Genomic DNA, 144,179 nt, shown 5'->3' with positions numbered 1-144,179 from the left:
TCGTGTCTCCGTTTCTTTGTTCGTTTCTCCGTTTCTTTGTTCGTTTCTCCGTTTCTTTCTCCGTTTCACGGTTTATTTCTTCGTTTCTCCATTTATTTCTCCGATTCTCCGTTTCTTTCTTCGTTACTCCGTTTCTTTCTTCGTTTCTCCGTTTCTTTCTTCGTTTCTCCGTTTCTTTCTTCGTTTCTCCGTTTATTTCTTCCTTTCTCCATTTATTTCTCCGTTTCTCCGTTTCTTTCTTCGTTTCTCCGTTTCTTTCTTCGTTTCTCCGTTTATTTCTTCGTTTCTCCATTTATTTCTCCGTTTCTCGGTTTCTTTCTTCGTTTCTCCGTTTCTTTCTTCGTTTCTCCGTTCCTTTCTTTGTTTAATCGTTTCTTTCTTCGTTACTCCGTTTCTTTCTTCCTTTCTCCATTTATTTCTCCGCTTCTTTCTTCGTTTCTCCGTTTCCTTGTTCGTTTCTGCGTTTCTTTCTCCGTTACTCCGTTTCTTTCTTCGTTTCTCCGTTTCTTTCTTCGTTTCTCCGTTTCTTTCTTCGTTTCTCCGTTTATTTCTTCGTTTCTCCATTTATTTCTCCGCTTCTCCGTTTCTTTCTTCGTTTCTCCGTTTCTTTCTTCGTTTCTCCGTTTATTTCTTCGTTTCTCCATTTATTTCTCCGATTCTCCGTTTCTTTCTTCGTTTCTTTCTTCGTTACTCCGTTTCTTTCTTCCTTTCTCCGTTTCTTTCTTCGTTTCTCCGTTTCTTTCTTCGTTTGTCCGTTTATTTCTTCGTTTCTCCATTTATTTCTCCGTTTCTCAGTTTCTTTCTTCGTTTCTCTGTTTCTTTCTTCGTTTCTCCGTTTCTTTGTTCGTTTCTCCGTTTCTTTGTTCGTTTCTCCGTTTCTTTCTTCGTTTCTCCGTTTCTTTCTTCTTTTCTCCGTTTCTTTCTTCGTTTCTCCGTTTCTTTCTTCGTTTCTCCGTTTATTTCTTCGATTCTCCATTTATTTCTCCGTTTCTCCGTTTCTTTCTTCGTTTCTCCGTTTCTTTGCTCGTTTCTCCGTTCCTTTCTTTGTTTAATCGTTTCTTTCTTCGTTTCTCCGTTTCTTTCTTCGTTTCTTCGTTTCTTTCTTCGTTTCTCCATTTATTTCTCCGTTTCTCCGTTTCTTTGTTCGTTTCTCCGTTTCTTTGTTCGTTTCTCCGTTTATTTCTTCGTTTCTCCGTTTGTTTCTTCGTTTCTCCGTTTCTTTCTTCGTTTCTTCGTTTCTTTCTTCGTTTCTCCATTTCTTTCATCGTTTCTCCGTTTCTTTGTTCGTTTCTCCGTTCCTTTCTTCGTTTCTCCATTTATTTCTCCGTTTCTCCGTTTCTTTCTTCGTTTCTCCGTTTCTTCCTTCGTTTCTCCGTTTATTTCTTCGTTTCTCCATTTATTTCTTCGTTTCTCCGTTTCTTTCTTCGTTTCTCCGTTTCTTTCTTCGTTGCTCCGTTTCTCCGTTTCTCCGTTTCTCCGTTTCGATTAAATGATTATAATAGTTATAATTTCTATTATAAATCATTTGAGCTATAGTTAAATTATACTCTAATACTCTGAATACATATTTAATATATTTTTTAATCTCTTTAGCCTCCAGAAGAATTTTATTTATACTATTGTTGTTCCGTTCTCCCCTCCTATCACTTGGATCTCTGGAGGAGAGATCCTTTTGCATGATTTATCCCCGTACGAGCCCCCAAATAACTATTGCTCTAATGTGGTATATTAAAGTATATTTAAGAATATTATATATTACAATGATGGTAGTGTTAGATGTAGTGTCAGTGGTTAGTTTCGCTGGATACGTCTTTTGGTTGTCTCGTCTTATCGTCTTTTTAGTCATACCGTCCGCGACACACTCTTCGGGCATACTCTCGTCGTCATACTTTGTCATACTATGTTCCTACGTTCTTCTCGCGCTCTATATAGTCATTCCCATTCCTTCTCTTTCATTCCTATCCTCAGTCTCTCTCACTTCAGACATTCGGCCACGCTCGGCCATCCCAATCACCCGTCTTTTCTAAACACTCTTCACTTTCTCCGAACCACATGTATTTCCTTTCATCTCCATGCATTCTCACGCTCGGTCGTCGCACAAGACCCCCTGTAAAGGATACTCATGCCTTCCAGGAAAACTAGCGGGCCGATCGGCGCTAAATGTTTACTTCAACTCGAGTCCAACCGCGCACGTTATCTTGTTTAGGCCTACGCTCGAAGCAAGCCTAAGCGGACGCCGAAAATCCGATACTACACTATTTACTGTATATAATAATTTATACAGAATCGGAAATAAATCTAATTATTTATTTATAATAATTATTGTTTATTCACTTATTTTACCAAAAATTTCGATTCTTCATGTATTAATCAAATGTTAAATTGATATATCTCGTAGACAATTATTACTTTCCATGTTTTAAAACTTTAAGAAACACCTCTTTACTTTGAAGTTCGATCAAAATCAATTGCTAGAGGCGAATCAATCAATTTTAATGCATAAATAAGATGCACATTGTTCGATCAATATAGGGAACATGCGTAAATGTTAATAACAATCGCTGAAATGAACGTACATTCACCGAAACCATTCGCCCTCGAAGATTTCGCAATATCTTGATGTTTGTTTATCATAATTATTAACAACCGTCGTTGGGCCGTAGATTAGACAATTTTTGACAATGTTTCGGTATAAAAAGCCATCAATTTCTTGAAATATTTGGTTAGATCGAACAAATACGATCGAAGAAGCGGTGGGATAAAATAAATGATTATTTCTCTACATATCGGAACTATAGTTTGTATGTATGCAAATATACTCTGAACCTGCAATTACAAATCCCTGTAACGTGGTAATTACATGGGTTGCCATCTATAGGAGAAAGGGTTAAACTACACTTAAGGGGTGAAAACACCTGGCGGAGAAACGCTCAAGTTTGTCGAGGAATTGTTCTAATTTCCACAAATAGATGGCGCGACAAGTACAATTTACCGACATTAGAGATAAGTATTTCCATTTGTCTGATATTCCCTACCGTGCGATGAAATAAATAAATACTTTTGTACAAACTTTTGTATGTTTCATCTTTCGAATAAATGTAAAATTAAACCTTCCACGGTAAATTTTAATCTTGAATTTATTAATGTTTCTAGGACGATTTAATTCAGTATAAAGAGTGCTATAGGTGGGAAATTTGTGTACATAATAATTATTGAGTATAAAATAATTTTTCTCTCATTAGAGGTTAATATATTAAATAAGGAAGAAGAGTTAATCTTTATTATTATAAATATAAAAATTAAAATTAAAGAAATTATTGAATATAAAATGAAATATGTTAAAAATGTATTTTTGTTAATTATTAATAAAATAACTATAATAGATGTTTGTATAACAGATGAATATCCTGTAATTATTATGATTGATTTTTTTGTTTAAGCAAATGATAGGGGCAATAATTACATTAATTAGGCAAATAAAATAAATTTCATTATTAAATTTTAATATGAGTTGTTTAATAATAATAGGGATTAATTTTATTAAAGTTATTATAAAGAATAGATTAATTCAATTTAATGAATAAATTAAAGAAATGAATCGAACATTTAAAGAGTACATCCCAATTTTTGAGATAGGTGAAAAAAAAAAAATTATTATAAATAAATAATTAGATTTATTTCCGATTCTGTGTAAATTATTATATATAGTAAATAGTATAAATAAAATTCTTCTGGAGGCCAAAGAGATTAAAAAATATATTAAATATGTATTTAGAGTATTAGTGTCTAATTTAACTATACATCAAATGATTTATAATAGAAATTATAAATATTATAATCATTTAATCGAAACGGTGAAACGGAGAAACGGAGAAACGATGAAACGAAGGAAGAAACGGAGAAACGAAGAAAGAAATGGAGAAATGAAGAAAGAAACGAAGAAACGAAAAAGAAACGGAGAAACGAACAAAGAAACGGAGAAACGAACAAAGAAACGGAGAAACGAAGAATGAAACGGAGAAACGAAGAAAGAAACGAAGAAAGAAACTGAGAATCGGAGAAATAAATGGAGAAACAAAGAAATAAACCGAGAAACGGAGAAAGAAACGGAGAAACGGACAAAGAAACGGAGAAACGAAGAAAGAAACGGAGAAACGAACAAAGAAACGGAGAAACGAAGAAAGAAACAGAGAAACGAAGAAAGAAACGGAGAAACGGAGAAATAAATGGAGAATCGAAGAAATAAACCGTGAAACGGAGAAAGAAACGGAGAAACGAACAAAGAAACGGAGAAACGAACAAAGAAACGGAGAAACGAACAAAGAAACGGAGAGACGAAGAAAGAAACGGAGAAACGAAGAAAGAAACGGAGAAACGAAGAAAGAAACGGAGAAACGGAGAAATAAATGGAGAAACGAAGAAATAAACGAAGAAACGAAGAAAGAATCGGAGAAATGAACAAAGGAACGGAGAAATAAACAAAGAAACGGAGAAACGAAGAAAGAAACGAAGAAACGAAGAAAGAAACGGAGAAACGAGCAAAGAAACGGAGAAACGAAGAAAGAAACGGAGAAACGAACAAGGAAACGGAGAAACGAACAAAGAAACGTTGAAACGAACAAAGAAACGGAGAAACGAACAAAGAAACGGAGAAACGAAGAAAGAAACGGAGAAACGAAGAAAGAAACGGAGAAACGAAGAAAGAAACGGAGAAACGGAGAAATAAATGGAGAAACGAAGAAATAAACGAAGAAACGAAGAAAGAATCGGAGAAATGAACAAAGGAACGGAGAAATAAACAAAGAAACGGAGAAACGAAGAAAGAAACGAAGAAACGAAGAAAGAAACGGAGAAACGAGCAAAGAAACGGAGAAACGAAGAAAGAAACGGAGAAACGAACAAGGAAACGGAGAAACGAACAAAGAAACGGAGAAACGAACAAAGAAACGGAGAAACGAACAAAGAAACGGAGAAACGAACAAAGAAACAGAGAAACGAAGAAAGAAACGGAGAAACGAAGAAAGAAACGGAGAAACGAAGAAAGAAACGGAGTAACGCAGAAAGAAACGTAGAAACGAAGAAAGAATCGGAGTAACGCAGAAAGAAACGAAGAAACGAAGAAAGAATCGGAGAAATGAACAAAAAAACGGAGAAACGAAGAAAGAAACGGAGAAACGAAGAAAGAAACGGAGAAACGAAGAAAGAAACGGAGAAACGAAGAAAGAAACGGAGAAACGAAGAAAGAAACGGAGAAACGGAGAAATAAATGGAGAAACGAAGAAATAAACGGAGAAACGATCAAAGAAACGGAGAAACGAACAAAGAAACGGAGAAACGAACAAAGAAACGGAGAAACGAACAAAGAAAGGAGAAACGAACAAAGAAAAGGCGAAACGGAGAAATAAATGGAGAAACGAAGAAATAAATGAAGAAACGAAGATATAAACGGAGAAACGAACAAAGAAACGGAGAAACGAAGAAAGAAACGGAGAAACGAAGACAGAAACGGAGAAACGAAGAAAGAAACGGAGATACGAAGAAAGAAACGGAGAAACAAACAAAGAAACGGAGATACCAAGAAAGAAACGGAGAAACGAACAAAGAAACGGAGAAACGAAGAAAGAAACGGAGAAACGGAGATATAAATCGAGAAACGAAGAAAGAAACGGAGAAACGAAGAAAGAAACGGAGAAACGAAGAAACAAACGGAGAAACGAATAAAGAAACGGAGATACGAAGAAAGAAACGGTGAAACGAACAAAGAAACGGAGAAACGAAGAAAGAAACGGAGAAACGGAGAAAGAAACGGAGAAACGAACAAAGAAACAGAGAAACGGAGAAATAAACGGAGAAACGAAGAAATAAACGGAGAAACGAAGAAAGAAACGGAGAAACGAAGAAAGAAACGGAGAAACGAAGAAAGAAGCGGAGAAACGGAGAAACGGAGAAAGACACGGAGAAACGATCAAAGAAACGTAGAAACGAACAAAGAAACGGAGAAACGAAGAAAGAAACGGAGAAACGAACAAAGAAACGGAGAAACGATTCTCCGTTTCTCCGTTTCTCCGTTTCTCCTTTTCTCGGTTTCTCCGTTTCTCGGTTTCTTCGTTTCTCCGTTTCTCGGTTTCTCCGTTTATCCGTTTCTCCGTTTCTCCGTTTCTCGGTTTCTCCGTTTCACGGTTTCTCCGTTTCTCCGTTTCTCGGTTTCTCCCTTTCTCCGTTCTCCGTTTCTCCGTTTCTCGATTTCTGTGTTTCCCCGTTTCTCCGTTTCTCGGGTTTTCCGTTTCTCCGTTTCACCGTTATTTGTTCGTTTCTCCATTTATTTCTCCGATTCTCCGTTTCTTTCTTCGCTTCTCCGTTTCTTTCTTCGTTTCTCCGTTTCTTTGTTCGTTTCTCCGTTTCTTTGTTCGTTTCTCCGTTTCTTTGTTCGTTTCTTCGTTTCTTTCTTCGTTACTCCGTTTCTTTCTTCGTTTCACCGTTTCTTTCTTCGTTTCTCCGTTTATTTCTTCGTTTCTCCATCTATTTCTCCGTTTCTCCGTTTCCTTCTTCGTTTCTCCGTTTCTTTCTTCGTTTCTCCGTTTATTTCTTCGTTTCTCCATTTATTTCTCCGTTTCTCGGTTTATTTCTTCGTTTCTCCGTTGCTTTGTGCGTTTCTCCGTTTCTCCGTTTATTTCTTCGTTTCTCCATTTATTTCTCCGTTTCTCCGTTTCTTTGCTCGTTTCTCCGTTTCTTTCTTCGTTTCTTCGTTTCTTCGTTTCTTTCTTCGTTTCTCCGTTTCTTTCTTCGTTTCTCCGTTTGTTTCTTCGTTTCTCCATTTATTTCTCCGTTTCTCCGTTTCTTTCTTCGTTTCTCCGTTTCTTTGTTCGTTTCCCCATTTATTTCTCCGTTTAGCCGTTTCTTTCTTCGTTTCTCCGTTTCTTTCTTCGTTTCTCCGTTTCTTTCGTCGTTTCTCCGTTTCTTTCTTCGTTTCTCCGTTTCTTTGTTCGTTTCTTCGTTTCTTTGTTCGTTTCTCCGTTTCTTTCATCGTTTCTCCGTTTCTTTGTTCGTTTCTCCGTTTCTTTCTTCGTTTCTCCGTTTCTTCCTTCGTTTCTCCGTTTCTTTCTTCGTTTCTTCGTTTCTCCGTTTCTTTCTTCGTTTCGCCGTTTGTTTCTTCGTTTCGCCGTTTGTTTCTTCGTTTCTCCATTTATTTCTCCGTTTCTCCGTTTCTTTCTTCGTTTCTCCGTTTATTTCTTCGTTTCTCCATTTATTTCTTCGTTTCTCCGTTTCATTCTTCGTTTCTCCGTTTCTCCGTTTCTCCGTTTCTCTGTTTCTCCGTTTCGATTAAATGATTATAATAGTTATAATTTCTATTATAAATCATTTGAGCTATAGTTAAATTATACACGAATACTCTAAATACATATTTAATATATTTTTTAATCTCTTTAGCCTCCAGACGAATTTTATTTACACTATTTACTGTATATAATAATTTACACAGAATCGGAAATAAATCTAATAATTTATTTATAATAATTATTTTTTATTGACATATTTTACCAAAAATTTCGATTCTTCATGTATTAATCAAATGTTAAATAGATATATCTCATAGATAATTATTACTTTCAATGTTTTAAAACTTTAAGAAACATCTCTTTAGTTTGAAGTTCGATCAAAATCAACAGCTAGAGGCGAATGAATCATTTTTAATGCATAAATAAGATGCACATTGTTCGATCAATATAGGGAACATGCGTAAATGTTAATAACAATCGCTGAAATGAACAAACATTCACTGAAACCGTTCGCCTTCGCAGACTTCGCAATATTTTGACATTTATTTATCATAATTAATAACAACCGTCGTTGGACCGTAGATTAAACAATTTTTGACAATGTTTCGGTATAAAAAGCCATCAATTTCTTGAAATATTTGGTTAGATCGAACAAATACGATCGAAGAAGCCGTGGAATAAAATAAATGAATATTTCTCTACATATCGGAATTATAGTTTGTATGTATGCAAATATATTCGGTACCCGCTATTACATATCCCTGTACTGTGGTAATTACATGGGTTGCCATCTATTGGAGAAAGGGTTAAACTACACTTAAGGGGTGAAAACACCTGGCGGAGAAACGCTCAAGTTTGTCTAGGAATTGTTCTAATTTCCACAAATAGATGGCGCGACAAGTACAATTTACCGACATTAGAGATAAGTATTTCCATTTGTATGATATTCCCTACCGTGCGATAAAATATATAAATACTTTTGTACAAACTTTTCTATGTTTCATCTTTCGAATAAATGTAAAATTAAACCTTCCACGGTAAATTTTATTCTTGAATTTATTAATGTTTCTAGGACGAATTATTTCAGTATAAAGAGTGCTATAGGTGGGAAATTTGTGTACATAATAATTATTGAGTATAAAATAATTTTTCTTTTATTAGAGGTTAATATATTAAATAAGGAAGAAGATTTAATCTTTATTATTTTAAATATAAAAATTAAAATTGAAGAAATTATTGAATATAAAATGTAATATGTTAAAAATGTATCTTTGTTAATTATTAATAAAATAACTATAATAGATGTTTGTATAACAGATGAATATTCTGTAATTATTATGATTGATTTTTTAGTTTAAGCAAATGATAGGGGCAATAATTACATTAATTAGGCAAATAAAATAAATTTCATTATTAAATTTTAATATAAGTTGTTTAATAATTATAGGGATTAATTTTATTAAAGTTATTATAAAGAATAGATTAATTCAATTTAATGAATAAATTAAAGAAATGAATCGAACATTCAAAGAGTACATCCCAATTTTTAAGATAGGTGAACAAAAAATAATTATAATAAATAAATAATTAGATATATTTCCGATTCTGTGTAAATTATTATATATAGTAAATGGTATAAATAAAATTCTTCTGGAGGCCAAAGAGATTAAAAAATATATTAAATATGTATTTAGAGTATTAGTGTCTAATTTAACTATAGATCAAATGATTTATAATAGAAATTATAAATATTATAATCATTTAACCGAAACGGTGAAACGGAGAAACGGAGAAACGATGAAACGAAGGAAGAAACGGAGAAACGAAGAATGAAACGGAGAAATGAAGAAAGAATCGAAGAAACGAAAAAAGAAACGGAGAAACGAACAAAGAAACGGAGAAACGAACAAAGAAACGGAGAAACGAAGAATGAAACGGAGAAACGAAGAAAGAAACGGGGAAATAGATGGAGGAACGAAGATATAAACGGAGAAACGATGAAAGAAACGGAGAAACGAAGAAAGAAACGGAGAAACGAAGAAAGAAACGGAGAAACGAAGAAAGAAACGGAGAAACGAAGAAAGAAACGGAGAAACGAAGAAAGAAACGGAGAAACGAAGAAAGAAACGGAGAAACGGAGAAATACATGGAGAAACGAAGAAATAAATGGAGAAACGAACAAAGAAACGGAGAAACGGAGATATAAATGGAGAAACGAAGAAAGAAACCTAGAAACGAAGAAAGAAACGAAGAAACGAACAAAGAAACGGAGAAACGAACAAAGAAACGGAGAAGCGAAGAAAGAAACGGAGAAACGAAGAAAGAAACGGAGATACGAAGAAAGAAACGGAGAAACAAACAAAGAAACGGAGATACGAAGAAAGAAACGGAGAAACGAACAAAGAAACGGAGAAACGAAGAAAGAAACGGAGAAACGAAGAAAGAAACGGAGAAACGGAGATATAAATGGAGAAACGAAGAAAGAAACGGAGAAAGAAACGGAGAAATGAAGAAAGAAAGGGAGAAACGAACAAAGAAACAGAGAAACGGAGAAATAAATGGAGAAACGAAGAAATAAACGGAGAAACGAACAAAGAAACGGAGAAACGAAGAAAGAAGCGGAGAAACGAACAAAGAAACGGAGAAACGAACAAAGAAACGAACAAAGAAACGGAGAAACGGAGAAATAAATGGAGAAACGAAGAAATAAACGGAGAAACGAAGAAAGAAACGGAGAAACGAAGAAATAAACGGAGAAACGAAGAAAGAAACGGAGAAACGATGAAAGAATCGGAGAAACGAAGAAAGAAGCGGAGAAACGGAGAAACGAAGAAAGAAACGGAGAAAGACACGGAGAAACGATCAAAGAAACGTAGAAACGAACAAAGAAACGGAGAAACGAACAAAGAAACGGAGAAACGAACAAAGAAACGTTTCTCCGTTTCTCCGTTTCTCCGTTTCTCCGTTTCTCCGTTTCTCCTTTTCTCGGTTTCTCCGTTTCTCGGTTTCTTCGTTTCTCCGTTTCTCGGTTTCTCCGTTTCTCCGTTTCTCGGGTTTTACGTTTCTCCGTTTCACCGTTTTTTGTTCGTTTCTCCATTTATTTCTCCGATTCTCCGTTTCTTTCTTCGTTTCCCCGTTTCTTTCTTCGTTTCTTTCTTTGTTTCTCCGTTTCTTTCATCGTTTCTCCGTTTCTCTCTTCGTTTCTCCGTTTCTTTCTTCGCTTCTCCGTTTCTTTCTTCGTTTCTCCGTTTCTTTCTTCGTTTCTCCGTTTCTTTGTTCGTTTCTCCGTTTCTTTGTTCGTTTCTTCGTTTCTTTCTTCGTTCCTCCGTTTCTTTCTTCGTTTCACCGTTTCTTTCTTCGTTTCTCCGTTTATTTCTTCGTTTCTCCATCTATTTTTCCGTTTCTCCGTTTCTCTCTTCGTTTCTCCGTTTCTTTCTTCGTTTCTCCGTTTATTTCTTCGTTTCTCCATTTATTTCTCCGTTTCTCCCTTTCTTCCTTCGTTTCTCCGTTTCTTTGTTCGTTTCTCCGTTTCTTTCATCGTTTCTCCGTTTCTTTCTTCTTTTCTCCGTTTATTTGTTCGTTTCTCAATTTATTTCTCCGATTCTCCGTTTCTCCGTTTCTTTCTTCGTTTCTCCGTTTCTTTCTTCGTTTCTCCGTTTATTTCTTCGTTTCTCCATTTATTTCTCCGTTTCTCCCTTTCTTCCTTCGTTTCTCCGTTTCTTTGTTCGTTTCTTCGTTTCTTTGTTCGTTTCTCCGTTCCTTACTTCGTTTCTCCGTTTATTTCTTCGTTTCTCCATTTACTTCTCCGTTTCTCCGTTTCTTTCTTCGTTTCTCCGTTTCTTTCTTCGTTTCTCCGTTTATTTCTTCGTTTCTCCATTTATTTCTCCGTTTCTTTGTTCGTTTCTCCGTTTCTTTGTTCGTTTCTCCGTTTCTTTCTCCGTTTCTCCGTTTCTTTCTTCGTTTGTCCGTTTCTTTGTTCGTTTCTCTGTTTGTTTCTTCGTTTCTCCATTTATTTCTCCGTTTCTCCGTTTCTTTGTTCGTTTCTCCGTTTCTTTCTTCGTTTCTCCGTTTCTTTCTTCGCTTCTCCATTTCTTTCTTCGTTTCTCCGTTTGTTTCTTCGTTTCTCCATTTATTTCTCCGTTTCTCCGTTTCTTTGTTCGTTTCTCCGCTCCTTTCTACGTTTCTCCGTTTATTTCTTCGTTTTTCCATTTATTTCTCCGTTTCTCCGTTTCTTTCTTCATTTCTCCGTTTCTTTCTTCGTTTCTCCATTTCTTTATCGTTTCCCCATTTATTTCTCCGTTTCGCCGTTTCTTTCTTCGTTTCTCCGTTTCTTTCTTCGTTTCTCCGTTTCTTTCTTCGTTTCTCCGTTTCTTTCTTCGTTTCTCCGTTTCTTTCTTCGATTCTCCGTTTGTTTCTTCGTTTCTCCATTTATTTCTCCGTTTCTCCGTTTCTTTCTCCGTTTCTCCGTTTCTCTCTTCGTTTCTCCGTTTCTTTCTTCGTTTCTACGTTTGTTTCTTCTTTTTTCCATTTATTTCTCCGTTTCTCCGTTTCTTTCTTCGTTTCTCCGTTTCTTTCTTCGTTTCTCCGTTTATTTCTTCGTTTCTCCATTTATTTCCTCGTTTCTCCGTTTCTTTCTTCGTTTCTCCGTTTCTTTCTTCGTTTCTCCGTTTCTTTCTTCGTTTCTCCGCTTCTTCCTTCGTTTTTTCGTTTCTCCGTTTCTCCGTTTCGATTAAATGATTATAATAGTTATAGTTTCTATTATAAATCATTTGAGCTATAGTTAAATTACACACTAACACTCTAAATACATTATTTAATATATTTTTTAATCTCTTTGGCCTCCAGAAGAATTTTATTTATACTATTTACTGTATATAATAATTTACACAGAATCGGAAATAAATCTAATTATTTATTTATAATAATTATTTTTTATTCACTTATTTTACCAAAAATTTCGATTCTCCATGTATTAATCAAATGTTAAATTGATATATCTCATAGACAATTATTATTTTCCATGTTTTAAATCTTTAAGAAACATCTCTTTACTTTGAAGTTCGATCAAAATCAATTGTTAGAGGCGAATCAATCATTTTTAATGCATAAATAAGATGCACATTGTTCGATCATTATAGGGAACATGCGTAAATGTTAATAACAATCGCTGAAATGAACGAAAATTCACCGAAACCATTCGTCCTCGAAGATTTCGCAATATCTTGATGTTTGTTTATCATAATTATTAACAACCGTCGTTGGGTCGTAGATTAAACAATTTTTGACAATGTTTCGGTATAAAAAGCCATCAATTTCTTGAAATATTTGGTTAGATCGAACAAATACGATCGAAGAAGCCGTGAGATAAAATAAATGAATATTTCTCTACATATCGGAATTATAGTTTGTATGTATGCAAATATATTCTGAACCCGCAATTACAAATCCCTGTAACGTGGTAATTACATGGGTTGCCATCTATTGGAGAAAGGGTTAAACTACACTTAAGGGGTGAAAACACCTGGCGGAGAAACGCTCAAGTTTGTCGAGGAGTTGTTCTAATTTCAACAAATATTACAAGATATTGCTAAATTTGCGAAGGCGAACGGTTTCGGTGAATGTTTGTCCATTTCCGCGATTGTTAGTAACATTTATATGTGCTCCCAATATTAATTGAACAATGTACATATTTTTTATGTATTGCAATTAATTAAGAAATTTATAGAAATTGATTTTGATCGAGACTCGATGTTAAAACGTGTTTCGTAAAGTTTTAAAGCATTGAAAGTAACAATTGTTCATTAAATACATTAATCTAACATTTGTTTAATTCTTATAATTTACACAATACGCGTAGAAGTGGTATTTTTTACATAAAAGTGCCGAAATTCAATTAATCGCTTTTTTAGATAGAAAAATCATCGCGATGAAGACTTGTGAATCGATAATCGATACCTGTAGCCTTGAAAATGTCAGTTGGATCTCAGCGAAAAATTCCTTCGCGAACAAAGAATATTTCAACGAAATGATATTTTAAGCCATTATTTATACTAGGAAATAGTTAATAATTGTTCAAACTACTGTCCTACGACGGTTATTAATAATTATGATAAATAAACATCAAGATATTGCAAAATCTGCGAAGGCGAACGGTTTCTGTGAATGTTTCTTCCTATATGCGATTGTTATTAACTTTTTCGCGTGCTCCCAATATAAATCGAACAATGTACATCTTATCTATGCATTACAAATGATTAAGTAACTTATAGAAATTGATTTTGATCGAGATTCGAAGTGAAAACGTGTTTCATAAAGATTTAATGCATAGAAAGTAATAATTGTCTATTTGGTACATTAATTTAACATTTATTTAATTCTTATAATTTACACAATACGTGCAGAAGTTGCATTTTTTACTTAAAAGTGTCACAATTCAATTAATCGCTTTTCTAAATAGAAAAATTATCGTGATGAAGACTTGTGAATCGATCATCGATACCTGTAACCTTGAGAATATCAGTTGGATCTCAACGAAAGATTCCTTCGTGAACAAAGAATATTTTAACGAAATGATATTTTAAGCCATTATTTATACTAGGACATTGTTAATAATTGTTTAAACTATGGTCCAACGACGGTTGTTAATGATTATGATAAATAAACATCAAGATATTGCAAAATCTATGAAGGAGAACGGTTTTGGTAAATGTTTTTTCATTTCCGTGATTGTTATTAACATTTACGCACGTTCCGAATATTAACATTACAATGTGCATCTTGTTTGTGCATTATAAGTCATTAATTACTTTACAAATATTAATTTCGATCGAAAATCGAGAAACATATGAATACCACGTTTTACTTCAATTCTCGATGAAATTTAAATTCTATAGGCAAATCAATGATTTACAATGCATAACTAAGATGCATTCTCTCACATAAATGTTCGAAACATGCATAAATGTTAATAACAATCGCGTGGATGAACAACAATTCACTGAAACCGTTCCCCTTCGCAGATTTCGCAATATCTTGATGTTCATTCATCAGAATTATTAACAACCGTCGTAGCAGCATGGTATAAAAAATTATTAACAATGTCCTGGTATAAATAATGGATTAAAACATTAATTCGTTGAAGTATTTTTCATTCACTTCCTCGCATATCATATACTCCTGACAACAAGAGTCCCAACATTGAACATTTTCTACAATTTATGTCTGAATTTCATCCGTTGTAATGAGGAGAACACTGTCGCCAAGGAAGTATGCATTTCGATTTCTCAAGTACTAATCAAATGTTACATCGATATATCTAATAGACAATTATTACTTTCCATATTTTAAAACTTTAAGAAACACCTCTTTACTTCGGAGCTCGATCAAAATTAATTTCTATAAGTTTCTTAATCATTTGTGATGCATAAATAATATGCACATTGTTCAATTAATATTGGGAGCACATATAAATGTTACTAACAATCGCGGAAATGGACAAACATTCACCGAAACCGTTCGCCTTCGCAAATTTAGCAATATCTTGACGTTTATTTATCATAATTATTAACAAGCGTCGTGGGACCGTAGATTAAACAATTATTAACATTGTTCTAGCATAAATAATGGCTTAAAAGTCATCACTTTCTGGAAATATTTGTTAGATCGAACAAAGACAATCGAAGTAACCGTGCGATAAAATAAATGAATATTTCTCTACATATCGAAATTATAGTTGGTAAATATGCAAATATATATTCTGAACGCTCAGTGACACACATATGTCACACGGCAATGAAGTGGGTTGCCATCTACTAGAGAATAGGTAAACTACACTTAAGGTGTGAAAACACCTGGCGGAGGAACGCTCAAGTTTGTTGAGGAATTGTTCTTATTTCCACCAATAGATAGCGCCACGAGCATAAATTTACCGACATTAAAGATAAGTAATCCCATTAGTATAATATTCCCTACCGTGCGATAAAATAAATAAATATTTCTCTACATATCGAAATTATTGTTTGTTATGCATGCAAATATGATCTGAAATTCCAAACATTTGCAACGTGGTAATTATATGGGTTGCCGTCTCTTGGAGAACATATTTGTTAACTTTTGCGATTGTTACTAACATTTATGCATGTTCCCAATATTAATCGAACAATATGTATCTTATTTATGCATGGTAAATGATTATACTTATAGAAATTGATTTTGATCAAGATTCAAAGTAAAAACTTGTTTCGTAAAGTTTGAAAGCAAGGAAAGTAATAATTGTCTATTTAGTGCAATAGTTTAGCATTTATTTAATTCTCATAATTTACACAATACGCGTAGAATTTGTATTTCTTACTCAAACGTGCTGAATTTCGATTAATCGCATTTCTATGTAGAAAAATCATCGTGATAAACACTTGTGAGTCGATAATCGATATGTGTAGCCATGATTTCGAGGTATCAAAGATTTTTTTAAATGTATAAAGGAAGGCTAGAATGCAGAGAAATTTCATTACGCTGATTTCATTTAACTTTACATTTATTCGAAAGATGATACATACGAAACTTTGTACAAAAATATTTATTTATTTTATTGCACGGTAGGGAATACCATACAAATGGAATGACTTATCTGTAATGTCGGTAAATTATGCATGTGGCGCTATCTATTGGTAGAAGTAACAACAATTCCTCAACAAACTTGAGCGTTTCTCCGCCAGGTGTTTTCACACCTTAAGTGTAGTTTACCTATTCTCTAGTAGATGGCAACCCACTTCATTGCCGTGTGACATATGTGTGTCACTGAGCGTTCGGAATATACATGCATATATACAAACTATTTTTTCAATATGTAGAGAAATATTCATTTATTTTATCGCACGGTTACTTCGATTGTCTTTGTTCGATCTAAGAAATATTTCCAGAAAGTAATGACTTTCAAGCCATTATTTATACTAGAACATTGTTAATAATTGTCTAAAGTATGGTCCTACGACGGTTGTCAATAAATATGATAAATAAACATCGAGATATTGCAAAATCTGCGAAGACGAAAGGTTTCGGTGAATGTTTGTTCATTTCCGCGATTGTTACTAACATTTATACATGTTCCGAACATTTATCTTACAATATGCATCTTATTTATGCATTAAATATGATTGATTCGCCTACAGCAATTAATTTTGACCGAGATTCGAGGTATAAACGTGTTTCTTAATGTTTCAAAGCATGGAAAGTAACAATTGTTTATTAGATACATTAATTTAACATTTGTTTCGTTCTTATAATTTTCGGATTATGCGTGGAAGCTGTATTCTTGATGTAAAAGCGTCGAAATTCAATTAATCGCTTTTCTAGATAGAAAAACCATCGTGATAGACGTTTGTGAATCGATAAACATTTCCAGCCTTGACAATGTCGGTTTGATCTCAATAAGAACAATTCCATCGCGAACAAAGAATATTTCAACGAAATGATATTTTAAGCCATTATTTATACTAGGACATTGTTAATAATTGTTTAATCTACGGTCCTACGACGGTTGTTAATAATTATGATAAACAAACATCAAGATATTGCGAAATCTGGGAAGGCGAATTGCTTTAGCGAATGTTTATGTCTCTAGGCGATTGTTAGAAAAATTTTTCCAGGTTCCGAACTTTTATGTTACAGTATGTGAATTAAATTTTATCGGAAAATTTAACGAAGAGTTTGGTATACATATATTTCCCCATTTTTTATGAAAATTAACATTTGTAAACTAATTAATGGCTTGCACTGTAAAAGTTGGGAATATGAATGTTACAGAATGCATTTTCTTTTGCATTGTAAATGAATAATTTGCTTATAAAGATTAATTTAGGTTGCAAATCGAGAAATATTATATATGAATATCAATATTTTGCTTTCATTTTCGAAATCAATTAATTTCTGAAAACTAACTAATGATTTATCATACCTAAATAAGATGCATATTGTTCGATCAATATTGGGAACATGTATAAATGTTAGTAACAATCGCGGAAATGAACAAACATTCACGGAAACCGTTCGCCTTCGAAAATTTCGATTAGATCGAACAAAGACAATGGAAGAACCGGTAAGTGACCTTACGGAGGGTATATAAGGAGCCCCCGGTTGTTTAAAATTTCATTCTTCCTGGAGCCTCGGAGGTGGATGGATCTCTTCGTTTTAGGTTTATGGAAGGGGGACCCCCACCTTGGAAACCGGTACTGGCCGCCGGTAGGCGGTGGTCAGTACTGGCGACCATTCTCTCAATCCTTTCTTTGGTTTTTAATTGTTTCTTTCTGTAATTTATTTTATTTGTTCTCTGATTTTACTTTGTACTTGTTTTTCCATGTTTATTTTTTTGTCATTCTTGCCTTTATTTCCTTTGTTACTGAATGACTGTATTTAATCACTAACCAACTTCATTTCTATTTTCTATCATTTTTTTATCATGCCTTGACTTTAGGTTTCTCTTAGGTAGGCACACCGGAGAACGAAGAACAAAGAACGAAGAACGAAGAACGAAGAACGAAGAGGACACTATGGTCGCAACCGCCGTGGGATCTTTAGTTAAGCTTGGAATAAGTTAATTTTAAGGCCACCGTGTACAAATATCTGTTATCTGTCAAGCAATTATCCAATCTTTAGCTTATTTTTGCTCGCTTCCTCGTTCCTCAGCCCGGTCATCACTGCTTGTTGCATAAGCAAGTGACCGGCCGTGTAGGTGGTCCGAACGGTCGATCGCCGTCTCTTCTGGTGCGTCCGCTTCCAGAGAGAACATGCTGCGAACACAGGGGCAGGTGTTCGCATCGGTCCCTGTGGAAGCCCTGTGCCATAAGACCCTCTCTTCGTCATCTTCCGTGAGTCAGGTCCACGCTTTGCGTGGTTCCTGACGCGGAGTTGGGAGAAACGGGGCACTCTATATGAGTGGACGGCGTCATGCATTTCCTCTTTAATCGGGCCCACTGAGGGGAAACGGGACCGACCTAGTAGGACCAACTGCACGGTTCGTGTCGCGTCTTTTCCAATTTTGCCTAATTTTTCCATAATGTAATTGCTTGGCAGAACTAAACGAGGAGATCGAAGGAACATTGATTCCTTCCATCTCTTTGGTTTAGTATCTTCGTTTGTATCGGGTGTCGAGGGAGATCGATGGAACTTTGATTCCATCTATCTCTCTCCGGGTCTCCGCTCGCAGCAACCTCCACGTGGTGAGACCTGGTAATCGGTATAACTCGCGACGAACAGTAATTATTCGTCGTGGGTAGTACCGAGCTAATCGGCTGCGAGTTTAGAATAGTAATTTTTACGGTACAGTAGAGTACTTTACGGTACAGTACTTTCAACAAGTTCAATTGATGTATTGAAATAAAATCAATTTCACTGACAGCAGAAACTTTATTTTTGTCCATTATTTGTTTCCATTTCTTTAACCCGATCCTATCAAACTGCTAAAACTACTTAAAACTATATGTCCTCAACTATCATGTTCTCCTGATACAAAGAAAATCGGGATCCATGATTCAGAAATTCGTTCGAAAGTACAACAAAATTTCGGTTCGCGGAAATTCTTGGAATTTGACGTCAATTCTAAGAATCCGCGAAATCGTGCCACTTCCTCGCATATCGTACACTGACACCAAGAGTCCCAAAATCAAACATTTTCTAAAATTTATGCCTGAATTTCAACCTTTGGTATCAGGAAAATACCAAAAATTTCGATTCTTCAAGTATTAATCAAATGTTAAATTGATATATCTCATAGACAATTATTACTTTCCATGTTTTAAAACTTTAAGAAACATCTCTTTACTTTGAAGTGCGATCAAAATTATTATAATCATTTAATCTAAACGGAGAAACGGAGAAACGGAGAAACGGAGAAACGGAGAAACGGAGAAACGGAGAAACGGAGAAACGGAGAAACGGAGAAACGGAGAAACGGAGAAACGGAGAAACGGAGAAACGGAGAAACGGAGAAACGGAGAAACGGAGAAACGGAGAAACGGAGAAACGGAGAAACGGAGAAACGGAGAAACGGAGAAACGGAGAAACGGAGAAACGGAGAAACGGAGAAACGGAGAAACGGAGAAACGAAGGAAGAAACGGAGAAACGAAGAAAGAAACGGAGAAACGAAGAAAGAAACGGAGAAGCGAAGAAAGAAACGGAGAAACGAAGAAAGAAACGGAGAAACGGAGAAATAAATGGAGAAACGAAGAAATAAACGGAGAAACGAAGAAAGGAACGGAGAAACGAAAAAAGAAACGGAGAAACGAACAAAGAAACGGAGAAACGAAGAAAGAAACGGAGAAACGGAGAAATAAATGGAGAAATGAAGAAATAAACGGAGAATCGAAGAAAGAAACGGAGAAACGAAGAAAGAAACGCAGAAACGACGAAGAAACGGAGTAACGAAGAAAGAAACGAAGAAACGAAGAAAGAAACGGAGAATCGGAGAAATAAATGGAGAAACGAAGAAATAAACCGAGAAACGGAGAAAGAAACGGAGAAACGAACAAAGAAACGGAGAAACGAAGAAAGAAACGGAGAAACGAAGAAAGAGAGGGAGTAACGAAGAAAGAAACTGAGAAACGAAGATAGAAACGGAGAATCGGAGAAATAAATGGAGAAACGAAGAAATAAACCGAGAAACGGAGAAAGAAACGGAGAAGCGAACAAAGAAACGGAGAAACGAACAAAGAAACGGAGAAACGGAGAAATAAATGGAGAAACGAAGATTGAAACGGAGAAACGAACAAAGAAACGTATCTCCGATTCTCCGTTTTTCCGTTCCTCCGTTTCTCCGTTTCTCCATTTCTTGGATTCTCCATTTCTCCGTTTCTCCGTTTCTCGATTTCCCCGTTTCTCCGTTTCTCGGTTTCTCCGTTTCTCGGTTTCTGCGTTTCTCCGTTTCTCGGTTTCTGTGTTTCTCGGTTTCTCGGTTTCTCCGTTTCTCCGTTTCTCCGTTTCTCCGTTTCTCCGTTTCTCCGTTTCACCGTTTTTTGGTCGTTTCTCCATTTATTTCTCCGATTCTCCGTTTCTTTCTTCGTTTCTCCGTTTCTTTGTTCGTTTCACCGTTTATTTCTTCATTTCACCATTTATTTCTCCCATTCTCCGTTTCTTTGTTCGTTTCTCCGTTTATTTCTACATTTCTCCATTTATTTCTCCGTTTCTCCGTTTCTTTGTTGGTTTCTCCGTTTCTTTGTTCGTTTCTCCGTTTCTTTGTTCGTTTCTCCGTTTCTTTCTTCGTTTCTCCGTTTCTTTGTTCGTTTCTCGGTTTATTTTTTCGTTTCTCCATTTATTTCTCCGATTCTCCGTTTCTTTCTTCGTTTCTCAGTTTCTATCTTCGTTTCTCCGTTTCTTTCTTCGTTTCTCCGTTTCTTTCTTCGTTTCTCCGTTTCTTTCTTCGTTTCTCCGTTTCTTTCATCGTTTTTCCGTTTATATCTTCGTTTCTCCATTTATTTCTCCGTTTCTTTCCTCGTTTCTCCGTTTCTTTCTTCGTTTCTCCGTTTCTTTCTTCGTTTCTTCGTTTCCTTCTTCGTTTCCCCGTTTCTTTCTTCGTTTCCCCGTTTGTTTCTTCGTTTCTCCATTTATTTCTCCGTTTCTCCGTTTCTTTCTTCGTTTCTCCGTTTCTTTCTTCGTTTCTCCGTTTATTTCTTCGTTTCTCCATTTATTTCCCCGTTTCTCCGTTTCTTTCTTCGTTTCTCCGTTTCTTTCTTTGTTTCTCCGTTTCTTTGTTCGTTTCTCCGTTTCTTTGTTCGTTTCCCCGTTTCTCCGTTTCTTTCCTCGTTTCTCCGTTTCTTTCATCGTTTCTCCGTTTCTTTGTTCGTTTCTCCGTTCCTTTCTTCGTTTCTCCGTTTATTTCTTCGTTTCTCCATTTATTTCCCCGTTTCTCCGTTTATTTCTTCGTTTCTCCGTTTCTTTCTTCGTTTCTCCGTTTCTTTCTTCGTTTCTCCGTTTCTTTCTTTGTTTCTCCGTTTCTTTGTTCGTTTCTCCGTTTCTTTGTTCGTTTCCCCGTTTCTTTCTTCGTTTCTCCGTTTCTTTCTTCGTTTCTCCGTTTCTTTCATCGTTTCTCCGTTTCTTTGTTCGTTTCTCCGTTCCTTTCTTCGTTTCTCCGTTTATTTCTTCGTTTCTCCATTTATTTCCCCGTTTCTCCGTTTATTTCTTCGTTTCTCCATTTATTTCTTCGTTTCTCCGTTTCTTTCTTCGTCTCTCCGTCTCTGTCTTCGTTTCTCCGCTTCTTTCTTCGTTTCTCCGTTTCTTCGTTCTTTTCTCCGTTTATTTCTTCGTTTCTCCATTTATTTCTCCGTTTCTCCGTTTCTTTGTTCGTTTCTCCGTTTCTTTCTCCGTTTCTCGGTTTATTTCTTCGTTTCCCCATTTATTTCTCCGATTCTCCGTTTCTTTCTTCGTTTCTCAGTTTCTATCTTCGTTTCTCCATTTCTTTCTTGGTTTCTCCGTTTCTTTCTTCGTTTCTCCGTTTCTGTCATCGTTTTTCCGTTTATATCTTCGTTTCTCCATTTATTTCTCCGTTTCTTTCTTCGTTTCTCCGTTTCTTTCTTCGTTTCTCCCTTTCTTTCTTCGTTTCTTCGTTTCTTTCTTCCTTTCCCCGTTTCTTTCTTCGTTTCCCCGTTTGTTTCTTCGTTTCTCCATTTATTTCTCCGTTTCTCCGTTTCTTTCTTCGTTTCTCCGTTTATTTCTTCATTTCTCCATTTATTTCTCCCATTCTCCGTTTCCTTCTTCGTTTCTCCGTTTATTTGTTCGTTTCTCCATTTATTTCTCCGTTTCTCCGTTTCTTTGTCCGTTTCTCAGTTTCTCCGTTTCTTTGTTCGTTTCTCCGTTCCTTCCTTCGTTTCTCCGTTTATTTCTTCGTTTCTCCATTTATTTCTTCGTTTCTCCGTTTCTTTCTTCGTTTCTCCGTTTCTTTCTTCGTTTCTCCGTTTCTTCCTTCGTTTCTTCGGTTCTCCGTTTCTCCGTTTCTCCGTTCTTCCGTTTCGATTAAATGATTATAATAGTTATAATTTCTATTATAAATCATTTGAGCTATAGTTAAATTATACACTAATACACTAAATACATGTTTAATATATTTTTTAATGTCTTTAGCCTCCAGAAGGATTTTATTTAGACTATTTACTGTAGATTATAATTTACACAGAATCGGAAATAAATCTAATTATTTATTTATAATAATTATTTTTTTTTCTCTTATTTTACCAAAAATTTCGATTCTTCATGTATTAATCAAACGTTAAATTGATATATCTCATAGACAATTATTACTTTCCATGTTTGAAAACTTTAAGAAACATCTCTTTACTTTGATGTTCGATCAAAATCAATTGCTAGAGGCGAATCAATCATTTTTAATGCATAAATAAGATGCACATTGTTCGATCAATATAGGGAACATGCGTAAATGTTAATAACAATCGCATAAATGAACAAACATTCACTGAAACCATTCGCCTTCGCAGACTTCGCAATATCTTGACATTTCTTTATCACAATTAATAACAACCGTCGTCGGACCGTAGATTAAACAATTTTTGACAACGTTTCGGTATAAAATGCCATCAATTTCTTGAAATATTTGGTTAGATCGAACAAATACGATCGAAGAAGCCGTGGGATAAAATAAATGAATATTTCTCTACATATCGGAATTATAGTTTGTATGTATGCAAATATATTCTGAACCTGCAATTACAAATCCCTGTAACGTGGTAATTACATGGGTTGCCATCTATGGGAGAAACGGTTAAACTACACTTAAGGGGTGAAAACAACTGGCGGAGAAACGCTCAAGTTTGTCGAGGAATTGTTCTAATTTCCACAAATAGATGGCGCGACAAGTACAATTTACCGACATTAGAGAAAAGTATTTCCATTTGTGTGATATTCCCTACCGTGCGATAAAATAAATAAATACTTTTGTACAAACTTTTGTATGTTTCATCTTTCGAATAAATGTAAAATTAAACCTTCCACGGTAAATTTTATTCTTGAATTTATTAATGTTTCTATGCCGATCTATTTCAGTATAAAGAGTGCTATAGGTGGGAAATTTGTGTACATAATAATTATTGAGTATAAAATAATTTTTCTTTTATTAGAGGTTAATATATTAAATAAGGAAGAAGAGTTAATCTTTATTATTTTAAACATAAAAATTAGAATTGAAGAAATTATTGAATATAAAATGAAATATGTTAAAAATGTATTTTTGTTAATTATTAACAAAATAACTATAATAGATGTTTGTATAACAGACGAATATCCTATAATTATTATGATTGACTTTTTCGTTTAAGCGAATGATAGGGGCAATAATTACATTAATTGGGCAAATAAAATAAATTTCATTATTAAATTTTAATATGAGTTCTATAATAATTATAGAGATTAATTTTATTAAAGTTATTATAAAGAATAGATTAATTCAATTTAAAGAATAAATTAAAGAAATGAATCGAACATATAAAGAGTATTTGGCGGCGCTAAATTCGAAGATGTTTGAGAGAGGGAAAACGGAATTATGAGGAGTGGGGAGAAGCGTTTCATCCCGGGCCTGCTAGTGGACTCGTCAGTAAGGCATCCTAGCAGGCCCTGCCTTATACGCCGGGACATTGGAAGATCGGTAAGAGGTCGTATATATAGCGATCGGAGCAGGTACGGGAACTTGCGGGAAACGGTTGGTGGTGAGTTTCCCTCTGGAGGCAAGCGTGGGTAGTGCCGCCACAAGTACATCCCAATTTTTAAGATAAGTGAAAAAAAAATAATTCTTATAAATAAATAATTAGATTTACTTCCGATTCTGTGTAAATTATTATATATAGTAAATAGTATAAACAAAATTCTTCCGGAGGCTAAAGAGATTAAAAAATATATTAAATATGTATTTAGAGTATTAGTGTCTAATTTAACTATAGATCAAATGATGTATAATAGAAATTATAAATATTATAATCATTTAATCGAAACGAAGAAACGGAGAAACGGAGAAACGATGAAACGATGAAACGAAGGAAGAAACGGAGAAACGAAGAAAGAAACGGAGAAATGGAGAAAGAAACGAAGAAACGAGGAAAGAAACGGAGAAACGAAGAAAGAAACGGAGAAACGGAGAAATAAATGGAGAAACGAGAAATAAACGGAGAAACGAAGAAAGAAACGGAGAAACGAATAAAGAATCGGAGAAACGAAGAAAGAAACGGAGTAACAAACAAAGAAACGGAGATACGAAGAAAGAAACGGAGAAACGGAGAAATAAATGGAGAAACGAAGAAATAAACGGAGAAACGAACAAAGGAACGGAGAAAGGAAGAAAGAAACGGAGATACGAAGAAAGAAACGGAGTAACGAAGAAAGAATCGAAGAAACGAAGAAAGAAACGGAGAAATGAACAAAGAAACGGAGAAACGAAGAAAGAAACGGAGAAACGAAGAAAGAAACGGAGAAACGAAGAAAGAAACGGAGAAACGGAGAAATAACTGGAGAAACGAAGAAATAAACGGAGAAACGAAGAAAGAAACCGAAAAACGAAGAAAGAAACGGAGAAACGAAGAAAGAAACGGAGAAACCAAGAAAGAAACGGAGAAACGAACAAAGAAACAGAGAAACGAAGAAAGAAACGGAGAAACGAAGAAAGAAACGGAGAAACGGAGAAATAAATGGAGAAACGAACAAAGAAACGAAGAAACGAAGAAAGAAACGGAGAAACGAAGAAAGAAACGGAGTAACGAAGAAAGAAACGGAGAAACGAAGAAAGAAACGGAGAAACGAAGAAAGAAACGGAGAAACGAAGAAAGAAACGGAGAAACGAAGAAAGAAACGGAGTAACGAAGAAAGAAACGAAGAAACGAAGAAAGAAACGGAGAAACGGAGAAATAAATGGAGAAACGAAGAAATAAACGGAGAAACGAACAAAGAAACGGAGAAACGAAGAAAGAAGCGGAGAAACGAAGACAGAAACGGAGAAACGAAGAAAGAAACGAAGAAACGAAGAAAGAAACGGAGAAACGAAGAAAGAAACGGAGAAACGAAGAAAGAAACGGAGTAACGAAGAAAGAAACGAAGAAACGAAGAAAGAAACGGAGAATCGGAAAAATAAATGGAGAAACGAAGAAATAAGCCGAGAAACGGAGAAAGAAACGGAGAAACGAAGAAAGAAACGGAGAAACGAAGAAAGAAACGGAGAAACGAAGAAAGAAACGGAGTAACGAAGAAAGAAACGAAGAAACAAACAATGAAACGGAGATACGAAGAAAGAAACGGAGAAACGGAGAAATAAATGGAGTAACGAAGGAAGAAACGAAGAAAGAAACGGAGAATCGGAGAAATAAATGGAGAAACGAAGAAAGAAACGGAGTAACGAAGGAAGAAACGAACAAAGAAACGGAGAAGCGAAGAAAGAAACGGAGAAACGAAGAAAGAAACGGAGAAACGAAGAAAGAAACGGAGAAACGAAGAAAGAAACGGAGAAACCAAGAAAGAAACGGAGAAACGAAGAAAGAAACGGAGAAACGAAGAAAGAAACGGAGAAACGAAGAAAGAAACGGAGATACGAAGAAAGAAAGGGAGAAACAAACAAAGAAACGGAGATACGAAGAAAGAAACGGAGAAACGGAGAAATAAATGGAGAAACGAAGAAATAAACGCACAAACGAAGAAAGAAACGGAGAAACGAAGAAAGAAACGGAGAAACGAAGAAAGAAACGGAGTAACGAAGAAAGAAACGAAGAAACGAAGAAAGAAACGGAGAAACGGAGAAATAAATGGAGAAACGAAGAAATAAACGGAGAAACGAACAAAGAAACGGAGAAACGAAGAAAGAAGCGGAGAAACGAAGACAGAAACGGAGAAACGAAGAAAGAAACGAAGAAACGAAGAAAGAAACGGAGAAACGAAGAAAGAAACGGAGAAACGAAGAAAGAAACGGAGTAACGAAGAAAGAAACGAAGAAACGAAGAAAGAAACGGAGAATCGGAAAAATAAATGGAGAAACGAAGAAATAAGCCGAGAAACGGAGAAAGAAACGGAGAAACGAACAAAGAAACGGAGAAACGAAGAAAGAAACGGAGAAACGAAGAAAGAAACGGAGTAACGAAGGAAGAAACGAAGAAAGAAACGGAGAATCGGAGAAATAAATGGAGAAACGAAGAAAGAAACGGAGTAACGAAGGAAGAAACGGAGAAACGAATAAGGAAACGGAGAAACGAACAAAGAAACGGAGAAACGAACAAAGAAGCGGAGAAACGAACAAAGAAACGGAGAAACGAACAAAGAAACGGAGAAACGAACAAAGAAACGGAGAAACGAAGAAAGAAACGGAGTAACGAAGAAAGAAACGAAGAAACGAAGAACGAAACGGAGAATCGGAGAAATAAATGGAGAAACGAAGAAATGAACGGAGAAACGAACAAAGAAACGGAGAAACGAAGAAAGAAGCGGAGAAACGAAGACAGAAACGGAGAAACGAAGAAAGAAACGGAGAAACGAAGAAAGAAACGGAGATACGAAAGAGAAACGGAGAAACGAACAAAGAAACGGAGAAACGAACAAAGAAACGGAGAAACGAAGAAAGAAACGGAGTAACGAAGAAAGAAACGAAGAAACGAAGAAAGAAACGGAGAAATGAACAAAGAAACGGAGAAACGAAGAAAGAAACGGAGAAACGAAGAAAGAAACGGAGAAACGAAGACAGAAACGGAGAAATGAACAAAGAAACGGAGAAACGAACAAAGAAACGGAGAAACGAACAAAGAAACGGAGAAATGAACAAAGAAACGGAGAAACGAAGAAAGAAACGGAGTAACGAAGAAAGAAACGGAGAAACGAAGACAGAAACGGAGAAACGAAGAAGGAAACGGAGAAACGGAGAAATAAATGGAGAAACGAAGAAATAAACGGAGAAACGAAGAAAGAAACGGAGAAACGAAGAAAGAAACGGAGAAACGAAGAAAGAAACGGAGTAACGAAGAAAGAAACGAAGAAACGAAGATAGAAACGGAGAAACGATGAAAGAAACGAAGAAACGAAGAAAGAAACGGAGAATCGGAGAAATAAATGGAGAAACGAAGAAATGCGCCGAGAAACGGAGAAAGAAACGGAGAATCGAACAAACAAACGGAGAAACGAAGAAAGAAACGGAGAAACGAACAAAGAAACGGAGAAACGAACAAAGAAACGGAGAAACGGAGAAATAAATGGAGAAACGAACAAAGAAACGGAGAAACGAACAAAGAAACGGAGAAACGAACAAAGAAACGGAGAAACAGAGAAATAAATGGAGAAACGAAGAAATGAACGGAGAAACGAAGAAAGAAACGGAGAAACGAAGAAAGAAACGGAGAAACGAAGAAAGAGACGGAGTAACGAAGAAAGAAACTGAGAAACGATGATAGAAACGGAGAATCGGAGAAATAAATGGAGAAACGAAGAAATAAACCGAGAAACGGAGAAAGAAACGGAGAAACGAACAGAGAAACGGAGAAACGAACAAAGAAACGGAGAAACGAACAAAGAAACGGAGAAACGAACAAAGAAACGGAGAATGGGAGAAATAAATGGAGAAACGAAGAAATAAACCGAGAAACGGAGAAAGAAACGGAGAATCGAACAAAGAAACGTAGAAACGAAGAAAGAAACGGAGAAACGAACAAAGAAACGGAGAAACGGAGAAATAAATGGAGAAACGAAGAAATGAACGGAGAAACGAAGGAAGAAACGGAGAAACGGAGAAATAAATGGAGAAACGAAGAAATGAACGGAGAAACGAAGGAAGAAACGGAGAAACGGAGAAATAAATGGAGAAACGAAGAAATAAACGGAGAAACGAACAAAGAAACGGAGAAACCGAAGAAAGAAACGGAGAAACGAAGAAAGAATCGGAGAAACGAAGAAAGAAACGGAGATACGAAGAAAGATACGTAGAAACGAAGAAAGAAACGGAGAAACGAAGAAAGAAACGGAGAAGCGGAGAAATAAACGGAGAAACGAAGAAATAAACGGAGAAACGAAGAAAGAAACGGAGAAACGATGAAAGGAACGGAGAAACGAAGAAAGAGACGGAGTAACGTAGAAAGAAACTGAGAAACGATGATAGAAACGGAGAATCGGAGAAATAAATGGAGAAACGAAGAAATAAACCGAGAAACGGAGAAAAAAACGTAGAAACGAACAAAGAAACGGAGAAACGAAGAAAGAAACGGAGACACGAACAAAGAAACGGAGAAACGAACAAAGAAACGGAGAAACGAACAAAGAAACGGAGAAATAAATGGAGAAACGAAGAAATAAACGGCGAAACGAGGAAAGAAACGTAGAAACGAAGAAACGAAGAAAGAAACGGAGTAACGAAGAAAGAAACGAAGAAACAATGAAAGAAACGGAGAATCCGACAAATAAATGGAGAAACGAAGAAATAAACCGAGAAACGGGGAAAGTAACGGAGAAACGAACAAAGGAACGGAGAAACGAAGAAAGAAACGGAGAAACGAATAAAGAAACGGAGAAACGAACAAAGAAACGGAGAAACGAAGAGAGAAACGGAGGAACAGAGAAATAAATGGAGAAACCAAGAAATAAACGGAGAAACGAAGAAAGAAACGGAGAAACGAAGAAAGAAACGGAGAAACGAAGAAAAAAACGTTGAAACGAAGAAAGAAACGGAGAAACGAAGAAAGAAACGGAGATACGAAGAAAGAAACGTAGAAACGAAGAAAGAAACGGAGAAACGAAGAAAGAAACGGGGAAACGAAGAAAGAAACGGAGAAACGAACAAAGAAACGGAGTAATGATAAAAGAAACGAAGAAGCGAAGAAAGAAACGGAGAATCGGAGAAATAAATGGAGAAACGAAGAAATAAACCGAGAAACGGAGAAAGAAACGGAGAAACGAACAAAGAAACGGAGAAACGAAGAAAGAAACGGAGAAACGAACAAAGAAATGGAGAAACGAACAAAGAAACGGAGAAACGAAGGAAGAAACGGAGAAACGGAGAAATAAATGGAGAAACGAAGAAATAAACGGAGAAACGAACAAAGAAACGGAGAAACCGAAGAAAGAAACGGAGAAACGAAGAAAGAATCGGGGAAACGAAGAAAGAAACGGAGATACGAAGAAAGAAACGTAGAAACGAAGAAAGAAACGGAGAAACGAAGAAAGAAACGGAGAAGCGGAGAAATAAACGGAGAAACGAAGAAATAAACGGAGAAACGAAGAAAGAAACGGAGAAACAAAGAAAGAATCGCAGAAACGAACAAAGAAACGGAGAAACGACCAAGAAACGTTTCACCGTTTCTCGGTTTCTCCGTCTCTCCGTTTCTCCGTTTCTCCGTTTCTCCGTTTCTCCGTTTCTCGGTTTCTCCGTTTCTCGGTTTCTCCGTTTCCCCGTGTCTCGGTTTCTCCGATTCTCGGTTTCTCCGTTTCTCGGTTTCTCGGTTTCTCCGTTTCTCCGTTTCTCCGTTTCTCCGTTTCTCCGTTTCTCGGTTTCTCCGTTTCACCGTTTTTTGTTCGTTTCTCCATTTATTTCTTCGATTCTCCGTTTCTTTCTTCGTTTCTCCGTTTCTTTCTTCGTCTCTTCGTTTCTTTCTTTGTTTCTCCGTTTCTTTCATCGTTTCTCCGTTTCTTTCTTCGTTTCTTCGTTTCTTTCTTCGTTTCTCCGATTCTTTCTTCGTCTCTTCGTTTCTTTCTTTGTTTCTCCGTTTCTTTGTTCGTTTTTCCGTTTTTTGGTCGTTTCTCCGTTTCTTTGTTCGCTTCTCCGTTTCTTTGTTCGATTCTCCGTTTCTTTGTTCGTTTCCCCATTTCTTTGTTCGTTTCTCCGTTTCTTTGTTCGTTTCTTCGTTTCTTTGTTCGTTTCTCCGTTTCTTTGTTCGTTTCTCCGTTTCTTTGTTCGTTACTCCGTTTCTTTGTTCGTTTCTCCGTTTCTTTCTCCGTTTCTTTCTCCGTTTCTTTCTCCGTTTCTCGGTTTATTTCTTCGTTTCTCCATTTATTTCTCCGACACTCCGTTTCTTTCTTCGTTTCTCCGTTTCTTTCTCCGCTTCTTCGTTTCTTTCTTTGTTTCTCCGTTTCTTTCATCGTTTCTCCGTTTCTTTGTTCGTTTCTCCGTTCCTTTCTTCGTTTCCCCGTTTAATTCTTCGATTCTCCATTTATTTCTCCGTTTCTCCGTTTCTTCCTTCGTTTCCCCGTTCCTTTGTTCGTTTCTCCGTTTCTTTGTTCGTTTCTCCGTTTCTTTCTCCGTTTCTCCGTTTCTTTATTCGTTTGTCCGTTTCTATGTACGTTTCTCTGTTTGTTTCTTCGTTTCTCCATTTATTTCTCCGCTTCTCCGTTTCTTTGCTCGTTTCTCCGTTTCTTTGTTCGTTTTTCCGATCCTTTCTTCGTTCCTCCGTTTATTTCTTCGTTTTTCCGTTTATTTCTCCGTTTCTCCGTTTCTTTCATCGTTTCTCCGTTTCTTTCTTCGTTTCTCCGTTTCTTTCTTCGTTTGTCCGTTTCTTTCTTCGCTTCATCGTTTCTTTCTTCGTTTCTCCGTTTCTTTCTTCGTTTCGCCGTTTGTTTCTTCGTTTCTCCATTTATTTCTCCGTTTCTCCGTTTCTTTCTTCGTTTCTCCGTTTCTTTCTTCGTTTGTCCGTTTCTTTCTTCGCTTCATCGTTTCTTTCTTCGTTTCTCCGTTTCTTTCTTCGTTTCTCCGTTTGTTTCTTCGTTTCTCCATTTATTTCTCCGTTTCTCCGTTTCTTTCTTCGTTTCTCCGTTTCTTTCTTCGATTCTCCGTTTATTTCTTCGTTTCTCTATTTATTTCTTCGTTTCTCCATTTCTTTCTTCGTTTCTCCGTTTCTTTCTTCGTTTCTCCGTTTCTTCCTTCGTTTCTTCGTTTCTCCGTTTCTCCGTTTCTCCGTTTCTCCGTTTCGATTAAACGATTATAATAGTTGTAATTTCTATTATAAATCATTTGAGCTATGGTTAAATTATACACTAATACTCTAATACATATTTAATATATTTTTTAATCTCTTTAGCCACCAGAAGAGTTTTATTTTTACTATTTACTGTATATAATTATTTACACAGAATCGGAAATAAATCTAATTATTTACTTATAATAATTATTTTTTATTCACTTATTTTACCAAAAATTTCGATTCTTCATGTATTAATCAAATGTTAAATTGATATATCTCATAGACAATTATTACTTTCCATGTTTTAAAACTTTAAGAAACATCTCTTTACTTTGAAGTTCGATCAAAATCAATTGCTAGAGGCGAATCAATCATTTTTAATGCATAAATGAGATGCACATTGTTCGATCAATATAGGGAACATGCGTAAATGTTAATAACAATCGCTGAAATGAACAAACATTCACCGAAACCATTCGCCCTCGAAGATTTCGCAATATCTTGATGTTTGTTTATCATAATTATTAACCACCGTCGTAGGATCATACATTAGACAATTATTAACAATGTCCTAGTTTAAATAATGGCTTAAAATATCATTTCGTTGAAATATTCCTTGTTCGCGAAGGAATTTTTCCTTGAGATCCAACTGACATTCTCAAGGCTACACGTATCGATTATCGATTCACAAGTATTTATCATGGTGATTTTTCTATCTAAAAAAGCGATTAATTGAATTTTGGCTCTTTTGTGTAAAAAATACCACTTCTACGCGTATTGAGTAAATTATAAGAATTAACCAAATGTTAAATTAATGTATCTAATGAACAATTGTTACTTTCCGTACTTTAAAACTTTACGAAACACGTTTTAACGTGGAGTCTCGATCAAAATCAATTTCGATAACTTTCTTAATTAATTGCAATACATAAATAAGATGCACATTGTTCGATCAATATAGGGAACATGCGTAAATGTTAATAACAATCGCTGAAATGAACGTACATTCACCGAAACCATTCGCCTTCGCAGACTTCGCAATATCTTGACATTTCTTTGTCACAATTAATAACAACCGTCGTTGGACCGTAGATTAAACAATTTTTGACAATGTTTCGGTATAAAAAGCCATCAATTTCTTGAAATATTTGGTTAGATCGAACAAATACGATGGAAGAAGCCGTGGGATAAAATAAATGAATATTTCTCTACATATCGGAATTATAGTTTGTATTTATGCAAATATATTCTGTACCCGCAATTACAGATCCCTGTAACGTGGTAATTACATGGGTTGCTATCTATTGGAGAAAGGGTTAAACTACACTTAAGGGGTGAAAACACCTGGCGGAGAAACGCTCAAGTTTGTCGAGGAATTGTTCTAATTATCCACAAATAGATGGCGCGACAAGTACAATTTACCGACATTAGAGATAAGTATTTCCATTTGTATGATATTCCCTACCGTGCGATAAAATAAATAAATACGTTTGTACAAACTTTTGTATGTTTCATCTTTCGAATAAATGTAAAATTAAACCTTCCACGGTAAATTTTATTCTTGAATTTATTAATGTTTCTAGGATGATTTATTTCAGTATAACGAGTGCTATAGGTGGGAAATTCGTGTACGTAATAATTATTGAGTATAAAATAATTTTTCTTTTATTAGAGGTTAATATATTAAATAAGGAAGAAGAGTTAATCTTTATTATTTTAAATATAAAAATTAAAATTAAAGAAATTATTGAATATAAAATGAAATATGTTAAAAATGTATTTTTGTTAATTATTAATAAAATAACTATAATAGATGTTTGTATAACAGATGAATATCCTATAATTATTATGATTGACTTTTTCCTTTAAGCAAATGATAGGGGCAATAATTACATTAATTAGGCAAATAAAATAAATTTCAATATTAAATTTTAATATGAGTTCTATAATAATTATAGGGATTAATTTTATTAAAGTTATTATAAAGAATAGATTAATTCAATTTAAAGAATAAATTAAAGAAATGAATCGAACATTTAAAGAGTATTTGGCGGCGCTAAATTCGAAGATGTTTGAGAGAGGGAAAACGGAATTATAAGGAGTGGGGAGAAGCGTTTCATCCCGGGCCTGCTAGTGGACTCGTCAGTAAGGCATCCTAGCAGGCCCTGCCTTATACGCCGGGACATTGGAAGATCGGTAAGAGGTCGTATATATAGCGATCGGAGCAGGTACGGGAACTTGCGGGAAACGGTTGGTGGTGAGTTTCCTTCTGGTGGCAAGCGTGGGTAGTGCCGCCACAAGGACAATTTTTAAGATAAGTGAAAAAAAAATAATTATTATAAATAAATAATTAGATTTACTTCCGATTCTGTGTAAATTATTATATATAGTAAATAGTATAAATAAAATTCTTCTGGAGGCTAAAGAGATTAAAAAATATATTAAATATGTATTTAGAGTAATAGTGTCTAATTTAACGATAGATCAAATGATTTATAATAGAAATTATAAATATTATAATCATTTAATCGAAACGGAGAAACGGAGAAACGGAGAAACGGAGAAACGATGAAACGAAGGAAGAAACGGAGAAATGAAGAAAGAAACGAAGAAACGAAGAAAGAAACGGAGAAACGAAGAAAGAAACTGAGAAACGAACAAAGAAACGGAGAAACGAACAAAGAAACGGAGTAACGAACAAAGAAACGAAGAAACGAAGAAAGAAACGGAGAAACGAACAAAGAAACGGAGAAGCGAAGAAAGAAACAGAGAAACGAAGAAAGAAACGGAGAATCGGAGAAATAAATGGAGAAACGAAGAAATAAACCAAGAAACGGAGAAAAAAACGGAGAAACGAACAAAGAAACGGAGAAACGAAGAAAGAAACGGAGAAACCAACAAAGAAACGGAGAAACGAAGAAAGAAACGGGGAAACGGAGAAATAAATGGAGAAACGAAGAAATAAACGGAGAAACGAAGAAAGAAACGGAGAAACGAACAAAGAAACGGAGAAACGAACAAAGAAACGGAGTAACGAAGACAGAAACGAAGAAACGAAGATAGAAACGGCGAAACGAACAAAGAAACGGAGAAACGCAGAAAGAAACGGAGAAACGGAGAAATAAATGGAGAAACGAATAAAGAAACGGAGAAACGAAGAAAGAAACGGAGAAACGAAGAAAGAAACGGAGTAACGAAGAAAGAAACGAAGAAACGAAGAAAGAAACAGAGAATCGGAGAAATAAATGGAGAAACGAAGAAATAAACCGAGAGACGGAGAAAGAAACGGAGAAACGAAGAAAGAAACGAAGAAACGAAGAAAGAAACGGAGAAACGAACAAAGAAACGGAGAAGCGAAGAAAGAAACAGAGAAACGAAGAAAGAAATGGAGAATCGGAGAAATAAATGGAGAAACGAAGAAATAAACCAAGAAACGGAGAAAAAAACGGAGAAACGAACAAAGAAACGGAGAAACGAAGAAAGAAACGGAGAAACCAACAAAGAAACGGAGAAACGAAGAAAGAAACGGGGAAACGGAGGAATAAATGGAGAAACGAAGAAATAAACGGAGAAACGAAGAAAGAAACGGAGAAACGAACAAAGAAACGGAGAAACGGAGAAATAAATGGAGAAACGAAGAAATAAACGGAGAAACGAATAAAGAAACGGAGAAACGAAGAAAGAAACGGAGAAACGAAGAAAGAAACGGAGTAACGAAGAAAGAAACGAAGAAACGAAGAAAGAAACAGAGAATCGGAGAAATAAATGGAGAAACGAAGAAATAAACCGTGAAACGGGGAAAGAAACGGAGAAACGAACAAAGAAACGGAAAAGCGAATAAAGAAACGGAGAAACGAACAAAGAAACGGAGAAACGAACAAAGAAACGGAGAAGCGAATAAAGAAACGGAGAAACGAACAAAGAAACGGAGAAACGAACAAAGAAACGGAGAAACGAACAAAGAAACGGAGAAACGAACAAAGAAACGGAGAAACGAACAAAGAAACGGAGAAACGAAGAAAGAAACGGAGTAACGAAGAAAGAAACGAAGAAACGAAGAAAGAAATGGAGAAATGAACAAAGAAACGGAGAAACGAAGAAAGAAACGGAGAAACGAAGAAAGAAACGGAGAAACGAAGAAAGAAACGGAGAAACGAAGAAATAAACCGAGAAACGGAGAAAGAAACGGAGAAACGAAGAAAGAAACGGAGAAACGAAGAAAGAAACGGAGTAACGAAGAAACAAACGAAGAAAGAAACGGAGAATCGGTGAAATATAATAAATGGAGAAACGAAGAAATAAACCGTGAAACGGGGAAAGAAACGGAGAAACGAACAAAGAAACGGAGAAGCGAATAAAGAAACGGAGAAACGAACAAAGAAACGGAGAAACGAACAAAGAAACGGAGAAGCGAATAAAGAAACGGAGAAACGAACAAAGAAACGGAGAAACGAACAAAGAAACGGAGAAACGAACAAAGAAACGGAGAAACGAAGAAAGAAAGGGAGAAACGAAGACAGAATCGGAGAAACGAAGAAAGAAACGGAGAAACGAAGAAAGAAACGGAGAAACGAAGAAATAAACCGTGAAACGGGGAAAGAAACGGAGAAACGAGGAAAGAAACGGAGAAACGAACAAAGAAACGGAGAAACGAAGAAAGAAACGGAGAAACGAAGAAAGAAACGGAGAAACGAAGAAAGAAACGGAGAAACGAAAAAGAAACGGAGTAACGAAGAAAGAAACGATGAAACGAAGAAAGAAATGGAGAAATGAACAAAGAAACGGAGAAACGAAGAAAGAAACGGAGAAACGAAGAAAGAAACGGAGAAACGAAGAAAGAAACGGAGTAACGAAGAAAGAAACGAAGAAACGAAGAAAGAAACGGAGAAATGAACAAAGAAACGGAGAAACGAAGAAAGAAACGGAGAAACGAAGAAAGAAACGTAGAAACGAAGACAGAAACGGAGAAAGGAAGAAAGAAACGGTGAAACGAAGAAAGAAACGGAGAAACGAAGAAAGAAACGGAGTAACGAAGAAAGAAACGAAGAAACGAAGAAAGAAATGGAGAAATGAACAAAGAAACGGAGAAACGAAGAAAGAAACGGAGAAACGAAGAAAGAAACGGAGAAACGAAGAAAGGAACGGAGTAACGAAGAAAGAAACGAAGAAACGAAGAAAGAAACGGAGAATCGGAGAAATAAATGGAGAAACGAAGAAATAAACCGTGAAACGGGGAAAGAAACGGAGAAACGAACAAAGAAACGGAGAAGCGAATAAAGAAACGGAGAAACGAACAAAGAAACGGAGAAACGAACAAAGAAACCGAGAAGCGAATAAAGAAACGGAGAAACGAACAAAGAAACGGAGCAACGAACATAGAAACGGAGAAACGAACAAAGAAACGGAGAAACGAACAAAGAAACGGAGAAACGAGGAAAGAAACGGAGAAACGAAGAAAGAAACGGAGAAACGAAGAAAGAAACGGAGAAACGAAGAAAGAAACGGAGAAACGAAGAAATAAACCGTGAAACGGGGAAAGAAACGGAGAAACGAACAAAGAAACGGAGAAACGAATAAGGAAACGGAGAAACGAACAAAGAAACGGAGAAACGAGCAAAGATACGGAGAATTGAACAAAGAAACGGAGAAACGAAAAAAGAAACAGAGAAACGGAGAAATAAATGGAGAAACGAAGAAATAGACAGAGAAACGAAGAAGGAAACGGAGAAACGAAGAAAGAAACGGAGAAACGAAGAATGAAACGGAGTAACGAAGAAAGAAACGAAGAAAGAAACGGAGAAACGGAAAAATAAATGGAGAAACGAAGAAATAAACGGAGAAACGAACAAAGAAACGAGGAAACGAACAAGGAAACGGAGAAACGAACAAAGAAACGGAGAAACGAACAAAGAAAGGAGAAACGAACAAAGAAACGGAGAAACGGAGAAATAAATGGAGAAACGGTGAAATAAATGGAGAAACGAACAAAGAAACGGAGAAACGAACAAAGAAAGGAGAAACGAACAAAGAAACGGAGAAACGGAGAAATAAATGGAGAAACGGTGAAATAAATGGAGAAACGAACAAAGAAACGGAGAAACGAACAAAGAAACGGAGAATCGAAGAAAGAAACGGCGAAACGAAGAAAGAAACAGTGTAACGAAGAAAGAAACGAAGAAACGAAGAAAGAAACGGAGAAACGAACAAAGAAACGGAGAAACGAAGAAAGAAACGGAGAAACGAAGAAAGAAACGGAGAAACGGAGAAATAAACGTAGAAACGAAGAAATAAACGGAGAAACGAAGAAGGAAACGTAGAAACGAAGAAAGAAACGGAGAAACGAAGAAAGAAACGGAGTAACGAAGAAAGAAACGAAGAAACGGAGAATCGGAGAAATAAATGGAGAAATGAAGAAATAAACCGAGAAACGGAGAAAGAAACGGAGAAACGAAGAAGGAAACGGAGAAACGAACAAAGAAACGGAGAAACGAAGAAAGAAACGGAGAAACGAAGAAAGAAACGGAGAAACGGAGAAATAAATGGAGAAACGAAGAAATAAACGGAGAAACGAAGAAGGAAACGTAGAAGCGAAGAAAGAAACGGAGAAACGAAGAAAGAAACGGAGTAACGAAGAAAGAAACGAAGAAACGGAGAATCGGAGAAATAAATGGAGAAATGAAGAAATAAACCGAGAAACGGAGAAAGAAACGGAGAAACGAAGAAGGAAACGGAGAAACGAACAAAGAAACGGAGAAACGAACAAAGAAACGGAGAAACGAAGAAAGAAACGGAGAAACGAAGAAAGAAACGGAGTAACGAAGAAAGAAACGAAGAAACGGAGAATCGGAGAAATAATTGGAGAAACGATGAAATAGACCGAGAAACGGAGAAAGAAACGGAGAAACGAACAAAGAAACGGAGAAACGAAGAAAGAAACGGAGGAACGAAGAAAGAAACGGAGAAACGAACAAAGAAACGGAGAAACGTTTCTCCGCTTCTCCGTTTCTCCGTTTCTCCGTTTCTCGGTTTCTCTATTTCTCCGTTTCTCGGTTTCTCCGTTTCTCCGTTTCTCCGTTTCTCCGTTTCTCCGTTTCTCCGTTTCTCCGTATCTCCGTTTCTCCGTTTCTCGGTTTCTCGGTTTCTCCGTTTCTCCGTCTCTCGGTTTCTCCGTTTCTCGGTTTCTCCGTTTCTCCGTTTCTCCGTTTCTCCGTTTCTCCGTTTCTCCGTATCTCCGTTTCTCCGTTTCTCGGTTTCTCGGTTTCTCCGTTTCTCCGTCTCTCGGTTTCTCCGTTTCTCGGTTTCTCCGTTTCTCCGTTTCTCCGTTTCTCCGTTTCTCCGTTTCTCGGTTTTTCCGTTTCTCCGTTTCACCGTTTTTTGTACGTTTCTCCATTTATTTCTCCGATTCTCCGTTTCTTTCTTCGTTTCTCCGTTTCTTTCTTCGTTTCTTCGTTTCTTTGTTCGTTTCTCCGTTTCTTTGTTGGTTTCTCCGTTTCTTTGTTCGTTTCTCCGTTTCTTTCTTCGTTTCTCCGTTTCTTTGTTCGTTTCTCCGTTTCTTTCTCCGTTTCACGGTTTATTTCTTCGTTCCTCCATTTATTTCTCCGATTCTCCGTTTCTTTCTTCGTTTCTTTCTTCGTTACTCCGTTTCTTTCTTCGTTTCTCCGTTTCTTTCTTCGTTTCTCCGTTTCTTTCCTCGTTTCTCTGTTTATTTCTTCGTTTCTCCATTTATTTCTCCGATTCTCCGTTTCTTTCTTCGTTTCTCTGTTTCTTTCTTCGTTTCTCCGTTTCTTTGTTCGTTCCTCCGTTTCTTTCTTCGTTTCTCCGTTTCTTTCTTCGTTTCTCCGTTTCTTTCTTCGTTTCTCCGTTTCTTTCTTCGTTTCTCTGTTTATTTCTTCGTTTCTCCATTTATTTCTCCGTTTCTCCGTTTCTTTCTTTGTTTCTCCGTTTCTTTCTTCGTTTCTCCATTTAGTTCTCCGTTTCTCCGTTTCTTTGTTCGTTTCTCCGTTTCTTTGTTCGTTTCTCGGTTTCTTTCTTCGATTCTCCGTTTCTTTGTTCGTTTCTCCGTTTCTCGGTTTATTTCTCCGTTTCTCCATTTATTTCTCCGATTCTCCGTTTCTTTCTTCGTTTCTTCGTTTCTTTCTTCGTTAGTCCGTTTCTTTCTTCGTTTCTCCACTTATTTCTCCGATTCTCCGTTTCTTTCTTCGTTTCTCCGTTTCTTTCTTCATTTCTCCGTTTCTTAGTTCATTTCTCCGTTTCTTTCTTTGTTTCTTCGTTTCTTTCTTCGTAACTCCGTTTCTTTCTTCGTTTCTCCGTTTCTTTCTTCGTTTCTCCGTTTCTTTCTTCGTTTCTCCGTTTACTTCTTCGTTTCTCCATTTATTTCTCCGTTTCTCTCTTTCTTTCTTCGTTTCTCCGTTTCTTTGTTCGTGTCTCCGTTTCTTTGTTCGTTTCTCCGTTTCTTTGTTCGTTTCTCCGTTTCTTTCTCCGTTTCACGGTTTATTTCTTCGTTTCTCCATTTATTTCTCCGATTCTCCGTTTCTTTCTTCGTTTCTTTCTTCGTTACTCCGTTTCTTTCTTCGTTTCTCCGTTTCTTTCTTCGTTTCTCCGTTTCTTTCTTCGTTTCTCCGTTTATTTCTTCGTTTCTCCATTTATTTCTCCGTTTCTCCGTTTCTTTCTTCGTTTCTCCGTTTCTTTCTTCGTTTCTCCGTTTATTTCTTCGTTTCTCCATTTATTTCTCCGTTTCTCCGTTTCTTTCTTCGTTTCTCCGTTTCTTTGTTCGTTTCTCCGTTCCTTTCTTTGTTTAATCGTTTCTTTCTTCGTTACTCCGTTTCTTTCTTCCTTTCTCCATTTATTTCTCCGCTTCTTTCTTCGTTTCTCCGTTTCCTTGTTCGTTTCTTCGTTTCTTTCTCCGTTACTCCGTTTCTTTCTTCGTTTCTCCGTTTCTTTCTTCGTTTCTCCGTTTCTTTCTTCGTTTCTCCGTTTCTTTCTCAGTTTCTACGTTTCTTTGTTCATTTCTACGTTTCTTTCTTCGTTTCTTCGTTTCTTTCTTCGTTACTCCGTTTCTTTCTTCGTTTCTCCGTTTCTTTCTCCGATTCTCCGTTTCTTTCTTCGTTTCTTCCTTCGTTACTCCGTTTCTTCCTTCGTTTCTCCGTTTCTTTCTTCGTTTCTCCGTTTCTTTCTTCGTTTCTCCGTTTATTTCTTCGTTTCTCCATTTATTTCTTCGCTTCTCCGTTTCTATCTTCGTTTCTCCGTTTCTTTCTTCGTTTCTCCGTTTATTTCTTCGTTTCTCCATTTATTTCTCCGATTCTCCGTTTCTTTCTTCGTTTCTTTCTTCGTTACTCCGTTTCTTTCTTCGTTTCTCCGTTTCTTTCTTCGTTTCTCCGTTTCTTTCTTCGTTTCTCCGTTTATTTCTTCGTTTCTCCATTTATTTCTCCGTTTCTCAGTTTCTTTCTTCGTTTCTCTGTTTCTTTCTTCGTTTCTCCGTTTCTTTGTTCGTTTCTCCGTTTCTTTGTTAGTTTCTCCGTTTCTTTCTTCGTTTCTCCGTTTCTTTCTTCGTTTCTCCGTTTCTTTCTTCGTTTCTCCGTTTCTTTCTTCGTTTCTCCGTTTATTTCTTCGTTTCTCCATTTATTTCTCCGTTTCTCCGTTTCTTTCTTCGTTTCTCCGTTTCTTTGCTCGTTTCTCCGTTCCTTTCTTTGTTTAATCGTTTCTTTCTTCGTTTCTCCGTTTCTTTCTTCGTTTCTCCGTTTCTTTCTTCGTTTCTCCGTTTCTTTCTTCGTTTCTCCGTTTATTTCTTCGTTTCTCCATTTATTTCTCCGTTTCTCCGTTTCTTTCTTCGTTTCTCCGTTTCTTTGCTCGTTTCTCCGTTCCTTTCTTTGTTTAATCGTTTCTTTCTTCGTTTCTCCGTTTCTTTCTTCGTTTCTTCGTTTCTTTCTTCGTTTCTCCATTTATTTCTCCGTTTCTCCGTTTCTTTGTTCGTTTCTCCGTTTCTTTGTTCGTTTCTCCGTTTATTTCTTCGTTTCTCCGTTTGTTTCTTCGTTTCTCCGTTTCTTTCTTCGTTTCTTCGATTCTTTCTTCGTTTCTCCATTTCTTTCATCGTTTCTCCGTTTCTTTGTTCGTTTCTCCGTTCCTTTCTTCGTTTCTCCATTTATTTCTCCGTTTCTCCGTTTCTTTCTTCGATTCTCCGTTTATTTCTTCGTTTCTCCATTTATTTCTCCGTTTCTCCGTTTCTATCTTTGTTTCTCCGTTTCTTTGTTCGTTTCTTCGTTTCTCCGTTTCTTTCTTCATTTCTCCGTTTCTTAGTTCATTTCTCCGTTTCTTTCTTTGTTTCTTCGTTTCTTTCTTCGTAACTCCGTTTCTTTCTTCGTTTCTCCGTTTCTTTCTTCGTTTCTCCGTTTCTTTCTTCGTTTCTCCGTTTACTTCTTCGTTTCTCCATTTATTTCTCCGTTTCTCTCTTTCTTTCTTCGTTTCTCCGTTTCTTTGTTCGTGTCTCCGTTTCTTTGTTCGTTTCTCCGTTTCTTTGTTCGTTTCTCCGTTTCTTTCTCCGTTTCACGGTTTATTTCTTCGTTTCTCCATTTATTTCTCCGATTCTCCGTTTCTTTCTTCGTTTCTTTCTTCGTTACTCCGTTTCTTTCTTCGTTTCTCCGTTTCTTTCTTCGTTTCTCCGTTTCTTTCTTCGTTTCTCCGTTTATTTCTTCGTTTCTCCATTTATTTCTCCGTTTCTCCGTTTCTTTCTTCGTTTCTCCGTTTCTTTCTTCGTTTCTCCGTTTATTTCTTCGTTTCTCCATTTATTTCTCCGTTTCTCCGTTTCTTTCTTCGTTTCTCCGTTTCTTTGTTCGTTTCTCCGTTCCTTTCTTTGTTTAATCGTTTCTTTCTTCGTTACTCCGTTTCTTTCTTCCTTTCTCCATTTATTTCTCCGCTTCTTTCTTCGTTTCTCCGTTTCCTTGTTCGTTTCTTCGTTTCTTTCTCCGTTACTCCGTTTCTTTCTTCGTTTCTCCGTTTCTTTCTTCGTTTCTCCGTTTCTTTCTTCGTTTCTCCGTTTCTTTCTCAGTTTCTACGTTTCTTTGTTCATTTCTACGTTTCTTTCTTCGTTTCTTCGTTTCTTTCTTCGTTACTCCGTTTCTTTCTTCGTTTCTCCGTTTCTTTCTCCGATTCTCCGTTTCTTTCTTCGTTTCTTCCTTCGTTACTCCGTTTCTTCCTTCGTTTCTCCGTTTCTTTCTTCGTTTCTCCGTTTCTTTCTTCGTTTCTCCGTTTATTTCTTCGTTTCTCCATTTATTTCTTCGCTTCTCCGTTTCTATCTTCGTTTCTCCGTTTCTTTCTTCGTTTCTCCGTTTATTTCTTCGTTTCTCCATTTATTTCTCCGATTCTCCGTTTCTTTCTTCGTTTCTTTCTTCGTTACTCCGTTTCTTTCTTCGTTTCTCCGTTTCTTTCTTCGTTTCTCCGTTTCTTTCTTCGTTTCTCCGTTTATTTCTTCGTTTCTCCATTTATTTCTCCGTTTCTCAGTTTCTTTCTTCGTTTCTCTGTTTCTTTCTTCGTTTCTCCGTTTCTTTGTTCGTTTCTCCGTTTCTTTGTTAGTTTCTCCGTTTCTTTCTTCGTTTCTCCGTTTCTTTCTTCGTTTCTCCGTTTCTTTCTTCGTTTCTCCGTTTCTTTCTTCGTTTCTCCGTTTATTTCTTCGTTTCTCCATTTATTTCTCCGTTTCTCCGTTTCTTTCTTCGTTTCTCCGTTTCTTTGCTCGTTTCTCCGTTCCTTTCTTTGTTTAATCGTTTCTTTCTTCGTTTCTCCGTTTCTTTCTTCGTTTCTCCGTTTCTTTCTTCGTTTCTCCGTTTCTTTCTTCGTTTCTCCGTTTATTTCTTCGTTTCTCCATTTATTTCTCCGTTTCTCCGTTTCTTTCTTCGTTTCTCCGTTTCTTTGCTCGTTTCTCCGTTCCTTTCTTTGTTTAATCGTTTCTTTCTTCGTTTCTCCGTTTCTTTCTTCGTTTCTTCGTTTCTTTCTTCGTTTCTCCATTTATTTCTCCGTTTCTCCGTTTCTTTGTTCGTTTCTCCGTTTCTTTGTTCGTTTCTCCGTTTATTTCTTCGTTTCTCCGTTTGTTTCTTCGTTTCTCCGTTTCTTTCTTCGTTTCTTCGATTCTTTCTTCGTTTCTCCATTTCTTTCATCGTTTCTCCGTTTCTTTGTTCGTTTCTCCGTTCCTTTCTTCGTTTCTCCATTTATTTCTCCGTTTCTCCGTTTCTTTCTTCGTTTCTCCGTTTCTTCCTTCGTTTCTCCGTTTATTTCTTCGTTTCTCCATTTATTTCTTCGTTTCTCCGTTTCTTTCTTCGTTTCTCCGTTTCTTTCTTCGTTGCTCCGTTTCTCCGTTTCTCCGTTTCTCCGTTTCGATTAAATGATTATAATAGTTATAATTTCTATTATAAATCATTTGAGCTATATTTAAATTATACTCTAATACTCTGAATACATATTTAATATATTTTTTAATCTCTTTAGCCTCCAGAAGAATTTTATTTATACTATTGTTGTTCCGTTCTCCCCTCCTATCACTTTGATCTCTGGAGAAGAGATCCTTTTGCATGATTTATCCCCGTACGAGCCCCCAAATAACTATTGCTCTAATGTGGTATATTAAAGTATATTTAATAATATTATATATTACAATGATGGTAGTGTTAGATGTAGTGTCAGTGGTTAGTTTCGCTGGATACGTCTTTTAGTTGTCTCGTCTTATCGTCTTTTTAGTCATACCGTCCGCGACACACTCTTCGGGCATACTCTCGTCGTCATACTTTGTCATACTATGTTCCTACGTTCTTCTCGCGCTCTATATAGTCATTCCCATTCATTCTCTTTCATTCCTATCCTCAGTCTCTCTCACTTCAGACATTCGGCCACGCTCGGCCATCCCAATCACCCGTCATTTCTAAACACTCTTCACTTTCTCCGAACCACATGTATTTCCTTTCATCTCCATGCATTCTCACGCTCGGTCGTCGCACAAGACCCCCTGTAAAGGATACTCATGCCTTCCAGGAAAACTAGCGGGCCGATCGGCGCTAAATGTTTACTCCAACTCGAGTCCAACCGCGCACGTTATCTTGTTTAGGCCTACGCTCGAAGCAAGCCTAAGCGGACGCCGAAAATCCGATACTACACTATTTACTGTATATAATAATTTTTATAGAATCGGAAATAAATCTAATTATTTATTTATAATAATTATTGTTTATTCACTTATTTTACCAAAAATTTCGATTCTTCATGTATTAATCAAATGTTAAATTGATATATCTCATAGACAATTATTACTTTCCATGTTTTAAAACTTTAAGAAACATCTCTTTACTTTGAAGTTCGATCAAAATCAATTGCTAGAGGCGAATCAATCATTTTTAATGCATAAATAAGATGCACATTGTTCGATCAATATAGGGAACATGCGTAAATGTTAATAACAATCGCTGAAATGAACGTACATTCACCGAAACCATTCGCCCTCGAAGATTTCGCAATATCTTGATGTTTGTTTATCATAATTATTAACAACCGTCGTTGGGCCGTAGATTAGACAATTTTTGACAATGTTTCGGTATAAAAAGCCATCAATTTCTTGAAATATTTGGTTAGATCGAACAAATACGATCGAAGAAGCCGTGGGACAAAATAAATGAATATTTCTCTACATATCGGAACTATAGTTTGTATGTATGCAAATATACTCTGAACCTGCAATTACAAATCCCTGTAACGTGGTAATTACATGGGTTGCCATCTATTGGAGAAAGGGTTAAACTACACTTAAGGGGTGAAAACACCTGGCGGAGAAACGCTCAAGTTTGTCGAGGAATTGTTCTAATTTCCACAAATAGATGGCGCGACAAGTACAATTTACCGACATTAGAGATAAGTATTTCCATTTGTCTGATATTCCCTACCGTGCGATGAAATAAATAAATACTTTTGTACAAACTTTTGTATGTTTCATCTTTCGAATAAATGTAAAATTAAACCTTCCACGGTAAATTTTAATCTTGAATTTATTAATGTTTCTAGGACGATTTAATTCAGTATAAAGAGTGCTATAGGTGGGAAATTTGTGTACATAATAATTATTGAGTATAAAATAATTTTTCTCTCATTAGAGGATAATATATTAAATAAGGAAGAAGAGTTAATCTTTATTATTATAAATATAAAAATTAAAATTAAAGAAATTATTGAATATAAAATGAAATATGTTAAAAATGTATTTTTGTTAATTATTAATAAAATAACTATAATAGATGTTTGTATAACAGATGAATATCCTGTAATTATTATGATTGATTTTTTTGTTTAAGCAAATGATAGGGGCAATAATTACATTAATTAGGCAAATAAAATAAATTTCATTATTAAATTTTAATATGAGTTGTTTAATAATAATAGGGATTAATTTTATTAAAGTTATTATAAAGAATAGATTAATTCAATTTAATGAATAAATTAAAGAAATGAATCGAACATTTAAAGAGTACATCCCAATTTTTGAGATAGGTGAAAAAAAAAAAATTATTATAAATAAATAATTAGATTTATTTCCGATTCTGTGTAAATTATTATATATAGTAAATAGTATAAATAAAATTCTTCTGGAGGCCAAAGAGATTAAAAAATATATTAAATATGTATTTAGAGTATTAGTGTCTAATTTAACTATACATCAAATGATTTATAATAGAAATTATAAATATTATAATCATTTAATCGAAACGGTGAAACGGAGAAACGGAGAAACGATGAAACGAAGGAAGAAACGGAGAAACGAAGAAAGAAATGGAGAAATGAAGAAAGAAACGAAGAAACGAAAAAAGAAACGGAGAAACGAACAAAGAAACGGAGAAACGAACAAAGAAACGGAGAAACGAAGAATGAAACGGAGAAACGAAGAAAGAAACGAAGAAAGAAACTGAGAATCGGAGAAATAAATGGAGAAACAAAGAAATAAACCGAGAAACGGAGAAAGAAACGGAGAAACGGACAAAGAAACGGAGAAACGAAGAAAGAAACGGAGAAACGAACAAAGAAACGGAGAAACGAAGAAAGAAACAGAGAAACGAAGAAAGAAACGGAGAAACGGAGAAATAAATGGAGAATCGAAGAAATAAACCGTGAAACGGAGAAAGAAACGCAGAAACGAAGAAAGAAACGGAGTAACGCAGAAAGAAACGTAGAAACGAAGAAAGAATCGGAGTAACGCAGAAAGAAACGAAGAAACGAAGAAAGAATCGGAGAAATGAACAAAAAAACGGAGAAACGAAGAAAGAAACGGAGAAACGAAGAAAGAAACGGAGAAACGAAGAAAGAAACGGAGAAACGAAGAAAGAAACGGAGAAACGAAGAAAGAAACGGAGAAACGAACAAAGAAACGGAGAAACGAAGAAAGAAACGGAGAAACGAAGAAAGAAACGGAGAAACGGAGAAATAAATGGAGAAACGAAGAAATAAACGGACAAACGAAGAAAGGAACGGAGAAACGAAGAATGAAACGGAGTAACGAAGAAAGAAACGAAGAAAGAAACGGAGAATCGGAGAAATAAATGGAGAAACGAAGAAATAAACCGTGAAACGGGGAAAGAAACGGAGAAACGAACAAAGAAACGGAGAAACGAACAAAGAAACGGAGAAACGAACACAGAAACGGAGAAACGAAGAAAGAAACGGAGTAACGAAGAAAGAAACGAAGAAACGAAGAAAGAAACGGAGAAATGAACAAAGAAACGGAGAAACGAAGAAAGAAACGGAGAAACGAAGAAAGAAACGGAGAAACGAAGAAAGAAACGGAGAAACGAAGAAAGAAACGGAGAAACGAAGAAAGAAACGGCGAAACGAACAAAGAAACGGAGAAACGAAGAAAAAAACGGAGAAGCGAAGAAAAAAACGGAGATACGAAGAAAGAAGCGGAGAAACAAACAAAGAAACGGTGATGCGAAGAAAGAAACGGAGAAACGTACAAAGAAACGGAGAAACGAAGAAAGAAACGGAGAAACGGCGAAATAAATGGAGAAACGAACAAAGTACCGAAGAAACGAACAAAGAAACGGAGAAACGAACAAAGAAACGGAGAAACGAAAAAGGAAACGGAGAACCGTTTCTCCGTTTCTCCGTTTCTCCGTTTCTCGGTTTCTCCGTTTCTCCGTTTCTCGGTTTCTCCGTTTCTCCGTTTCTCGGTTTCTCCGTTTCTCCGTTTCTCGGTTTCTCCGTTTCTCCGTTTCTCCCTTTCTTCCTTCGTTTCTCCGTTTCTTTCTTCGTTTCTCCGTTTCTTTCTTCTTTTCTCCGTTTCTTTCTTCGTCTCTTTCTTTGTTTCTCCGTTTCTTTCATCGTTTCTCCGTTTCTTTCATCGTTTCTCCGTTTCTTTCTTCGTTTCTCCGTTTCTTTGTTCGTTTCTTCGTTTCTTTCTTCGTTACTCCGTTTCTTTCTTCGTTTCTCCGTTTCTTTCTTCGTTTCTCCGTTTCTTTCTTCGTTTCTCCATTTATTTCTCCGTTTCTCCGTTTCTCCGTTTCTTTGTTCGTTTCTCCGTTTCTCCGTTTCTCCGTTTCTCCGTTTCGATTAAATGATTATAATAGTTATAATTTCTATTATAAATCATTTGAGCTATAGTTAAATTATACACTAATACTCTAAATACATATTTAATATATTTTTTAATCTCTTTAGCCTCCAGAAGAGTTTTATTTATACTATTTACTGTATATAATAATTTACACAGAATCGGAAATAAATCTAATTATTTATTTATAATAATTATTTTTTATTCACTTATTTTACCAAAAATTTCCATTATTCATGTATTAATCAAATGTTAAATTGATATATCTTATAGACAATTATTACTTTCCATGTTTTAAGACTTTAAGGATCATCTCCTTACTTTGAAGTTCGATCAAAATCAATTGCTAGAGGCGAATGAATCATTTTTAATGCATAAATAAGATGCACATTGTTCGATCAATATAGGGAACATGCGTAAATGTTAATAACAATCGCTGAAATGAACGAACATTCACGGAAACCCTTCGTCCTCGAAGATTTCGCAATATCTTGATGTTTGTTTATCATAATTATTAATACCGTCTTTGGGTCGTAGATTAAACAATTTTTGACAATGTTTCGGTATAAAAAGCCATCAATTTCTTGAAATATTTGGTTAGATCGAACAAATACGATCGAAGAAGCCGTGGGATAAAATAAATGAATATTTCTCTACATATCGGAATTATAGTTTGTATGTATGCAAATATATTCTGAACCCGCAATTACAAATCCCTGTAACGTGGTAATTACATGGGTTGCCATCTATTGGAGAAAGGGTTAAACTGCACTTAAGGGGTGAAAACACCTGGCGGAGAAACGCTCAAGTTTGTCGAGGAATTGTTCTCATTTCCAAAAATAGATGGCGCGACAAGTACAATTTACCGACATTAGAGATAAGTATTTCCATTTGTATGATATTCCCTACCGTGCGATAAAATAAATAATTACATTTGTACAAACTTTTGTATGTTTCATCTTTCGAATAAATGTAAAATTAAACCTTCCACGGTAAATTTTATTCTTGAATTTATTAATGTTTCTAGGACGATTTATTTCAGTATAAAGAGTGCTATAGGTGGGAAATTTGTGTACATAATAATTATTGAGTATAAAATAATTTTTCTTTTATTAGAGGTTAATATATTGAATAAGGAAGAAGATTTTATCTTTATTATTTTAAATATAAAAATTAAAATTAAAGAAATTATTGAATATAGAATGAAATATGTTAAAAATGTATTTTTGTTAATTATTAATAAAATAACTATAATAGATGTTTGTATAACAGATGAATATCCTATAATTATTATGATTCATTTTTCTGTTTAAGCAAATGGTAGGGGCAATAATTACATTAATTAGGCAAATAAAATAAATTTCATTATTAAATTTTAATATGAGTTCTGTAATAATTATAGGGATTAATTTTATTAAAGTTATTATAAAGAATAGATTAATTCAATTTAATGAATAAATTAAAGAAATGAATCGAACATTTAAAGAGTACATCCCAATTATTAAGATAAGTGAAAAAAAAATAATTATTATAAATAAATAATTAGATTTACTTCCGATTCTGTGTAAATTATTATATGTAGTAAATAGTATAAATAAAATTCTTCTGGAGGCTAAAGAGATTAAAAAATATATTAAATATGTATTCAGAGTATTAGTGTCTAATTTAACTATAGATCAAATGATTTATAATAGAAATTATAAATATTATAATCATTTAATCGAAACGGAGAAACGGAGAAACGAAAAAACGAAGGAAGAAACGGAGAAACGAAGAAAGAAACGGAGAAACGAAGAAAGAAACGGAGAAACGAAGAAAGAAACGGAGAAACGAGGAAATAAATGGAGAAACGAAGAAAGAAACGAGGAAACGAAGAAAGAAACGGAGAATCGGAGAAATAAATTGAGAAACGAAGAAATAAACGGAGAAACGAAGAAAGAAACGGAGAAACGGAGAAATAAATGGAGAAACGAAGAAATAAACGGAGAAACGAAGAAAGAAACGGAGAAACGAAGAAAGAAACAAAGAAACGAAGAAAGAAACGGAGAATCGGAGAAATAAATGGAGAAACGAAGAAATAAACCGAGAAACGGAGAAAGAAACGAAGAAACGAAGAAAGAAACGGAGAAACGAAGGAATAAACCGTGAAACGGAGAAAGAAACGGAGAAACGAAGAAAGAAACGGAGAAACGAAGAAAGAAACGGAGAAACGATGAATAAAACGGAGAAACGAAGAAAGAAACGGAGAAATAAATGGAGAAACGAAGATATAAACGGAGAAACGATGAACGAAACGGAGAAACGAAGAAAGAAACGGAGAAACGAAGAAAGAAACGGAGAAACGAAGAAAGAAACGGAGAAACGAAGAAAGAAACGGAGAAACGAAGAAAGAAACGGAGAAACGAAGAAAGAAACGGAGAAAAGAAGAAAGAAACCGAGAAACGAAGAAAGAAACGGAGAAACGGAGAAATAAATGGAGAAACGAAGAAAGAAACTGAGATACGAAGAAAGAAACGGAGAAACGGAGAAATAAATGGAGAAACAAAGAAATAAACGGAGAAACGAAGAAAGAAACGGAGAAACGGAGAAATAAACGGAGAAACGAAGAAAGAAACAAAGAAACGAAGAAAGAAACGGAGAATCGGAGAAATAAATTGAGAAACGAAGTAATAAACGGAGAAACGTAGAAAGAAACGGAGAAACGGAGAAATAAACGGAGAAACGAAGAAAGAAACGGAGAAACGAAGAAAGAAACGGAGAAACGGAGAAATAAATGGAGAAACGAAGAAAGAAACGGAGATACGAAGAAAGAAACGGAGAAACGGAGAAATAAATGGAGAAACAAAGAAATAAACGGAGAAACGAACAAAGAAACGGAGAAACGAACAAAGAAACGGAGAAACGAAGAAAGAAACGGGGAAACGAACAAAGAAACGGAGAAACGAAAAAAGAAACGTTTCTCCGTATCTCCGTTTCTCCGTTTCTCCGTTTCTCGGTTTCTCCGTCTCTCCGTTTCTCCTTATCTCCGTTTCTCCGTTTCTCGGTTACTCCGTTTCTCCGACTCTCGGTTTCTCCGTTTCTCGGTTTCTCCGTTTCTCGGTTTCTCCGTTTCTCCGTTTCTCGGGTTTTCCGTTTCTCCGTTTCACCGTTTTTTGTTCGTTTCTCCATTTATTTCTCCGATTCTCCGTTTCTTTCTTCGTTTCTCCGTTTCTTTCTTTGTTTCTCCGTTTCTTTCATCGTTTCTCCGTTTCTCTCTTCGCTTCTCCGTTTCTTTGTTCGTTTCTCCGTTTCTTTGTTCGTTTCTCCGTTTCTTTGATCGTTTCTCCGTTTCTTTCTTCGTTTCTCCGTTTCTTTCTTCGTTTCTCCGTTTCTTTCTTCGTTTCTTCGTTTCTTTCTTCGTTTCTCCGTTTCTTTCTTCGTTTCTCCGTTTATTTCTTCGTTTCTCCATTTATTTCTTCGTTTATCTGTTTCTTTCTTCGTTTCTCCGTTTCTTTCTTCGTTTCTCCGTTTCCTTCTTCGTTTCTTCGTTTCTTTCTTCGTTTCTCCGTTTCTTTCTTCGTTTCTCCGTTTATTTCTTCGTTTCTCCATTTATTTCTTCGTTTCTCCGTTTCTTTCTCCGTTTCTCCGTTTCTTTCTCCGTTTCTCCGTTTCTTTCTTCGTTTGTCCGTTTCTTTGTTCGTTTCTCCGCTCCTTTCTTCGTCTCTCCGTTTATTTCTTCGTTTTTCCATTTATTTCGCCGTTTCTCCGTTTCCTTCTTCGTTTCTCCGTTTCTTTCTCCGTTTCTCCGTTTCTTTCTTCGTTTGTCCGTTTCTTTTTTCGTTTCTCTGTTTGTTTCTTCGTTTCTCCATTTATTTCTCCGTTTCTCCGTTTCTTTGTTCGTTTCTCCGTTTCTTTCTTCGTTTCTCCGTTTCTTTCTTCGCTTCTCCATTTCTTTCTTCGTTTCTCCGTTTGTTTCTTCGTTTCTCCATTTATTTCTCCGTTTCTCCGTTTCTTTGTTCGTTTCTCCGCTCCTTTCTACGTTTCTCCGTTTATTTCTTCGTTTTTCCATTTATTTCTCCGTTTCTCCGTTTCTTTCTTCATTTCTCCGTTTCTTTCTTCGTTTCTCCATTTCTTTATCGTTTCCCCATTTATTTCTCCGTTTCGCCGTTTCTTTCTTCGTTTCTCCGTTTCTTTCTTCGTTTCTCCGTTTCTTTCTTCGTTTCTCCGTTTCTTTCTTCGTTTCTCCGTTTCTTTCTTCGTTTCTCCGTGTCTTTCTTCGTTTCTTTCTTCGTTTCTCCGTTTCTTTCTTCGTTTCTCCGTTTGTTTCTTCGTTTCTCCATTTATTTCTCCGTTTCTCCGTTTCTTTCTCCGTTTCTCCGTTTCTCTCTTCGTTTCTCCGTTTCTCTCTTCGTTTCTCCGTTTCTTTCTTCGTTTCTCCGTTTATTTCTTCGTTTCTCCATTTATTTCCTCGTTTCTCCGTTTCTTTCTTCGTTTCTCCGTTTCTTTCTTCGTTTCTCCGTTTCTTTCTTCGTTTCTCCGTTTCTTCCTTCGTTTTTTCGTTTCTCCGTTTCTCCGTTTCGATTAAATGATTATAATAGTTATAGTTTCTATTATAAATCATTTGAGCTATAGTTAAATTACACACTAACACTCTAAATACATTATTTAATATATTTTTTAATCTCTTTGGCCTCCAGAAGAATTTTATTTATACTATTTACTGTATATAATAATTTACACAGAATCGGAAATAAATCTAATTATTTATTTATAATAATTATTTTTTATTCACTTATTTTACCAAAAATTTCGATTCTCCATGTATTAATCAAATGTTAAATTGATGTATCTCATAGACAATTATTATTTTCCATGTTTTAAAACTTTAAGAAACATCTCTTTACTTTGAAGTTCGATCAAAATCAATTGTTAGAGGCGAATCAATCATTTTTAATGCATAAATAAGATGCACATTGTTCGATCAATATAGGGAACATGCGTAAATGTTAATAACAATCGCTGAAATGAACGAAAATTCACCGAAACCATTCGTCCTCGAAGATTTCGCAATATCTTGATGTTTGTTTATCATAATTATTAACAACCGTCGTTGGGTCGTAGATTAAACAATTTTTGACAATGTTTCGGTATAAAAAGCCATCAATTTCTTGAAATATTTGGTTAGATCGAACAAATACGATCGAAGAAGCCGTGGGATAAAATAAATGAATATTTCTCTACATATCGGAATTATAGTTTGTATGTATGCAAATATATTCTGAACCCGCTATTACAAATCCCTGTACCGTGGTAATTAAATGGGTTGCCATCTATTGGAGAAAGGGTTAAACTACACTTAAGGGGTGAAAACACCTGGCGGAGAAACGCTCAAGTTTGTCGAGGAGTTGTTCTAATTTCAACAAATATTACAAGATATTGCTAAATTTGCGAAGGCGAACGGTTTCGGTGAATGTTTGTCCATTTCCGCGATTGTTAGTAACATTTATATGTGCTCCCAATATTAATTGAACAATGTACATATTATTTATGTATTGCAATTAATTAAGAAATTTATAGAAATTGATTTTGATCGAGACTCGATGTTAAAACGTGTTTCGTAAAGTTTTAAAGCATGGAAAGTAACAATTGTTCATTAAATACATTAATCTAACATTTGTTTAATTCTTATAATTTACACAATACGCGTAGAAGTGGTATTTTTTACATAAAAGTGCCGAAATTCAATTAATCGCTTTTTTAGATAGAAAAATCATCGCGATGAAGACTTGTGAATCGATAATCGATACCTGTAGCCTTGAAAATGTCAGTTGGATCTCAGCGAAAAATTCCTTCGCGAACAAAGAATATTTCAACGAAATGATATTTTAAGCCATTATTTATACTAGGAAATAGTTAATAATTGTTCAAACTACGGTCCTACGACGGTTATTAATAATTATGATAAATAAACATCAAGATATTGCAAAATCTGCGAAGGCGAACGGTTTCTGTGAATGTTTCTTCCTATATGCGATTGTTATTAACTTTTTCGCGTGCTCCCAATATTAATCGAACAATGTACATCTTATCTATGCATTACAAATGATTAAGTAACTTATAGAAATTGATTTTGATCGAGATTCGAAGTGAAAACGTGTTTCATAAAGATTTAATGCATAGAAAGTAATAATTGTCTATTTGGTACATTAATTTAACATTTATTTAATTCTTATAATTTACACAATACGTGCAGAAGTTGCATTTTTTACTTAAAAGTGTCACAATTCAATTAATCGCTTTTCTAAATAGAAAAATTATCGTGATGAAGACTTGTGAATCGATCATCGATACCTGTAACCTTGAGAATATCAGTTGGATCTCAACGAAAGATTCCTTCGTGAACAAAGAATATTTTAACGAAATGATATTTTAAGCCATTATTTATACTAGGACATTGTTAATAATTGTTAAAACTATGGTCCAACGACGGTTGTTAATGATTATGATAAATAAACATCAAGATATTGCAAAATCTATGAAGCAGAACGGTTTTGGTAAATGTTTTTTCATTTCCGTGATTGTTATTAACATTTACGCACGTTCCGAATATTAACATTACAATGTGCATCTTGTTTGTGCATTATAAGTCATTAATTACTTTACAAATATTAATATCGATCGAAAATCGAGAAACATATGAATACCACGTTTTACTTCAATTCTCGATGAAATTTAATTTCTATAGGCAAATCAATGATTTACAATGCATAACTAAGATGCATTCTCTCACATAAATGTTCGAAACATGCATAAATGTTAATAACAATCGCGTGGATGAACATCAATTCACTGAAACCGTTCCCCTTCGCAGATTTCGCAATATCTTGATGTTCATTCATCAGAATTATTAACAACCGTCGTAGCAGCATGGTATAAAAAATTATTAACAATGTCCTGGTATAAATAATGGATTAAAACATTACTTCGTTGAAGTATTTTTCATTCACTTCCTCGCATATCATATACTCCTGACAACAAGAGTCCCAACATTGAACATTTTCTACAATTTATGTCTGAATTTCATCCGTTGTAATGAGGAGAACACTGTCGCCAAGGAAGTATGCATTTCGATTTCTCAAGTACTAATCAAATGTTACATCGATATATCTAATAGACAATTATTACTTTCCATATTTTAAAACTTTAAGAAACACCTCTTTACTTCGGAGCTCGATCAAAATTAATTTCTATAAGTTTCTTAATCATTTGTGATGCATAAATAATATGCACATTGTTCAATTAATATTGGGAGCACATATAAATGTTACTAACAATCGCGGAAATGGACAAACATTCACCGAAACCGTTCGCCTTCGCAAATTTAGCAATATCTTGACGTTTATTTACCATAATTATTAACAAGCGTCGTGGGACCGTAGATTAAACAATTATTAACATTGTTCTAGCATAAATAATGGCTTAAAAGTCATCACTTTCTGGAAATATTTGTTAGATCGAACAAAGACAATCGAAGTAACCGTGCGATAAAATAAATGAATATTTCTCTACATATCGAAATTATAGTTGGTATATATGCAAATATATATTCTGAACGCTCAGTGACACACATATGTCACACGGCAATGAAGTGGGTTGCCATCTACTAGAGAATAGGTAAACTACACTTAAGGTGTGAAAACACCTGGCGGAGAAACGCTCAAGTTTGTTGAGGAATTGTTCTTATTTCCACCAATAGATAGCGCCACGAGCATAAATTTACCGACATTAAAGATAAGTAATCCCATTTGTATAATATTCCCTACCGTGCGATAAAATAAATAAATATTTCTCTACATATCGAAATTATTGTTTGTTATGCATGCAAATATGATCTGAAATTCCAAACATTTGCAACGTGGTAATTATATGGGTTGCCGTCTCTTGGAGAACATATTTGTTAACTTTTGCGATTGTTACTAACATTTATGCATGTTCCCAATATTAATCGAACAATATGTATCTTATTTATGCATGGTAAATGATTATACTTATAGAAATTGATTTTGATCGAGATTCAAAGTAAAAACTTGTTTCGTAAAGTTTGAAAGCAAGGAAAGTAATAATTGTCTATTTAGTGCAATAGTTTAGCATTTATTTAATTCTCATAATTTACACAATACGCGTAGAATTTGTATTTCTTACTCAAACGTGCTGAATTTCGATTAATCGCTTTTCTATGTAGAAAAATCATCGTGATAAACACTTGTGAGTCGATAATCGATATGTGTAGCCATGATTTCGAGGTATCAAAGATTTTTTTAAATGTATTAGGGGGACCGGAAAGTAATGTCGTTTCCCGACATTAAATTCAAATACATAAATTTTTAACGAGTTTTTATTTTTAATCAATGATATAATCACCCTCATTATCAACAACCTTTTGCCATCTAGTGTGCAAATTTTCAATGCCGGATCGATAAAAATCAATTGGTTTTTGAGCAAAATATACAGAGATGGCATTTTGAATATCATCCAAATTTGCAAATCTTTTGCCACTTAGAAAGTGTTGAAGCGATCGGAATAAATGGAAATCCGATGGTGCAACATCGGGCGAGTATGGTGGGTGAGGCAGTACCTCCCACCCCAATTCATTAATTTTTGCCAAGGTTCGTCTTGCGCAGTGCGGTCTTGCATTATCGTCTTGCAGAATAACGCCTTTTCTGTTGACAATCGCTGGCCACTTTTCAATTAAAGATTTATTTACACGATCTAATTGTTCACAGTAAAGGTCTGCATTCACAGTCTGTCCAGGTTTCAGCACTTCAAAATGAACAACGCCGCGAATACTCCACCAAACACACAAAAGGGCCTTTTTGGGGTGTAAACCTGGCTTAGCAGTACTTTGTGGCGATTCATTTGGAGAGAGCCACTGCCTTTTGCGTTTTGGATTATCATAAAGAACCCACTTTTCATCTCCGGTGATCAAGCGATCAAAAAACGCTTCTGTATTGTGCCGTTGAAGCAATAAGTTGCATGTGGTGGATCGGTTAGCCTTGTTCTCTTCGGACAGATTATGCGGGACCCAAACACCTGCTCTGCTTACTTTCCCAATCTGCTGCAAATGTTCTTGGATGGTCGACCAAGGTTGGTTAAGACTGTTTGACAATTCCTCGATTGTCTGACACGGATTTGCTTCCACTTCCGCACTTAACACGTCATTGTCTAACGTTGTTGGTCTTCCTGATCGATACGAGTCGAAAAGATCAAAATTACCGGATTTGAACTTGGAAAACCACCTTTGGCATTTACGAACGTCTAATGCATTTGGATAAACATCGCAAATGTTTTTGGTAGCAACTGTTGCGTTACTACCCTTGCGAAACTCAAAAAGCATGCAATGCCGGATATGTACCTCTTCTGGTATTTGGCTGGCCATTTCACCCAAAATTGTAAAGAAAAATTTTAAATTTAATTATTTACAACTAAACAAGTCACTATAACCTCAGAATGTCTTTGCTACGACTTTAATGTACACAATGAGCTGACAAATGACAATCAAATAGTGACATGCGCAGAAACGACATTACTTTCCGGTCCACCTAATATAAAGGAAGGCTAGAATGCAGAGAAATTTCATTACGCTGATTTCATTTAACTTTACATTTATTCGAAAGATAATACATACGAAACTTTGTACAAAAATATTTATTTATTTTATTGCACGGTAGGGAATACCATACAAATGGAATGACTTATCTGTAATGTCGGTAAATTATGCATGTGGCGCTATCTATTGGTGGAAGTAACAACAATTCCTCAACAAACTTGAGCGTTTCTCCGCCAGGTGTTTTCACACCTTAAGTGTAGTTTACCTATTCTGTAGTAGATGGCAACCCACTTCATTGCCGTGTGACATATGTGTGTCACTGAGCGTTCGGAATATACATGCATATATACAAACTATTTTTTCAATATGTAGAGAAATATTCATTTATTTTATCGCACGGTTACTTCGATTGTCTTTGTTCGATCTAAGAAATATTTCCAGAAAGTAATGACTTTCAAGCCATTATTTATACTAGAACATTGTTAATAATTGTCTAAAGTATGGTCCTACGACGGTTGTCAATAAATATGATAAATAAACATCGAGATATTGCAAAATCTGCGAAGACGAAAGGTTTCGGTGAATGTTTGTTCATTTCCGCGATTGTTACTAACATTTATGCATGTGCTCAATATTAATTGAACAATGTGCATCTTATTTATGCATTAAAAATGATTAAGTAACTTACAGAAATTGTTTTTGATCGAGATTTATAGTAAAACGTGTTTCGGAAAGTTTTAAAGCATTGAAAGTAACAATTGTTTATTAGATACATTAATTTAACATTTGTTTAATTTTTATAATTTACACAATACGCGTAGAAGTTTCATTTTTTACTCCAAAGCGGCAAAATTCAATTAATCGCTTTTCTAAATAGAAAAATCTTCGCGATGATCGATACGTGTAGCCTTGAGAATGTCGGTTGCACCTCAATGAAAAATTCCTTGATGAACAAAGAATATTTCAACGAAATGATATTTTAAACCATTATTTATACTAGGAAATTGTTAATAATGGTTTAATCTACAATCCTACGATGATTGTTATTAAATATGATAAATGAACGTCAGGATATTGCGAAATCTGCGAAGGCGAACGGTTTCGGTGAATATTTGTTCATTTCCGCGATTGTTACTAACATTTATACATGTTCCGAACATTTATCTTACAATATGCATCTTATTTATGCATTAAATATGATTGATTCGCCTACAGCAATTAATTTTGACCGAGATTCGAGGTATAAACGTGTTTCTTAATGTTTCAAAGCATGGAAAGTAACAATTGTTTATTAGATACACTAATTTAGCATTTGTTTCGTTCTTATAATTTTCGGATTATGCGTGGAAGCTGTATTCTTGATGTAAAAGCGTCGAAATTCAATTAATCGCTTTTCTAGATAGAAAAACCATCGTGATAGACGTTTATGAATCGATAAACATTTCCAGCCTTGACAATGTCGGTTTGATCTCAATAAGAACAATTCCATCGCGAACAAAGAATATTTCAACGAAATGATATTTTAAGCCATTATTTATACTAGGACATTGTTAATAATTGTTTAATCTACGGTCCTACGACGGTTGTTAATAATTATGATAAACAAACATCAAGATATTGCGAAATCTGGGAAGGCGAATTGCTTTAGCGAATGTTTATGTCTCTAGGCGATTGTTAGAAAAATTTTTCCAGGTTCCGAACTTTTATGTTACAGTATGTGAATTAAATTTTATCGGAAAATTTAACGAAGAGTTTGGTATACATATATTTCCCCATTTTTTATGAAAATTAACATTTGTAAACTAATTAATGGCTTGCACTGTAAAAGTTGGGAATATGAATGTTACAGAATGCATTTTCTTTTGCATTGTAAATGAATAATTTGCTTATAAAGATTAATTTAGGTTGCAAATCGAGAAATATTATATATGAATATCAATATTTTGCTTTCATTTTCGAAATCAATTAATTTCTGAAAACTAACTAATGATTTATCATACCTAAATAAGATGCATATTGTTCGATCAATATTGGGAACATGTATAAATGTTAGTAACAATCGCGGAAATGAACAAACATTCACGGAAACCGTTCGCCTTCGAAAATTTCGATTAGATCGAACAAAGACAATGGAAGAACCGGTAAGTGACCTTACGGAGGGTATATAAGGAGCCCCCGGTTGTTTAAAATTTCATTCTTCCTGGAGCCTCGGAGGTGGATGGATCTCTTCGTTTTAGGTTTATGGAAGGGGGACCCCCACCTTGGAAACCGGTACTGGCCGCCGGTAGGCGGTGGTCAGTACTGGCGACCATTCTCTCAATCCTTTCTTTGGTTTTTAATTGTTTCTTTCTGTAATTTATTTTATTTGTTCTCTGATTTTACTTTGTACTTGTTTTTCCATGTTTATTTTTTTGTCATTCTTGCCTTTATTTCCTTTGTTACTGAATGACTGTATTTAATCACTAACCAACTTCATTTCTATTTTCTATCATTTTTTTATCATGCCTTGACTTTAGGTTTCTCTTAGGTAGGCACACCGGAGAACGAAGAACAAAGAACGAAGAACGAAGAACGAAGAACGAAGAGGACACTATGGTCGCAACCGCCGTGGGATCTTTAGTTAAGCTTGGAATAAGTTAATTTTAAGGCCACCGTGTACAAATATCTGTTATCTGTCAAGCAATTATCCAATCTTTAGCTTATTTTTGCTCGCTTCCTCGTTCCTCAGCCCGGTCATCACTGCTTGTTGCATAAGCAAGTGACCGGCCGTGTAGGTGGTCCGAACGGTCGATCGCCGTCTCTTCTGGTGCGTCCGCTTCCAGAGAGAACATGCTGCGAACACAGGGGCAGGTGTTCGCATCGGTCCCTGTGGAAGCCCTGTGCCATAAGACCCTCTCTTCGTCATCTTCCGTGAGTCAGGTCCACGCTTTGCGTGGTTCCTGACGCGGAGTTGGGAGAAACGGGGCACTCTATATGAGTGGACGGCGTCATGCATTTCCTCTTTAATCGGGCCCACTGAGGGGAAACGGGACCGACCTAGTAGGACCAACTGCACGGTTCGTGTCGCGTCTTTTCCAATTTTGCCTAATTTTTCCATAATGTAATTGCTTGGCAGAACTAAACGAGGAGATCGAAGGAACATTGATTCCTTCCATCTCTTTGGTTTAGTATCTTCGTTTGTATCGGGTGTCGAGGGAGATCGATGGAACTTTGATTCCATCTATCTCTCTCCGGGTCTCCGCTCGCAGCAACCTCCACGTGGTGAGACCTGGTAATCGGTATAACTCGCGACGAACAGTAATTATTCGTCGTGGGTAGTACCGAGCTAATCGGCTGCGAGTTTAGAATAGTAATTTTTACGGTACAGTAGAGTACATTACGGTACAGTACTTTCAACAAGTTCAATTGATGTATTGAAATAAAATCAATTTCACTGACAGCAGAAACTTTATTTTTGTCCATTATTTGTTTCCATTTCTTTAACCCGATCCTATCAAACTGCTAAAACTACTTAAAACTATATGTCCTCAACTATCATGTTCTCCTGATACAAAGAAAATCGGGATCCATGATTCAGAAATTCGTTCGAAAGTACAACAAAATTTCGGTTCGCGGAAATTCTTGGAATTTGACGTCAATTCTAAGAATCCGCGAAATCGTGCCACTTCCTCGCATATCGTACACTGACACCAAGAGTCCCAAAATCAAACATTTTCTAAAATTTATGCCTGAATTTCAACCTTTGGTATCAGGAAAATACCAAAAATTTCGATTCTTCAAGTATTAATCAAATGTTAAATTGATATATCTCATAGACAATTATTACTTTCCATGTTTTAAAACTTTAAGAAACATCTCTTTACTTTGAAGTGCGATCAAAATTATTATAATCATTTAATCTAAACGGAGAAACGGAGAAACGGAGAAACGGAGAAACGGAGAAACGGAGAAACGGAGAAACGGAGAAACGGAGAAACGGAGAAACGGAGAAACGGAGAAACGGAGAAACGGAGAAACGGAGAAACGGAGAAACGGAGAAACGGAGAAACGGAGAAACGGAGAAACGGAGAAACGGAGAAACGGAGAAACGGAGAATCGGAGAATCGGAGAAACGGAGAAACGGAGAAACGGAGAAACGGAGAAACGGAGAAACGAAGAAACGAAGGAAGAAACGGAGAAACGAAGAAAGAAACGGAGAAACGAAGAAAGAAACGGAGAAGCGAAGAAAGAAACGGAGAAACGAAGAAAGAAACGGAGAAACGGAGAAATAAATGGAGAAATGAAGAAATAAACGGAGAATCGAAGAAAGAAACGGAGAAACGAAGAAAGAAACGCAGAAACGACGAAGAAACGGAGTAACGAAGAAAGAAACGAAGAAACGAAGAGAGAAACGGAGAATCGGAGAAATAAATGGAGAAACGAAGAAATAAACCGAGAAACGAAGAAAGAAACGGAGAAACGAAGAAAGAGAGGGAGTAACGAAGAAAGAAACTGAGAAACGAAGATAGAAACGGAGAATCGGAGAAATAAATGGAGAAACGAAGAAATAAACCGAGAAACGGAGAAAGAAACGGAGAAGCGAACAAAGAAACGGAGAAACGAACAAAGAAACGGAGAAACGGAGAAATAAATGGAGAAACGAAGATTGAAACGGAGAAACGAACAAAGAAACGTTTCTCCGATTCTCCGTTTTTCCGTTCCTCCGTTTCTCCGTTTCTCCATTTCTTGGATTCTCCATTTCTCCGTTTCTCCGTTTCTCGATTTCCCCGTTTCTCCGTTTCTCGGTTTCTCCGTTTCTCGGTTTCTGCGTTTCTCCGTTTCTCGGTTTCTGTGTTTCTCGGTTTCTCCGTTTCTCCGTTTCTCCGTTTCTCGGTTTATTTCTTCGTTTCTCCATTTATTTCTCCGATTCTCCGTTTCTTTCTTCGTTTCTCAGTTTCTATCTTCGTTTCTCCGTTTCTTTCTTCGTTTCTCCGTTTCTTTCTTCGTTTCTCCGTTAATTTCATCGTTTTTCCGTTTATATCTTCGTTTCTCCATTTATTTCTCCGTTTCTTTCTTCGTTTCTCCGTTTCTTTCTTCGTTTCTCCGTTTCTTTCTTCGTTTCTTCGTTTCCTTCTTCGTTTCCCCGTTTCTTTCTTCGTTTCCCCGTTTGTTTCTTCGTTTCTCCATTTATTTCTCCGTTTCTCCGTTTCTTTCTTCGTTTCTCCGTTTCTTTCTTCGTTTCTCCGTTTATTTCTTCGTTTCTCCATTTATTTCCCCGTTTCTCCGTTTCTTTCTTCGTTTCTCCGTTTCTTTCTTTGTTTCTCCGTTTCTTTGTTCGTTTCTCCGTTTCTTTGTTCGTTTCCCCGTTTCTTTCTCCGTTTCTCCGTTTCTTTCCTCGTTTCTCCGTTTCTTTCATCGTTTCTCCGTTTCTTTGTTCGTTTCTCCGTTCCTTTCTTCGTTTCTCCGTTTATTTCTTCGTTTCTCCATTTATTTCCCCGTTTCTCCGTTTATTTCTTCGTTTCTCCGTTTCTTTCTTCGTTTCTCCGTTTCTTTCTTCGTTTCTCCGTTTCTTTCTTTGTTTCTCCGTTTCTTTGTTCGTTTCTCCGTTTCTTTGTTCGTTTCCCCGTTTCTTTCTTCGTTTCTCCGTTTCTTTCTTCGTTTCTCCGTTTCTTTCATCGTTTCTCCGTTTCTTTGTTCGTTTCTCCGTTCCTTTCTTCGTTTCTCCGTTTATTTCTTCGTTTCTCCATTTATTTCCCTGTTTCTCCGTTTATTTCTTCGTTTCTCCATTTATTTCTTCGTTTCTCCGTTTCTTTCTTCGTTTCTCCGTTTCTTTCTTCGTTTCTCCGTTTCTTCCTTCGTTTCTTCGGTTCTCCGTTTCTCCGTTTTTCCGTTTCGATTAAATGATTATAATAGTTATAATTTCTATTATAAATCATTTGAGCTATAGTTAAATTATACACTAATACTCTAAATACATATTTAATACATTTTTTAATCTCTTTAGCCTCCAGAAGAATTTTATTTATACTATTTACTGTATATAATAATTTACACAGAATCGGAAATAAATCTAATTATTTATTTATAATAATTATTTTTTATTCACTTATTTTACCAAAAATTTCGATTCTTCATGTATTAATCAAATGTTAAATTGATATATCTCATAGACAATTATTACTTTCCATGTTTTAAAACTCTAAGAAACATCTCTTTACTTCGAAGTTCGATCAAAATCAATTGCTAGTGGCGAATCAATCATTTTTAATGCATAAATAAGATGCACATTGTTCGATCAATATAGGGAACGTGCGTAAATGTTAATAACAATCGCTGAAATGAACAAACGTTCACCGAAACAATTCGCCCTCGAAGATTTCGCAATATCTTGATGTTTGTTTATCATAATTATTATCAACCGTCGTAGGATCATACATTAGACAATTATTAACAATCTCCTAGTATAAATAATGGCTTAAAATATCATTTCGTTGAAATATTGCTTGTTCGCGAAGGAATTTTTCCTTGAGATCCAACTGACATTCTCAAGGCTACACGTATCGATTATCGATTCACAAGTATTTATCGCGGTGATTTTTCTATCTAAAAAAGCGATTAATTGAATTTTGGAACTTTTGTGTAAAAAATACCACTTCTACACGTATTGTGTAAATTATAAGAATTAAACAAATGTTAAATTAATGTATCTAATGAACAATTGTTACTTTCCGTGCTTTAAAACTTTACGAAACACGTTTTAACGTGCAGTCTCGATCAAAATCAATTTAGATAAGTTTCTTAATTAATTGCAATACATAAATAAGATGCACGTTGTTCGAGCAATATAGGGAACATGCGTAAATGTTAATAACAATCGCTGAAATGGGCAAACATTCACTGAAACCGTTCGCCTTCGCAGACTTCGCAATATCTTGACATTTCTTTATCACAATTAATAACAACCGTCGTTGGACCGTAGATTAAACAATTTTTGACAATGTTTCGGTATACAAAGCCAGCAATTTCTTGAAATATTTGGTTAGATCGAACAAATACGATCGAAGAAGCCGTGGGATAAAATAAATGAATATTTCTCTACATATCGGAAATATAGTTTGTATGTATGCAAATATATTCTGTACCCGCAATTACAGATCCCTGTAACGTGGTAATTACATGGGTTGCCATCTATTGGAGAAAGGGTTAAACTACACTTAAGGGGTGAAAACACCTGGCGGAGAAACGCTCAAGTTTGTCGAGGAATTGTTCTAATTATCCACAAATAGATGGCGCGACAAGTACAATTTACCGACATTAGAGATAAGTATTTCCATTTGTATGATATTCCCTACCGTGCGATAAAATGAATAAATACGTTTGTACAAACTTTTGTATGTTTCATCTTTCGAATAAATGTAAAATTAAACCTTCCACGGTAAATTTTATTCTTGAATTTATTAATGATTCTAGGACGATTTATTTCAGTATAACGAGTGCTATAGGTGGGAAATTTGTGTACGTAATAATTATTGAGTATAAAATAATTTTTCTTTTATTAGAGGTTAATATATTAAATAAGGAAGAAGAGTTAATCTTTATTATTTTAAATATAAAAATTAAAATTAAAGAAATTATTGAATATAAAATGAAATATGTTAAAAATGTATATTTGTTAATTATTAACAAAATAACTATAATAGATGTTTGTATAACAGATGAATATCCTATAATTATTATGATTGACTTTTTCCTTTAAGCAAATGATAGGGGCAATAATTACATTAATTAGGCAAATAAAATAAATTTCATTATTAAATTTTAATATGAGTTCTATAATAATTATAGGGATTAAATTTATTAAAGTTATTATAAAGAATAGATTAATTCAATTTAAAGAATAAATTAAAGAAATGAATCGAACATTTAAAGAGTATTTGGCGGCGCTAAATTCGAAGATGTTTGAGAGAGGGAAAACGGAATTATAAGGAGTGGGGAGAAGCGTTTCATCCCGGGCCTGCTAGTGGACTCGTCAGTAAGGCATCCTAGCAGGCCCTGCCTTATACGCCGGGACATTGGAAGATCGGTAAGAGGTCGTAAATATAGCGATCGGAGCAGGTACGGGAACTTGCGGGAAACGGTTGGTGGTGAGTTTCCCTCTGGTGGCAAGCGTGGGTAGTGCCGCCACAAGGACAATTTTTAAGATAAGTGAAAAAAAAAAAATTATTATAAATAAATAATTAGATTTACTTCCAATTCTGTGTAAATTATTATATATAGTAAATAGTATAAATAAAATTCTTCTGGAGGCTAAAGAGATTAAAAAATATATTAAATATGTATTTAGAGTAATAGTGTCTAATTTAACGATAGATCAAATGATTTATAATAGAAATTATAAATATTATAATCATTTAATCGAAACGGAGAAACGGAGAAACGGAGAAACGGAGAAACGATGAAACGAAGGAAGAAACGGAGAAATGAAGAAAGAAACGAAGAAACGAAGAAAGAAACGGAGAAACGAAGAAAGAAACTGAGAAACGAACAAAGAAACGGAGAAACGAACAAAGAAACGGAGTAACGAACAAAGAAACGAAGAAACGAAGAAAGAAACGGAGAAACGAACAAAGAAACTGAGAAGCGAAGAAAGAAACAGAGAAACGAAGAAAGAAACGGAGAATCGGAGAAATAAATGGAGAAACGAAGAAATAAACCAAGAAACGGAGAAAAAAACGGAGAAACGAACAAAGAAACGGAGAAACGAAGAAAGAAACAGAGAAACCAACAAAGAAACGGAGAAACGAAGAAAGAAACGGGGAAACGGAGAAATAAATGGAGAAACGAAGAAATAAACGGAGAAACGAAGAAAGAAACGGAGAAACGAACAAAGAAACGGAGAAACGAACAAAGAAACGGAGTAACGAAGACAGAAACGAAGAAACGAAGATAGAAACGGCGAAACGAACAAAGAAACGGAGAAACGAACAAAGAAACGGAGAAACGAAGAAAGAAAGGGAGAAACGAAGACAGAATCGGAGAAACGAAGAAAGAAACGGAGAAACGAAGAAAGAAACGGAGAAACGAAGAAATAAACCGTGAAACGGGGAAAGAAACGGAGAAACGAGGAAAGAAACGGAGAAACGAACAAAGAAACGGAGAAACGAAGAAAGAAACGGAGAAACGAAGAAAGAAACGGAGAAACGAAGAAAGAAACGGAGAAACGAAAAAGAAACGGAGTAACGAAGAAAGAAACGATGAAACGAAGAAAGAAATGGAGAAATGAACAAAGAAACGGAGAAACGAAGAAAGAAACGGAGAAACGAAGAAAGAAACGGAGAAACGAAGAAAGAAACGGAGTAACGAAGAAAGAAACGAAGAAACGAAGAAAGAAACGGAGAAATGAACAAAGAAACGGAGAAACGAAGAAAGAAACGGAGAAACGAAGAAAGAAACGTAGAAACGAAGACAGAAACGGAGAAAGGAAGAAAGAAACGGTGAAACGAAGAAAGAAACGGAGAAACGAAGAAAGAAACGGAGTAACGAAGAAAGAAACGAAGAAACGAAGAAAGAAATGGAGAAATGAACAAAGAAACGGAGAAACGAAGAAAGAAACGGAGAAACGAAGAAAGAAACGGAGAAACGAAGAAAGAAACGGAGTAACGAAGAAAGAAACGAAGAAACGAAGAAAGAAACGGAGAATCGGAGAAATAAATGGAGAAACGAAGAAATAAACCGTGAAACGGGGAAAGAAACGGAGAAACGAACAAAGAAACGGAGAAGCGAATAAAGAAACGGAGAAACGAACAAAGAAACGGAGAAACGAACAAAGAAACCGAGAAGCGAATAAAGAAACGGAGAAACGAACAAAGAAACGGAGCAACGAACATAGAAACGGAGAAACGAACAAAGAAACGGAGAAACGAACAAAGAAACGGAGAAACGAGGAAAGAAACGGAGAAACGAAGAAAGAAACGGAGAAACGAAGAAAGAAACGGAGAAACGAAGAAAGAAACGGAGAAACGAAGAAATAAACCGTGAAACGGGGAAAGAAACGGAGAAACGAACAAAGAAACGGAGAAACGAATAAGGAAACGGAGAAACGAACAAAGAAACGGAGAAACGAGCAAAGATACGGAGAATTGAACAAAGAAACGGAGAAACGAAAAAAGAAACGGAGAAACGGAGAAATAAATGGAGAAACGAAGAAATAGACAGAGAAACGAAGAAGGAAACGGAGAAACGAAGAAAGAAACGGAGAAACGAAGAATGAAACGGAGTAACGAAGAAAGAAACGAAGAAAGAAACGGAGAAACGGAAAAATAAATGGAGAAACGAAGAAATAAACGGAGAAACGAACAAAGAAACGAGGAAACGAACAAGGAAACGGAGAAACGAACAAAGAAACGGAGAAACGAACAAAGAAAGGAGAAACGAACAAAGAAACGGAGAAACGGAGAAATAAATGGAGAAACGGTGAAATAAATGGAGAAACGAACAAAGAAACGGAGAAACGAACAAAGAAAGGAGAAACGAACAAAGAAACGGAGAAACGGAGAAATAAATGGAGAAACGGTGAAATAAATGGAGAAAGGAACAAAGAAACGGAGAAACGAACAAAGAAACGGAGAATCGAAGAAAGAAACGGCGAAACGAAGAAAGAAACAGTGTAACGAAGAAAGAAACGAAGAAACGAAGAAAGAAACGGAGAATCGGAGAAATAAATGGAGAAACGAAGAAATAAACCGAGAAACGGAGAAAGAAACGGAGAAACGAAGAAAGAAACGGAGAAACGAACAAAGAAACGGAGAAATGAACAAAGAAACGGAGAAACGAAGAAAGAAACGGAGAAACGAAGAAAGAAACGGAGAAACGGAGAAATAAATGGAGAAACGAAGAAAGAAACGGAGAAACGGAGAAATAAATGGAGAAACGAAGAAATAAACGGAGAAACGAACAAAGAAACGGAGAATCGGAGAAATAAATGGAGAAACGAAGAAATAAACCGAGAAACGGAGAAAGAAACGGAGAAACGAAGAAGGAAACGGAGAAACGAACAAAGAAACGGAGAAACGAACAAAGAAACGGTGAAACGAAGAAAGAAACGGAGAAACGAAGAAAGAAACGGAGAAACGGAGAAATAAATGGAGAAACGAAGAAATAAACGGAGAAACGAAGAAGGAAACGTAGAAACGAAGAAAGAAACGGAGAAACGTAGAAAGAAACGGAGTAACGAAGAAAGAAACGAAGAAACGGAGAATCGGAGAAATAAATGGAGAAATGAAGAAATAAACCGAGAAACGGAGAAAGAAACGGAGAAACGAAGAAGGAAACGGAGAAACGAACAAAGAAACGGAGAAACGAACAAAGAAACGGAGAAACGAAGAAAGAAACGGAGAAACGAAGAAAGAAACGGAGAAACGGAGAAATAAACGTAGAAACGAAGAAATAAACGGAGAAACGAAGAAGGAAACGTAGAAACGAAGAAAGAAACGGAGAAACGAAGAAAGAAACGGAGTAACGAAGAAAGAAACGAAGAAACGGAGAATCGGAGAAATAAATGGAGAAATGAAGAAATAAACCGAGAAACGGAGAAAGAAACGGAGAAACGAAGAAGGAAACGGAGAAACGAACAAAGAAACGGAGAAACGAAGAAAGAAACGGAGAAACGAAGAAAGAAACGGAGAAACGGAGAAATAAATGGAGAAACGAAGAAATAAACGGAGAAACGAAGAAGGAAACGTAGAAACGAAGAAAGAAACGGAGAAACGAAGAAAGAAACGGAGTAACGAAGAAAGAAACGAAGAAACGGAGAATCGGAGAAATAAATGGAGAAATGAAGAAATAAACCGAGAAACGGAGAAAGAAACGGAGAAACGAAGAAGGAAACGGAGAAACGAACAAAGAAACGGAGAAACGAACAAAGAAACGGAGAAACGAAGAAAGAAACGGAGAAACGAAGAAAGAAACGGAGTAACGAAGAAAGAAACGAAGAAACGGAGAATCGGAGAAATAATTGGAGAAACGATGAAATAGACCGAGAAACGGAGAAAGAAACGGAGAAACGAACAAAGAAACGGAGAAACGAAGAAAGAAACGGAGGAACGAAGAAAGAAACGGAGAAACGAACAAAGAAACGGAGAAACGTTTCTCCGCTTCTCCGTTTCTCCGTTTCTCGGTTTCTCTATTTCTCCGTTTCTCGGTTTCTCCGTTTCTCCGTTTCTCCGTTTCTCCGTTTCTCCGTTTCTCCGTTTCTCCGTATCTCCGTTTCTCCGTTTCTCGGTTTCTCGGTTTCTCCGTTTCTCCGTCTCTCGGTTTCTCCGTTTCTCGGTTTCTCCGTTTCTCCGTTTCTCCGTTTCTCCGTTTCTCCGTTTCTCCGTATCTCCGTTTCTCCGTTTCTCGGTTTCTCGGTTTCTCCGTTTCTCCGTCTCTCGGTTTCTCCGTTTCTCGGTTTCTCCGTTTCTCCGTTTCTCCGTTTCTCCGTTTCTCCGTTTCTCGGTTTTTCCGTTTCTCCGTTTCACCGTTTTTTGTACGTTTCTCCATTTATTTCTCCGATTCTCCGTTTCTTTCTTCGTTTCTCCGTTTCTTTCTTCGTTTCTTCGTTTCTTTGTTCGTTTCTCCGTTTCTTTGTTGGTTTCTCCGTTTCTTTGTTCGTTTCTCCGTTTCTTTCTTCGTTTCTCCGTTTCTTTGTTCGTTTCTCCGTTTCTTTCTCCGTTTCACGGTTTATTTCTTCGTTCCTCCATTTATTTCTCCGATTCTCCGTTTCTTTCTTCGTTTCTTTCTTCGTTACTCCGTTTCTTTCTTCGTTTCTCCGTTTCTTTCTTCGTTTCTCCGTTTCTTTCCTCGTTTCTCTGTTTATTTCTTCGTTTCTCCATTTATTTCTCCGATTCTCCGTTTCTTTCTTCGTTTCTCTGTTTCTTTCTTCGTTTCTCCGTTTCTTTGTTCGTTCCTCCGTTTCTTTCTTCGTTTCTCCGTTTCTTTCTTCGTTTCTCCGTTTCTTTCTTCGTTTCTCCGTTTCTTTCTTCGTTTCTCTGTTTATTTCTTCGTTTCTCCATTTATTTCTCCGTTTCTCCGTTTCTTTCTTTGTTTCTCCGTTTCTTTCTTCGTTTCTCCATTTAGTTCTCCGTTTCTCCGTTTCTTTGTTCGTTTCTCCGTTTCTTTGTTCGTTTCTCGGTTTCTTTCTTCGATTCTCCGTTTCTTTGTTCGTTTCTCCGTTTCTCGGTTTATTTCTCCGTTTCTCCATTTATTTCTCCGATTCTCCGTTTCTTTCTTCGTTTCTTCGTTTCTTTCTTCGTTAGTCCGTTTCTTTCTTCGTTTCTCCACTTATTTCTCCGATTCTCCGTTTCTTTCTTCGTTTCTTCGTTTCTTTCTTCGTTACTCCGTTTCTTTCTTCGTTTCTCCGTTTCTTTATTCGATTCTCCGTTTCTTTCTTCGTTTCTCCGTTTCTTTATTCGATTCTCCGTTTCTTTCTTCGATTCTCCGTTTATTTCTTCGTTTCTCCATTTATTTCTCCGTTTCTCCGTTTCTATCTTTGTTTCTCCGTTTCTTTGTTCGTTTCTTCGTTTCTCCGTTTCTTTCTTCATTTCTCCGTTTCTTAGTTCATTTCTCCGTTTCTTTCTTTGTTTCTTCGTTTCTTTCTTCGTAACTCCGTTTCTTTCTTCGTTTCTCCGTTTCTTTCTTCGTTTCTCCGTTTCTTTCTTCGTTTCTCCGTTTACTTCTTCGTTTCTCCACTTATTTCTCCGTTTCTCTCTTTCTTTCTTCGTTTCTCCGTTTCTTTGTTCGTGTCTCCGTTTCTTTGTTCGTTTCTCCGTTTCTTTGTTCGTTTCTCCGTTTCTTTCTCCGTTTCACGGTTTATTTCTTCGTTTCTCCATTTATTTCTCCGATTCTCCGTTTCTTTCTTCGTTTCTTTCTTCGTTACTCCGTTTCTTTCTTCGTTTCTCCGTTTCTTTCTTCGTTTCTCCGTTTCTTTCTTCGTTTCTCCGTTTATTTCTTCGTTTCTCCATTTATTTCTCCGTTTCTCCGTTTCTTTCTTCGTTTCTCCGTTTCTTTCTTCGTTTCTCCGTTTATTTCTTCGTTTCTCCATTTATTTCTCCGTTTCTCCGTTTCTTTCTTCGTTTCTCCGTTTCTTTGTTCGTTTCTCCGTTCCTTTCTTTGTTTAATCGTTTCTTTCTTCGTTACTCCGTTTCTTTCTTCCTTTCTCCATTTATTTCTCCGCTTCTTTCTTCGTTTCTCCGTTTCCTTGTTCGTTTCTTCGTTTCTTTCTCCGTTACTCCGTTTCTTTCTTCGTTTCTCCGTTTCTTTCTTCGTTTCTCCGTTTCTTTCTTCGTTTCTCCGTTTCTTTCTCAGTTTCTACGTTTCTTTGTTCATTTCTACGTTTCTTTCTTCGTTTCTTCGTTTCTTTCTTCGTTACTCCGTTTCTTTCTTCGTTTCTCCGTTTCTTTCTCCGATTCTCCGTTTCTTTCTTCGTTTCTTCCTTCGTTACTCCGTTTCTTCCTTCGTTTCTCCGTTTCTTTCTTCGTTTCTCCGTTTCTTTCTTCGTTTCTCCGTTTATTTCTTCGTTTCTCCATTTATTTCTTCGCTTCTCCGTTTCTATCTTCGTTTCTCCGTTTCTTTCTTCGTTTCTCCGTTTATTTCTTCGTTTCTCCATTTATTTCTCCGATTCTCCGTTTCTTTCTTCGTTTCTTTCTTCGTTACTCCGTTTCTTTCTTCGTTTCTCCGTTTCTTTCTTCGTTTCTCCGTTTCTTTCTTCGTTTCTCCGTTTATTTCTTCGTTTCTCCATTTATTTCTCCGTTTCTCAGTTTCTTTCTTCGTTTCTCTGTTTCTTTCTTCGTTTCTCCGTTTCTTTGTTCGTTTCTCCGTTTCTTTGTTAGTTTCTCCGTTTCTTTCTTCGTTTCTCCGTTTCTTTCTTCGTTTCTCCGTTTCTTTCTTCGTTTCTCCGTTTCTTTCTTCGTTTCTCCGTTTATTTCTTCGTTTCTCCATTTATTTCTCCGTTTCTCCGTTTCTTTCTTCGTTTCTCCGTTTCTTTGCTCGTTTCTCCGTTCCTTTCTTTGTTTAATCGTTTCTTTCTTCGTTTCTCCGTTTCTTTCTTCGTTTCTCCGTTTCTTTCTTCGTTTCTCCGTTTCTTTCTTCGTTTCTCCGTTTATTTCTTCGTTTCTCCATTTATTTCTCCGTTTCTCCGTTTCTTTCTTCGTTTCTCCGTTTCTTTGCTCGTTTCTCCGTTCCTTTCTTTGTTTAATCGTTTCTTTCTTCGTTTCTCCGTTTCTTTCTTCGTTTCTTCGTTTCTTTCTTCGTTTCTCCATTTATTTCTCCGTTTCTCCGTTTCTTTGTTCGTTTCTCCGTTTCTTTGTTCGTTTCTCCGTTTATTTCTTCGTTTCTCCGTTTGTTTCTTCGTTTCTCCGTTTCTTTCTTCGTTTCTTCGATTCTTTCTTCGTTTCTCCATTTCTTTCATCGTTTCTCCGTTTCTTTGTTCGTTTCTCCGTTCCTTTCTTCGTTTCTCCATTTATTTCTCCGTTTCTCCGTTTCTTTGTTCGTTTCTCCGTTTCTTTGTTCGTTTCTCCGTTTATTTCTTCGTTTCTCCGTTTGTTTCTTCGTTTCTCCGTTTCTTTCTTCGTTTCTTCGATTCTTTCTTCGTTTCTCCATTTCTTTCATCGTTTCTCCGTTTCTTTGTTCGTTTCTCCGTTCCTTTCTTCGTTTCTCCATTTATTTCTCCGTTTCTCCGTTTCTTTCTTCGTTTCTCCGTTTCTTCCTTCGTTTCTCCGTTTATTTCTTCGTTTCTCCATTTATTTCTTCGTTTCTCCGTTTCTTTCTTCGTTTCTCCGTTTCTTTCTTCGTTGCTCCGTTTCTCCGTTTCTCCGTTTCTCCGTTTCGATTAAATGATTATAATAGTTATAATTTCTATTATAAATCATTTGAGCTATATTTAAATTATACTCTAATACTCTGAATACATATTTAATATATTTTTTAATCTCTTTAGCCTCCAGAAGAATTTTATTTATACTATTGTTGTTCCGTTCTCCCCTCCTATCACTTTGATCTCTGGAGAAGAGATCCTTTTGCATGATTTATCCCCGTACGAGCCCCCAAATAACTATTGCTCTAATGTGGTATATTAAAGTATATTTAATAATATTATATATTACAATGATGGTAGTGTTAGATGTAGTGTCAGTGGTTAGTTTCGCTGGATACGTCTTTTAGTTGTCTCGTCTTATCGTCTTTTTAGTCATACCGTCCGCGACACACTCTTCGGGCATACTCTCGTCGTCATACTTTGTCATACTATGTTCCTACGTTCTTCTCGCGCTCTATATAGTCATTCCCATTCATTCTCTTTCATTCCTATCCTCAGTCTCTCTCACTTCAGACATTCGGCCACGCTCGGCCATCCCAATCACCCGTCATTTCTAAACACTCTTCACTTTCTCCGAACCACATGTATTTCCTTTCATCTCCATGCATTCTCACGCTCGGTCGTCGCACAAGACCCCCTGTAAAGGATACTCATGCCTTCCAGGAAAACTAGCGGGCCGATCGGCGCTAAATGTTTACTCCAACTCGAGTCCAACCGCGCACGTTATCTTGTTTAGGCCTACGCTCGAAGCAAGCCTAAGCGGACGCCGAAAATCCGATACTACACTATTTACTGTATATAATAATTTTTACAGAATCGGAAATAAATCTAATTATTTATTTATAATAATTATTGTTTATTCACTTATTTTACCAAAAATTTCGATTCTTCATGTATTAATCAAATGTTAAATTGATATATCTCATAGACAATTATTACTTTCCATGTTTTAAAACTTTAAGAAACATCTCTTTACTTTGAAGTTCGATCAAAATCAATTGCTAGAGGCGAATCAATCATTTTTAATGCATAAATAAGATGCACATTGTTCGATCAATATAGGGAACATGCGTAAATGTTAATAACAATCGCTGAAATGAACGTACATTCACCGAAACCATTCGCCCTCGAAGATTTCGCAATATCTTGATGTTTGTTTATCATAATTATTAACAACCGTCGTTGGGCCGTAGATTAGACAATTTTTGACAATGTTTCGGTATAAAAAGCCATCAATTTCTTGAAATATTTGGTTAGATCGAACAAATACGATCGAAGAAGCCGTGGGACAAAATAAATGAATATTTCTCTACATATCGGAACTATAGTTTGTATGTATGCAAATATACTCTGAACCTGCAATTACAAATCCCTGTAACGTGGTAATTACATGGGTTGCCATCTATTGGAGAAAGGGTTAAACTACACTTAAGGGGTGAAAACACCTGGCGGAGAAACGCTCAAGTTTGTCGAGGAATTGTTCTAATTTCCACAAATAGATGGCGCGACAAGTACAATTTACCGACATTAGAGATAAGTATTTCCATTTGTCTGATATTCCCTACCGTGCGATGAAATAAATAAATACTTTTGTACAAACTTTTGTATGTTTCATCTTTCGAATAAATGTAAAATTAAACCTTCCACGGTAAATTTTAATCTTGAATTTATTAATGTTTCTAGGACGATTTAATTCAGTATAAAGAGTGCTATAGGTGGGAAATTTGTGTACATAATAATTATTGAGTATAAAATAATTTTTCTCTCATTAGAGGATAATATATTAAATAAGGAAGAAGAGTTAATCTTTATTATTATAAATATAAAAATTAAAATTAAAGAAATTATTGAATATAAAATGAAATATGTTAAAAATGTATTTTTGTCAATTATTAATAAAATAACTATAATAGATGTTTGTATAACAGATGAATATCCTGTAATTATTATGATTGATTTTTTTGTTTAAGCAAATGATAGGGGCAATAATTACATTAATTAGGCAAATAAAATAAATTTCATTATTAAATTTTAATATGAGTTGTTTAATAATAATAGGGATTAATTTTATTAAAGTTATTATAAAGAATAGATTAATTCAATTTAATGAATAAATTAAAGAAATGAATCGAACATTTAAAGAGTACATCCCAATTTTTGAGATAGGTGAAAAAAAAAAAATTATTATAAATAAATAATTAGATTTATTTCCGATTCTGTGTAAATTATTATATATAGTAAATAGTATAAATAAAATTCTTCTGGAGGCCAAAGAGATTAAAAAATATATTAAATATGTATTTAGAGTATTAGTGTCTAATTTAACTATACATCAAATGATTTATAATAGAAATTATAAATATTATAATCATTTAATCGAAACGGTGAAACGGAGAAACGGAGAAACGATGAAACGAAGGAAGAAACGGAGAAACGAAGAAAGAAATGGAGAAATGAAGAAAGAAACGAAGAAACGAAAAAAGAAACGGAGAAACGAACAAAGAAACGGAGAAACGAACAAAGAAACGGAGAAACGAAGAATGAAACGGAGAAACGAAGAAAGAAACGAAGAAAGAAACTGAGAATCGGAGAAATAAATGGAGAAACAAAGAAATAAACCGAGAAACGGAGAAAGAAACGGAGAAACGGACAAAGAAACGGAGAAACGAAGAAAGAAACGGAGAAACGAACAAAGAAACGGAGAAACGAAGAAAGAAACAGAGAAACGAAGAAAGAAACGGAGAAACGGAGAAATAAATGGAGAATCGAAGAAATAAACCGTGAAACGGAGAAAGAAACGCAGAAACGAAGAAAGAAACGGAGTAACGCAGAAAGAAACGTAGAAACGAAGAAAGAATCGGAGTAACGCAGAAAGAAACGAAGAAACGAAGAAAGAATCGGAGAAGTGAACAAAAAAACGGAGAAACGAAGAAAGAAACGGAGAAACGAAGAAAGAAACGGAGAAACGAAGAAAGAAACGGAGAAACGAAGAAAGAAACGGAGAAACGAAGAAAGAAACGGAGAAACGGAGAAATAAATGGAGAAACGAATAAATAAACGAAGAAACGAAGAAAGAATCGGAGAAATGAACAAAGAAACGGAGAAACGAAGAAAGAAACCGAGAAACGAAGAAAGAAACGAAGAAACGAAGAAAGAAACGGAGAAACGAAGAAAGAAACGGAGAAACGAAGAAAGAAACGGAGAAACGAACAAAGAAACGGAGAAACGAAGAAAGAAACGGAGAAACGAAGAAAGAAACGGACAAACGAAGAAAGGAACGGAGAAACGAAGAATGAAACGGAGTAACGAAGAAAGAAACGAAGAAAGAAACGGAGAATCGGAGAAATAAATGGAGAAACGAAGAAATAAACCGTGAAACGGGGAAAGAAACGGAGAAACGAACAAAGAAACGGAGAAACGAACAAAGAAACGGAGAAACGAACACAGAAACGGAGAAACGAAGAAAGAAACGGAGTAACGAAGAAAGAAACGAAGAAACGAAGAAAGAAACGGAGAAATGAACAAAGAAACGGAGAAACGAAGAAAGAAACGGAGAAACGAAGAAAGAAACGGAGAAACGAAGAAAGAAACGGAGAAACGAAGAAAGAAACGGAGAAACGAAGAAAGAAACGGCGAAACGAACAAAGAAACGGAGAAACGAAGAAAAAAACGGAGAAGCGAAGAAAAAAACGGAGATACGAAGAAAGAAGCGGAGAAACAAACAAAGAAACGGAGATGCGAAGAAAGAAACGGAGAAACGTACAAAGAAACGGAGAAACGAAGAAAGAAACGGAGAAACGGCGAAATAAATGGAGAAACGAACAAAGTACCGAAGAAACGAACAAAGAAACGGAGAAACGAACAAAGAAACGGAGAAACGAAAAAGGAAACGGAGAACCGTTTCTCCGTTTCTCCGTTTCTCCGTTTCTCGGTTTCTCCGTTTCTCCGTTTCTCGGTTTCTCCGTTTCTCCGTTTCTCGGTTTCTCCGTTTCTCCGTTTCTCGGTTTCTCCGTTTCTCCGTTTCTCCCTTTCTTCCTTCGTTTCTCCGTTTCTTTCTTCGTTTCTCCGTTTCTTTCTTCTTTTCTCCGTTTCTTTCTTCGTCTCTTTCTTTGTTTCTCCGTTTCTTTCATCGTTTCTCCGTTTCTTTCATCGTTTCTCCGTTTCTTTCTTCGTTTCTCCGTTTCTTTGTTCGTTTCTTCGTTTCTTTCTTCGTTACTCCGTTTCTTTCTTCGTTTCTCCGTTTCTTTCTTCGTTTCTCCGTTTCTTTCTTCGTTTCTCCATTTATTTCTCCGTTTCTCCGTTTCTCCGTTTCTTTGTTCGTTTCTCCGTTTCTTTGTTCGTTTCTCCGTTTCTCCGTTTCTCCGTTTCTCCGTTTCGATTAAATGATTATAATAGTTATAATTTCTATTATAAATCATTTGAGCTATAGTTAAATTATACACTAATACTCTAAATACATATTTAATATATTTTTTAATCTCTTTAGCCTCCAGAAGAGTTTTATTTATACTATTTACTGTATATAATAATTTACACAGAATCGGAAATAAATCTAATTATTTATTTATAATAATTATTTTTTATTCACTTATTTTACCAAAAAATTCCATTATTCATGTATTAATCAAATGTTAAATTGATATATCTTATAGACAATTATTACTTTCCATGTTTTAAGACTTTAAGGATCATCTCCTTACTTTGAAGTTCGATCAAAATCAATTGCTAGAGGCGAATGAATCATTTTTAATGCATAAATAAGATGCACATTGTTCGATCAATATAGGGAACATGCGTAAATGTTAATAACAATCGCTGAAATGAACGAACATTCACGGAAACCCTTCGTCCTCGAAGATTTCGCAATATCTTGATGTTTGTTTATCATAATTATTAATACCGTCTTTGGGTCGTAGATTAAACAATTTTTGACAATGTTTCGGTATAAAAAGCCATCAATTTCTTGAAATATTTGGTTAGATCGAACAAATACGATCGAAGAAGCCGTGGGATAAAATAAATGAATATTTCTCTACATATCGGAATTATAGTTTGTATGTATGCAAATATATTCTGAACCCGCAATTACAAATCCCTGTAACGTGGTAATTACATGGGTTGCCATCTATTGGAGAAAGGGTTAAACTGCACTTAAGGGGTGAAAACACCTGGCGGAGAAACGCTCAAGTTTGTCGAGGAATTGTTCTCATTTCCAAAAATAGATGGCGCGACAAGTACAATTTACCGACATTAGAGATAAGTATTTCCATTTGTATGATATTCCCTACCGTGCGATAAAATAAATAATTACATTTGTACAAACTTTTGTATGTTTCATCTTTCGAATAAATGTAAAATTAAACCTTCCACGGTAAATTTTATTCTTGAATTTATTAATGTTTCTAGGACGATTTATTTCAGTATAAAGAGTGCTATAGGTGGGAAATTTGTGTACATAATAATTATTGAGTATAAAATAATTTTTCTTTTATTAGAGGTTAATATATTGAATAAGGAAGAAGATTTTATCTTTATTATTTTAAATATAAAAATTAAAATTAAAGAAATTATTGAATATAGAATGAAATATGTTAAAAATGTATTTTTGTTAATTATTAATAAAATAACTATAATAGATGTTTGTATAACAGATGAATATCCTATAATTATTATGATTCATTTTTCTGTTTAAGCAAATGGTAGGGGCAATAATTACATTAATTAGGCAAATAAAATAAATTTCATTATTAAATTTTAATATGAGTTCTGTAATAATTATAGGGATTAATTTTATTAAAGTTATTATAAAGAATAGATTAATTCAATTTAATGAATAAATTAAAGAAATGAATCGAACATTTAAAGAGTACATCCCAATTATTAAGATAAGTGAAAAAAAAATAATTATTATAAATAAATAATTAGATTTACTTCCGATTCTGTGTAAATTATTATATGTAGTAAATAGTATAAATAAAATTCTTCTGGAGGCTAAAGAGGTTAAAAAATATATTAAATATGTATTCAGAGTATTAGTGTCTAATTTAACTATAGATCAAATGATTTATAATAGAAATTATAAATATTATAATCATTTAATCGAAACGGAGAAACGGAGAAACGAAAAAACGAAGGAAGAAACGGAGAAACGAAGAAAGAAACGGAGAAACGAAGAAAGAAACGGAGAAACGAAGAAAGAAACGGAGAAACGAGGAAATAAATGGAGAAACGAAGAAATAAACGGAGAAACGAAGAAAGAAACGGAGAAACGAAGAAAGAAACGGAGAAACGGAGAAATAAATCGAAAAAGAAGGAACAAACGGAGAAACGAAGAAAGAAACGGAGAAACGAAGAGAGAAACGGAGAAATAAATGGAGAAACGAAGATATAAACGGAGAAACGATGAACGAAACGGAGAAACGAAGAAAGAAACGGAGAAACGAAGAAAGAAACGGAGAAACGAAGAAAGAAACGGAGAAACGAAGAAAGAAACGGAGAAACGAAGAAAGAAACGGAGAAACGAAGAAAGAAACGGAGTAACGAAGAAAGAAACGAGGAAACGAAGAAAGAAACGGAGAATCGGAGAAATAAATTGAGAAACGAAGAAAGAAACGGAGAATCGGAGAAATAAATGGAGAAACGAAGAAATAAACCGAGAAACGGAGAAAGAAACGAAGAAACGAAGAAAGAAACGGAGAAACGAAGGAATAAACCGTGAAACGGAGAAAGAAACGGAGAAACGAAGAAAGAAACGGAGAAACGAAGAAAGAAACGGAGAAACGATGAATAAAACGGAGAAACGAAGAAAGAAACGGAGAAATAAATGGAGAAACGAAGATATAAACGGAGAAACGATGAACGAAACGGAGAAACGAAGAAAGAAACGGAGAAACGAAGAAAGAAACGGAGAAACGAAGAAAGAAACGGAGAAACGAAGAAAGAAACGGAGAAACGAAGAAAGAAACGGAGAAACGAAGAAAGAAACGGAGAAAAGAAGAAAGAAACCGAGAAACGAAGAAAGAAACGGAGAAACGGAGAAATAAATGGAGAAACGAAGAAAGAAACTGAGATACGAAGAAAGAAACGGAGAAACGGAGAAATAAATGGAGAAACAAAGAAATAAACGGAGAAACGAAGAAAGAAACGGAGAAACGGAGAAATAAACGGAGAAACGAAGAAAGAAACAAAGAAACGAAGAAAGAAACGGAGAATCGGAGAAATAAATTGAGAAACGAAGTAATAAACGGAGAAACGAAGAAAGAAACGGAGAAACGGAGAAATAAACGGAGAAACGAAGAAAGAAACGGAGAAACGAAGAAAGAAACGGAGAAACGGAGAAATAAATGGAGAAACGAAGAAAGAAACGGAGATACGAAGAAAGAAACGGAGAAACGGAGAAATAAATGGAGAAACAAAGAAATAAACGGAGAAACGAACAAAGAAACGGAGAAACGAACAAAGAAACGGAGAAACGAAGAAAGAATCGGGGAAACGAACAAAGAAACGGAGAAACGAAAAAAGAAACGTTTCTCCGTATCTCCGTTTCTCCGTTTCTCCGTTTCTCGGTTTCTCCGTTTCTCGGTTTCCCGTTTCTCCGTTTCTCCGTCTCTCCGTTTCTCCGTATCTCCGTTTCTCCGTTTCTCGGTTAATCCGTTTCTCCGACTCTCGGTTTCTCCGTTTCTCGGTTTCTCCGTTTCTCGGTTTCTCCGTTTCTCCGTTTCTCGGGTTTTGCGTTTCTCCGTTTCACCGTTTTTTGTTCGTTTCTCCATTTATTTCTCCGATTCTCCGTTTCTTTCTTCGTTTCTCCGTTTCTTTCTTTGTTTCTCCGTTTCTTTCATCGTTTCTCCGTTTCTCTCTTCGCTTCTCCGTTTCTTTGTTCGTTTCTCCGTTTCTTTGTTCGTTTCTCCGTTTCTTTGATCGTTTCTCCGTTTCTTTCTTCGTTTCTCCGTTTCTTTCTTCGTTTCTCCGTTTCTTTCTTCGTTTCTTCGTTTCTTTCTTCGTTTCTCCGTTTCTTTCTTCGTTTCTCCGTTTATTTCTTCGTTTCTCCATTTATTTCTTCGTTTATCTGTTTCTTTCTTCGTTTCTCCGTTTCTTTCTTCGTTTCTCCGTTTCCTTCTTCGTTTCTCCGTTTCTTTCTTCGTTTCTTCGTTTCTTTCTTCGTTTCTCCGTTTCTTTCTTCGTTTCTCCGTTTATTTCTTCGTTTCTCCATTTATTTCTTCGTTTATCTGTTTCTTTCTTCGTTTCTCCGTTTCTTTCTTCGTTTCTCCGTTTCCTTCTTCGTTTCTTCGTTTCTTTCTTCGTTTCTCCGTTTCTTTCTTCGTTTCTCCGTTTATTTCTTCGTTTCTCCATTTATTTCTTCGTTTCTCCGTTTCTTTCTCCGTTTCTCCGTTTCTTTCTCCGTTTCTCCGTTTCTTTCTTCGTTTGTCCGTTTCTTTGTTCGTTTCTCCGCTCCTTTCTTCGTCTCTCCGTTTATTTCTTCGTTTTTCCATTTATTTCGCCGTTTCTCCGTTTCCTTCTTCGTTTCTCCGTTTCTTTCTCCGTTTCTCCGTTTCTTTCTTCGTTTGTCCGTTTCTTTTTTCGTTTCTCTGTTTGTTTCTTCGTTTCTCCATTTATTTCTCCGTTTCTCCGTTTCTTTGTTCGTTTCTCCGTTTCTTTCTTCGTTTCTCCGTTTCTTTCTTCGCTTCTCCATTTCTTTCTTCGTTTCTCCGTTTGTTTCTTCGTTTCTCCATTTATTTCTCCGTTTCTCCGTTTCTTTGTTCGTTTCTCCGCTCCTTTCTACGTTTCTCCGTTTATTTCTTCGTTTTTCCATTTATTTCTCCGTTTCTCCGTTTCTTTCTTCATTTCTCCGTTTCTTTCTTCGTTTCTCCATTTCTTTATCGTTTCCCCATTTATTTCTCCGTTTCGCCGTTTCTTTCTTCGTTTCTCCGTTTCTTTCTTCGTTTCTCCGTTTCTTTCTTCGTTTCTCCGTTTCTTTCTTCGTTTCTCCGTTTCTTTCTTCGTTTCTCCGTGTCTTTCTTCGTTTCTTTCTTCGTTTCTCCGTTTCTTTCTTCGTTTCTCCGTTTGTTTCTTCGTTTCTCCATTTATTTCTCCGTTTCTCCGTTTCTTTCTCCGTTTCTCCGTTTCTCTCTTCGTTTCTCCGTTTCTTTCTTCGTTTCTCCGTTTATTTCTTCGTTTCTCCATTTATTTCCTCGTTTCTCCGTTTCTTTCTTCGTTTCTCCGTTTCTTTCTTCGTTTCTCCGTTTCTTTCTTCGTTTCTCCGTTTCTTCCTTCGTTTTTTCGTTTCTCCGTTTCTCCGTTTCGATTAAATGATTATAATAGTTATAGTTTCTATTATAAATCATTTGAGCTATAGTTAAATTACACACTAACACTCTAAATACATTATTTAATATATTTTTTAATCTCTTTGGCCTCCAGAAGAATTTTATTTATACTATTTACTGTATATAATAATTTACACAGAATCGGAAATAAATCTAATTATTTATTTATAATAATTATTTTTTATTCACTTATTTGACCAAAAATGTCCATTCTTCATGTATTAATCAAATGTTAAATTTATATATCTTATAGACAATTATTACTTACCATGTTTTAAGACTTTAAGAAACATGTCTTTACTTTGAAGTTCGATCAAAATCAATTGTTAGAGGCGAATCAATCATTTTTAATGCATAAATAAGATGCACATTGTTCGATCAATATAGGGAACATGCGTAAATGTTAATAACAATCGCTGAAATGAACGAAAATTCACCGAAACCATTCGTCCTCGAAGATTTCGCAATATCTTGATGTTTGTTTATCATAATTATTAACAACCGTCGTTGGGTCGTAGATTAAACAATTTTTGACAATGTTTCGGTATAAAAAGCCATCAATTTCTTGAAATATTTGGTTAGATCGAACAAATACGATCGAAGAAGCCGTGGGATAAAATAAATGAATATTTCTCTACATATCGGAATTATAGTTTGTATGTATGCAAATATATTCTGAACCCGCAATTACAAATCCCTGTAACGTGGTAATTACATGGGTTGCCATCTATTGGAGAAAGGGTTAAACTACACTTAAGGGGTGAAAACACCTGGCGGAGAAACGCTCAAGTTTGTCGAGGAGTTGTTCTAATTTCAACAAATATTACAAGATATTGCTAAATTTGCGAAGGCGAACGGTTTCGGTGAATGTTTGTCCATTTCCGCGATTGTTAGTAACATTTATATGTGCTCCCAATATTAATTGAACAATGTACATATTATTTATGTATTGCAATTAATTAAGAAATTTATAGAAATTGATTTTGATCGAGACTCGATGTTAAAACGTGTTTCGTAAAGTTTTAAAGCATGGAAAGTAACAATTGTTCATTAAATACATTAATCTAACATTTGTTTAATTCTTATAATTTACACAATACGCGTAGAAGTGGTATTTTTTACATAAAAGTGCCGAAATTCAATTAATCGCTTTTTTAGATAGAAAAATCATCGCGATGAAGACTTGTGAATCGATAATCGATACCTGTAGCCTTGGAAATGTCAGTTGGATCTCAGCGAAAAATTCCTTCGCGAACAAAGAATATTTCAACGAAATGATATTTTAAGCCATTATTTATACTAGGACATTGTTAATAATTGTTTAAACTATGGTCCAACGACGGTTGTTAATGATTATGATAAATAAACATCAAGATATTGCAAAATCTATGAAGGAGAACGGTTTTGGTAAATGTTTTTTCATTTCCGTGATTGTTATTAACATTTACGCACGTTCCGAATATTAACATTACAATGTGCATCTTGTTTGTGCATTATAAGTCATTAATTACTTTACAAATATTAATTTCGATCGAAAATCGAGAAACATATGAATACCACGTTTTACTTCAATTCTCGATGAAATTTAATTTCTATAGGCAAATCAATGATTTACAATGCATAACTAAGATGCATTCTCTTACATAAATGTTCGAAACATGCATAAATGTTAATAACAATCGCGTGGATGAACAACAATTCACTGAAACCGTTCCCCTTCGCAGATTTCGCAATATCTTGATGTTCATTCATCAGAATTATTAACAACCGTCGTAGCAGCATGGTATAAAAAATTATTAACAATGTCCTGGTATAAATAATGGATTAAAACATTACTTCGTTGAAGTATTTTTCATTCACTTCCTCGCATATCATACACTCCTGACAACAAGAGTCCCAACATTGAACATTTTCTACAATTTATGTCTGAATTTCATCCGTTGTAATGAGGAGAACACTGTCGCCAAAGAAGTATGCATTTCGATTTCTCAAGTACTAATCAAATGTTACATCGATATATCTAATAGACAATTATTACTTTCCATATTTTAAAACTTTAAGAAACACCTCTTTACTTCGGAGCTCGATCAAAATTAATTTCTATAAGTTTCTTAATCATTTGTGATGCATAAATAATATGCACATTGTTCAATTAATATTGGGAGCACATATAAATGTTACTAACAATCGCGGAAATGGACAAACATTCACCGAAACCGTTCGCCTTCGCAAATTTAGCAATATCTTGACGTTTATTTACCATAATTATTAACAAGCGTCGTGGGACCGTAGATTAAACAATTATTAACATTGTTCTAGCATAAATAATGGCTTAAAAGTCATCACTTTCTGGAAATATTTGTTAGATCGAACAAAGACAATCGAAGTAACCGTGCGATAAAATAAATGAATATTTCTCTACATATCGAAATTATAGTTGGTATATATGCAAATATATATTCTGAACGCTCAGTGACACACATATGTCACACGGCAATGAAGTGGGTTGCCATCTACTAGAGAATAGGTAAACTACACTTAAGGTGTGAAAACACCTGGCGGAGAAACGCTCAAGTTTGTTGAGGAATTGTTCTTATTTCCACCAATAGATAGCGCCACGAGCATAAATTTACCGACATTAAAGATAAGTAATCCCATTTGTATAATATTCCCTACCGTGCGATAAAATAAATAAATATTTCTCTACATATCGAAATTATTGTTTGTTATGCATGCAAATATGATCTGAAATTCCAAACATTTGCAACGTGGTAATTATATGGGTTGCCGTCTCTTGGAGAACATATTTGTTAACTTTTGCGATTGTTACTAACATTTATGCATGTTCCCAATATTAATCGAACAATATGTATCTTATTTATGCATGGTAAATGATTATACTTATAGAAATTGATTTTGATCGAGATTCAAAGTAAAAACTTGTTTCGTAAAGTTTGAAAGCAAGGAAAGTAATAATTGTCTATTTAGTGCAATAGTTTAGCATTTATTTAATTCTCATAATTTACACAATACGCGTAGAATTTGTATTTCTTACTCAAACGTGCTGAATTTCGATTAATCGCTTTTCTATGTAGAAAAATCATCGTGATAAACACTTGTGAGTCGATAATCGATATGTGTAGCCATGATTTCGAGGTATCAAAGATTTTTTTAAATGTATAAAGGAAGGCTAGAATGCAGAGAAATTTCATTACGCTGATTTCATTTAACTTTACATTTATTCGAAAGATAATACATACGAAACTTTGTACAAAAATATTTATTTATTTCATTGCACGGTAGGGAATACCATACAAATGGAATGACTTATCTGTAATGTCGGTAAATTATGCATGTGGCGCTATCTATTGGTAGAAGTAACAACAATTCCTCAACAAACTTGAGCATTTCTCCGCCAGGTGTTTTCACACCTTAAGTGTAGTTTACCTATTCTGTAGTAGATGGCAACCCACTTCATTGCCGTGTGACATATGTGTGTCACTGAGCGTTCGGAATATACATGCATATATACAAACTATTTTTTCAATATGTAGAGAAATATTCATTTATTTTATCGCACGGTTACTTCGATTGTCTTTGTTCGATCTAAGAAATATTTCCAGAAAGTAATGACTTTCAAGCCATTATTTATACTAGAACATTGTTAATAATTGTCTAAAGTATGGTCCTACGACGGTTGTCAATAAATATGATAAATAAACATCGAGATATTGCAAAATCTGCGAAGACGAAAGGTTTCGGTGAATGTTTGTTCATTTCCGCGATTGTTACTAACATTTATGCATGTGCTCAATATTAATTGAACAATGTGCATCTTATTTATGCATTAAAAATGATTAAGTAACTTACAGAAATTGTTTTTGATCGAGATTTATAGTAAAACGTGTTTCGGAAAGTTTTAAAGCATTGAAAGTAACAATTGTTTATTAGATACATTAATTTAACATTTGTTTAATTTTTATAATTTACACAATACGCGTAGAAGTTTCATTTTTTACTCCAAAGCGGCAAAATTCAATTAATCGCTTTTCTAAATAGAAAAATCTTCGCGATGATCGATACGTGTAGCCTTGAGAATGTCGGTTGCACCTCAATGAAAAATTCCTTGATGAACAAAGAATATTTCAACGAAATGATATTTTAAACCATTATTTATACTAGGAAATTGTTAATAATGGTTTAATCTACAATCCTACGACGATTGTTATTAAATATGATAAATGAACGTCAGGATATTGCGAAATCTGCGAAGGCGAACGGTTTCGGTGAATATTTGTTCATTTCCGCGATTGTTACTAACATTTATACATGTTCCGAACATTTATCTTACAATATGCATCTTATTTATGCATTAAATATGATTGATTCGCCTACAGCAATTAATTTTGACCGAGATTCGAGGTATAAACGTGTTTCTTAATGTTTCAAAGCATGGAAAGTAACAATTGTTTATTAGATACACTAATTTAACATTTGTTTCGTTCTTATAATTTTCGGATTATGCGTGGAAGCTGTATTCTTGATGTAAAAGCGTCGAAATTCAATTAATCGCTTTTCTAGATAGAAAAACCATCGTGATAGACGTTTGTGAATCGATAAACATTTCCAGCCTTGACAATGTCGGTTTGATCTCAATAAGAACAATTCCATCGCGAACAAAGAATATTTCAACGAAATGATATTTTAAGCCATTATTTATACTAGGACATTGTTAATAATTGTTTAATCTACGGTCCTACGACGGTTGTTAATAATTATGATAAACAAACATCAAGATATTGCGAAATCTGGGAAGGCGAATTGCTTTAGCGAATGTTTATGTCTCTAGGCGATTGTTAGAAAAATTTTTCCAGGTTCCGAACTTTTATGTTACAGTATGTGAATTAAATTTTATCGGAAAATTTAACGAAGAGTTTGGTATACATATATTTCCCCATTTTTTATGAAAATTAACATTTGTAAACTAATTAATGGCTTGCACTGTAAAAGTTGGGAATATGAATGTTACAGAATGCATTTTCTTTTGCATTGTAAATGAATAATTTGCTTATAAAGATTAATTTAGGTTGCAAATCGAGAAATATTATATATGAATATCAATATTTTGCTTTCATTTTCGAAATCAATTAATTTCTGAAAACTAACTAATGATTTATCATACCTAAATAAGATGCATATTGTTCGATCAATATTGGGAACATGTATAAATGTTAGTAACAATCGCGGAAATGAACAAACATTCACGGAAACCGTTCGCCTTCGAAAATTTCGATTAGATCGAACAAAGACAATGGAAGAACCGGTAAGTGACCTTACGGAGGGTATATAAGGAGCCCCCGGTTGTTTAAAATTTCATTCTTCCTGGAGCCTCGGAGGTGGATGGATCTCTTCGTTTTAGGTTTATGGAAGGGGGACCCCCACCTTGGAAACCGGTACTGGCCGCCGGTAGGCGGTGGTCAGTACTGGCGACCATTCTCTCAATCCTTTCTTTGGTTTTTAATTGTTTCTTTCTGTAATTTATTTTATTTGTTCTCTGATTTTACTTTGTACTTGTTTTTCCATGTTTATTTTTTTGTCATTCTTGCCTTTATTTCCTTTGTTACTGAATGACTGTATTTAATCACTAACCAACTTCATTTCTATTTTCTATCATTTTTTTATCATGCCTTGACTTTAGGTTTCTCTTAGGTAGGCACACCGGAGAACGAAGAACAAAGAACGAAGAACGAAGAACGAAGAACGAAGAGGACACTATGGTCGCAACCGCCGTGGGATCTTTAGTTAAGCTTGGAATAAGTTAATTTTAAGGCCACCGTGTACAAATATCTGTTATCTGTCAAGCAATTATCCAATCTTTAGCTTATTTTTGCTCGCTTCCTCGTTCCTCAGCCCGGTCATCACTGCTTGTTGCATAAGCAAGTGACCGGCCGTGTAGGTGGTCCGAACGGTCGATCGCCGTCTCTTCTGGTGCGTCCGCTTCCAGAGAGAACATGCTGCGAACACAGGGGCAGGTGTTCGCATCGGTCCCTGTGGAAGCCCTGTGCCATAAGACCCTCTCTTCGTCATCTTCCGTGAGTCAGGTCCACGCTTTGCGTGGTTCCTGACGCGGAGTTGGGAGAAACGGGGCACTCTATATGAGTGGACGGCGTCATGCATTTCCTCTTTAATCGGGCCCACTGAGGGGAAACGGGACCGACCTAGTAGGACCAACTGCACGGTTCGTGTCGCGTCTTTTTCAATTTTGCCTAATTTTTCCATAATGTAATTGCTTGGCAGAACTAAACGAGGAGATCGAAGGAACATTGATTCCTTCCATCTCTTTGGTTTAGTATCTTCGTTTGTATCGGGTGTCGAGGGAGATCGATGGAACTTTGATTCCATCTATCTCTCTCCGGGTCTCAGCTCGCAGCAACCTCCACGTGGTGAGACCTGGTAATCGGTATAACTCGCGACGAACAGTAATTATTCGTCGTGGGTAGTACCGAGCTAATCGGCTGCGAGTTTAGAATAGTAATTTTTACGGTACAGTAGAGTACTTTACGGTACAGTACTTTCAACAAGTTCAATTGATGTATTGAAATAAAATCAATTTCACTGACAGCAGAAACTTTATTTTTGTCCATTATTTGTTTCCATTTCTTTAACCCGATCCTATCAAACTGCTAAAACTACTTAAAACTATATGTCCTCAACTATCATGTTCTCCTGATACAAAGAAAATCGGGATCCATGATTCAGAAATTCGTTCGAAAGTACAACAAAATTTCGGTTCGCGGAAATTCTTGGAATTTGACGTCAATTCTAAGAATCCGCGAAATCGTGCCACTTCCTCGCATATCGTACACTGACACCAAGAGTCCCAAAATCAAACATTTTCTAAAATTTATGCCTGAATTTCAACCTTTGGTATCAGGAAAATACCAAAAATTTCGATTCTTCAAGTATTAATCAAATGTTAAATTGATATATCTCATAGACAATTATTACTTTCCATGTTTTAAAACTTTAAGAAACATCTCTTTACTTTGAAGTGCGATCAAAATTATTATAATCATTTAATCTAAACGGAGAAACGGAGAAACGGAGAAACGGAGAAACGGAGAAACGGAGAAACGGAGAAACGGAGAAACGGAGAAACGGAGAAACGGAGAAACGGAGAAACGGAGAAACGGAGAAACGGAGAAACGGAGAAACGGAGAAACGGAGAAACGGAGAAACGGAGAAACGGAGAAACGGAGAAACGGAGAAACGGAGAAACGGAGAAACGGAGAAACGGAGAAACGGAGAAACGGAGAAACGGAGAAACGGAGAAACGGAGAAACGGAGAAACGGAGAAACGGAGAAACGGAGAAACGGAGAAACGGAGAAACGGAGAAACGGAGAAACGGAGAAACGGAGAAACGGAGAAACGGAGAAACGGAGAAACGGAGAAACGGAGAAACGAAGAAACGAAGGAAGAAACGGAGAAAGAAACGGAGAAACGAAGAAAGAAACGGAGAAGCGAAGAAAGAAACGGAGAAACGAAGAAAGAAACGGAGAAACGGAGAAATAAATGGAGAAACGAAGAAATAAACGGAGAAACGAAGAAAGGAACGGAGAAACGAAAAAAGAAACGGAGAAACGAACAAAGAAACGGAGAAACGAAGAAAGAAACGGAGAAACGGAGAAATAAATGGAGAAATGAAGAAATAAACGGAGAATCGAAGAAAGAAACGGAGAAACGAAGAAAGAAACGCAGAAACGACGAAGAAACGGAGTAACGAAGAAAGAAACGAAGAAACGAAGAAAGAAACGGAGAATCGGAGAAATAAATGGAGAAACGAAGAAATAAACCGAGAAACGGAGAAAGAAACGGAGAAGCGAACAAAGAAACGGAGAAACGATCAAAGAAACGGAGAAACGGAGAAATAAATGGAGAAACGAAGATTGAAACGGAGAAACGAACAAAGAAACGTTTCTCCGATTCTCCGTTTTTCCGTTCCTCCGTTTCTCCGTTTCTCCATTTCTTGGATTCTCCATTTCTCCGTTTCTCCGTTTCTCGATTTCCCCGTTTCTCCGTTTCTCGGTTTCTCCGTTTCTCGGTTTCTGCGTTTCTCCGTTTCTCGGTTTCTGTGTTTCTCGGTTTCTCCGTTTCTCCGTTTCTCCGTTTCTCGGTTTATTTCTTCGTTTCTCCATTTATTTCTCCGATTCTCCGTTTCTTTCTTCGTTTCTCAGTTTCTATCTTCGTTTCTCCGTTTCTTTCTTCGTTTCTCCGTTTCTTTCTTCGTTTCTCCGTTAATTTCATCGTTTTTCCGTTTATATCTTCGTTTCTCCATTTATTTCTCCGTTTCTTTCTTCGTTTCTCCGTTTCTTTCTTCGTTTCTCCGTTTCTTTCTTCGTTTCTTCGTTTCCTTCTTCGTTTCCCCGTTTCTTTCTTCGTTTCCCCGTTTGTTTCTTCGTTTCTCCATTTATTTCTCCGTTTCTCCGTTTCTTTCTTCGTTTCTCCGTTTCTTTCTTCGTTTCTCCGTTTATTTCTTGGTTTCTCCATTTATTTCCCCGTTTCTCCGTTTCTTTCTTCGTTTCTCCATTTCTTTCTTTGTTTCTCCGTTTCTTTGTTCGTTTCTCCGTTTCTTTGTTCGTGTCCCCGTTTCTTTCTCCGTTTCTCCGTTTCTTTCCTCGTTTCTCCGTTTCTTTCATCGTTTCTCCGTTTCTTTGTTCGTTTCTCCGTTCCTTTCTTCGTTTCTCCGTTTATTTCTTCGTTTCTCCATTTATTTCCCCGTTTCTCCGTTTATTTCTTCGTTTCTCCGTTTCTTTCTTCGTTTCTCCGTTTCTTTCTTCGTTTCTCCGTTTCTTTCTTTGTTTCTCCATTTCTTTGTTCGTTTCTCCGTTTCTTTGTTCGTTTCCCCGTTTCTTTCTTCGTTTCTCCGTTTCTTTCTTCGTTTCTCCGTTTCTTTCATCGTTTCTCCGTTTCTTTGTTCGTTTCTCCGTTCCTTTCTTCGTTTCTCCGTTTATTTCTTCGTTTCTCCATTTATTTCCCCGTTTCTCCGTTTATTTCTTCGTTTCTCCATTTATTTCTTCGTTTCTCCGTTTCTTTCTTCGTTTCTCCGTTTCTTTCTTCGTTTCTCCGTTTCTTCCTTCGTTTCTTCGGTTCTCCGTTTCTCCGTTTTTCCGTTTCGATTAAATGATTATAATAGTTATAATTTCTATTATAAATCATTTGAGCTATAGTTAAATTATACACTAATACTCTAAATACATATTTAATACATTTTTTAATCTCTTTAGCCTCCAGAAGAATTTTATTTATACTATTTACTGTATATAATAATTTACACAGAATCGGAAATAAATCTAATTATTTATTTATAATAATTATTTTTTATTCACTTATTTTACCAAAAATTTCGATTCTTCATGTATTAATCAAATGTTAAATTGATATATCTCATAGACAATTATTACTTTCCATGTTTTAAAACTCTAAGAAACATCTCTTTACTTCGAAGTTCGATCAAAATCAATTGCTAGTGGCGAATCAATCATTTTTAATGCATAAATAAGATGCACATTGTTCGATCAATATAGGGAACGTGCGTAAATGTTAATAACAATCGCTGAAATGAACAAACGTTCACCGAAACAATTCGCCCTCGAAGATTTCGCAATATCTTGATGTTTGTTTATCATAATTATTATCAACCGTCGTAGGATCATACATTAGACAATTATTAACAATCTCCTAGTATAAATAATGGCTTAAAATATCATTTCGTTGAAATATTGCTTGTTCGCGAATGAATTTTTCCTTGAGATCCAACTGACATTCTCAAGGCTACACGTATCGATTATCGATTCACAAGTATTTATCGCGGTGATTTTTCTATCTAAAAAAGCGATTAATTGAATTTTGGAACTTTTGTGTAAAAAATACCACTTCTACACGTATTGTGTAAATTATAAGAATTAAACAAATGTTAAATTAATGTATCTAATGAACAATTGTTACTTTCCGTGCTTTAAAACTTTACGAAACACGTTTTAACGTGCAGTCTCGATCAAAATCAATTTAGATAAGTTTCTTAATTAATTGCAATACATAAATAAGATGCACGTTGTTCGAGCAATATAGGGAACATGCGTAAATGTTAATAACAATCGCTGAAATGGGCAAACATTCACTGAAACCGTTCGCCTTCGCAGACTTCGCAATATCTTGACATTTCTTTATCACAATTAATAACAACCGTCGTTGGACCGTAGATTAAACAATTTTTGACAATGTTTCGGTATACAAAGCCATCAATTTCTTGAAATATTTGGTTAGATCGAACAAATACGATCGAAGAAGCCGTGGGATAAAATAAATGAATATTTCTCTACATATCGGAAATATAGTTTGTATGTATGCAAATATATTCTGTACCCGCAATTACAGATCCCTGTAACGTGGTAATTACATGGGTTGCCATCTATTGGAGAAAGGGTTAAACTACACTTAAGGGGTGAAAACACCTGGCGGAGAAACGCTCAAGTTTGTCGAGGAATTGTTCTAATTATCCACAAATAGATGGCGCGAAAAGTACAATTTACCGACATTAGAGATAAGTATTTCTATTTGTATGATATTCCCTACCGTGCGATAAAATGAATAAATACGTTTGTACAAACTTTTGTATGTTTCATCTTTCGAATAAATGTAAAATTAAACCTTCCACGGTAAATTTTATTCTTGAATTTATTAATGTTTCTAGGACGATTTATTTCAGTATAACGAGTGCTATAGGTGGGAAATTTGTGTACGTAATAATTATTGAGTATAAAATAATTTTTCTTTTATTAGAGGTTAATATATTAAATAAGGAAGAAGAGTTAATCTTTATTATTTTAAATATAAAAATTAAAATTAAAGAAATTATTGAATATAAAATGAAATATGTTAAAAATGTATATTTGTTAATTATTAACAAAATAACTATAATAGATGTTTGTATAACAGATGAATATCCTATAATTATTATGATTGACTTTTTCCTTTAAGCAAATGATAGGGGCAATAATTACATTAATTAGGCAAATAAAATAAATTTCATTATTAAATTTTAATATGAGTTCTATAATAATTATAGGGATTAATTTTATTAAAGTTATTATAAAGAATAGATTAATTCAATTTAAAGAATAAATTAAAGAAATGAATCGAACATTTAAAGAGTATTTGGCGGCGCTAAATTCGAAGATGTTTGAGAGAGGGAAAACGGAATTATAAGGAGTGGGGAGAAGCGTTTCATCCCGGGCCTGCTAGTGGACTCGTCAGTAAGGCATCCTAGCAGGCCCTGCCTTATACGCCGGGACATTGGAAGATCGGTAAGAGGTCGTATATATAGCGATCGGAGCAGGTACGGGAACTTGCGGGAAACGGTTGGTGGTGAGTTTCCCTCTGGTGGCAAGCGTGGGTAGTGCCGCCACAAGGACAATTTTTAAGATAAGTGAAAAAAAAATAATTATTATAAATAAATAATTAGATTTACTTCCGATTCTGTGTAAATTATTATATATAGTAAATAGTATAAATAAAATTCTTCTGGAGGCTAAAGAGATTAAAAAATATATTAAATATGTATTTAGAGTAATAGTGTCTAATTTAACGATAGATCAAATGATTTATAATAGAAATTATAAATATTATAATCATTTAATCGAAACGGAGAAACGGAGAAACGGAGAAACGGAGAAACGATGAAACGAAGGAAGAAACGGAGAAATGAAGAAAGAAACGAAGAAACGAAGAAAGAAACGGAGAAACGAAGAAAGAAACTGAGAAACGAACAAAGAAACGGAGAAACGAACAAAGAAACGGAGTAACGAACAAAGAAACGAAGAAACGAGGAAAGAAACGGAGAAACGAACAAAGAAACGGAGAAGCGAAGAAAGAAACAGAGAAACGAAGAAAGAAACGGAGAATCGGAGAAATAAATGGAGAAACGAAGAAATAAACCAAGAAACGGAGAAAAAAACGGAGAAACGAACAAAGAAACGGAGAAACGAAGAAAGAAACGGAGAAACCAACAAAGAAACGGAGAAACGAAGAAAGAAACGGGGAAACGGAGAAATAAATGGAGAAACGAAGAAATAAACGGAGAAACGAAGAAAGAAACGGAGAAACGAACAAAGAAACGGAGAAACGAACAAAGAAACGGAGTAACGAAGACAGAAACCAAGAAACGAAGATAGAAACGGCGAAACGAACAAAGAAACGGAGTAACGAAGAAAGAAACGAAGAAACGAAGAAAGAAACGGAGAATCGGAGAAATAAATGGAGAAACGAAGAAATAAACCGAGAAACGGAGAAAGAAACGGAGAAACGAAGAAAGAAACGAAGAAACGAAGAAAGAAACGGAGAAACGAACAAAGAAACGGAGAAGCGAAGAAAGAAACAGAGAAACGAAGAAAGAAATGGAGAATCGGAGAAATAAATGGAGAAACGAAGAAATAAACCAAGAAACGGAGAAAAAAACGGAGAAACGAACAAAGAAACGGAGAAACGAAGAAAGAAACGGAGAAACCAACAAAGAAACGGAGAAACGAAGAAAGAAACGGGGAAACGGAGGAATAAATGGAGAAACGAAGAAATAAACGGTGAAACGAAGAAAGAAACGGAGAAACGAACAAAGAAACGGAGAAACGGAGAAATAAATGGAGAAACGAAGAAATAAACGGAGAAACGAATAAAGAAACGGAGAAACGAAGAAAGAAACGGAGAAACGAAGAAAGAAACGGAGTAACGAAGAAAGAAACGAAGAAACGAAGAAAGAAACGGAGAATCGGAGAAATAAATGGAGAAACGAAGAAATAAACCGTGAAACGGGGAAAGAAACGGAGAAACGAACAAAGAAACGGAAAAGCGAATAAAGAAACGGAGAAACGAACAAAGAAACGGAGAAACGAACAAAGAAACGGAGAAGCGAATAAAGAAACGGAGAAACGAACAAAGAAACGGAGAAACGAACAAAGAAACGGAGAAACGAACAAAGAAACGGAGAAACGAACAAAGAAACGGAGAAACGAACAAAGAAACGGAGAAACGAAGAAAGAAACGGAGTAACGAAGAAAGAAACGAAGAAACGAAGAAAGAAATGGAGAAATGAACAAAGAAACGGAGAAACGAAGAAAGAAACGGAGAAACGAAGAAAGAAACGGAGAAACGAAGAAAGAAACGGAGAAACGAAGAAATAAACCGAGAAACGGAGAAAGAAACGGAGAAACGAAGAAAGAAACGGAGAAACGAAGAAAGAAACGGAGTAACGAAGAAACAAACGAAGAAAGAAACGGAGAATCGGTGAAATATAATAAATGGAGAAACGAAGAAATAAACCGTGAAACGGGGAAAGAAACGGAGAAACGAACAAAGAAACGGAGAAGCGAATAAAGAAACGGAGAAACGAACAAAGAAACGGAGAAACGAACAAAGAAACGGAGAAACGAACAAAGAAACGGAGAAACGAAGAAAGAAACGGAGTAACGAAGAAAGAAACGAAGAAACGAAGGAAGAAATGGAGAAATGAACAAAGAAACGGAGAAACGAAGAAAGAAACGGAGAAACGAAGAAAGAAACGGAGAAACGAAGAAAGAAACGGAGAAACGAAGAAATAAACCGAGAAACGGAGAAAGAAACGGAGAAACGAAGAAAGAAACGGAGAAACGAAGAAAGAAACGGAGTAACGAAGAAACAAACGAAGAAAGAAACGGAGAATCGGTGAAATATAATAAATGGAGAAACGAAGAAATAAACCGTGAAACGGGGAAAGAAACGGAGAAACGAACAAAGAAACGGAGAAGCGAATAAAGAAACGGAGAAACGAACAAAGAAACGGAGAAACGAACAAAGAAACGGAGAAGCGAATAAAGAAACGGAGAAACGAACAAAGAAACGGAGAAACGAACAAAGAAACGGAGAAACGAACAAAGAAACGGAGAAACGAAGAAAGAAAGGGAGAAACGAAGACAGAATCGGAGAAACGAAGAAAGAAACGGAGTAACGAAGAAAGAAACGAAGAAACGTAGAAAGAAACGGAAAAACGAACAAAGAAACGGAGAAACGAAGAAAGAAACGGAGAAACGAAGAAAGAAACAGAGAAACGGACAAAGAAACGGAGAAACGGAGAAATAAATGGAGAAACGAAGAAAGAAACGGAGAAACGAAGAAAGAAACGGAGAAACGCTTCTCCGTATCACCGTTTCTCCGTTTCTCGGTTTCTCCGTTTCCCCGTTTCTCGATTTCTGCGATTCTCGGTTTCTCCGTTTCTCCGTTTCTCGGTTTCTCCGTTTCTCCGTTTCTCGGTTTCTCGGTTTCTCCGTTTCACGGTTTCTCCGTTTCTCCGTTTCGCGGTTTTTCCGTTTCTCGTTTCTCCGATTCTCCGTTTCACCGCTTTTTGTTCGTTTCTCCATTTATTTCTCCGATTCTCCGTTTCTTTCTTCGTTTCTTCGTTTCTTTCTCCGTTTCTTTCTTCGTTTCTCCGTTTCTTTGTTCGTTTCTCCGTTTTTTGGTCGTTTCTCCGTTTCTTTGTTCGTTTCTCCGTTTCTTTGCTCGATTCTCCGTTTCTTTGTTCGTTTCTGTATTTCTTTGTTCGTTTCTCCGTTTCTTTGTTCGTTTCTTCGTTTCCTTGTTCGTTTCTCCGTTTCTTTGTTCGTTTCTCCGTTTCTTTGTTCGTTTCTTCGTTTCTTTGTTCGTTTCTCCGTTTCTTTCATCGTTTCTCCGTTTCTTTGTTCGTTTCTCCGTTTCTTTCTTCGTTTCTCCGTTTCTTTCTTCGTTTCTCCGTTTCTTTCTTCGTTTCTCCGTTTCTTTCTTCCTTTCTGCATTTATTTCTCCGTTTCTCCGTTTCTTTCTTCGTTTCTCCGTTCCTTTCTTCGTTTCTCCGTTTCTTTCATCGTTTCTCCGTTTCTTTGTTCATTTCTCCGTTTCTTTCTTCGTTTCTTCGTTTCTTTCTTCGTTACTCCGTTTCTTTCTTCGTTTCTCCGTTTCTTTCTTCGTTTCTCCGTTTATTTCTTCGTTTCTCCATTTATTTCTCCGCTTTTCCGTTTCTTTCTTCGTTTCTCCGTTTCTTTGTTCGCTTCTCCGTTTCTTTGTTCGTTTCTCCGTTTCTTTCTTCGTTTCTCCGTTTCTTTCTTCGTTTCTCCGTGTCTTTCTCCGTTTCACGGTTTATTTCTTCGTTTCTCCATTTATTTCTCCGATTCTCCGTTTCTTTCTTCGTTTCTTCGTTACTCCGTTTATTTCTCCGATTCTCCGTTTCTTTCTTCGTTTCTTCGTTACTCCGTTTATTTCTTCGTTTCTCCGTTTCTCTCTTCGTTTCTCCGATTCTTTCTTCGTTTCTCCGTTTCTTTGTTCATTTCTCCGTTTCTTTCTTCGCTTCTCCGTTTCTTTGTTCGTTTCTCCGTTTCTTTCTTCGTTTCTCCGTTTCTTTCTTCGTTTCTCCGTGTCTTTCGCCGTTTCTCGGTTTATTTCTTCGTTTCTCCATTTATTTCTCCGATTCTCCGTTTCTTTCTTCGTTTCTTCGTTACTCCGTTTATTTCTCCGATTCTCCGTTTCTTTCTTCGTTTCTTCGTTACTCCGTTTATTTCTTCGTTTCTCCGTTTCTTTGTTCGTTTCTCCGTTCCTTTCTTTGTTTACTCGTTTCTTTCTTCGTTACTCCGTTTCTTTCTTCCTTTCTCCATTTATTTCTCCGATTCTTTCTTCGTTTCTCCGTTTCCTTGTTCGTTTCTTCGTTTCTTTCTCCGTTACTCCGTTTCTTTCTTCGTTTCTCCGTTTCTTTCTTCGTTTCTCCGTTTCTTTCTTCGTTTCTCCGTTTCTTTGTGCATTTCTCCGTTTCTTTCTTCGTTTCTTCGTTTCTTTCTTCGTTACTCCGTTTCTTTCTTCGTTTCTCCGTTTCTTTCTTCGTTTCTCTGTTTATTTCTTCGTTTCTCCATTTATTTCTCCGCTGTTCCGTTTCTTTCTTCGTTTCTCCGTTTCTTTGTTCGCTTCTACGTTTATTTCTTCGTTTCTCCATTTATTTCTCCGCTTTTCCGTTTCTTTCTTCGTTTCTCCGTTTCTTTGTTCGCTTCTCCGTTTCTTTGTTCGTTTCTCCGTTTCTTTCTTCGTTTTTCCGTTTCTTTCTTCGTTTCTCCGTGTCTTTCTCCGTTTCTCGGTTTATTTCTTCGTTTCTCCATTTATTTCTCCGTTTCTCCGTTTCTTTCTTCGTTTCTTCGTTACTCCGTTTATTTCTCCGATTCTCCGTTTCTTTCTTCGTTTCTTCGTTACTCCGTTTATTTCTTCGTTTCTCCGTTTCTTTCTTCGTTTCTCCGTTTCTTTGTTCATTTCTACGTTTCTTTCTTCGTTTCTTTCTTCGTTACTCTGTTTCTTTCTTCATTTCTCCGTTTCTTTCTCCGATTCTCCGTTTCTTTCTTCGTTTCTTTCTTCGTTACTCCGTTTATTTCTTCGTTCCTCCGTTTCTATCTTCGTTTCTTCGTTTCTTTCTTCGTTACTCCGTTTCTTTCTTCGTTCCTCCGTTTCTATCTTCGTTTCTCCGTTTCTTTCTTCATTTCTCCGTTTATTTCTTCGTTTCTCCATTTATTTCTCCGTTTCTCAGTTTCTTTCTTCGTAACTCCGTTTCTTTCTTCGTTTCTCCGTTTCTTTCTTCGTTTCTCCGTTTCTTTGTTCGTTTCTCCGTTTCTTTCTTCGTCTCTCCGTTTCTTTGTTCGTTTCTCCGTTTCTTTCCCCGTTTCTTCGTTTCTTTCTTCGTTTCTCCGTTTCTTTGTTCGTTTCTCCGTTTCTTTCTCTGTTTCTGCGTTTCTTTGTTCGTTTCTTCGTTTGTTTCTTCATTTCTCCATTTATTTCTCCGTTTCTCCGTTTCTTTGTTCGTTTCTCCATTTCTTTCTCCGTTTCTCGGTTTATTTCTTCGTTTCCCCATTTAGGTGGACCGGAAAGTAATGTCGTTTCTGCGCATGTCACTATTTGATTGTCATTTGTCAGCTCATTGTGTACATTAAAGTCGTAGCAAAGACATTCTGAGGTTATAGTGACTTGTTTAGTTATAAATAATTAAATTTAAAATTTTTCTTTACAATTTTGGGTGAAATGGCCAGCCAAATACCAGAAGAGGTACATATCCGGCATTGCATGCTTTTTGAGTTTCGCAAGGGTAGTAACGCAACAGTTGCTACCAAAAACATTTGCGATGTTTATCCAAATGCATTAGACGTTCGTAAATGCCAAAGGTGGTTTTCCAAGTTCAAATCCGGTAATTTTGATCTTTCCGACTCGTATCGATCAGGAAGACCAACAACGTTAGACAATGACGTGTTAAGTGCGGAAGTGGAAGCAAATCCGTGTCAGACAATCGAGGAATTGTCAAACAGTCTTAACCAACCTTGGTCGACCATCCAAGCACATTTGCAGCAGATTGGGAAAGTAAGCAGAGCAGGTGTTTGGGTCCCGCATAATCTGTCCGAAGAGAACAAGGCTAACCGATCCACCACATGCAACTTATTGCTTCAACGGCACAATACAGAAGCGTTTTTTGATCGCTTGATCACCGGAGATGAAAAGTGGGTTCTTTATGATAATCCAAAACGCAAAAGGCAGTTGCTCTCTCCAAATGAATCGCCACAAAGTACTGCTAAGCCAGGTTTACACCCCAAAAAGGCCCTTTTGTGTGTTTGGTGGAGTATTCGCGGCGTTGTTCATTTTGAAGTGCTGAAACCTGGACAGACTGTGAATGCAGACCTTTACTGTGAACAATTAGATCGTGTAAATAAATCTTTAATTGAAAAGTGGCCAGCGATTGTCAACAGAAAAGGCGTTATTCTGCAAGACGATAATGCAAGACCGCACTGCGCAAGACGAACCTTGGCAAAAATTAATGAATTGGGGTGGGAGGTACTGCCTCACCCACCATACTCGCCCGATGTTGCACCATCGGATTTCCATTTATTCCGATCGCTTCAACACTTTCTAAGTGGCAAAAGATTTGCAAATTTGGATGATATTCAAAATGCCATCTCTGTATATTTTGCTCAAAAACCAATTGATTTTTATCGATCCGGCATTGAAAATTTGCACACTAGATGGCAAAAGGTTGTTGATAATGAGGGTGATTATATCATTGATTAAAAATAAAAACTCGTTAAAAATTTATGTGTTTGAATGTAATGTAAGGAAACGACATTACTTTCCGGTCCCCCTAATATTTCTTCGATTCTCCGTTTATTTCTTCGTTTCTCCATTTATTTCTCCGTTTCTCCGTTTCTTTGTTCGTTTCTCCATTTATTTCTCCGTGTCTTCGTTTCCTTGTTCGTTTCTCCGTTTCATTGTTCGTTTCTCCGTTTGTTTCTCCGTTTCTCCGTTTCTTTGTTCGTTTCTCCATTTATTTCACCGTGTCTTCGTTTCTTTGTTCGTTTCTCCGTTTCTTTCTTCGTTTCTTCGTTTCGTTCTTCGTTTCTCCGTTTCTTTCATCGTTTCTCCGTTTCTTTGTTCGTTTCTCCGTTTCTTTGTTCGTTTCTCCGTTTCTTTTTTTCGTTTCTCCGTTTCTTTGTTCGTTTCTCCGTTTCTTTGTTCGTTTCTCCGTTTCTTTGTTCGTTTCTCCATTTCTACGTTTCTTTGTTCGTTTCTCCGTTCCTTTCTTCGTTTCTCCGTTTATTTCGTCGTTTCTCCGTTTCTCTCTTCGTTACCTGTGTCTTTCTTCGTTTCTTCGATTCTTTCTTTGTTTCTCCGTTTCTTTCATCGTTTCTCCGTTTCTTTCTCCGTTCCTCCGTTTCTTTCTTCGATTCTCCGTTTATTTCTCCGTTTCTTTCTTCGTTCCTCCGTTTCTTTCTTTGTTTCTCCGTTTCTTTCTTCATTTCTCCGTTTATTTCTTCGTTTCTCTGTTCCATTCTTCGTATCTGCGTTTCTTTGTTCGTTTCTCCGTTTCTTTCTTCGTTTCTTCGTTTCTTTCTTCGTTTCTCCGTTTCTTTCATCGTTTCTCCGTTTCTTTCTCCGTTTCTCCGTTTCGATTAAATGATTATAATAATTATAATTTCTATTTTAAATCATTTGAGCTATAGTTAAATTATACACTAATACTCTAAATACATATTTAATATATTTTTTAATCTCTTTAGCCTCCAGAAGAATTTTATTTATACTATTTACTGTATATTATAATTTACACAGAATCGGAAATAAATCTAATTATTTATTTATGATAATTATTGTTTATTCACTTATTTTACCAAAAATTTCGATTCTTCATGTATTAATCAAATGTTAAATTGATATATCTCATAGACAATTATTACTTTCCATGTTTTAAAACTTTAAGAAACATCTCTTTACTTTGAAGTTCGATCAAAATCAATTGCTAGAGGCGAATGAATCATTTTTAATGCATAAATAAGATGCACATTGTTCGATCAGCATAGGGAACATGCGTAAATGTTAATAACAATCTCTGAAATGAACAAACATTCACAGAAATCGTTCGCCTTCGCAGACTTCGCAATATTTTGACATTTATTTATCATAATTAATAACAACCGTCGTTGGACCGTAGATTAAACAATTTTTGACAATGTTTCGGTATAAAAAGCCATCAATTTCTTGAAATATTTGGTTAGATCGAACAAGTACGATCGAAGAAGCCGTGGAATAAAATAAATGGATATTTCTCTACATATCGGAGTTATAGTTTGTATGTATGCAAATATATTCTGAACCCGCTATTACAAATCCCTGTACCGTGGCAATTACGTGGGTTGCCATCTATTGGAGAAAGGGTTAAACTACACTTAAGGGGTGAAAACACCTGGCGGAGAAACGCTCAAGTTTGTCGAGGAATTGTTCTAATTTCCACAAATAGATGGCGCGACAAGTACAATTTACCGACATTAGAGATAAGTATTTCCATTTGTATGATATTCCCTACCGTGCGATAAAATAAATAAATACTTTTGTACAAACTTTTGTATGTTTCATCTTTCGAATAAATGTAAAATTAAACCTTCCCCGGTAAATTTTATTCTTGAATTTATTAATGTTTCTAGGACGATTTATTTCAGTATAAAGAGTGCTATAGGTGGGAAATTTGTGTACATAATAATTATTGAGTATAAAATAATTTTTCTTTTATTAGAGGTTAATATATTAAATAAGGAAGAAGAGTTCATCTTTATTATCTTAAATATAAAATTAAAGTTAAAGAAATATTTGAATATAAAATGAAATATGTTAAAAATGTATTTTTGTTAATTATTAATAAAATAACTATAATAGATGTTTGTATAACAGATGAATATCCTATAATTATTATGATTGATTTTTTTGTTTAAGCAAATGATACGGGCAATAATTATATTAATTAGGCAAATAACATAAATTTCATTATTAAATTTTAATATGAGTGTGGCGGCACTACCCACGCTTGCCACCAGAGGGAAACTCACCATCAACCGTTTCCCGCAAGTTCCCGTACCTGCTCCGATCGCTATATATACGACCTCTTACCGATCTTCCAATGTCCCGGCGTATAAGGCAGGGCCTGCTAGGATGCCTTACTGACGAGTCCACTAGCAGGCCCGGGATGAAACGCTTATCCCCACTCCTTTTCCTATATCCGTTCTCTCCTACCCTAAACATCTTCTTAGTGCCGCCAAAGTGGTGACCCCGTCTAGCAACACGCAACCTTCTGGACAACAGCACAGCAGCAGTAGAGGTGCAGCACAAGACGATGGATGGAACGCAACGTGTAAAGGCCGATTTTTCGTAAATCCCCCTCTCCGAGGGTTGACTCCTTTACCTGCCAGCGACGATATGACGCTATACTTCCGGCTAACCATCAGGATCAACCCCAGGAGGACAGCAGGCAGCTTTAGTCGACATTATTCACCGACCACACGGATGCGTTTCATAAGTACCGGTACGCTCACGCATCAACGTCGGACAACAAGCAAAAATCGCGGCTTGAGCATACAAGGCTCGCCATGCGTAGTTCGTAATCGACAGCAGCTGGGCCTTACTACGAAAAGGAACCATTCCTCTCGTCCACTACTCTAGACAACCTCCTCCTGTGCCTTGTTGTGCCACCGAACAACGGAACAAATACCTACGCCACTGGGACATCAGGACGGAACTTCAAAGTATCGTTTACCACTGGCAAGGGGGTTATGTGGCGGCACTACCCACGCTTGCCACCAGAGGGAAACTCACCATCAACCGTTTCCCGCAAGTTCCCGTACCTGCTCCGATCGCTATATATACGACCTCTTACCGATCTTCCAATGTCCCGGCGTATAAGGCAGGGCCTGCTAGGATGCCTTACTGACGAGTCCACTAGCAGGCCCGGGATGAAACGCTTATCCCCACTCCTTTTCCTATATCCGTTCTCTCCTACCCTAAACATCTTCTTAGTGCCGCCAAAATGAGTTCTATAATAATTACAGGGATTAATTTTATTAAAGTTATTATAAAGAATATATTAATTCAATTTAATGAACAAATTAAAGAAATGAATCGAACATTTAAAGAGTACATCCCAATTATTAAGATAATGAAAAAAAAATAATTATTATAAATAAATAATTAGATTTATTTCCGATTCTATGTAAATTATTATATATAGTAAATGGTATAAATAAAATTCTTCTGGAGGCCAAAGGGATTAAAAAATATATTAAATACGTATTTAGAGTATTAGTGTCTAATTTAACTATAGATCAAATGATTTATAATAGAAATTATAAATATTATAATCATTTAACCGAAACGGTGAAACGGAGAAACGGAGAAACGATGCAACGAAGGAAGAAACGGAGAAACGAAGAATGAAACGGAGAAATGAAGAAAGAAACGAAGAAACGAAAAAAGAAACGGAGAAACGAACAAAGAAACGGAGAAACGAACAAAGAAACGGAGAAACGAAGAATGAAACGGAGAAACGAAGAGAGAAACGGAGAAATAAATGGAGAAACGAAGATATAAACGGAGAAACGATGAAAGAAACGGAGAAACGAAGAAAGAAACGGAGAAACGAAGAAAGATACGGAGAATCGGAGAAATAAATGGAGAAACGAAGAAATAAACCGAGAAACGGAGAAAGAAACGGAGAAACGAACAAAGAAACGGTGAAACGAACAAACAAACGGAGAAACGAAGAAAGAAACGGAGAAACGAAGAAAGAAACGGAGAAACGAAGAAAGAAACGGAGAAACGAAGAAAGAAACGGAGAATCGGAGCAATAAATGGAGAAACGAAGAAATAAACCGAGAAAGGAAGAAAGAAACGGGGAAACGAAGAAAGAAACGGAGAAACGAACAAAGAAACGGAGAAACGAAGAAAGAAACGGAGAAACGAAGAAAGAAACGGAGAAACGGACAAAGAAACGGAGAAACGAAGAAAGAAACGGAGAAACGAACAAAGAAACAGAGAAACGAACAAAGAAACGGAGAAACGAACAAAGAAACGGTGAAACGAACAAAGAAACGGAGAAACGAAGAAAGAAACGGAGAAACGAAGAAAGAAACGGAGAAACGAAGAAGAAACGGAGAAACGAAGAAAGAAACGGAGAAACGAAGAAAGAAACGGAGAAACGAAGAAAGAAACAGAGAAACGGAGAAATAAATGGAGAAACGAAGAAATAAACGAAGAAACGAAGAAAGAATCGGAGAAATGAACAAAGAAACGGAGAAACGAAGAAAGAAACCTAGAAACGAAGAAAGAAACGAAGAAACGAAGAAAGAAACGGAGAAACGAACAAAGAAACGGAGAAGCGAAGAAAGAAACGGAGAAACGAACAAAGAAACGGAGAAACGAACAAAGAAACGGAGAAACGAAGAAAGAAACGGAGAAACGAACAAAGAAACGGGGAAACGAACAAAGAAACGGAGCAACGAACAAAGAAGCTAAGACACGGAGAAATAAATGGAGAAACGAACAAAGAAACGGAGAAACGAAGAAAGAAGCTAAGACACGGAGAAATAAATGGAGAAACGAACAAAGAAACGGAGAAACGAAGAAAGAAACGGAGAAACAAAGAAAGAAACGGAAAAACGAAGAAAGAAACGGAGAAACGAAGAAAGAAACGGAAATACGAAGAAAGAAACTGTGAAACGAAGAAAGAAACGGAGAAACGAAGAAAGAAACAGAGAAACGGAGAAATAAATAGAGAAACGAAGAAATAAACGAAGAAACGAAGAAAGAATCGGAGAAATGAACAAATAAACGGAGAAACGAAGAAAGAAACCTAGAAACGAAGAAAGAAACGAAGAAACGAAGAAAGAAACGGAGAAACGAACAAAGAAACGGAGAAGCGAAGAAAGAAACGGAGAAACGAACAAAGAAACGGAGAAACGAACAAAGAAACGGAGAAACGAAGAAAGAAACGGAGAAACGAACAAAGAAACGGGGAAACGAACAAAGAAACGGAGCAACGAACAAAGAAGCCAAGACACGGAGAAATAAATGGGGAAACGAACAAAGAAACGGAGAAACGAAGAAAGAAACGGAGAAACAAAGAAAGAAACGGAAAAACGAAGAAAGAAACGGAGAAACGAAGAAAGAAACGGAGATACGAAGAAAGAAACGGTGAAACGAACAAAGAAACGGAGAAACGAAGAAAGAAACGGAGAAAGAAACGGAGAAACGAACAAGGAAACGGAGATACGGAGAAATAAATGGAGAAACGAAGAAATAAACGGAGAAACGAACAAAGAAACGGAGAAATGAAGAAAGAAGCGGAGAAACGAACAAAGAAACGGAGAAACGAACAAAGAAACGGAGGAACGAACAAAGAAACGGAGAAACGAACAAAGAAACGGAGAAACGGACAAAGAAACGGAGGAACGAAGAAAGAAACGGAGAAACGAAGAAAGAAACGGAGAAATAAATGGAGAAACGAAGATATAAACGGAGAAACGATGAAAGAAACGGAAAACGAAGAAAGAAACGGAGAAACGAAGAAAGAAACGGAGAAACGAAGAAAGAAACGGAGAAACGAAGAAAGAAACTGAGAAACGAAGAAAGAAACGGAGAATCGGAGAAATAAATGGAGAAACGAAGAAATAAACCGAGAAACGGAGAAAGAAACGGAGAAACGAACAAAGAAACGGAGAAACAGAGAAACGAACAAAGAAACGGAGAAACGAACAAAGATACGGAGAAACGAACAAAGAAACGGAGAAACGAACAAAGAAACGGAGAAACGAACAAAGAAACGTTGAAACGAACAAAGAAACGGAGAAACGAAGAAAGAAACGGAGAAACGAAGAAAGAAACTGAGAAACGAAGAAAGAAACGGAGAATCGGAGAAATAAATGGAGAAACGAAGAAATAAACCGAGAAACGGAGAAAGAAACGGAGAAACGAACAAAGAAACGGTGAAACGAACAAAGAAACGGAGAAACGAAGAAAGAAACGGAGAAACGAAGAAAGAAACGGAGAAACGAAGAAAGAAATGGAGAAACGAAGAAAGAAACGGAGAATCGGAGCAATAAATGGAGAAACGAAGAAATAAACCGAGAAAGGAAGAAAGAAACGGGGAAACGAAGAAAGAAACGGAGAAACGAACAAAGAAACGGAGAAACGAAGAAAGAAACGGAGAAACGAAGAAAGAAACGGAGAAACGGACAAAGAAACGGAGAAACGAAGAAAGAAACGGAGAAACGAAGAAAGAAACGGAGAAGCGAACAAAGAAACGGAGAAACGAACAAAGAAACGGTGAAACGAACAAAGAAACGGAGAAACGAAGAAAGAAACGGAGAAACGAAGAAAGAAACGGAGAAACGAAGAAGAAACGGAGAAACGAAGAAAGAAACGGAGAAACGAACAAAGAAACGGAGAAGCGAAGAAAGAAACGGAGAAACGAACAAAGAAACGGAGAAACGAACAAAGAAACGGAGAAACGAAGATAGAAACGGAGAAACGAACAAAGAAACGGGGAAACGAACAAAGAAACAGAGCAACGAACAAAGAAGCTAAGACACGGAGAAATAAATGGAGAAACGAACAAAGAAACGGAGAAACGAAGAAAGAAGCTAAGACACGGAGAAATAAATGGAGAAACGAACAAAGAAACGGAGAAACGAAGAAAGAAACGGAGAAACAAAGAAAGAAACGGAAAAACGAAGAAAGAAACGGAGAAACGAAGAAAGAAACGGAAATACGAAGAAAGAAACTGTGAAACGAAGAAAGAAACGGAGAAACGAAGAAAGAAACAGAGAAACGGAGAAATAAATAGAGAAACGAAGAAATAAACGAAGAAACGAAGAAAGAATCGGAGAAATGAACAAAGAAACGGAGAAACGAAGAAAGAAACCTAGAAACGAAGAAAGAAACGAAGAAACGAAGAAAGAAACGGGGAAACGAACAAAGAAACGGAGAAGCGAAGAAAGAAACGGAGAAACGAACAAAGAAACGGAGAAACGAACAAAGAAACGGAGAAACGAAGAAAGAAACGGAGAAATGAACAAAGAAACCGGGAAACGAACAAAGAAACGGAGCAACGAACAAAGAAGCTAAGACACGGAGAAATAAATGGAGAAACGAACAAAGAAACGGAGAAACGAAGAAAGAAACGGAGAAACAAAGAAAGAAACGGAAAAACGAAGAAAGAAACGGAGAAACGAAGAAAGAAACGGAGATACGAAGAAAGAAACGGTGAAACGAACAAAGAAACGGAGAAACGAAGAAAGAAACGGAGAAAGAAACGGAGAAACGAACAAGGAAACGGAGATACGGAGAAATAAATGGAGAAACGAAGAAATAAACGGAGAAACGAACAAAGAAACGGAGAAATGAAGAAAGAAGCGGAGAAACGAACAAAGAAACGGAGAAACGAACAAAGAAACGGAGGAACGAACAAAGAAACGGAGAAACGAACAAAGAAACGGAGAAACGGACAAAGAAACGGAGGAACGAAGAAAGAAACGGAGAAACGAAGAAAGAAACGGAGAAATAAATGGAGAAACGAAGATATAAACGGAGAAACGATGAAAGAAACGGAAAACGAAGAAAGAAACGGAGAAACGAAGAAAGAAACGGAGAAACGAAGAAAGAAACGGAGAAACGAAGAAAGAAACTGAGAAACGAAGAAAGAAACGGAGAATCGGAGAAATAAATGGAGAAACGAAGAAATAAACCGAGAAACGGAGAAAGAAACGGAGAAACGAACAAAGAAACGGAGAAACAGAGAAACGAACAAAGAAACGGAGAAACGAACAAAGATACGGAGAAACGAACAAAGAAACGGAGAAACGAACAAAGAAACGGAGAAACGAACAAAGAAACGTTGAAACGAACAAAGAAACGGAGAAACGAAGAAAGAAACGGAGAAACGAAGAAAGAAACTGAGAAACGAAGAAAGAAACGGAGAATCGGAGAAATAAATGGAGAAACGAAGAAATAAACCGAGAAACGGAGAAAGAAACGGAGAAACGAACAAAGAAACGGTGAAACGAACAAAGAAACGGAGAAACGAAGAAAGAAACGGAGAAACGAAGAAAGAAACGGAGAAACGAAGAAAGAAATGGAGAAACGAAGAAAGAAACGGAGAATCGGAGCAATAAATGGAGAAACGAAGAAATAAACCGAGAAAGGAAGAAAGAAACGGGGAAACGAAGAAAGAAACGGAGAAACGAACAAAGAAACGGAGAAACGAAGAAAGAAACGGAGAAACGAAGAAAGAAACGGAGAAACGGACAAAGAAACGGAGAAACGAAGAAAGAAACGGAGAAACGAAGAAAGAAACGGAGAAACGAACAAAGAAACGGAGAAACGAACAAAGAAACGGTGAAACGAACAAAGAAACGGAGAAACGAAGAAAGAAACGGAGAAACGAAGAAAGAAACGGAGAAACGAAGAAGAAACGGAGAAACGAAGAAAGAAACGGAGAAACGAACAAAGAAACGGAGAAGCGAAGAAAGAAACGGAGAAACGAACAAAGAAACGGAGAAACGAACAAAGAAACGGAGAAACGAAGATAGAAACGGAGAAACGAACAAAGAAACGGGGAAACGAACAAAGAAACAGAGCAACGAACAAAGAAGCTAAGACACGGAGAAATAAATGGAGAAACGAACAAAGAAACGGAGAAACGAAGAAAGAAACGGAGAAACAAAGAAAGAAACGGAAAAACGAAGAAAGAAACGGAGAAACGAAGAAAGAAACGGAAATACGAAGAAAGAAACTGTGAAACGAAGAAAGAAACGGAGAAACGAAGAAATAAATAGAGAAACGAAGAAATAAACGAAGAAACGAAGAAAGAATCGGAGAAATGAACAAAGAAACGGAGAAACGAAGAAAGAAACCTAGAAACGAAGAAAGAAACGAAGAAACGAAGAAAGAAACGGGGAAACGAACAAAGAAACGGAGAAGCGAAGAAAGAAACGGAGAAACGAACAAAGAAACGGAGAAACGAACAAAGAAACGGAGAAACGAAGAAAGAAACGGAGAAACGAACAAAGAAACCGGGAAACGAACAAAGAAACGGAGCAACGAACAAAGAAGCTAAGACACGGAGAAATAAATGGAGAAACGAACAAAGAAACGGAGAAACGAAGAAAGAAACGGAGAAACAAAGAAAGAAACGGAAAAACGAAGAAAGAAACGGAGAAACGAAGAAAGAAACGGAGATACGAAGAAAGAAACGGTGAAACGAACAAAGAAACGGAGAAACGAAGAAAGAAACGGAGAAACGAAGAAAGAAACGGAGATACGAAGAAAGAAACGGTGAAACGAACAAAGAAACGGAGAAACGAAGAAAGAAACGGAGAAACGGAGAAAGAAACGGAGAAACGAACAAAGAAACGGAGATACGGAGAAATAAATGGAGAAACGAAGAAATAAACGGAGAAACGAACAAAGAAACGGAGAAATGAAGAAAGAAGCGGAGAAACGAACAAAGAAACGGAGAAACGAACAAAGAAACGGAGGAACGAAGAAAGAAACGGAGAAACGAACAAAGAAACGGAGAAACGAAGAAAGAAACGGAGAAACGAAGAAAGAAACGGAGAAATAAATGGAGAAACGAAGATATAAACGGAGAAACGATGAAAGAAACGGAAAACGAAGAAAGAAACGGAGAAACGAAGAAAGAAACGGAGAAACGAAGAAAGAAACGGTGAAACGAAGAAAGAAACTGAGAAACGAAGAAAGAAACGGAGAATCGGAGAAATAAATGGAGAAACGAAGAAATAAACCGAGAAACGGAGAAAGAAACGGAGAAACGAACAAAGAAACAGAGAAACGGAGAAACGAACAAAGAAACGGAGAAACGAACAAAGAAACGGAGAAGCGAACAAAGAAACGGAGAAGCGAAGAAAGAAACGGAGAAACGGAGAAATAAATGGAGAAACGAAGAAATAAACGAAGAAACGAAGAAAGAATCGGAGAAATGAACAAAGAAACGGAGAAACGAAGAAAGAAACGGAGAAACGAACAAAGAAACGGGGAAACGAACAAAGAAACGGAACAACGAACAAAGAAGCTAAGACACGGAGAAATAAATGGAGAAACGAACAAAGAAACGGAGAAACGAAGAAAGAAACGGAGAAACAAAGAAAGAAACGGAAAAACGAAGAAAGAAACGGAGAAACGAAGAAAGAAACGGAGATACGAAGAAAGAAACGGTGAAACGAACAAAGAAACGGAGAAACGAAGAAAGAAACGGAGAAACGGAGAAAGAAACTGAGAAACGAACAAAGAAACGGAGATACGGAGAAATAAATGGAGAAACGAAGAAATAAACGGAGAAACGAACAAAGAAACGGAGAAACGAAGAAAGAAGCGGAGAAACGAACAAAGAAACGGAGCAACGAACAAAGAAGCTAAGACACGGAGAAATAAATGGAGAAACGAATAAAGAAACGGAGAAACGAAGAAAGAAACGGAGAAACAAAGAAAGAAACGGAGAAACGAAGAAAGAAACGGAGAAACGAAGAAAGAAACGGAGAAACGAAGAAAGAAACGGAGAAACGAGCAAAGAAACGGAGAAACGAAGAAAGAAACGGAGAAACGAAGAAAGAAACGGAGAAACGGAGAAATAAATGGAGAAACGAAGAAATAAACGGACAAGCGAAGAAAGGAACGGAGAAACGAAGAAAGAAACGGACAACCGAAGAAAGAAACGGAGTAACGAAGAAAGAAACGAAGAATCGAAGAAAGAATCGGAAAAATAAATGGAGAAACGTAGAAATAAACCGAGTAACGGAGAAAGATACGGAGAAACGAACAAAGAAACTGAGAAACGAAGAAAGACAAGGAGAAACGAAGAAAGAAACGTAGAAACGAAGAAAGAAACGGAGAAACGAAGAAAGAAACGGAGAAACGGAGAAATAAATGCAGAAACGAAGAAATAAACGGAGAAAGGAAGAAAGAAACGGAGATACGAAGAAAGAAACGGAGAAACGAACAAAGAAACGGGGAAACGAACAAAGAAACGGAGCAACGAACAAAGAAGCTAAGACACGGAGAAATAAATGGAGAAACGAACAAAGAAACGGAGAAACGAAGAAAGAAGCTAAGACACGGAGAAATAAATGGAGAAACGAACAAAGAAACGGAGAAACGAAGAAAGAAACGGAGAAACAAAGAAAGAAACGGAAAAACGAAGAAAGAAACGGAGAAACGAAGAAAGAAACGGAAATACGAAGAAAGAAACTGTGAAACGAAGAAAGAAACGGAGAAACGAAGAAAGAAACAGAGAAACGGAGAAATAAATAGAGAAACGAAGAAACAAACGAAGAAACGAAGAAAGAAACGGAGATACGAAGAAAGAAACGGTGAAACGAACAAAGAAACGGAGAAACGAAGAAAGAAACGGAGAAACGAAGAAAGAAACGGAGATACGAAGAAAGAAACGGTGAAACGGACAAAGAAACGGAGAAACGAAGAAAGAAACGGAGAAACGGAGAAAGAAACGGAGAAACGAACAAAGAAACGGAGATACGGAGAAATAAATGGAGAAACGAAGAAATAAACGGAGAAACGAACAAAGAAACGGAGAAATGAAGAAAGAAGCGGAGAAACGAACAAAGAAACGGAGAAACGAACAAAGAAACGGAGGAACGAAGAAAGAAACGGAGAAACGAACAAAGAAACGGAGAAACGAACAAAGAAACGGAGGAACGAAGAAAGAAACGGAGAAACGAAGAAAGAAACGGAGAAATAAATGGAGAAACGAAGATATAAACGGAGAAACGATGAAAGAAACGGAAAACGAAGAAAGAAACGGAGAAACGAAGAAAGAAACGGAGAAACGAAGAAAGAAACGGAGAAACGAAGAAAGAAACTGAGAAACGAAGAAAGAAACGGAGAATCGGAGAAATAAATGGAGAAACGAAGAAATAAACCGAGAAACGGAGAAAGAAACGGAGAAACGAACAAAGAAACGGAGAAACGAACAAAGAAACGGAGAAGCGAAGAAAGAAACGGAGAAACGGAGAAATAAATGGAGAAACGAAGAAATAAACGAAGATACGAAGAAAGAATCGGAGAAATGAACAAAGAAACGGAGAAACGAAGAAAGAAACGGAGAAACGGAGAAATAAATGGAGAAACGGTGAAATAAATGGAGAAACGAACAAAGAAACGGAGAAACGAACAAAGAAACGGAGAATCGAAGAAAGAAACGGAGAAACGAAGAAAGAAGCGGAGAAACGAACAAAGAAACGGAGAAACGAAGAAAGAAACGGAGAAACGGAAAAATAAATGGAGAAACGAAGAAATAAACGGAGAAACGAACAAAGAAACGCGGAAACGAACAAAGAAACGGAGAAACGAACAAAGAAACGGAGAAACGAACAAAGAAAGGAGAAACGAACAAAGAAACGGAGAAACGGAGAAATAAATGGAGAAACGGTGAAATAAATGGAGAAACGAACAAAGAAACGGAGAAACGAACAAAGAAACGGAGAATCGAAGAAAGAAACGGAGAAACGAAGAAAGAAACAGTGTAACGAAGAAAGAAACGAAGAAACGAAGAAAGAAACGGAGAATCGGAGAAATAAATGGAGAAACGAAGAAATAAACCGAGAAACGGAGAAAGATACTCGGATACGAAGAAAGAAACAGAGAAAAAAACAAAGAAACGGAGATACGAAGAAAGAAACGGAGAAACGAACAAAGAAACGGAGAAACAAAGAAAAAAACGGAGAAACGGAAAAATAAATGGAGAAACGAAGAAATAAACGGACAAACGAAGAAAGGAACGGAGAAACGAAGAAAGAAACGGACAACCGAAGAAAGAAACGGAGTAACGAAGAAAGAAACGAAGAATCGAAGAAAGAATCGGAGAAATAAATGGAGAAACGAAGAAATAAACGGACAAACGAAGAAAGGAACGGAGAAACGAAGAAGGAAACGGACAACCGAAGAAAGAAACGGAGTAACGAAGAAAGAAACGAAGAATCGAAGAAAGAATCGGAGAAATAAATGGAGAAACGAAGAAATAAACCGAGTAACGGAGAAAGATACGGAGAAACGAACAAAGAAACTGAGAAACGAAGAAAGACACGGAGAAACGAACAAAGAAACGTAGAAACGAAGAAAGAAACGGAGAAACGAAGAAAGAAACGGAGAAACGAAGAAATAAATGCAGAAACGAAGAAATAAACGGAGAAAGGAAGAAAGAAACGGAGAAACGAAGAAAGAAACGGAGAAACGGAGAAATAAATGGAGAAACGAAGAAATAAACGGAGAAACGGAGAAAGAAACGGAGAAACGAAGAAAGAAACGGAGAAACGAAGACAGAAACGGAGAAACGAAGAAAGAAACGGAGAAACGAAGAAAGAAACGGAGATACGAAGAAAGAAACAGAGAAACAAACAAAGAAACGGAGATACGAAGAAAGAAACGGAGAAACGAACAAAGAAACGGAGAAACGAAGAAAGAAACGGAGAAACGGAAAAATAAATGGAGAAACGAAGAAATAAACGGAGAAACGAACAAAGAAACGAGGAAACGAACAAGGAAACGGAGAAACGAACAAAGAAACGGAGAAACGAACAAAGAAAGGAGAAACGAACAAAGAAACGGAGAAACGGAGAAATAAATGGAGAAACGGTGAAATAAATGGAGAAACGAACAAAGAAACGGAGAAACGAACAAAGAAACGGAGAATCGAAGAAAGAAACGGCGAAACGAAGAAAGAAACAGTGTAACGAAGAAAGAAACGAAGAAACGAAGAAAGAAACGGAGAATTGGAGAAATAAATGGAGAAACGAAGAAATAAACCGAGAAACGGGGAAAGATACGGAGAAACGAAGAAAGAAACGGAGAAACGAACAAAGAAACGGAGAAACGAAGAAAGAAACGGAGAAACGGAAAAATAAATGGAGAAACGAAGAAATAAACGGAGAAACGAACAAAGAAACGGGGAAACGAACAAAGAAACGGAGAAACGAACAAAGAAACGGAGAAACGAACAAAGAAAGGAGAAACGAACAAAGAAACGGAGAAACGGAGAAATAAATGGAGAAACGGTGAAATAAATGGAGAAACGAACAAAGAAACGGAGAAACGAACAAAGAAACGGAGAATCGAAGAAAGAAACGGAGAAACGAAGAAATAAACGGAGAAACGAACAAAGAAACGGGGAAACGAACAAAGAAACGGAGAAACGAACAAAGAAACGGAGAAACGAACAAAGAAAGGAGAAACGAACAAAGAAACGGAGAAACGGAGAAATAAATGGAGAAACGGTGAAATAAATGGAGAAACGAACAAAGAAACGGAGAAACGAACAAAGAAACGGAGAATCGAAGAAAGAAACGGAGAAACGAAGAAATAAACCGAGAAACGGAGAAAGAAACGGAGAAACGAAGAAAGAAACGGAGAAACGAACAAAGAAACGGAGAAATGAACAAAGAAACGGAGAAACGAAGAAAGAAACGGAGAAACGAAGAAAGAAACGGAGAAACGGAGAAATAAATGGAGAAACGAAGAAATAAACGGAGAAACGAACAAAGAAACGGAGAATCGGAGAAATAAATGGAGAAACGAAGAAATAAACCGAGAAACGAACAAAGAAACGGAGAAACGAAGAAAGAAACGGAGAAACGAATAAAGAAACGAAGGAGCGAACAAAGAAACGGAGAAACGAAGAAAGAAACGGAGGAACGGAGAAATAAATGGAGAAACGAAGAAAGAAACGGAGAAACGAAGAAAGAAACAGAGAAACGGAGAAATAAATGGAGAAACGAAGAAATAAACGGAGAAACGAACAAAGAAACGGAGAATCGGAGAAATAAATGGAGAAACGAAGAAATAAACCGAGAAACGGAGAAAGAAACGGAGAAACGAAGAAGGAAACGGAGAAACGAACAAAGAAACGGAGAAACGAACAAAGAAACGGAGAAACGAAGAAAGAAACGGAGAAACGAAGAAAGAAACGGAGAGACGGAGAAATAAATGGAGAAACGAAGAAAGAAACGGAGAAACGGAGAAATAAATGGAGAAACGAAGAAATAAACGGAGAAACGAACAAAGAAACGGAGAATCGGAGAAATAAATGGAGAAACGAAGAAATAAACCGAGAAACGGAGAAAGAAACGGAGAAACGAAGAAGGAAACGGAGAAACGAACAAAGAAACGGAGAAACGAACAAAGAAACGGTGAAACGAAGAAAGAAACGGAGAAACGAAGAAAGAAACGGAGAAACCGAGAAATAAATGGAGAAACGAAGAAATAAACGGAGAAACGAAGAAGGAAACGTAGAAACGAAGAAAGAAACGGAGAAACGAAGAAAGAAACGGAGTAACGAAGAAAGAAACGAAGAAACGGAGAATCGGAGAAATAAATGGAGAAATGAAGAAATAAACCGAGAAACGGAGAAAGAAACGGAGAAACGAAGAAGGAAACGGAGAAACGAACAAAGAAACGGAGAAACGAACAAAGAAACGGAGAAACGAAGAAAGAAACGGAGAAGCGAAGAAAGAAACGGAGAAACGGAGAAATAAACGTAGAAACGAAGAAATAAACGGAGAAACGAAGAAGGAAACGTAGAAACGAAGAAAGAAACGGAGAAACGAAGAAAGAAACGGAGTAACGAAGAAAGAAACGAAGAAACGGAGAATCGGAGAAATAAATGGAGAAATGAAGAAATAAACCGAGAAACGGAGAAAGAAACGGAGAAACGAAGAAGGAAACGGAGAAACGAACAAAGAAACGGAGAAACGAAGAAAGAAACGGAGAAACGAAGAAAGAAACGGAGAAACGGAGAAATAAATGGAGAAACGAAGAAATAAACGGAGAAACGAAGAAGGAAACGTAGAAACGAAGAAAGAAACGGAGAAACGAAGAAAGAAACGGAGTAACGAAGAAAGAAACGAAGAAACGGAGAATCGGAGAAATAAATGGAGAAATGAAGAAATAAACCGAGAAACGGAGAAAGAAACGGAGAAACGAAGAAGGAAACGGAGAAACGAACAAAGAAACGGAGAAACGAACAAAGAAACGGAGAAACGAATAAAGAAACGGAGAAACGAAGAAAGAAACGGAGTAACGAAGAAAGAAACGAAGAAACGGAGAATCGGAGAAATAATTGGAGAAACGATGAAATAGACCGAGAAACGGAGAAAGAAACGGAGAAACGAACAAAGAAACGGAGAAACGAAGAAAGAAACGGAGGAACGAAGAAAGAAACGGAGAAACGAACAAAGAAACGGAGAAACGTTTCTCCGCTTCTCCGTTTCTCCGTCTATCGGTTTCTCCGTTTCTCGGTTTCTCCGTTTCTCCGTTTCTCCGTTTCTCCGTTTCTCCGTTTCTCCGTTTCTGGGTTTTTCCGTTTCTCCGTTTCTGGGTTTTTCCGTTTCTCCGTTTCACCGTTTTTTGTACGTTTCTCCATTTATTTCTCCGATTCTCCGTTTCTTTCTTCGTTTCTCCGTTTCTTTCTTCGTTTCTTCGTTTCTTTGTTCGTTACTCCGTTTCTTTGTTGGTTTCTCCGTTTCTTTGTTCGTTTCTCCGTTTCTTTCTTCGTTTCTCCGTTTCTTTGTTCGTTTCTCCGTTTCTTTCTCCGTTTCACGGTTTATTTCTTCGTTTCTCCATTTATTTCTCCGATTCTCCGTTTCTTTCTTCGTTTCTTTCTTCGTTACTCCGTTTCTTTCTTCGTTTCTCCGTTTCTTTCTTCGTTTCTCCGTTTCTTTCCTCGTTTCTCTGTTTATTTCTTCGTTTCTCCATTTATTTCTCCGATTCTCCGTTTCTTTCTTCGTTTCTCTGTTTCTTTCTTCGTTTCTCCGTTTCTTTGTTCGTTCCTCCGTTTCTTTCTTCGTTTCTCCGTTTCTTTCTTCGTTACTCCGTTTCTTTCTTCGTTTCTCCGTTTCTTTCTTCGTTTCTCCGTTTCTTTCTTCGTTTCTCCGTTTATTTCTTCGTTTCTCCATTTAGTTCTCCGTTTCTCCGTTTCTTTGTTCGTTTCTCCGTTTCTTTGTTCGTTTCTCGGTTTCTTTCTTCGATTCTCCGTTTCTTTGTTCGTTTCTCGGTTTCTTTCTTCGTTTCTCCGTTTCTTTGTTCGTTCCTCCGTTTCTTTCTTCGTTTCTCCGTTTCTTTCTTCGTTTCTCCGTTTCTTTCTTCGTTTCTCCGTTTCTTTCTTCGTTTCTCTGTTTATTTCTTCGTTTCTCCATTTATTTCTCCGTTTCTCCGTTTCTATCTTTGTTTCTCCGTTTCTTTGTTCGTTTCTTCGTTTCTCCGTTTCTTTCTTCATTTCTCCGTTTCTTAGTTCATTTCTCCGTTTCTTTCTTTGTTTCTTCGTTTCTTTCTTCGTAACTCCGTTTCTTTCTTCGTTTCTCCGTTTCTTTCTTCGTTTCTCCGTTTCTTTCTTCGTTTCTCCGTTTACTTCTTCGTTTCTCCATTTATTTCTCCGTTTCTCTCTTTCTTTCTTCGTTTCTCCGTTTCTTTGTTCGTGTCTCCGTTTCTTTGTTCGTTTCTCCGTTTCTTTGTTCGTTTCTCCGTTTCTTTCTCCGTTTCACGGTTTATTTCTTCGTTTCTCCATTTATTTCTCCGATTCTCCGTTTCTTTCTTCGTTTCTTTCTTCGTTACTCCGTTTCTTTCTTCGTTTCTCCGTTTCTTTCTTCGTTTCTCCGTTTATTTCTTCGTTTCTCCATTTATTTCTCCGTTTCTCCGTTTCTTTCTTCGTTTCTCCGTTTCTTTCTTCGTTTCTCCGTTTATTTCTTCGTTTCTCCATTTATTTCTCCGTTTCTCCGTTTCTTTCTTCGTTTCTCCGTTTCTTTGTTCGTTTCTCCGTTCCTTTCTTTGTTTAATCGTTTCTTTCTTCGTTACTCCGTTTCTTTCTTCCTTTCTCCATTTATTTCTCCGCTTCTTTCTTCGTTTCTCCGTTTCCTTGTTCGTTTCTTCGTTTCTTTCTTCGTTACTCCGTTTCTTTCTTCGTTTCTCCGTTTCTTTCTTCGTTTCTCCGTTTATTTCTTCGTTTCTCCATTTATTTCTCCGTTTCTCCGTTTCTTTCTTCGTTTCTCCGTTTCTTTCTTCGTTTCTCCGTTTATTTCTTCGTTTCTCCATTTATTTCTCCGTTTCTCCGTTTCTTTCTTCGTTTCTCCGTTTCTTTGTTCGTTTCTCCGTTCCTTTCTTTGTTTAATCGTTTCTTTCTTCGTTACTCCGTTTCTTTCTTCCTTTCTCCATTTATTTCTCCGCTTCTTTCTTCGTTTCTCCGTTTCCTTGTTCGTTTCTTCGTTTCTTTCTCCGTTACTCCGTTTCTTTCTTCGTTTCTCCGTTTCTTTCTTCGTTTCTCCGTTTCTTTCTTCGTTTCTCCGTTTCTTTCTCAGTTTCTACGTTTCTTTGTTCATTTCTACGTTTCTTTCTTCGTTTCTTCGTTTCTTTCTTCGTTACTCCGTTTCTTTCTTCGTTTCTCCGTTTCTTTCTCCGATTCTCCGTTTCTTTCTTCGTTTCTTTCTTCGTTACTCCGTTTCTTCCTTCGTTTCTCCGTTTCTTTCTTCGTTTCTCCGTTTCTTTCTTCGTTTCTCCGTTTATTTCTTCGTTTCTCCATTTATTTCTCCGCTTCTCCGTTTCTTTCTTCGTTTCTCCGTTTCTTTCTTCGTTTCTCCGTTTATTTCTTCGTTTCTCCATTTATTTCTCCGATTCTCCGTTTCTTTCTTCGTTTCTTTCTTCGTTACTCCGTTTCTTTCTTCGTTTCTACGTTTCTTTCTTCGTTTCTCCGTTTCTTTCTTCGTTTCTCCGTTTATTTCTTCGTTTCTCCATTTATTTCTCCGTTTCTCAGTTTCTTTCCTCGTTTCTCTGTTTCTTTCTTCGTTTCTCCGTTTCTTTGTTCGTTTCTCCGTTTCTTTGTTCGTTTCTCCGTTTCTTTTTTCGTTTCTCCGTTTCTTTCTTCGTTTCTCCGTTTCTTTCTTCGTTTCTCCGTTTCTTTCTTCGTTTCTCCGTTTATTTCTTCGTTTCTCCATTTATTTCTCCGTTTCTCCGTTTCTTTCTTCGTTTCTCCGTTTCTTTGCTCGTTTCTCCGTTCCTTTCTTTGTTTAATCGTTTCTTTCTTCGTTTCTCCGTTTCTTTCTTCGTTTCTTTCTTCGTTTCTCCATTTATTTCTCCGTTTCTCCGTTTCTTTGTTCGTTTCTCCGTTTCTTTGTTCGTTTCTCCGTTTATTTCTTCGTTTCTCCGTTTGTTTCTTCGTTTCTCCGTTTCTTTCTTCGTTTCTTCGATTCTTTCTTCGTTTCTCCATTTCTTTCATCGTTTCTCCGTTTCTTTGTTCGTTTCTCCGTTCCTTTCTTCGTTTCTCCATTTATTTCTCCGTTTCTCCGTTTCTTTCTTCGTTTCTCCGTTTATTTCTTCGTTTCTCCATTTATTTCTCCGCTTCTCCGTTTCTTTCTTCGTTTCTCCGTTTCTTTCTTCGTTTCTCCGTTTATTTCTTCGTTTCTCCATTTATTTCTCCGATTCTCCGTTTCTTTCTTCGTTTCTTTCTTCGTTACTCCGTTTCTTTCTTCGTTTCTACGTTTCTTTCTTCGTTTCTCCGTTTCTTTCTTCGTTTCTCCGTTTATTTCTTCGTTTCTCCATTTATTTCTCCGTTTCTCAGTTTCTTTCCTCGTTTCTCTGTTTCTTTCTTCGTTTCTCCGTTTCTTTGTTCGTTTCTCCGTTTCTTTGTTCGTTTCTCCGTTTCTTTTTTCGTTTCTCCGTTTCTTTCTTCGTTTCTCCGTTTCTTTCTTCGTTTCTCCGTTTCTTTCTTCGTTTCTCCGTTTATTTCTTCGTTTCTCCATTTATTTCTCCGTTTCTCCGTTTCTTTCTTCGTTTCTCCGTTTCTTTGCTCGTTTCTCCGTTCCTTTCTTTGTTTAATCGTTTCTTTCTTCGTTTCTCCGTTTCTTTCTTCGTTTCTTTCTTCGTTTCTCCATTTATTTCTCCGTTTCTCCGTTTCTTTGTTCGTTTCTCCGTTTCTTTGTTCGTTTCTCCGTTTATTTCTTCGTTTCTCCGTTTGTTTCTTCGTTTCTCCGTTTCTTTCTTCGTTTCTTCGATTCTTTCTTCGTTTCTCCATTTCTTTCATCGTTTCTCCGTTTCTTTGTTCGTTTCTCCGTTCCTTTCTTCGTTTCTCCATTTATTTCTCCGTTTCTCCGTTTCTTTCTTCGTTTCTCCGTTTCTTCCTTCGTTTCTCCGTTTATTTCTTCGTTTCTCCATTTATTTCTTCGTTTCTCCGTTTCTTTCTTCGTTTCTCCGTTTCTTTCTTCGTTGCTCCGTTTCTCCGTTTCTCCGTTTCTCCGTTTCGATTAAATGATTATAATAATTATAATTTCTATTATAAATCATTTGAGCTATATTTAAATTATACTCTAATACTCTGAATACATATTTAATATATTTTTTAATCTCTTTAGCCTCCAGAAGAATTTTATTTATACTATTGTTGTTCCGTTCTCCCCTCCTATCACTTGGATCTCTGGAGGAGAGATCCTTTTGCATGATTTATCCCCGTACGAGCCCCCAAATAACTATTGCTCTAATGTGGTATATTAAAGTATATTTAATAATATTATATATTACAATGATGGTAGTGTTAGATGTAGTGTCAGTGGTTAGTTTCGCTGGATACGTCTTTTAGTTGTCTCGTTTTATCGTCTTTTTAGTCATACCGTCCGCGACACACTCTTCGGGCATACTCTCGTCGTCATACTTTGTCATACTATGTTCCTACGTTCTTCTCGCGCTCTATATAGTCATTCCCATTCATTCTCTTTCATTCCTATCCTCAGTCTCTCTCACTTCAGACATTCGGCCACGCTCGGCCATCCCAATCACCCGTCATTTCTAAACACTCTTCACTTTCTCCGAACCACATGTATTTCCTTTCATCTCCATGCATTCTCACGCTCGGTCGTCGCACAAGACCCCCTGTAAAGGATACTCATGCCTTCCAGGAAAACTAGCGGGCCGATCGGCGCTAAATGTTTACTCCAACTCGAGTCCAACCGCGCACGTTATCTTGTTTAGGCCTACGCTCGAAGCAAGCCTAAGCGGACGCCGAAAATCCGATACTACACTATTTACTGTATATAATAATTTTTACAGAATCGGAAATAAATCTAATTATTTATTTATAATAATTATTGTTTATTCACTTATTTTACCAAAAATTTCGATTCTTCATGTATTAATCAAATGTTAAATTGATATATCTCATAGACAATTATTACTTTCCATGTTTTAAAACTTTAAGAAACATCTCTTTACTTTGAAGTTCGATCAAAATCAATTGCTAGAGGCGAATCAATCATTTTTAATGCATAAATAAGATGCACATTGTTCGATCAATATAGGGAACATGCGTAAATGTTAATAACAATCGCTGAAATGAACGTACATTCACCGAAACCATTCGCCCTCGAAGATTTCGCAATATCTTGATGTTTGTTTATCATAATTATTAACAACCGTCGTTGGGCCGTAGATTAGACAATTTTTGACAATGTTTCGGTATAAAAAGCCATCAATTTCTTGAAATATTTGGTTAGATCGAACAAATACGATCGAAGAAGCCGTGGGACAAAATAAATGAATATTTCTCTACATATCGGAACTATAGTTTGTATGTATGCAAATATATTCTGAACCCGCAATTACAAATCCCTGTAACGTGGTAATTACATGGGTTGCCATCTATTGGAGAAAGGGTTAAACTACACTTAAGGGGTGAAAACACCTGGCGGAGAAACGCTCAAGTTTGTCGAGGAATTGTTCTAATTTCCACAAATAGATGGCGCGACAAGTACAATTTACCGACATTAGAGATAAGTATTTCCATTTGTCTGATATTCCCTACCGTGCGATGAAATAAATAAATACTTTTGTACAAACTTTTGTATGTTTCATCTTTCGAATAAATGTAAAATTAAACCTTCCACGGTAAATTTTAATCTTGAATTTATTAATGTTTCTAGGACGATTTAATTCAGTATAAAGAGTGCTATAGGTGGGAAATTTGTGTACATAATAATTATTGAGTATAAAATAATTTTTCTCTCATTAGAGGATAATATATTAAATAAGGAAGAAGAGTTAATCTTTATTATTATAAATATAAAAATTAAAATTAAAGAAATTATTGAATATAAAATGAAATATGTTAAAAATGTATTTTTGTTAATTATTAATAAAATAACTATAATAGATGTTTGTATAACAGATGAATATCCTGTAATTATTATAATTGATTTTTTTGTTTAAGCAAATGATAGGGGCAATAATTACATTAATTAGGCAAATAAAATAAATTTCATTATTAAATTTTAATATGAGTTGTTTAATAATAATAGGGATTAATTTTATTAAAGTTATTATAAAGAATAGATTAATTCAATTTAATGAATAAATTAAAGAAATGAATCGAACATTTAAAGAGTACATCCCAATTTTTGAGATAGGTGAAAAAAAAAAAATTATTATAAATAAATAATTAGATTTATTTCCGATTCTGTGTAAATTATTATATATAGTAAATAGTATAAATAAAATTCTTCTGGAGGCCAAAGAGATTAAAAAATATATTAAATATGTATTTAGAGTATTAGTGTCTAATTTAACTATACATCAAATGATTTATAATAGAAATTATAAATATTATAATCATTTAATCGAAACGGTGAAACGGAGAAACGGAGAAACGATGAAACGAAGGAAGAAACGGAGAAACGAAGAAAGAAATGGAGAAACGAACAAAGAAACGGAGAAACGAAGAAAGAAACCGAGAAACGAAGAAAGAAACGAAGAAACGGAGAAATAAATGGAGAAACGAAGAAATAAACGGACAAACGAAGAAAGGAACGGAGAAACGAAGAATGAAACGGAGTAACGAAGAAAGAAACGAAGAAAGAAACGGAGAATCGGAGAAATAAATTGAGAAACGAAGAAATAAACGGAGAAACGAAGAAAGAAACGGAGAAACGGAGAAATAAATGGAGAAACGAAGAAATAAACGGAGAAACGAAGAAAGAAACGGAGAAACGAAGAAAGAAACAAAGAAACGAAGAAAGAAACGGAGAAACGAAGAAAGAAACGAAGAAAGAAACTGAGAATCGGAGAAATAAATGGAGAAACAAAGAAATAAACCGAGAAACGGAGAAAGAAACGGAGAAACGGACAAAGAAACGGAGAAACGAAGAAAGAAACGGAGAAACGAACAAAGAAACGGAGAAACGAAGAAAGAAACAGAGAAACGAAGAAAGAAACGGAGAAACGGAGAAATAAATGGAGAATCGAAGAAATAAACCGTGAAACGGAGAAAGAAACGGAGAAACGAAGAAAGAAACGGAGTAATGCAGAAAGAAACGTAGAAACGAAGAAAGAATCGGAGTAACGCAGAAAGAAACGAAGAAACGAAGAAAGAATCGGAGAAATGAACAAAAAAACGGAGAAACGAAGAAAGAAACGGAGAAACGAAGAAAGAAACGGAGAAACGAAGAAAGAAACGGAGAAACGAAGAAAGAAACGGAGAAACGGAGAAATAAATGGAGAAACGAATAAATAAACGAAGAAACGAAGAAAGAATCGGAGAAATGAACAAAGAAACGGAGAAACGAAGAAAGAAACCGAGAAACGAAGAAAGAAACGAAGAAACGGAGAAATAAATGGAGAAACGAAGAAATAAACGGACAAACGAAGAAAGGAACGGAGAAACGAAGAATGAAACGGAGTAACGAAGAAAGAAACGGAGAAACGAAGAAAGAAACGGAGAAACGAAGAAAGAAACGGAGAAAAGAAGAAAGAAACCGAGAAACGAAGAAAGAAACGGAGAAACGGAGAAATAAATGGAGAAACGAAGAAAGAAACGGAGAAACGGAGAAATAAATGGAGAATCGAAGAAATAAACCGTGAAACGGAGAAACGAAGAAAGAAACGGAGTAACGCAGAAAGAAACGTAGAAACGAAGAAAGAATCGGAGTAACGCAGAAAGAAACGAAGAAAGAATCGGAGAAATGAACAAAAAAACGGAGAAACGAAGAAAGAAACGGAGAAACGAAGAAAGAAACGGAGAAACGAAGAAAGAAACGGAGAAACGAAGAAAGAAACGGAGAAACGAAGAAAGAAACGGAGAAACGGAGAAATAAATGGAGAAACGAATAAATAAACGAAGAAACGAAGAAAGAATCGGAGAAATGAACAAAGAAACGGAGAAACGAAGAAAGAAACCGAGAAACGAAGAAAGAAACGAAGAAACGAAGAAAGAAACGGAGAAACGAAGAAAGAAACGGAGAAACGAAGAAAGAAACGGAGAAACGAAGAAATAAACGGAGAAACGAACAAAGAAACGGAGAAACGAAGAAAGAAACGGAGAAACGAAGAAAGAAACGGAGAAACGGAGAAATAAATGGAGAAACGAAGAAATAAACGGACAAACGAAGAAAGGAACGGAGAAACGAAGAATGAAACGGAGTAACGAAGAAAGAAACGAAGAAAGAAACGGAGAATCGGAGAAATAAATGGAGAAACGAAGAAATAAACCGTGAAACGGGGAAAGAAACGGAGAAACGAACAAAGAAACGGAGAAACGAACAAAGAAACGGAGAAACGAACACAGAAACGGAGAAACGAAGAAAGAAACGGAGTAACGAAGAAAGAAACGAAGAAACGAAGAAAGAAACGGAGAAATGAACAAAGAAACGGAGAAACGAAGAAAGAAACGGAGAAACGAAGAAAGAAACGCAGAAACGAAGAAAGAAACGGAGAAACGAAGAAAGAAACGGAGAAACGAAGAAAGAAACGGCGAAACGAACAAAGAAACGGAGAAACGAAGAAAAAAACGGAGAAGCGAAGAAAAAAACGGAGATACGAAGAAAGAAGCGGAGAAACAAACAAAGAAACGGAGATGCGAAGAAAGAAACGGAGAAACGTACAAAGAAACGGAGAAACGAAGAAAGAAACGGAGAAACGGCGAAATAAATGGAGAAACGAACAAAGTACCGAAGAAACGAACAAAGAAACGGAGAAACGAACAAAGAAACGGAGAAACGAAAAAGGAAACGGAGAACCGTTTCTCCGTTTCTCCGTTTCACGGTTTCTCCGTTTCTCCGTTTCTCGGTTTCTCCGTTTACCCGTTTCTCCGTTTCTCGGTTTCCCCGTTTCTCGGTTTCTCCGTTTCTCGGTTTCTCCGTTTCTCCGTTTCTCCGTTTCTCGGTTTCTCCGTTTCTCGGTTTCTCCGATTCTCGGTTTCTCCGTTTCTCCGTTTCTCGGTTTCTCCGTTTCTCCGTTTCTCGGTTTCTCCGTTTCTCCGTTTCTCGGTTTCTCCGTTTCTCCGTTTCTCCCTTTCTTCCTTCGTTTCTCCGTTTCTTTCTTCGTTTCTCCGTTTCTTTCTTCTTTTCTCCGTTTCTTTCTTCGTCTCTTTCTTTGTTTCTCCGTTTCTTTCATCGTTTCTCCGTTTCTTTCATCGTTTCTCCGTTTCTTTCTTCGTTTCTCCGTTTCTTTGTTCGTTTCTTCGTTTCTTTCTTCGTTACTCCGTTTCTTTCTTCGTTTCTCCGTTTCTTTCTTCGTTTCTCCGTTTCTTTCTTCGTGTCTCCATTTATTTCTCCGTTTCTCCGTTTCTCCGTTTCTTTGTTCGTTTCTCCGTTTCTCCGTTTCTCCGTTTCTCCGTTTCGATTAAATGATTATAATAGTTATAATTTCTATTATAAATCATTTGAGCTATAGTTAAATTATACACTAATACTCTAAATACATATTTAATATATTTTTTAATCTCTTTAGCCTCCAGAAGAGTTTTATTTATACTATTTACTGTATATAATAATTTACACAGAATCGGAAATAAATCTAATTATTTATTTATAATAATTATTTTTTATTCACTTATTTTACCAAAAATTTCCATTATTCATGCATTAATCAAATGTTAAATTGATATATCTTATAGACAATTATTACTTTCCATGTTTTAAGACTTTAAGGATCATCTCCTTACTTTGAAGTTCGGTCAAAATCAATTGCTAGAGGCGAATGAATCATTTTTAATGCATAAATAAGATGCACATTGTTCGATCAATATAGGGAACATGCGTAAATGTTAATAACAATCGCTGAAATGAACGAACATTCACGGAAACCCTTCGTCCTCGAAGATTTCGCAATATCTTGATGTTTGTTTATCATAATTATTAATACCGTCTTTGGGTCGTAGATTAAACAATTTTTGACAATGTTTCGGTATAAAAAGCCATCAATTTCTTGAAATATTTGGTTAGATCGAACAAATACGATCGAAGAAGCCGTGGGATAAAATAAATGAATATTTCTCTACATATCGGAATTATAGTTTGTATGTATGCAAATATATTCTGAACCCGCAATTACAAATCCCTGTAACGTGGTAATTACATGGGTTGCCATCTATTGGAGAAAGGCTTAAACTGCACTTAAGGGGTGAAAACACCTGGCGGAGAAACGCTCAAGTTTGTCGAGGAATTGTTCTCATTTCCAAAAATAGATGGCGCGACAAGTACAATTTACCGACATTAGAAATAAGTATTTCCATTTGTATGATATTCCCTACCGGGCGATAAAATAAATAATTACATTTGTACAAACTTTTGTATGTTTCATCTTTCGAATAAATGTAAAATTAAACCTTCCACGGTAAATTTTATTCTTGAATTTATTAATGTTTCTAGGACGATTTATTTCAGTATAAAGAGTGCTATAGGTGGGAAATTTGTGTACATAATAATTATTGAGTATAAAATAATTTTTCTTTTATTAGAGGTTAATATATTGAATAAGGAAGAAGATTTTATCTTTATTATTTTAAATATAAAAATTAAAATTAAAGAAATTATTGAATATAAAATGAAATATGTTAAAAATGTATTTTTGTTAATTATTAATAAAATAACTATAATAGATGTTTGTATAACAGATGAATATCCTATAATTATTATGATTCATTTTTCTGTTTAAGCAAATGGTAGGGGCAATAATTACATTAATTAGGCAAATAAAATAAATTTCATTATTAAATTTTAATATGAGTTCTGTAATAATTATAGGGATTAATTTTATTAAAGTTATTATAAAGAATAGATTAATTCAATTTAATGAATAAATTAAAGAAATGAATCGAACATTTAAAGAGTACATCCCAATTATTAAGATAAGTGAAAAAAAAATAATTATTATAAATAAATAATTAGATTTACTTCCGATTCTGTGTAAATTATTATATGTAGTAAATAGTATAAATAAAATTCTTCTGGAGGCTAAAGAGATTAAAAAATATATTAAATATGTATTCAGAGTATTAGTGTCTAATTTAACTATAGATCAAATGATTTATAATAGAAATTATAAATATTATAATCATTTAATCGAAACGGAGAAACGGAGAAACGAAAAAACGAAGGAAGAAACGGAGAAACGAAGAAAGAAACGGAGAAACGAAGAAAGAAACGAAGAAACGAAGAAAGAAACGGAGAAACGAAGGAATAAACCGTGAAACGGAGAAAGAAACGGAGAAACGAAGAAAGAAACGGGGAAACGAAGAAAGAAACGGAGAAACGATGAATAAAACGGAGAAACGAAGAAAGAAACGGAGAAATAAATGGAGAAACGAAGATATAAACGGAGAAACGATGAACGAAACGGAGAAACGAAGAAAGAAACGGAGAAACGAAGAAAGAAACGGAGAAACGAAGAAAGCAACGGAGAAACGAAGAAAGAAACGGAGAAAAGAAGAAAGAAACCGAGAAACGAAGAAAGAAACGGAGAAACGGAGAAATAAATGGAGAAACGAAGAAATAAATGGAGAAACGAACAAAGAAACGGAGAAACGGAGATATAAATGGAGAAACGAAGAAAGAAACCTAGAAACGAAGAAACGAACAAAGAAACGGAGAAACGAACAAAGAAACGGCGAAGCGAAGAAAGAAACGGAGAAACGAACAAAGAAACGGAGAAACGAACATAGAAACGGAGAAACGAAGACAGAAACGGAGAAACGAACAAAGAAACGGGGAAACGAACAAAGAAACGGAGCAACGCACAAAGAAACAGAGGAACGAAGAAAGAAACGGAGAAACGAAGAAAGAAACGGAGAAACGAAGAAAGAAACGGAGAAACGAAGAAAGAAACGGAGAAACGGAGAAATAAATGAAGAAACGAAGATATAAACGGAGAAACGAACAAAGAAACGGAGAAAAGAAGAAAGAAACGGAGAAACGAAGACAGAAACGGAGAAACGAAGAAAGAAACGGAGATACGAAGAAAGAAACGGAGAAACAAACAAAGAAACGGAGATACGAAGAAAGAAACGGAGAAACGAACAAAGAAACGGAGAAACGAAGAAAGAAACGGAGAAACGAAGAAAGAAACGGAGAAACGGAGATATAAATGGAGAAACGAAGAAAGAAACGGAGAAATGAAGAAAGAAACGGAGAAACGAACAAAGAAACAGAGAAACGGAGAAATAAATGGAGAAACGAAGAAATAAACGGAGAAACGAACAAAGAAACGGAGAAACGAAGAAAGAAGCGGAGAAACGAACAAAGAAACGGAGAAACGAACAAAGAAACGAACAAAGAAACGGAGAAACGGAGAAATAAATGGAGAAACGAAGAAATAAACGGAGAAACGAAGAAAGAAACGGAGAAACGAAGAAATAAACGGAGAAACGAAGAAAGAAACGGAGAAACGAAGAAAGAATCGGAGAAACGAAGAAAGAAGCGGAGAAACGGAGAAACGAAGAAAGAAACGGAGAAACGGAGAAAGACACGGAGAAACGATCAAAGAAACGTAGAAAAGAACAAAGAAACGGAGAAACGAACAAAGAAACGGAGAAACGAACAAAGAAACGGAGAAACGTTTCTCCGTTTCTCCTTTTCTCGGTTTCTCCGTTTCTCGGTTACTTCGTTTCTCCGTTTCTCGGTTTCTCCGTTTCTCCGTTTCTCGGGTTTTCCGTTTCTCCGTTTCACCGTTTTTTGTTCGTTTCTCCATTTATTTCTCCGATTCTCCGTTTCTTTCTTCGTTTCCCCGTTTCTTTCTTCGTTTCTTTCTTTGTTTCTCCGTTTCTTTCATCGTTTCTCCGTTTCTCTCTTCGTTTCTCCGTTTCTTTCTTCGCTTCTCCGTTTCTTTCTTCGTTTCTCCGTTTCTTTCTTCGTTTCTCCGTTTCTTTGTTCGTTTCTCCGTTTCTTTGTTCGTTTCTTCGTTTCTTTCTTCGTTCCTCCGTTTCTTTCTTCGTTTCACCGTTTCTTTCTTCGTTTCTCCGTTTATTTCTTCGTTTCTCCATCTATTTTTCCGTTTCTGCGTTTCTCTCTTCGTTTCTCCGTTTCTTTCTTCGTTCCTCCGTTTATTTCTTCGTTTCTCCATTTATTTCTCCGTTTCTCCCTTTCTTCCTTCGTTTCTCCGTTTCTTTGTTCGTTTCTCCGTTTCTTTCATCGTTTCTCCGTTTCTTTCTTCTTTTCTCCGTTTATTTGTTCGTTTCTCCATTTATTTCTCCGATTCTCCGTTTCTCCGTTTCGTTCTTCGTTTCTCCGTTTCTTTCTTCGTTTCTCCGTTTATTTCTTCGTTTCTCCATTTATTTCTCCGTTTCTCCCTTTCTTCCTTCGTTTCTCCGTTTCTTTGTTCGTTTCTTCGTTTCTTTGTTCGTTTCTCCGTTCCTTACTTCGTTTCTCCGTTTATTTCTTCGTTTCTCCATTTACTTCTCCGTTTCTCCGTTTCTTTCTTCGTTTCTCCGTTTCTTTCTTCGTTTCTCCGTTTATTTCTTCGTTTCTCCGTTTATTTCTTCGTTTCTCCATTTATTTCTCCGTTTCTTTGTTCGTTTCTCCGTTTCTTTGTTCGTTTCTCCGTTTCTTTCTCCGTTTCTCCGTTTCTTTCTTCGTTTGTCCGTTTCTTTGTTCGTTTCTCTGTTTGTTTCTTCGTTTCTCCATTTATTTCTCCGTTTCTCCGTTTCTTTCTTCGTTTCTCCGTTTCTTTCTTCGCTTCTCCATTTCTTTCTTCGTTTCTCCGTTTGTTTCTTCGTTTCTCCATTTATTTCTCCGTTTCTCCGTTTCTTTGTTCGTTTCTCCGCTCCTTTCTACGTTTCTCCGTTTATTTCTTCGTTTTTCCATTTATTTCTCCGTTTCTCCGTTTCTTTCTTCATTTCTCCGTTTCTTTCTTCGTTTCTCCATTTCTTTATCGTTTCCCCATTTATTTCTCCGTTTCGCCGTTTCTTTCTTCGTTTCTCCGTTTCTTTCTTCGTTTCTCCGTTTCTTTCTTCGTTTCTCCGTTTCTTTCTTCGTTTCTCCGTTTCTTTCTTCGTTTCTCCGTGTCTTTCTTCGTTTCTTTCTTCGTTTCTCCGTTTCTTTCTTCGTTTCACCGTTTCTTTCTTCGTTTCTCCGTTTATTTCTTCGTTTCTCCATCTATTTTTCCGTTTCTGCGTTTCTCTCTTCGTTTCTCCGTTTCTTTCTTCGTTCCTCCGTTTATTTCTTCGTTTCTCCATTTATTTCTCCGTTTCTCCCTTTCTTCCTTCGTTTCTCCGTTTCTTTGTTCGTTTCTCCGTTTCTTTCATCGTTTCTCCGTTTCTTTCTTCTTTTCTCCGTTTATTTGTTCGTTTCTCCATTTATTTCTCCGATTCTCCGTTTCTCCGTTTCTTTCTTCGTTTCTCCGTTTCTTTCTTCGTTTCTCCGTTTATTTCTTCGTTTCTCCATTTATTTCTCCGTTTCTCCCTTTCTTCCTTCGTTTCTCCGTTTCTTTGTTCGTTTCTTCGTTTCTTTGTTCGTTTCTCCGTTCCTTACTTCGTTTCTCCGTTTATTTCTTCGTTTCTCCATTTACTTCTCCGTTTCTCCGTTTCTTTCTTCGTTTCTCCGTTTCTTTCTTCGTTTCTCCGTTTATTTCTTCGTTTCTCCATTTATTTCTCCGTTTCTTTGTTCGTTTCTCCGTTTCTTTGTTCGTTTCTCCGTTTCTTTCTCCGTTTCTCCGTTTCTTTCTTCGTTTGTCCGTTTCTTTGTTCGTTTCTCTGTTTGTTTCTTCGTTTCTCCATTTATTTCTCCGTTTCTCCGTTTCTTTGTTCGTTTCTCCGTTTCTCTCTTCGTTTCTCCGTTTCTTTCTTCGTTTCTACGTTTGTTTCTTCTTTTTTCCATTTATTTCTCCGTTTCTCCGTTTCTTTCTCCGTTTCTCCGTTTCTCTCTTCGTTTCTCCGTTTATTTCTTCGTTTTTCCATTTATTTCTCCGTTTCTCCGTTTCTTTCTTCATTTCTCCGTTTCTTTCTTCGTTTCTCCATTTCTTTATCGTTTCCCCATTTATTTCTCCGTTTCGCCGTTTCTTTCTTCGTTTCTCCGTTTCTTTCTTCGTTTCTCCGTTTCTTTCTTCGTTTCTCCGTTTCTTTCTTCGTTTCTCCGTTTCTTTCTTCGTTTCTCCGTGTCTTTCTTCGTTTCTTTCTTCGTTTCTCCGTTTCTTTCTTCGTTTCTCCGTTTGTTTCTTCGTTTCTCCATTTATTTCTCCGTTTCTCCGTTTCTTTCTCCGTTTCTCCGTTTCTCTCTTCGTTTCTCCGTTTCTTTCTTCGTTTCTACGTTTGTTTCTTCTTTTTTCCATTTATTTCTCCGTTTCTCCGTTTCTTTCTTCGTTTCTCCGTTTCTTTCTTCGTTTCTCCGTTTATTTCTTCGTTTCTCCATTTATTTCCTCGTTTCTCCGTTTCTTTCTTCGTTTCTCCGTATCTTTCTTCGTTTCTCCGTTTCTTTCTTCGTTTCTCCGTTTCTTCCTTCGTTTTTTCGTTTCTCCGTTTCTCCGTTTCGATTAAATGATTATAATAGTTATAGTTTCTATTATAAATCATTTGAGCTATAGTTAAATTACACACTAACACTCTAAATACATTATTTAATATATTTTTTAATCTCTTTGGCCTCCAGAAGAATTTTATTTATACTATTTACTGTATATAATAATTTACACAGAATCGGAAATAAATCTAATTATTTATTTATAATAATTATTTTTTATTCACTTATTTTACCAAAAATTTCGATTCTCCATGTATTAATCAAATGTTAAATTGATATATCTCATAGACAATTATTATTTTCCATGTTTTAAAACTTTAAGAAACATCTCTTTACTTTGAAGTTCGATCAAAATCAATTGTTAGAGGCGAATCAATCATTTTTAATGCATAAATAAGATGCACATTGTTCGATCATTATAGGGAACATGCGTAAATGTTAATAACAATCGCTGAAATGAACGAAAATTCACCGAAACCATTCGTCCTCGAAGATTTCGCAATATCTTGCTGTTTGTTTATCATAATTATTAACAACCGTCGTTGGGTCGTAGATTAAACAATTTTTGACAATGTTTCGGTATAAAAAGCCATCAATTTCTTGAAATATTTGGTTAGATCGAACAAATACGATCGAAGAAGCCGTGGGATAAAATAAATGAATATTTCTCTACATATCGGAATTATAGTTTGTATGTATGCAAATATATTCTGAACCCGCAATTACAAATCCCTGTAACGTGGTAATTACATGGGTTGCCATCTATTGGAGAAAGGGTTAAACTACACTTAAGGGGTGAAAACACCTGGCGGAGAAACGCTCAAGTTTGTCGAGGAGTTGTTCTAATTTCAACAAATATTACAAGATATTGCTAAATTTGCGAAGGCGAACGGTTTCGGTGAATGTTTGTCCATTTCCGCGATTGTTAGTAACATTTATATGTGCTCCCAATATTAATTGAACAATGTACATATTATTTATGTATTGCAATTAATTAAGAAATTTATAGAAATTGATTTTGATCGAGACTCGATGTTAAAACGTGTTTCGTAAAGTTTTAAAGCATGGAAAGTAACAATTGTTCATTAAATACATTAATCTAACATTTGTTTAATTCTTATAATTTACACAATACGCGTAGAAGTGGTATTTTTTACATAAAAGTGCCGAAATTCAATTAATCGCTTTTTTAGATAGAAAAATCATCGCGATGAAGACTTGTGAATCGATAATCGATACCTGTAGCCTTGAAAATGTCAGTTGGATCTCAGCGAAAAATTCCTTCGCGAACAAAGAATATTTCAACGAAATGATATTTTAAGCCATTATTTATACTAGGAAATAGTTAATAATTGTTCAAACTACGGTCCTACGACGGTTATTAATAATTATGATAAATAAACATCAAGATATTGCAAAATCTGCGAAGGCGAACGGTTTCTGTGAATGTTTCTTCCTATATGCGATTGTTATTAACTTTTTCGCGTGCTCCCAATATTAATCGAACAATGTACATCTTATCTATGCATTACAAATGATTAAGTAACTTATAGAAATTGATTTTGATCGAGATTCGAAGTGAAAACGTGTTTCATAAAGATTTAATGCATAGAAAGTAATAATTGTCTATTTGGTACATTAATTTAACATTTATTTAATTCTTATAATTTACACAATACGTGCAGAAGTTGCATTTTTTACTTAAAAGTGTCACAATTCAATTAATCGCTTTTCTAAATAGAAAAATTATCGTGATGAAGACTTGTGAATCGATCATCGATACCTGTAACCTTGAGAATATCAGTTGGATCTCAACGAAAGATTCCTTCGTGAACAAAGAATATTTTAACGAAATGATATTTTAAGCCATTATTTATACTAGGACATTGTTAATAATTGTTTAAACTATGGTCCAACGACGGTTGTTAATGATTATGATAAATAAACATCAAGATATTGCAAAATCTATGAAGGAGAACGGTTTTGGTAAATGTTTTTTCATTTCCGTGATTGTTATTAACATTTACGCACGTTCCGAATATTAACATTACAATGTGCATCTTGTTTGTGCATTATAAGTCATTAATTACTTTACAAATATTAATTTCGATCGAAAATCGAGAAACATATGAATACCACGTTTTACTTCAATTCTCGATGAAATTTAATTTCTATAGGCAAATCAATGATTTACAATGCATAACTAAGATGCATTCTCTCACATAAATGTTCGAAACATGCATAAATGTTAATAACAATCGCGTGGATGAACAACAATTCACTGAAACCGTTCCCCTTCGCAGATTTCGCAATATCTTGATGTTCATTCATCAGAATTATTAACAACCGTCGTAGCAGCATGGTATAAAAAATTATTAACAATGTCCTGGTATAAATAATGGATTAAAACATTACTTCGTTGAAGTATTTTTCATTCACTTCCTCGCATATCATACACTCCTGACAACAAGAGTCCCAACATTGAACATTTTCTACAATTTATGTCTGAATTTCATCCGTTGTAATGAGGAGAACACTGTCGCCAAGGAAGTATGCATTTCGATTTCTCAAGTACTAATCAAATGTTACATCGATATATCTAATAGACAATTATTACTTTCCATATTTTAAAACTTTAAGAAACACCTCTTTACTTCGGAGCTCGATCAAAATTAATTTCTATAAGTTTCTTAATCATTTGTGATGCATAAATAATATGCACATTGTTCAATTAATATTGGGAGCACATATAAATGTTACTAACAATCGCGGAAATGGACAAACATTCACCGAAACCGTTCGCCTTCGCAAATTTAGCAATATCTTGACGTTTATTTACCATAATTATTAACAAGCGTCGTGGGACCGTAGATTAAACAATTATTAACATTGTTCTAGCATAAATAATGGCTTAAAAGTCATCACTTTCTGGAAATATTTGTTAGATCGAACAAAGACAATCGAAGTAACCGTGCGATAAAATAAATGAATATTTCTCTACATATCGAAATTATAGTTGGTATATATGCAAATATATATTCTGAACGCTCAGTGACACACATATGTCACACGGCAATGAAGTGGGTTGCCATCTACTAGAGAATAGGTAAACTACACTTAAGGTGTGAAAACACCTGGCGGAGAAACGCTCAAGTTTGTTGAGGAATTGTTCTTATTTCCACCAATAGATAGCGCCACGAGCATAAATTTACCGACATTAAAGATAAGTAATCCCATTTGTATAATATTCCCTACCGTGCGATAAAATAAATAAATATTTCTCTACATATCGAAATTATTGTTTGTTATGCATGCAAATATGATCTGAAATTCCAAACATTTGCAACGTGGTAATTATATGGGTTGCCGTCTCTTGGAGAACATATTTGTTAACTTTTGCGATTGTTACTAACATTTATGCATGTTCCCAATATTAATCGAACAATATGTATCTTATTTATGCATGGTAAATGATTATACTTATAGAAATTGATTTTGATCGAGATTCAAAGTAAAAACTTGTTTCGTAAAGTTTGAAAGCAAGGAAAGTAATAATTGTCTATTTAGTGCAATAGTTTAGCATTTATTTAATTCTCATAATTTACACAATACGCGTAGAATTTGTATTTCTTACTCAAACGTGCTGAATTTCGATTAATCGCTTTTCTATGTAGAAAAATCATCGTGATAAACACTTGTGAGTCGATAATCGATATGTGTAGCCATGATTTCGAGGTATCAAAGATTTTTTTAAATGTATTAGGGGGACCGGAAAGTAATGTCGTTTCCCGACATTAAATTCAAATACATAAATTTTTAACGAGTTTTTATTTTTAATCAATGATATAATCACCCTCATTATCAACAACCTTTTGCCATCTAGTGTGCAAATTTTCAATGCCGGATCGATAAAAATCAATTGGTTTTTGAGCAAAATATACAGAGATGGCATTTTGAATATCATCCAAATTTGCAAATCTTTTGCCACTTAGAAAGTGTTGAAGCGATCGGAATAAATGGAAATCCGATGGTGCAACATCGGGCGAGTATGGTGGGTGAGGCAGTACCTCCCACCCCAATTCATTAATTTTTGCCAAGGTTCGTCTTGCGCAGTGCGGTCTTGCATTATCGTCTTGCAGAATAACGCCTTTTCTGTTGACAATCGCTGGCCACTTTTCAATTAAAGATTTATTTACACGATCTAATTGTTCACAGTAAAGGTCTGCATTCACAGTCTGTCCAGGTTTCAGCACTTCAAAATGAACAACGCCGCGAATACTCCACCAAACACACAAAAGGGCCTTTTTGGGGTGTAAACCTGGCTTAGCAGTACTTTGTGGCGATTCATTTGGAGAGAGCCACTGCCTTTTGCGTTTTGGATTATCATAAAGAACCCACTTTTCATCTCCGGTGATCAAGCGATCAAAAAACGCTTCTGTATTGTGCCGTTGAAGCAATAAGTTGCATGTGGTGGATCGGTTAGCCTTGTTCTCTTCGGACAGATTATGCGGGACCCAAACACCTGCTCTGCTTACTTTCCCAATCTGCTGCAAATGTTCTTGAATGGTCGACCAAGGTTGGTTAAGACTGTTTGACAATTCCTCGATTGTCTGACACGGATTTGCTTCCACTTCCGCACTTAACACGTCATTGTCTAACGTTGTTGGTCTTCCTGATCGATACGAGTCGAAAAGATCAAAATTACCGGATTTGAACTTGGAAAACCACCTTTGGCATTTACGAACGTCTAATGCATTTGGATAAACATCGCAAATGTTTTTGGTAGCAACTGTTGCGTTACTACCCTTGCGAAACTCAAAAAGCATGCAATGCCGGATATGTACCTCTTCTGGTATTTGGCTGGCCATTTCACCCAAAATTGTAAAGAAAAATTTTAAATTTAATTATTTACAACTAAACAAGTCACTATAACCTCAGAATGTCTTTGCTACGACTTTAATGTACACAATGAGCTGACAAATGACAATCAAATAGTGACATGCGCAGAAACGACATTACTTTCCGGTCCACCTAATATAAAGGAAGGCTAGAATGCAGAGAAATTTCATTACGCTGATTTCATTTAACTTTACATTTATTCGAAAGATAATACATACGAAACTTTGTACAAAAATATTTATTTATTTTATTGCACGGTAGGGAATACCATACAAATGGAATGACTTATCTGTAATGTCGGTAAATTATGCATGTGGCGCTATCTATTGGTAGAAGTAACAACAATTCCTCAACAAACTTGAGCGTTTCTCCGCCAGGTGTTTTCACACCTTAAGTGTAGTTTACCTATTCTGTAGTAGATGGCAACCCACTTCATTGCCGTGTGACATATGTGTGTCACTGAGCGTTCGGAATATACATGCATATATACAAACTATTTTTTCAATATGTAGAGAAATATTCATTTATTTTATCGCACGGTTACTTCGATTGTCTTTGTTCGATCTAAGAAATATTTCCAGAAAGTAATGACTTTCAAGCCATTATTTATACTAGAACATTGTTAATAATTGTCTAAAGTATGGTCCTACGACGGTTGTCAATAAATATGATAAATAAACATCGAGATATTGCAAAATCTGCGAAGACGAAAGGTTTCGGTGAATGTTTGTTCATTTCCGCGATTGTTACTAACATTTATGCATGTGCTCAATATTAATTGAACAATGTGCATCTTATTTATGCATTAAAAATGATTAAGTAACTTACAGAAATTGTTTTTGATCGAGATTTATAGTAAAACGTGTTTCGGAAAGTTTTAAAGCATTGAAAGTAACAATTGTTTATTAGATACATTAATTTAACATTTGTTTAATTTTTATAATTTACACAATACGCGTAGAAGTTTCATTTTTTACTCCAAAGCGGCAAAATTCAATTAATCGCTTTTCTAAATAGAAAAATCTTCGCGATGATCGATACGTGTAGCCTTGAGAATGTCGGTTGCACCTCAATGAAAAATTCCTTGATGAACAAAGAATATTTCAACGAAATGATATTTTAAACCATTATTTATACTAGGAAATTGTTAATAATGGTTTAATCTACAATCCTACGACGATTGTTATTAAATATGATAAATGAACGTCAGGATATTGCGAAATCTGCGAAGGCGAACGGTTTCGGTGAATATTTGTTCATTTCCGCGATTGTTACTAACATTTATACATGTTCCGAACATTTATCTTACAATATGCATCTTATTTATGCATTAAATATGATTGATTCGCCTACAGCAATTAATTTTGACCGAGATTCGAGGTATAAACGTGTTTCTTAATGTTTCAAAGCATGGAAAGTAACAATTGTTTATTAGATACACTAATTTAACATTTGTTTCGTTCTTATAATTTTCGGATTATGCGTGGAAGCTGTATTCTTGATGTAAAAGCGTCGAAATTCAATTAATCGCTTTTCTAGATAGAAAAACCATCGTGATAGACGTTTGTGAATCGATAAACATTTCCAGCCTTGACAATGTCGGTTTGATCTCAATAAGAACAATTCCATCGCGAACAAAGAATATTTCAACGAAATGATATTTTAAGCCATTATTTATACTAGGACATTGTTAATAATTGTTTAATCTACGGTCCTACGACGGTTGTTAATAATTATGATAAACAAACATCAAGATATTGCGAAATCTGGGAAGGCGAATTGCTTTAGCGAATGTTTATGTCTCTAGGCGATTGTTAGAAAAATTTTTCCAGGTTCCGAACTTTTATGTTACAGTATGTGAATTAAATTTTATCGGAAAATTTAACGAAGAGTTTGGTATACATATATTTCCCCATTTTTTATGAAAATTAACATTTGTAAACTAATTAATGGCTTGCACTGTAAAAGTTGGGAATATGAATGTTACAGAATGCATTTTCTTTTGCATTGTAAATGAATAATTTGCTTATAAAGATTAATTTAGGTTGCAAATCGAGAAATATTATATATGAATATCAATATTTTGCTTTCATTTTCGAAATCAATTAATTTCTGAAAACTAACTAATGATTTATCATACCTAAATAAGATGCATATTGTTCGATCAATATTGGGAACATGTATAAATGTTAGTAACAATCGCGGAAATGAACAAACATTCACGGAAACCGTTCGCCTTCGAAAATTTCGATTAGATCGAACAAAGACAATGGAAGAACCGGTAAGTGACCTTACGGAGGGTATATAAGGAGCCCCCGGTTGTTTAAAATTTCATTCTTCCTGGAGCCTCGGAGGTGGATGGATCTCTTCGTTTTAGGTTTATGGAAGGGGGACCCCCACCTTGGAAACCGGTACTGGCCGCCGGTAGGCGGTGGTCAGTACTGGCGACCATTCTCTCAATCCTTTCTTTGGTTTTTAATTGTTTCTTTCTGTAATTTATTTTATTTGTTCTCTGATTTTACTTTGTACTTGTTTTTCCATGTTTATTTTTTTGTCATTCTTGCCTTTATTTCCTTTGTTACTGAATGACTGTATTTAATCACTAACCAACTTCATTTCTATTTTCTATCATTTTTTTATCATGCCTTGACTTTAGGTTTCTCTTAGGTAGGCACACCGGAGAACGAAGAACAAAGAACGAAGAACGAAGAACGAAGAACGAAGAGGACACTATGGTCGCAACCGCCGTGGGATCTTTAGTTAAGCTTGGAATAAGTTAATTTTAAGGCCACCGTGTACAAATATCTGTTATCTGTCAAGCAATTATCCAATCTTTAGCTTATTTTTGCTCGCTTCCTCGTTCCTCAGCCCGGTCATCACTGCTTGTTGCATAAGCAAGTGACCGGCCGTGTAGGTGGTCCGAACGGTCGATCGCCGTCTCTTCTGGTGCGTCCGCTTCCAGAGAGAACATGCTGCGAACACAGGGGCAGGTGTTCGCATCGGTCCCTGTGGAAGCCCTGTGCCATAAGACCCTCTCTTCGTCATCTTCCGTGAGTCAGGTCCACGCTTTGCGTGGTTCCTGACGCGGAGTTGGGAGAAACGGGGCACTCTATATGAGTGGACGGCGTCATGCATTTCCTCTTTAATCGGGCCCACTGAGGGGAAACGGGACCGACCTAGTAGGACCAACTGCACGGTTCGTGTCGCGTCTTTTCCAATTTTGCCTAATTTTTCCATAATGTAATTGCTTGGCAGAACTAAACGAGGAGATCGAAGGAACATTGATTCCTTCCATCTCTTTGGTTTAGTATCTTCGTTTGTATCGGGTGTCGAGGGAGATCGATGGAACTTTGATTCCATCTATCTCTCTCCGGGTCTCCGCTCGCAGCAACCTCCACGTGGTGAGACCTGGTAATCGGTATAACTCGCGACGAACAGTAATTATTCGTCGTGGGTAGTACCGAGCTAATCGGCTGCGAGTTTAGAATAGTAATTTTTACGGTACAGTAGAGTACTTTACGGTACAGTACTTTCAACAAGTTCAATTGATGTATTGAAATAAAATCAATTTCACTGACAGCAGAAACTTTATTTTTGTCCATTATTTGTTTCCATTTCTTTAACCCGATCCTATCAAACTGCTAAAACTACTTAAAACTATATGTCCTCAACTATCATGTTCTCCTGATACAAAGAAAATCGGGATCCATGATTCAGAAATTCGTTCGAAAGTACAACAAAATTTCGGTTCGCGGAAATTCTTGGAATTTGACGTCAATTCTAAGAATCCGCGAAATCGTGCCACTTCCTCGCATATCGTACACTGACACCAAGAGTCCCAAAATCAAACATTTTCTAAAATTTATGCCTGAATTTCAACCTTTGGTATCAGGAAAATACCAAAAATTTCGATTCTTCAAGTATTAATCAAATGTTAAATTGATATATCTCATAGACAATTATTACTTTCCATGTTTTAAAACTTTAAGAAACATCTCTTTACTTTGAAGTGCGATCAAAATTATTATAATCATTTAATCTAAACGGAGAAACGGAGAAACGCAGAAACGGAGAAACGGAGAAACGGAGAAACGGAGAAACGGAGAAACGGAGAAACGGAGAAACGGAGAAACGGAGAAACGGAGAAACGGAGAAACGGAGAAACGGAGAAACGGAGAAACGGAGAAACGGAGAAACGGAGAAACGGAGAAACGGAGAAACGGAGAAACGGAGAAACGGAGAAACGGAGAAACGGAGAAACGGAGAAACGGAGAAACGGAGAAACGGAGAAACGGAGAAACGGAGAAACGGAGAAACGGAGAAACGGAGAAACGGAGAAACGGAGAAACGGAGAAACGGAGAAACGGAGAAACGGAGAAACGGAGAAACGGAGAAACGGAGAAACGGAGAAACGGAGAAACGGAGAAACGGAGAAACGGAGAAACGGAGAAACGGAGAAACGGAGAAACGGAGAAACGGAGAAACGGAGAATCGGAGAATCGGAGAAACGGAGAAACGGAGAAACGGAGAAACGGAGAAACGGAGAAACGAAGAAACGAAGGAAGAAACGGAGAAAAGAAGAAAGAAACGGAGAAACGAAGAAAGAAACGGAGAAGCGAAGGAAGAAACGGAGAAACGAAGAAAGAAACGGAGAAACGGAGAAATAAATGGAGAAACGAAGAAAGAAACGGAGAAACGGAGAAATAAATGGAGAAACGAAGAAATAAACGGAGAAACGAAGAAAGGAACGGAGAAACGAAAAAAGAAACGGAGAAACGAACAAAGAAACGGAGAAACGAAGAAAGAAACGGAGAAACGGAGAAATAAATGGAGAAATGAAGAAATAAACGGAGAATCGAAGAAAGAAACGGAGAAACGAAGAAAGAAACGCAGAAACGACGAAGAAACGGAGTAACGAAGAAAGAAACGAAGAAACGAAGAAAGAAACGGAGAATCGGAGAAATAAATGGAGAAACGAAGAAATAAACCGAGAAACGGAGAAAGAAACGGAGAAACGAACAAAGAAACGGAGAAACGAAGAAAGAAACGGGGAAACGAACAAAGAAACGGAGAAACGAACAAAGAAACGGAGAAACAAAGAAAGAAACGGAGAAACGAAGAAAGAAACGGAGAAACGAAGAAAGAAACGGAGAAGCGAAGAAATAAACGGAGAAACGGGGAAATAAATGGAGAAACGAAGAAATAAACGGAGAAACGAAGAAAGGAACGGAGAAACGAACAAAGAAACGGAGAAACGAAGAAAGAGAGGGAGTAACGAAGAAAGAAACTGAGAAACGAAGATAGAAACGGAGAATCGGAGAAATAAATGGAGAAACGAAGAAATAAACCGAGAAACGGAGAAAGAAACGGAGAAGCGAACAAAGAAACGGAGAAACGAACAAAGAAACGGAGAAACGGAGAAATAAATGGAGAAACGAAGATTGAAACGGAGAAACGAACAAAGAAACGTTTCTCCGATTCTCCGTTTTTCCGTTCCTCCGTTTCTCCGTTTCTCCATTTCTTGGATTCTCCATTTCTCCGTTTCTCCGTTTCTCGATTTCCCCGTTTCTCCGTTTCTCGGTTTCTCCGTTTCTCGGTTTCTGCGTTTCTCCGTTTCTCGGTTTCTGTGTTTCTCGGTTTCTCCGTTTCTCCGTTTCTCCGTTTCACCGTTTTTTGGTCGTTTCTCCATTTATTTCTCCGATTCTCCGTTTCTTTCTTCGTTTCTCCGTTTCTTTGTTCGTTTCACCGTTTATTTCTTCATTTCACCATTTATTTCTCCCATTCTCCGTTTCTTTGTTCGTTTCTCCGTTTATTTCTACATTTCTCCATTTATTTCTCCGTTTCTCCGTTTCTTTGTTGGTTTCTCCGTTTCTCTGTTCGTTTCTCCGTTTCTTTGTTCGTTTCTCCGTTTCTTTCTTCGTTTCTCCGTTTCTTTGTTCGTTTCTCCGTTTCTTTCTCCGTTTCTCGGTTTATTTCTTCGTTTCTCCATTTATTTCTCCGATTCTCCGTTTCTTTCTTCGTTTCTCAGTTTCTATCTTCGTTTCTCCGTTTCTTTCTTCGTTTCTCCGTTTCTTTCTTCGTTTCTCCGTTAATTTCATCGTTTTTCCGTTTATTTCTTCGTTTCTCCATTTATTTCCCCGTTTCTCCGTTTCTTTCTTCGTTTCTCCGTTTCTTTCTTTGTTTCTCCGTTTCTTTGTTCGTTTCTCCGTTTCTTTGTTCGTTTCCCCGTTTCTTTCTCCATTTCTCCGTTTCTTTCCTCGTTTCTCCGTTTCTTTCATCGTTTCTCCGTTTCTTTGTTCGTTTCTCCGTTCCTTTCTTCGTTTCTCCGTTTATTTCTTCGTTTCTCCATTTATTTCCCCGTTTCTCCGTTTATTTCTTCGCTTCTCCGTTTCTTTCTTCGTTTCTCCGTTTCTTTCTTCGTTTCTCCGTTTCTTTCTTTGTTTCTCCGTTTCTTTGTTCGTTTCTCCGTTTCTTTGTTCGTTTCCCCGTTTCTTTCTTCGTTTCTCCGTTTCTTTCTTCGTTTCTCCGTTTCTTTCATCGTTTCTCCGTTTCTTTGTTCGTTTCTCCGTTCCTTTCTTCGTTTCTCCGTTTATTTCTTCGTTTCTCCATTTATTTCCCCGTTTCTCCGTTT

This window comes from Ptiloglossa arizonensis, chromosome 2 (genome assembly GCF_051014685.1).
Source record: "Ptiloglossa arizonensis isolate GNS036 chromosome 2, iyPtiAriz1_principal, whole genome shotgun sequence".
Classification (NCBI taxonomy): domain Eukaryota; kingdom Metazoa; phylum Arthropoda; class Insecta; order Hymenoptera; family Colletidae; genus Ptiloglossa; species Ptiloglossa arizonensis.
This window is presented reverse-complemented; position numbering follows the sequence as displayed.